Source organism: Amborella trichopoda, chromosome 6, assembly GCF_054954075.1.
Source record: "Amborella trichopoda isolate Santa Cruz 75 chromosome 6, AtrichopodaSantaCruz75HAP2 v2.0, whole genome shotgun sequence".
NCBI lineage: Eukaryota > Viridiplantae > Streptophyta > Magnoliopsida > Amborellales > Amborellaceae > Amborella > Amborella trichopoda.
Window position 1 is genome coordinate 31587391 of NC_142341.1, and position 144179 is coordinate 31731569.

Below are 144179 nucleotides of genomic sequence, written 5' to 3' on the forward strand. Positions count from 1 at the left end.
GTAAAAAAATGCATCACAAAGTTCAATTGGCGCAAATCTTGAGGTGGTAAAACATGGAAGCAAAAAGTGTTCACAAAAATTACAAAATGAAGGTTGGAAAGGAAAATACAATGATGTTGCTATCCAGATAGAGGTAGGTTTAGCGATATCTAAAGTCATCATAGGTATTATGGTCTATGGGACAAAGCGATTTTCTTTAGGGAGTATGTCTTCCTCAAAGATTGGAGTACTATAATCGATTGACATATCATGCTCTTTGGGACAAAGACAAAAGGGGTTCGTTCCATTCCAAATTCTCTCATGGGGTTTTGTATTAGATGACTTTCCATTTATAGAGAAGGGTTTTGAGTTGGTTAAGTTTCCCATTTACAGGAAAAACTCTCAAGATTCCCTTATTAGTAGCGATGAGAGGTGGGGCAAGTTTTTCTATACGGTTTTGCTTTAGTTCACTTTCCACTTCTATAAGAGAGTTTATCAATTGCTCTTAAGGTTCTCTTTTCAGTAGTGATGGAGATGTAAAGGAAAAATTACTATGGTTTTGACTATTTAGAGTGAGACATGTTTATTGTAACTAATGTTTCTAGTGTTCACTAATAGTGGATTTTGACTTGGGACACAGATGTAGTCATGTAGTCACTTAAGGGTGAACTATGTATTATTATAGTATGTTTTTGTTTTTGCATTGTTTCTTGCGCTCGTTTTATGATTATAATTTTTTATTTTTGCATTAATCTCCCGACATTTGCACTTCTTAATTCTACAAGCAAGAATTAACAAATAACCATGCATTGCTCACCCAATTCCGAAAGCCATAAAGCTCTATGTACCCTTGCTACGGGTTAGACAGTAGGTAGTGATGAAGAGAGGACAATGAAAGTGAACAAAAGGAAAAAATTCTCTTATCTCATCAAGTGTGGGAATATATTCATACCAATTGGTCTTAGTACATCTTTTCACACCCATTAGCAATTAATTGATGTAAAAATATTCCCATACTTGACCACATGAGACAATTTTTTTCATGTGAAAATTTTTTTTAGAAAGTATTTTCATGTAAACCAAACATGTCGTTAAGCGACGAATGAGCGCTTCCAATTTTTGGATTTTTGGCCAGGAGAATCTATTGTTATTAGTTAGGGAGGGGAGGGGAGGGGAGGGGAGGGGAGGGGGGGGGGGGAAGAGAGAGAGAAAGAGAGAGGTCCTAAGTTTGGGTTCATTTACTGAAAAGGAAATAGGTTTTTTGTGTTTAGAGAGATAGATGTAGGCTCCTACGTTTGTGTATAAGAAAAAAATGGCAAGATTTATGGATTCACCGAGAAAGAGAGAGCACGTAGAGAGGATTGGAGAGGTCCAAAATGACTAAGGGCATCTTTAATAGCACTCTAATATGCTAACATTTCAAGATAAACAAAATCTACTATAATTTTAAGGGTGAGTTTGTATAAGGTACACACTTTATATTGTATAAGTAAGGTGCATTCGAAATTCTTCTGGAACATTTAGTTTCGGTGCTGGAAACGTTACGATAGCTTAAAAATCTATGTTCAATCTTAATTATAAAATTTAAAATTCTAAAAATAATGTAGATCAAATAGATATGCAAACACTTGAAAATCTTGAAAATAGATGGTCCAGAGTTAATATCAGGGTTACCCTTTTCAAAAAATCTATGTTCCTATGGGAGCACAATGTGGATCTACTCCCTCGCTCAGAAACACCTATTTAAGCGTGTTTTCGTTCTAAAATTTTGAGAACCATATAAAAATTAAGTAGAGAATATATCTTAAAAATTTGAGATTTGAAAAATTATAGCTAGTGTGGATTTTTGTCGTGGGATTAAATAAATGAGTAAAAAAAACTCATTTCTTATTTTTGTAAAAAAAACTCATTTCTTATTTTTGTCAAAAAAAAATAAAAAGTTCTTATAAAAAAAAATACAACAAGTATCTTTGTAAAAAAAAAATCATTTCTTATTTTTGTTAAAATAAGTTCATATTTTTGTAAAAAAAACTCATTTCTTATTTTTGTCAAAAATACAACAAGTATTTTTGTTAAAATAAATTCACACAAAGAAAAAAACTCATTTCTTATTTTTGTCAAAAATACAACAAGTATTTTTGTTAGAAAAAGTTCATACAAAGAAAAAAAACTCAATATTCACATATTGATGAAAAAAATGAAAATTAATAATGTAGTACGCTGATTTCTTATTGAATTATTAAAAAACAACATTTATAATGAATTTTAATATTTTTTTAGATATTTTTAAATCTTAATCCGACCGATTTTCGATCCGGATGGGTTTTCGGGGTGCCTGATCCAGGGCACCGATCCGTTTTCAAAACCACTTATCAAAACCAAATACTATAAAAGGACATTTTGAAGAGAATCCTATTGCTTTTCAAGAATTAAAATATAGTTTTATGGCTATTCCATTTTACATTTGACTTCGTCTTTTAGTAATTTCTTTATTTCTAATCACTGCACACATCTAATATTTAAAATGGGTTTTTTTTTTTTTTTTTAGTTAAAGACTAGTTTTTATATGGGATGCTAGAATAGTGTCCCACTGAAAAAGACCCTAGTTTGGACATGGGATGTCTTGATTGCAGGTAATTTGAGAAAAATTCCTAAAAAATGAGACTTAAGTGTAAAACAAAAAATATTTTGGATCAATTTTAAGTAACAAAAAAGGAAAAATATCAAAAAATAGGTTGAAACCCCTAACAATATCACTAAAGGTGTTAAAAGATTACAAACTACAATTGAGGCATGCTTTTAAATTTTTAAATCAATCAGGTATATCCTCAAAACAATTGTTAAAAAATATCTAAATTGCCCCTACAAACTACATTTGAGGCATGCTTTGATAATTTTACACTCAAAAGAGGTATTAAGTACCCCTCCTTCATAGTAAAAGTATCGAAGGTATTTTTATAATTTTACTCTCAAAAGAGGTCATAAGTACCCCTCTTTCGTAGTAAAAGTTTCGAAGCATCTCTAACTCCAGCTTTCTAACACTGGATAGGGATGATTTGGAAATTTTCAACAAGTTTTGAGGATGTACCTAATTGATATAAAAATTTAAAGTACGCTTTTTGAATATTTTCATACCAAGATCATAGCGGACATTGATAACAATAAAAAATAAATAAAAAAAGAAAGGAAGAAAAAAAAATCTAGTTAGCTATTAAACAAAAGAATAAGGATAAATAAATAAATAAATAAATAAATATATATATATATATATATATATATATATATATATATATATATATATATATATATATATATATATATATATATATATTGGTTATAGCCCATTACAAGATTATCAAGAGGGCCAAAACATCATAATTAAAATTAAGAGCAATGATTTCATGCAACCGTTGTATAGTAATATGATGCAACAACCTTAAAAAACCATCTTATGGACATTCGTTTGATCAAAATTTTGAACTTTTCATTATAATGAATAATCACAAAAAAAGAAAAAATTGAAAACATAATCTAGAAAGTATTTTTTTAGCCCAATTAACATATGCCGTTCATTTTGGTGAGATGCTTAGATCTAGGCCTTAGAAAGATTTTTTCATTTCCAATTTTTTTGGATGGATTTATTATCATTAGATGAACAATGTTAAAGAATAAAAAAATGATTTTGAGTTTATAAAGGCTAAGATATTGAAATTCATAAAATGAATTGTCTATATTCATTTTTGGAGGGGACTCATTTTGACCATATCTAGGGTTCAAATTGAACTTTTGTTTTCGGAGGATTGATTATTGAGATGAAGAGAGTGTGTGTCCAAAATTTGAGGTCATACAAATGCTACAAACAAGGTTTTCTAGAAATGTCGTTGCATTATACTATGATAGAACCATTGCATTGGATCATTGCTCTAAAATTAATGATTGCATACAATGAGACTATTTATCATTATTACAAGGAGGTCATAATCACTCATAGTTATTAGATATCAAATTGGATGGCTTGGACTAGTTATGAAGTTCGATAAATGTTTTTTTGAACTTTGAGTCTTTTCAATGACACTCTTACAACCACCAACTTTGAAATCCAAGGGACAAAAGTGATTATGATCTACTTGTATAAAAAGTAAATGATCTATTTTTTTTCTTAAAATTCGAAGGTTTGTTTTAAAACTTTATTTCACTACCTCCTAAAAAAATATTCAATCATGGTTGGAAATGACAAATGATTAAGGGCATTTTAATATTTTTAGAGCCCCAAATCAAATAAGGGGAGTACACTGCTTGTTTGAGACGAATAAAATTATTGAATACACTTAACTTGTTAAGGTTGATAAATCCTGCAGTTAGGTAGAAATAAACTTTTAATTGTGGCTTTTGGCCCATCAATGATTTTGTAGATTTGTGAAGGATCTTCACAAAGATACTATTTATCATTTGTACGTAGATGTCACAATCAAATGAGATGGCTTGGAGTGAATCACGAAGTATGAGAATTTTTTTTTCTGGGAAATTTGTGTCTATTCAATGACACTCTTATAATCACTCATTTTGGAATTTAAGGATTGTGACTTTTATGTAAAAAAATAAATGGTTTATTTGTAGATAATCTCGATCTTCACTATGTTTTTTTGAGAAGCTATACAATGAGGCCATTTACTATTGGTATAAGGTGGTCACAATCAATCCTGACCATTAAATGCGAAATTAGGTGGCTGCATTTTTCCATTAATCACGCTCAAAGTTCAAACGCAACTTTCTCGAACTTTGTAATACACCCGAGCTATTTCACATTGCATGGTTATAAATACAGAGAAATATCCCCGATACCCCCTATTTTTGGATTTCATATCTCAATAGACCCAAGGAATCAAAATATATCTCCTAACCCCTGACTAACTCTACTCACTTTTAACTATTTTTTTAGCCCTAACAAATATAAAAAGACACGCTCATTCTAAAAAAATATTCAATCATGGTTGGAAATGATAAATGATTAAGGGCATTTTAATATTTTTAGAGCCCCAAATCAAATAAGGGGAGTACACTGCTTGTTTGAGACGAATAAAATTATTGAATACACTTAACTTGTTAAGGTTGATAAATCCTGCAGTTAGGTAGAAATAAACTTTTAATTGTGGCTTTTGGCCCATCAATGATTTTGTAGATTTGTGAAGGATCTTCACAAAGATACTATTTATCATTTGTACGTAGATGTCACAATCAAATGGGATGGCTTGGAGTGAATCACGAAGTATGAGAACTTTTTTTTCTGGGAAATTTGTATCTATTCAATGACACTCTTATAATCACTCATTTTGGAATTTAAGGATTGTGACTTTTATGTAAAAAAATAAATGGTTTATTTGTAGATAATCTCGATCTTCACTATGTTTTTTTGAGAAGCTATACAATGAGGCCATTTACTATTGGTATAAGGTGGTCACAATCAATCCTGACCATTAAATGCGAAATTAGGTGGCAGCATTTTTCCATTAATCACGCTCAAAGTTCAAACGCAACTTTCTTGAACTTTGTAATACACCTGAGCTATTTCACATTGCATGGTTATAAATAAAGAGAAATATCCCCGATACCCCCTATTTTTGGATTTCATATCTCAATTGACCCAAGGAATCAAAATATATCTCCTAACCCTTGACTAACTCTACTCACTTTAAACTATTTTTTTAGCCCTAACAAATATAAAAAGACACGCTCATTCTAAACCCTTTATCTCTTTACGTGATTTATTCTTTCAAAATTTCTCTCTTTCTCTCTCTTCATTGAGATTCTCTTAAACCACTTATCTCTCTCTGTGTTTTCCCCACTTTCTCTCTCCAAGTCTCTCGCTCTCTCTCTACCCCGTGTTTTCCCAAACCCCTCTCTACCTCTCCCTGTGTTTTCCAACCAACTTCTCTCTTTATCTCTCTCTGTGTTTTTCAACCCCTCTCTCTCCTTGTGTTTTCCCAACCAACTTTTCTTGGTGTGTTTCCCAACCCCACTCTCTCTCCCCCGTGATTGTCCCACCCCACTCTCTCTCCCTCGTGATTGTCCCAACCCCTCTCTACCAATTATTAACGCATATTGTTTAATGTTGCAGCAATGTCATCAAAATGTCTGCCATAGATTAAGCCCATCACCAAGATATTGAGTTATGGAGAGAGAGAGAGAGAGAGAGAGAGAGAGAGAGAGAGGTTGGGAAACATGAAAAGAGAGAGAGGGGGTGGGGATACACAGGGAGAGAGAGAGGGATTTGGGAAAACATGGGGGAGAGAGAGAGTGAGAGACATGGGGGGAGAGAAAGAGTGGGAAAATAGGGAGAGAAGAGGGTTTGGGGAAAGTTATGGAGAGAGAGATTTAGGAGAAAACAGTGTTCACAAAAGCGAACAGGAATGGTTAACCAGACATGGGGAGGTTGGGAAACATGAAAAGAGAGAGAGCGGGTGGGGATACACAGGGAGAGAGAGAGGGATTTGGGAAAACATGGGGGAGAGAGAGAGTGAGAGACATGGGGGGAGAGAAAGAGTGGGAAAATAGGGAGAGAAGAGGGTTTGGGGAAAGTTATGGAGAGAGAGATTTAGGAGAAAACAGTGTTCACAAAAGCGAACAGGAATGGTTAACCGGACATGGGGCTAAAAGTGGTTTAACTGGCCTAATCGGTAAACTTGCCGATTCAACCGTTCTAACCGGGCAAGTCTCTGATGACCAAAAAATTGTTGAAAAAAATAAAAAAGATGAGAAAAAAATCTACTAAAATATGAATTGCATATAAAGAATTATTAAAACAAAACACATTCAAATGAAGTTGAAAATTAATGAAAAACATATTTTAAAAGTGAGTATTAATTACCAAAATAATTTTTAATATTTACCACAATGTAAAAAATATATTTTAAATCAAATTTCTTATTTTTGAGATTTTATAAATATTTTTTTGAATTTTTATTTTTAAAATACCGATTGATCACCAAAACCGTATGAAACCGGATCCGACAAGGCGGTTCCGATCTCATCGGGTGGTTACGGTTAGATGGGGTAAAATCACATGAAGAGAAAGAAAGGATGAGGTTTTGAAAGGATATATCTTTCTTATATTTGTTTGGGCAAAAAGTAAAAAGGATAAAGTTAGCTTAAGGAGTTAGAAGATATAAAACTTATAATTTCTATGACTCAAGATATGCTTTGAAAGCTTGGATCTATTGAGATATAAAACTTAAAAATAGAGAGTATCGAGATATTTTTCCTATAATAGTTGTGACCGCGTATGGTACGTATGGTTATAAATAAGGGTGAGGTTGGTATAAGGTTGCCTCCTTGTGTTATACAAGTAAGATGCACCTATGAAATTTAGATGTTATTTGGGGTCGAAAACTTTATGATGGCTTCACAATCTCTTTTTATCCTCCTTTATAAAATTTAAAAAATTTAAAATCCTAATTTCTAAAATTTTAAAATTAAAAAGTAGTACAGATCGAGCAGATCAAAAAATACTTGAAAATCTTGAAAATTACAGATCGAGCAGATAAAAAAACACTTGAAAATAGGGGGTCCAGATAAGTTACAAAATGCATTATTTTTTGGATTTGAAATTTTCTTTTACTTCATGTTCATTCATCTCGTGGTCGAGATGATCAATTAGAGGATTCTCCTATGCCGAAATAGCAATAGGAGGTCGAGATGATAAAAAAAACACTCTCGGATATAGGATTTTTGAGGTGCACTTTACTTCAATAGCAACCTTGTATAAACTTTTTCCTATAAATAATTTTCACTTCCTCATATGAGTGTCAAGGGAATGGTCTCCTTGTTTACAATCCTATATTTTCCATAAAATTAAGAAGACAATCGCCCCTGGCCATGAGGCATATACCACCCACCACCTGTGTATGTAAAAGAGAGGGACGAGTATTTAGCGTTAGATGCATCTGCAAAAGGAGGGAACCTGGAGAACGTTCTCCCTCGCTCTGCTCTTTTGAATTTCCTCTTCATTTCATCCTGTTATTAGTTTTATTGATGTGAGAGAGAGAGGTGGAGAGATGAGAGAGAAGCTTCCCATATGCAAGTTCGAAGAAGAGATCGTGAAGGTTGGGAGGGAGAACCCAGTGGTGGTGATAATAGGAGAAACTGGCTCTGGCAAGAGCACTCAGCTCTCACAGATCCTTGACAGGCACGGCTACACCGATCATGGCGCAATTGCCGTCACTCAACCATGACGCGTGGCCGCTGTCTCTGTCTCCAGGTATCTCTCTCTTCTGCTGTGTATCGATGCATTCTTTTGTACACGGTGTCTGATGAATTAGGGAACGGGACTTGTTTCTTTGAGGGGATCTTGTGGCATGTCCTGTTTCTCATCTTCTTTAAACTTAGTTTTCTCTTTTTGCAACTGATGCTGCGGAAAAAAATTTCAAAATTCAAATTATAATTTTATTATTATTAATTTTTTTTGAGTTAGGAGGTGCGCCAGGGATAATTAGGTGGGCACGAGTTTATCTTGTGCAGGAATTGATATTGATGAATTGGGTTGGTTAGCTTCAAAGAAAAAAAGGAATATATATAAGATAAGGTTAAATCTAGGGGTTTATTTTTTCAACAATAACCAACTTTGGGAGTGGGAAACTTTAGGTAAAACGAGTTCTATCTATTTATAATAAAATCTTTGGCACAAGTTAAGAGAGAGAAAATAGACATTAGAGAAATTAGGTAAGAGAGAAAATAGGTGTTCTATCTGTTTATAATAAAATCTTTGGCACATGAAGTTAAGAGAGAGAAAATAGGTATGTAAAGTTAAGAGAGAGAAAATAGGTATGAGAAAAAATAGGTTAAAAGAGAAAATAGGGAAGAGATAAAGTAGGAAAAGTCCATGTAGAGAGAGGTTTTTTTGTTTAGTTATTGTTTATCTTCTTTTTAGTCTATTGGGAGATCTCCCTTCATTAAATAAGTGAATGAGTTGAATAGAATTTGGTCATATTGTTTTTGCCTCAGACGTTTAATGTATTCAAGACTAATGTAAGACTTTTTGCCTGCAACTGTGTTCCAAGAGTAATTGTTGAATACGAGCTCGGGCTGATTATGATTATTCCTAATTAGGAATGGGTCCAGCTCCAAATAAGGATTATATGTAATCGATAAGCACCTTTGATCATGAGGTTTTGGGAGATCGATTTTAATACAAAAATCTCATTGTCACTTTATAGAATACGGATCTAGCTTGTAATCTTCGTTACGCTTGAAATTAGCACTTTGGGTTTGTCGTGGAGTTATTGATGCAAGATTAATGTGGTTGTGAGTACCTTCTTCACGAGGAAGATTGTTCTTCAACCTCTAATCCAACCGTTGCATCCTCTGATTCATCTCACGTACTTCAGTTTGAAAATCCTCTAGGGCTTTAGTCAAATTTTCTATAGCTTGTCCCCAACGATCATCCATAGCAGGAGCATGATTAGCTTTTGGTGGCATTGTAAGACAAACTGGATATCTCTATATCTTACTTGCTTTCTGTAGATTTAACTTGCTCAGATACCAATTGGTATGGTATCAGAGCAGGTTAGATTTGAACAAGTTTCTGAGCAAGATTAGATCTACAGAGAGCAAGTAAGATCCCGAGATATCAGGTTTGTTTTACAAGGCCACTAAAAGCTAATCCTGCTCTTGCATCAATTGGTATCTGAGCAACTTAGATCTATAGAGAGCAAGTAAGATCTAGAGATATATGGTTTGTTTTACAATGCCACCAAAAGCTAATCCTGCTCTTGCTAATCTTGCTCCTGTTATGGATGATCGTTAGGGACAAGTTATAGAAAATTTGACTAAAGCCCTAGAGGATTTTCGAATCGAAGTACGTGAGATAAATCGGGAGATGAATCAGAGGATGCAACGGTTGGATCAGAAGTTGCAGCGGTTGAAGAACATTCTTCCTCATGAAGAAGGTACTCACGACCACATTAATCTAGCATTAATAACTCCACGACAAACCCAGGGTGCAGATTTCGAGCGTAACGAAGATTATAGGTTAGATCCGTGTTTTATAGAGTGATAATGAGATTTTGGTATTAAAATCGATCTCTCAAACTTCATGGTCAAGAGTGTTCATCGATTACATATGATGCTTCTTTGGAGCTGGACCCATTCATAGTTAGGAATAGTCATAATCAGCCCGAGCTCGTATTCAATAATTACTCTTGAAACACAGTTGCAGGCAAAGAGTCTTGAAACACAGTTGCCGGCAAAGAGTCTTGAAACACAGTTGCAGGCAAATAGTCTTACATTAGTCTTGAAGACATTGAAGAAGAAGTTAGCCTTGAAGAAATTGAAGAAAAGGTGTCGAGACACAGGGTGAGATTACATCACCAATTAGCCGATGGTGATTGGCTTGAAGCTCGAGGTCGAGATTCTCCCAACCCTGGGAGAATGATGCAGCAAAATAAAATTCAAAATTCAAATTACAATTTTATTATGATTAATTTTTTTTGAGTTTATCTCTTCAGGAATAGGAGGTGCACATGGATAATTAGGTGGGCATAAGTTTATCTTGTGCTTGAATTGATATTGATCAATTGGGTTGGTTAGTTTCTAAGAAAAGAGGAATATAAATAGAATAAGGTTAAATCTAGGAGGGGTTTATCTTTTCAACAATAACCAACTTTGGGGAGGCTTTGGGTAAAATGTGGGCTATCTATTTAGAAGCAAATCTTTGGCATGTGAAGTTAAGAGAGAGAAAATAAGGATGAGAGAAAATAGGGAGAAGAGATAAAGTAGGAAAAGTTCGTGTAGAGAGAGGTTTTTTTTGTTTAGTTATTGTATATCTTCTTTTTAGTCTATTTAAAGGGAGATCTCCCTTCATTAAATTAGTGAATGAGTTGAATAGAATTTGGCCTCGTGAAGAGATTATTTTTGCGGTGGATTCTCTTGCAGACCTTGGAGAGACGGTATATTCTCTTAACCCTTTTTTTTTATTTTTTTATTGTTAGTTTTTCTGGTTTTATTTTCTCCCTGCAACAACAACATTTCGTGATGTGCCACTTTGGAGTTGTTGTTTTTGTTGATCTTTAATGGGATTTAGCTTTTGATTATGGATCAATTATTTTCCCTTTCAAATTTATGCTTAAGGGCAAAGCATTAATGGGTTTTACTTGTTATTAATGTCGTTATATGCATACTGAGACTTTGAATGTTGGCAAAATCTTACAACTCATGGGTTCAATGTATAAAGATTCTTTCAATTGGACTTTTGTATCGCTTAGCAAAAAAATATTGAAGTTATCTCATCTTTGAACTCTACTCAATGTTGTGTAGCCGACAACATGTATTAGGTTATCAGGTACAGATTACCCAATTTATAGTTTCTAGTGATATGGCCCTTGTGATGGTTGTGAGGGTGAACATATTGTGACAAGGACGTGTCTCTACATTTGAGGAGAATAAAAATATTTAGAATATAACTATGATTTTAAGTGTAATATGGAAGTAGTTTCACAATTTAAAGCCAGTGTTTCAAAATGCACTAGGCGGAACCTAGGCGGTCGGGGGGGTCCAAGCCGCCGAGCGCCTAGGCGGGGGCGCTCATAACTTGGGCGGCCCAGTAGAAAAATATTTTTTTTTGGGTTTTCTCTCTCTAAAATAGCCTCTAATGGGTTTTCAGGTTTCAAATGAACTTAAAACCGACAATTTTGCCCATTTAGTATTAAAAAAAGACCCAAAAATACCCTCAAGGAACCGCATTTCTGCCCTTGGGTAGGGCGCAAGCCCTGGGTGGCCGCTTAGGCGGGCGTCCAGGGATATCCGCCTAGGCGGCCGCCCTGGCGTTGGGCGGTCCGCTTTTTGAAACAGTGGTTAGAGCAATGATTGAAAACTCCACCGAGTCCACTCGGACTTGGCTCCTCGCCAAGCCGAGCTAGTGGGTTTGACATCCAATTCAGGCCCCTTAATGGCTTTTTGAAACAGTGGTTAGAGCAATGACTGAAAACTCCACCGAGTCCACTCGGACTTGGCTCCTCGCCGAGCCTAGTAAGTTTGACATCCAATTCGGGCCCCTTAATGTTTTTTTTAAATCTTAAAAAAATATAAAATATGAGATCAATCTACAAATATATGTATTTAGTTTGGATTTTTTAACAATGATTTGTGAGTTTTTTGTTATGTAGCCTATTTTCATATTTTCCTCTTTTTTTGGTATCTTCTAAAATATCTCGAACCATAAACCAATTTTTTCTAAATCCATGTTTTATATATTTTTTAGCTTTTTTGGACTTTTTATGTTGCCTTTAGTTTTTCTTCACTTTTACAAATTTTATTTTATTTTTAAAAAACTGTTTTTATTTTTATTTTTTATTTTTTAAGGTTTTTTGGCCCTGTAAACTACTTGATCAGGTCTGCTTGGACTCCACCAAGTTATTCGCTCAGGCCAGGGCTGAGTTTGGGGCCTGAGGCGAGTTAAAAAACATTGTATTGGAGGATCCATACACAATAGATGCCATTAATCATCATGTGAAAGTTTAATACAACTCGCTGTATAATCTCTACATTAATTAAATGAAAGTTACTTAAAAAAACAATATCATATGAAAGTTAGCAACAGCATCCCATGTACTTTTTGATGCAGTTGTTCCTAGAATATGTGCATGCAGGCCATCACTTGCTGACTGAAAGAGCAGTGCTTCTGAGTGTGAATGTGAATTTACCCTATTTCATGGCTTTTCTAATCTTTTAGCTTTATTACAGAGATTCTTTATCAGCTTTCTTAGTCTTGCAGATGTCCTGTTAGTCAGTTTGCTAGACATTAGCTCTTCCTACTCAAAGTAGCATTGTTCTAGTTGGATTGACTGATTTGGTAGTAGATAATTTTAGAATTTTCCTCTTTTTAGATAATTTCACATATTGTATGATTTGTGAGATTTCTCTACGTGTATGTGCTAATACTTTATTCTTTACACATACATATGCATGTATGCAGTTGTAGTTTAAGGGGATAGTTGACAATTTGTTTTTGCTTGAAATTTTGAATAATAGAATGATGTTTATACTTGTAAAGATTACCAATATCGTGTTTAGCTGTTTTTTTATCGGTCTAATTTGTGGATGTATCAGTTTTTTCTTTGGTTTAACAGTTTTTGAGTTATGTAAAGAAGTTCAACTGTTTTGCTCATAGGAGAGTTGCGCATGAGTTAGGTGTTCAACTTGGAGAGGAAGTGGGGTATGCCATCCATTTTGAGGACCAAACTTCCGATAAAACTCACATAAAGTATTTTCTATATTCCTTTTTATGTATCTTTCTTTTTGACTAACCCACTTTTTCAGTGAAATTTGATTTGAATTATCTTGAGGTACAGTTGTTCTGACAAAAATTCTTTGAACTTTCAGATACCTGACTGATGGTTGTCTCCTTCGTGAAAACCTTTCTGATCCAGAGCTAAAGCAATATTCTGTCATCATATTGGATGAAGCTCATGAGAGGAGTTTAAACACGTACGCTTAATGTTTTGCAATATTTTTATGGGTGTTGATTGACATTTTAGAACATCGAAGACTTTGCTGGCGAGCACAAAAGTTAGCATCTAGCTTTATATATATTTTGAGACCAGTTTGTTCTGTTTATGGAAATTTGTATCTAGTTGCAACAAATAGGTAGGCACAATCTCTGAATTTGACCCTTAAGTTCTGTTGCGAATTTTTGGTTGTATGGTTACTTCATTTTGTTTGTACAGTCTGAGCACCTGCTTTGTGGGATGCCTATATCCACAACTTTTTGTAACAATACCTACACTTAATAAAGTCATCTTTCTCTCAAAAAAATATGAGTAGTAGTCTTAATCTTCCTGTTCATTAGTTGTCTGTGGAACATTTACTTTGAATGAGTTTATTTACTAGTTTCTTGCGACCATTGATCATTGAATGCATAAATTTAAATGGGAGATTGGTTGTTTCTAATAGAGAGAACTTTCCATTATGTTTGTGATTCTTAATTCCTTTTATTCACTTTTTACACCTTGTGACATTTTTTTTTTGAACTATTCCTTTTGACATTTATGCATCCCCTTTCTTGTTGATTATTTCACACTTTCGATATTTCTTTTATTAGTTCCAGCTTAGTGTAAATGTCATTTATCTCACGGTGGTCTCGTATATGCCTTCCTAGTATTCATTGGCTCCTTTCTAACCACATAAAGAGAAGTCCTGATTAATTTGATTTTAAGTTAACATCTTTGCATGGTATAGTTTCCTTCCTTCATTCCTTTTTCTTTGTAGACATTTTAACGGGTAGGTATGGAACCCTTGACATCAACTTGTGGTGCCGCTACCGTGACCATCCAGGCCAAGGGTCTTCCTTCTTCCTTTCCTTTATTTGCCCATGGATTTCTAATTTTAGTTTCTCATATTCTTGATTGTAGTGACATATTGCTTGGCTTGATGAAACGCTTGGTTCGGGTACGGCATCTAGATTTGAGGGTTATAATCACATCAGCAACTTTGGATGGGGCAAAAGTATTAAATTTTTTCTCTGATTGTCCAATTCTTGCGGTGCCTGGGAAGTTGTTCCCCGTGGAAATATTTTACAGCAGTGAACCCCCAAAAACTATATTGAATCTTCCTTGCAAAGTGCTCTTGGTAAGCATGCAGCTATAAATTTTGTTTACATAGTATAGTTGTACAGAATAACCTTTCAAACTTTAATGATTTGCATTATTTGGTTCTCTTGATTATGTTCCTTACATAGTTAGCAAGTCGGGGGAATAATAATATATCGGCAAGCCAAAACATTGGCAATGAAACGGTTTTGTTTGAAAAAGTCGTTGGAAAAAATCGGGTAAAAAATATAGATCGCCAAAAAATGAGGTAAGTTATAAAGTAGTGAATAATTCGGATTTGTCTCAAAAAAATGGAGTGAAAAAATCGGATATGTAAAGATGACATAATATAGGAGTATGATTTGCAGTTATTGTAAAGATACATTAAACCCATTGAACAATAATGTTTTGACCTTACCAAGTGTCGTTAGAGTGATACTCGACAATTTATTTTCTAAACTTTCAATAAGTCCAACAACAGTGCTTATTCTGTTGTCACAACACAAAACATATCACATATTATTTAGAGCATAAAATGAAATTATACATAATACTTAACACAAGAACTACATTAGTAGATAACAATAATGGTAAACTAAGATATAGGATTATTGTTTGAAGGAAAAAAAAAAAACACAAAAAAACCCTCAGTATAGGATTGCAATTAACTAAAACAAAATACAGACCCAAATACGTTAAATAGAAGTCCATCCAAAATGCTAAGTTGTAAACACCAATAAAATGAAAAAATAAAAAATAAAAATAATCAAACTTCTCTTTATAGAAGGAAAGCAACAAAACGATTAAGCAAATTTGAATCTCACACTGAATTCCTAGTTGATTAAATCTTTAGTATACAAAATCTTTAAGCAATTTCGAATCTCTCACAAAATGTCTTTATAAGGATGCATTGGATTTAAAGAAAAAATAAAAAATATTTTCCATTGGGTTAATCTTCTAACTCTGCCTATTATTTTGAGATATAGAATTGTTTTGATATCTTATTTTTTGGGGAATATATTGTTTGTAATTTTTTGTAATCATTTTTTAAGGGAAATTATTGGTGAAACGTTTTATGGAGTTTTACTTTAAATCAAGATTCTTAATTTACTCCTACAATTAATTTGCTTAGCTTTAAATAAAAATTCAATAATACTAAGTTGATGAAAAAATAAAGTTATAGGGAAGAAGTTTTTTTGAACTTTTTTTTGAAAAAGGATAAAATACGGGTTTACATCGGTTCCGTGAAAAAAACGTGATTTTTTGAAGATCTTTTGAAAAACTCGGATTTCTAAACGGATTTCAAAAAATCGTGTTTTAAACGGAGACTTGCTAACTATGGTTCCTTATCATGTTAAGTCAATATGATTATTGGTACACCTTTCTTTGATTATGAAATACCCCTTCGTATTAGAACACAGGCTTGGTTAACATTGTTCTCTTAATTAAATGTCGTGTGCATCCTATAAATTGAGCCCTTGTAAGGCATTAATACTGTCAAGCAATAAGAGTCACTTGCAAAAGCCAAATGCTTTCCAAAATCTTGAAGAAGCGAGTGAGATGAAGTAGCCTTAGTTGATTACCAATCGATACCAAGTTGCTATAGTTATGATTTTTTGTGAACTTGTGAGTCATGCAGCTGTACCTAGTTGTTACAAATATTGAGGATGAAAGAGTCCCTATACTCCTATGAGTTGCCCTGTCATATGTCCTCTTCCTCGTTCCTATACTCCTGCAAGTGGCCTTGTTTTTGATAGAGGGAAATTGAAAGTGAATAGAAGAATCAGCAAGACATCAAGCTAAACACAGACAACAATCATGAGAAACCTAGGGATTCTTCCTTAACCCAAACTAGGATTTCAAGTTAGAGACCACTGTCTCTCTCTCTCTCTCTCTCTCTTTGCTGTAAAATCATGTGGAATGACCCCTTTAAGCCCCCCATACCTCTTAAATAATAGTATTTAGTGTTCAAGGACATTAAATATTTATACAATGATCAAAATGAGCTCCAAAATCCTAACTTAAACACAAAATTCGTAATGACAATCTTACCCCTGACATTTTACTCTAAGTACTTTTCTAAACTGCTAAATAAAAATATAAAAGCCCTATAATCCCAACAAATTTTAAAACCCTAAAATAAGAATTGAAATGTGCATCACTTAAGATTAAACAAAAATTAAAACTAAGAATAATTTTTTCCTACACCAATCTACCCTAGTTGTAGAAAACTTGTCCTTGAGTTTTGAAGTAGGCTAAAATGAATTTTGTGTTTATTCCACAACCTCCTCCACCAGAAAATTGTGCTTTGAATCGTTGGAACTGTGGGTTATTGGCCTAATCAAAATACAATACTTATGCATTATGATTGGGGCTTTGAAATCATCTGATATGTTCATAAACTCTTTTGAGAATCCCTTGAGGAAAAAGTCATTATATGTCGATAGAATAATTATGATATGTACACTTGGTTCAGTCGCATAAACAAGCTAAAATTGTATTGGTTCAACAATATCACCCTGCTGAAATTGCCTTGGTTTTTTATTTGAAGGAGGACATTCTTAATTTTAGTGCAGATTATACCAAAATTAGCATGTTGTAGATTGAGACTTATAACCGATCTTTAATACGTGCTTAGATGAAGAATAAGACTTGTGGGAGATACGGTCTATGATGATAAACAAGAAGGAATCGAAGGAGAATCAATAGGTGAAGTTGTTGGTTCAACCATCAAATTAAATGCTCATCTTGAAGATGCACCCATCTTCCATTCTAAGGCTTAGCCAAGGGAATTTCAAAAGTGTTATAGGGATGAATCGATGCAATTTGAACAAGTTATGTGGCTGAACGGGCTCTATCGACATACAATGACCCTTTGCTCGACAGTTTCTCAAAATTTTTTATGAATATATTAATCAAGGTTTAAAGAACGGTGCACCCAGCAGCTAGGTGCCCAATACACCTCTGTCCGCATGCCTAGACCTGGGCACCCCATTCTGGGCGGCTGTACTTGGGCAGGCGCTTAGGGACGTGGGCCTTTTTTTTATTTTTAATGATGCCCAAAAGGGCAAAAGGGGTAATTTTGATCCCCAAAAAGGTTTAAATAATTTGTGAGATTTTATTTTCGACCTCGCAAAGTTAAAAGAACACTGTTTTAAGCCCTCAATCTCTTAGCAATACCTATTTCTGATAATCAAAAGTATTTTTCGTGGTTTGAAGAAGCTTCCTAAACTTTTCTCTTATTATGAAATATGGAGAGTTGGAGACTAATACTAATACATAGCTTGTTAGACTTTTAAATTTTCTAATTTTTTGTGGTTTAAATTTTGTAATTTTGAGCAAGTTTTCTCAACTTGCGATGTGTCATATTCAAGGCCCTCAACTCAATGCAACGCTTGAGGGCCTGACCTAGATGTATTTAAGTTCTTTTTAATGTTTTATTATTTCCTTTCTTCATTTGTTCTTATTTTTAAACACCTTCAATGACTTGCTCTGTTGTTTTCCTCTACTATTTCTTGAAGCCTCTTTGGTTTTACACAAGTTTGAGCGGGTCACTGACTGACTATTTGCGAGATAGAAGTCTCTTGTGATATCTATTTCTCATATATTGGAATTTGACGGAACCCATCTCTCCATAGTTTTAAATTAACAAGTTTAAGCACTCATCAGCGTAGAATAGACTTTAAGTAATCTGTTTTGTCCTATATTTCGCATATAAACAAGGGTTTATTTAGGGTATTGAGCCCGTGCCTCTTTGTCTTAGTTATGGACGACTTTATCAGGCACCTACAGGATGAGGTACCATAGTGCATGTTGTTCGCAGATGACATAGTTTTGATTGATGAGACACAAAACGACCCCAACACAAAGTTAGGAACTTTGGAGGGATGCTCTAGAATCCAAAGGTTTTAAAATTAGCGGGACTAAGACAGATTATATGGAATGCAAATTTAGAAATAATATGAGTAGAGACGAGGAAGTAGTTAAGATTGACGGCTAAGAAGTACAAAAAAGACTACAATATCAATATCTTGGGTCGATAATCTAGGAAAATAGAGCGATTGAGGAAGATGTCGCACACAGAATAGAGCTGGGGGGTGAAGTGGAGATGTGCAACTGGAATTTTATGTGATCACCACATACCAATGAAGCGGAAGGGCAAGTTCTATAGGACAGTTGTGAGACCAGCTTTGCTTTCGGGGGTGGATTGTTGGGTAGACAAAAAACAATATACTCATAGAATGAGTGTAACGGAGATGAGGATGTTGAGATGGATGAGTGACATGACAAGAAGGGATAGAATTCGAAATGAATCCATTTAGGGAGAATTTAGGTGTGGCACTAATAGGCGTCAAGATGAGAGAGAATAGACTTAAAGGGGTTCGTTATATGTGGCACTGACCAAGTACAACACCTGTTAGGAGGTGTGAGTTAGGTCAAGTAAAATGACTAAAAAAGGCAAGGGGTAGGTCCAAAAGGACGTAGTTGAAAGTAGTTTGAAAAGATATGGGGGTTTATGGCCTCACTGAGGGTGTGATATTTAATAGAGCAAAATAGCAGATCGGGATTCGTGTAGCTGACTCCAATTAATTGGGAAAATGCTATGATGATGAAGATGTTTTTTTAGGGATTCTAAGAGCTTTTTATATTTTTAGGATTTTTAGAAGTTGTTTAGAAAAGTACTTAAAGTGTCTCAGGTAGGTGCCCGACCCTATCTTGGGTGTCTGCCTAGGTACTTGGCCCTTTTTTAGAGAGTAAAGTGGCTGGTCTTTTTGGCCCACAATTTTTTCATTTAAGGCTATTGGTGGTAGGCTAAACCCTCAAAGGGAAAAAATTGGAACCTAGGCCACCAAATCTATTGATTTTGAGATATGTGAATAAAAAAAATAAAAATAAAAATCCGAGATTTCAAGAAACATCCATAAGCTTTCTCTTCATTGTTGGAATTTCATCCATAAGCTTATACTTCTCTTTTGTATTTCATCATGTCTAGTTGTGATAGTGTTCATGTGTCAGTATGGAGTACGACAAACTTAGTGTGGATCAGATAGTTGGAGGTTGTCACACCATGGACTTGTTTATGTTTTGACTTTTTGCCCACTAAACTTTCAATGGTTTGAAGTTTTAAACGTGTTTCAACATTCATGTATATATATTTGCATGGAAAATGTTAGTTAGAATACATATAAATGCAAAAAATACAAAATTAACAAGATATATATGCAACTTTTCACCCGAGAGCGCCAGGCTGGCCGCCAAGCGTTTTTTGAAACACTGGACGCATTTGTCATGGTGATATGAAATCTCTACATTTACCTTGTTCTTTAAAGTCCCTTTGGATATCTTGATAGCCTCATTTGGCCTTATTTTCGACTACCACTGAGGGCGTTTGTGGAAGTATGCCGTTCATCATTCCATATAAACGACGCTTGAGATGTTTGTTTTTTTCCCGTTGTTGTGCAGAAGGAGGCTTTCTTTCCTTTGCTGCCTGTGGGGTTTGATTCCTGAAAAGGCACCTGTGAATAGTGGAGTGCTAGGCAGGCATGCTACTTATTCTTGGGTAACTTTTAAAGGAGTTTTATTCCTAACCTGAAAAATTGGGATGTTCGGCCTCTGATAATACTTCATATTCAAAGGTTGATGCCATTATTAAATTTCATGTTCTGAATCTTTTTGTGGAATTTTTGTTCGTGTCCTTAACATTTGTTTTATGTACACGCTTAATACTTTGGGATTCACTTACCCAAAAAATATGTTTTGGGATTTGTTATTTCAAGTTATTTAGTTTCCACTTGATGTTCGTCTGAAGTATACATCACCAACATTGACAAATGTTTGGATACATGGGGTACAATAACTTTGTTTTATTGGAATGACCGGTCTTCATTCCCCATTGTCATGCATTTGCTACATTGTCCATGTATAGGTCATTTATAAATGTTCTACCCCTAGCTGTAGAACACTGACCCTTACACAGAAGGTACTTTGGGCTGCGTTGTTATTTTGAAATGCTTAGTTTGTTAGAGTCATATTGCAAAAGTTTTATTTGGCTCTGATCTTTGTAACTTTAATTATAGATATACATGTCAAGGAACCGCCTGGGGATGTCTTACTATTCATGACAGGACAAGTGCGTAATGTGGTTTAGCACTCAAAATGATTCCACTTGTTAGTCAGTTTCTTTGTTAATTTAACCCTTCAATCCTGTCTTCTTGTGAATGATTTTTTATCCATGCATGTGTAGGAAGATATAGAAAAAACAGTTTCAAAGTTGGAGGAGAGAATCCGGAGTTTGGAGGAAGGCTCTTGCATGGGTGCCATAATCCTTCCGCTTCATTGCTCCTTGCCTCCGGAGATGCAGGTGAGGCTTTATAATATATTTTCTTTCAAAAATGCATTTTAACCTTAAATAAACCTTTGCGATTGAATATAAATATCATACATCCTTGCTTAATATTTCACATCCAGCATTGTGATTACAGTTATTATTATTTATTACTCATTTGGATGGTCCTCTCAACCATGTCTTGGGGGTGTTTTAGACTTTGCTGCACCATTGGTTGAGGGTGGTGCTTTGGATTCCCTTTCCAGTTGTGGTCTGGTATTGGGGACATTCAGAATATCCTTTGTGGATGGGATAAAACTGGTTTTTCCATTTTTATTACACTTCCAAATTGCACGTTTTTGTGTGTTCATCAATATATGGCAGGCCCGAAATGTAGTCAGTTTTCAAATCCACCCTTAATCTCTTTGTAATGCTTCTCCTGATTGGACCAAATCAAATTTCATCTTCATGTTTGGAGTTACGACCAAGGCATTTGGCCTAGTCTTTCATTTCACGAGCAATTGCATCTGATTATGGGTTTGCTTTCTTTATATTGAGAGGTATCAGTGTACTTCTATCGATGGTTTTGTTTTTGCTTTGCTGCAGGTAAGAGTATTTCAACCAGCACCCCAAAATTGCCGGAGATTCATTGTTGCCACAAATATTGCTGAAACATCTTTGACTGTGGATGGAGTTGTGTAACAAGATATTTACTTCTGTTGGCGGGACCATAATTGTTGCTGACTGTTGCCTTTCTGTTGAGATTGTTCATCATAAATTTTCCTCTAATCTGCTTCCTCTGTACTGAAACACTGTTCTAACACCACTTTATGGTTTGGGATTCTTTCTGGCTTTGTGATGGTTCAGCATTCTTTTTAGGATGTCTTTTGTTTTCAATAATCTTGGAAGTGAACTGAACATTAATTAAAACTGACAGGTTTCTCAATTTGATATTCTTGTGGACACCTCTTTTAGTTGGATCAGTTGCATTGGCTGAGACAGAATTTTAAAAGAAAATTGGGAAACAAGGGAAGTTTCATAAAAAGGTCAAAAAAATAGAGAGGAAAAGTGGAAATTCATAATCAAATTTTTATTTGCTTACCACTTTAATTCTAATTTTTAGTTTTTGAATCTATTATCCAGATAAACTTCTAATTATAGCCCAAAACACATTATGCACATAGGGAATGTTGATCCTAAGGATGTCTTGCATTGATTCCTAGGTTTTTATATATTCTAATAATGTACCCTTAGGTTCCTCATGAAGATATTTGCATGTAAAAAACTGGGAAAACCAGTAGAACAGTTCTGTGAACCATGGGTTTAGAACTAACAGCCACAAAGCGGAGTAACTATATGAAGAGTCCAGGCCTAACTAGTTCATTTCTAAAATGACTTGTTGAGCTATATTATATGTTTATTGAACTGCTATTCTTTTGAGAATGACCTGTGGACCTAGAGGAACTCATTTGACACAGTTTAATACCTGCAAATCAACTGAATTTTTGTTGATTGGGTTAGGTTGCTAGGTTTTTGTCAAACTAGTGAGACCAGGTTGGTGTAAATGCATGGCCCAGGAAGTTACCTTGTGGGGTCTACTTTGGGCTATCAAGGCTTGGGCAGCCATTTCTCTAGTGATCTTGCCCCACAACTAGGTTCGTCATGCCTTTGGAGGGATCCTGTGGGATTTTTGTGATGATCGCCTATTCTCTTTGTTGTTGTATTAGATAACCGTTGAATACTGTAATTTGAGTAATTTGAGATTGCATTTAACAATCCCTGAAAAATATTGGCATGCCAGATTTACGTATAATTTGTTCTTTTATACATGTAAATATTGGCGTGCTGGGTTTATGTGTTAATTTGATTTTTTACACATCTTTCCATATAAACTTGGAATATTGGAATTACAAATGATTATTTCTTTTTTTTTTGGTTAAATTTTGTTGTTTATGTTGATTCAAGCCTTCGATTATCTTAATGCTAATTATCCTTTTTTGGCAGGTACGTTATTGACTCAGGATATGTGATGCAACGGAATTATAACCCTTCTAAGGGCATGTATTCTCTTGACATTGTTAAAATTAGCAGGTGAAGGGATTTTAGTTTTGGATCTTCCGAGATTCAATGAACTATTTTCATCTCTTGTATATTTTTGAATGCACTTCTGAATTTGTAACCAATTTAAATGGTATTAGTTGCTAATTTAGAGAACTTGATTGTTATTTGTTTTTGTTTTGATTAAGTCATGTGAGCTAACTAAATTTTAAGCAGTTTTGTATTTATAGACTGTACCATTGTGGCTGTTATGTTTCGATTTAGAATTGTTTTCATTTATTTGCTTTCATGTCTTTACTTTATTATACAAGGCATGCTCATACCGCATTCATATGGTTTTTATTTGAAAGAAGTGGCTATGTGGAATTCAATGGAATAAAATATCTTTTCTTTTATGGGAAAGGTTTCTAAACTTCCCCTACAACATAGAAAATATATACTTCCTGCTTTATCCAGCCGTCCAATTTAGCTCAAGTGAGCCACTGATTGTTTAATCGAGATCCGACGTCTTAGAGTATTTTATTTTTAGTTTTTTTTCTAATAATTGTATGAATATGAAAGTTGCTATGTGTCATCTTCTTAATGTGGCGCACCTAAAAAAAAAATATTAAAAAGAATTTTTTGATAAAATATAATGACCAAAATACCCCTTGAAACTTTCAGGGGTATTTTGATCATTTTATTTTATTGGGAATATTTTTTACTAATGTGAGTTTAGGAGAGGAATGGACGCCCAAAATTTGGTGTCAAAATATTTTGTAGAAAAAATTAAAAATAAAATAGTGTAGAGACGTGATATTGTGATTGGGGCCATCTCAGCCATCCATTCAGAATGGACGGTTGGATAGGGGGAAGTATATATAATTTATACAGTAGGGGAAGCATAGAAAGCTCACGCTTCTTTTATTAATGTATCTGAATTCCACTTAAAGGTGCTACATAACACTGCTGTAAATAAGATATAAACCTTAAATATAACCTAGGATCTTTGTTTTCACTGCCAAATAGAATAGACACAATCTAGTATTAAAAAATAAGCTTTGACTATGAACTTTAGTACAAATAATGTTCTTGGAACTACAAATAACAAGCAAAGTATGATTGAAAAATAAAACTAAATAGCTAGAAAGACTTACTTAAATTTGCCTAGGGTCACCCCTTTAGGACTTAGTACATCCCACACTCAATTACCTGACCGATGGCGCACTCTGATCCTATTGGTCTTGATGAATTTTCTCGGTCTGAAAGCTTCCTCGGGCGATATCTTTCAGATCTAGGGTTTTGGGAGCATAAACAAGGTTACGATTTCTAGACCCCTTTTTAGACCTCTCTAAGGCATCTCCCTGGGTCTTACTGTGGGATAGGCGTGCCCCTCTCTATTATCTTTGGGTGGTGTGCCACCCTTAGTAGCCTAGGGTGGTGCGTGCCACCTTTTGGTGATTAGAGAGGAGAGAGAGAGAAAGAGATAGAGAGATTGAGGCATGAAGGAGAGTGAAGTAGGATAGAGAGGCTAGAGTGTGCTGTAGAGAATGAGGCGGTTCCTCTCCTTATATTGACCTTAAGGGCCCTAGGTATGCCTATCCAAATAACGACTCATCATGACCAATAGGCAATGCTCGAAAGGTTGGCTGCATTGAAAGGTGGACTATTTGATTGGGCAAGTCTACACCAATTAAAATTTTTCTTTCTTTTCTTATGTATTGCCATTCGAATCACTCACAAGTGTCTGAATACAATATATGAACCAAATAAAATGCCAAGGGCTTTCACTTACTTGCCATTAAAACAAAATTACATTCATAACATAGATCTGAAAATTATATAAAGATGCAATTAAATCAAGAGAGCATAAAATAGGAAATTACCGCATCATACACCATGCCGGGTCTCCTCCTCGAATGGCACACAGGATCTAGGTCCAAACTTGTTTCATAACTTTGGAAGCCTAGGCAAAACTAGAAGAGACCACAACGTGGGATTATCTAAACCAAGACTCAACACATGAGCACAAGGCCAAGACCTATGGCTAGGCTTTGTGTCTTGGGCGTGAAAGGTGTGGTTATGTGGAACTCAAGGTGTTAAATTAAAAAATTATATTATTTTTATTCGGACTACTTGAATTCTACTTATATGTGCCAAAATATATTGCTGAATAATTAAAACAATGCCCTAAATACAACTTAGGATCTTTATTTTCACTGTTAAGAGACAGAAATTATCCAGAAACTTTAAACTAACTTTTTTTGCAATTCTTAACACAAAATAAGTTCCTGGATATTTACAAAAAAATAAAAAATAAAACTGATAAATAAATAAAAACTAATGAGAAGACTTACTTGAAGATGCCTGAAGTTAACCAATCAGGACTTGGTACACCCACACCTGATTACCTGACCAAGGACGCACTTTTGCTCCTTAAGATGTTGCTGGAAATTCTAAGATAAGGAAGCTTTATAGGCAATCCTTCTTCTTTTAGGGTTTTAGAGAGCTCAAGAATAACATAGGGTTTATGAAAACTTATGGGAACAAAATAGGTTGATTTTGAAAGTTGATCTTTCTAGGTGAGGCTTTTCTCTTCTTTCTTCAAAACAACAAACCTCTTTTTAATTCGTCTGCTTCTTCTTCTTCAAAAATGAATTACTCAAAACAAAACAAGAGAGAGGAGAGAGAGTGCGTGACTCTCTAGGCTGGCGAGAGGGTGGTGTGATGCCCAAAAATTAAGAGAGGGATGTGTGTGAGAGAGGTCTCTCTTTACTTTGTGCATGGAGGAAAGGGGAGAGAGAAGGTGGCATGAGAGAGATCCCCCACCTTTTGGTGCATGAAGGGGAGAGAGAGGGATTCACGTTGAGAGAGAGATCCCCACTTTTTGGTGCGTGAGGGGGAGAGAGAGATCCAATTTGGTGTGTGAAGGAGAGAGAGATCTCCACTTTTTGGTGCGTGAGGGAGAGAGAGAGAAGGTTCTTTGGGAGAGAGAAAAAGATCTAATTGGATATCAAAAAGGTTCAAACTAGGTCTTTAATAGCGGAAAATCTAGAAAAACTTATCTCCTAGTTTGAATAGGATTTTCCTTATTTAATTTTCAACTAAACCTTTTAGGAAAAATAATAAATATGTGAGGTAAGAGATTAATCAGAGCCATCCATCCAAAAAATCAGGCATCATGATTTTGGGTAGAAAGATTAGAAACCTTATCTCTTTAGACTTTGACCCAATCCACTCTTATTTTGAATAAATCCAATCAAATTTAAACTTTATTTTTTTGAATTTGAAATCAAACTTTTTTCTTGATAAAAATTATATAGAATTCCCACAATATTGAGAAACCATATCTCACTAGATTTCCAACTTTAGATTTAGGAAGTTTAAATTTCAAACAAATAAAATTTAAAATAAGAGGGGACGTGTCCTAATATAGTCCCATGACCCACAGTCTTTTTTCAGGGACTCATGATTGGCTTGTCAAAGTTGGATAATAAACAGTAGGACCATGATCCTGGAATGTGGATTTCAATTCCCCCTTTAAGAGAAAATTTAGCACTTGCCATTACAGTATAAAGGGGGCTCTCTCAATGCACATGTACACATGTACCTCTAGAAAGGGCTACTTCCCACGCGGTTGTCATGTACATATCGTGCGGAAGTATGTTGAGGCTTTGGCCGTTGCTCTCACAGGCCTACAACCGCTTACAGGAGGCCACACTGTTCTCCTGGCCTACAAACATGATCCTTGGGTATCTCTTCGACCTCAACAAGGGATGATTCACTGCACACCCTTCTCGGTTGTGCCACATGCCCAGGGCCAAGGGTTTTGGTCATGACCAAGGCCATAAACTGCTCAACCTTTGGTCAGTCAACACACACATTCTCACTGAAGTGCATATTCCACTATTCATCATTTTTACAGGCTATCTAGTTCTTTAAAGGCCACAAAACCCAACAGGGCGTGCCACCCCTAGAGTGTATTTTTCTTTCTTGAACCCTAATCTTAGATAGAGAAAAAGGGCTAGATCAGAGAGGGTTGTGCTATCCCTTTGACTCAAAGAGAGAAAGTCAGAGGTAAGAATGTAGAGAAAAGAGGCCCCCCATAGCCAATATATATAACACAAAGGCTAGGATTTTTCCATCATTATGAGATTTAATCTTGACCTTTGATAATGGAGACTTGTGGGGTGAAAAGATCTCATCCATTCATTCTTTAGATAAGCCATTATAATTAAAATGAATGAGGTGGAGCCAGTATCCCTCAGTTTTCATAACTCTTTTCCTATCAAATATTATGTAGAGAAAATACTAAATCAAATTTAATATATTTCTTACACTTTCCCTTTTTGAAATCAATCAAATCTCTACACCAACTCTATCTTATAAGGTTCCATTCAATTGCATACTTAATGACACAAGGCATAGAATAGGAAGGTGAGAAAATAAGGTGGGGCGCACCGCCTTATGGGTGGCCATGTGGGCCCCACTCCCCGCTAATTGGTGGGCCCAATAAGTCCCAATTGGTTCCCAATATATAAAGTATAATTTATAAGTATTAAAATAAATTTTATGATGTCATCAAGCATTTTATTTTTCTTTGATTAAAATAAAACCAAAAAATTAATTTTTTATTTAAAAGTTATTTTTCAATAAAATAAAATACCAGAGAAGTCTAATGGGAATTGGATCCATGGAGTTAGGATTACAACAAATATATTGAGGACTTGATCCTTTCTGGAGGCCGTATCTCACTGAACCGTCTCAAACGGGCTCAATTGTTTCCTTGACCCACAGCCCTTCGTAGGGGTTCATGATTGGACTATCAAAGTCAACCAATAGAAGAAGGAGACATGATCCTAATTCATGGTTTCCATTTCACTCCTTGAGGTCAAGTCCAACCCCAGTCCAATACTATGATTCACGGGTCCTTCCAACACAGTCCAGTATTGCAGGGAGTCATCTTTGAGTCGCAGCCAGTCAAAGCTCAGATGAGTCTTAGCACTAACAGTACCTCATAGTCCAAAGTGGACCACATTCCCACTAGAGCTAACATTGCACTATAATGCTTTTAGCACATGCTCTCATAAGGCCTTTATATGACCATATATCCCCAACATCTCCCACTTCTTTTGAAGGCCTTGCAATCTCTCTTCTTGACTCTTTCTCAGCCCCTTCCCATATACATGTTTGTCGAATGTATTCGCCACCAACCCCTTGGTCAAAGGGTTTGCAAGCATGGCTTCTGTGGTAGGATGCGTGACCTCTATCTCGTCGAGTTGGACGTCGTTCCGGATGTGGTGATAATGTGCTTGGATTTCTTGTGAAATCTTGGCTCCTTCATCACATGGTCTTCAGACTGGTTGTCGCAGAAGATTCTCACACACGAACAACTCACAAGCTTGAACATGATTTGATTGCAAAACCTTTATTTCCATACAACCTCCTTGGCTGCCATACTACACACCACATATTCGGATTCAATGGTGGATAGGCTATCACGTCCTGCCTCTTGGACTTTCAAGAAACTGCCCCGCCACCTAGCATGAAGATATAAGCAGATTTCAATTTCATGTTGTCAAGGTTTCCTTGATAATCAGCATCTGAGTACCCCTGTATGACTGTGTTTGACCCGCCTCCACATGTGAGCGCATAATCTGTGGTCCCTCTTCAATATCTGAGTACTCTCTTAATCGTTTTCCAATGTTCCAATCCAGGGTAGCATTGAAAATGGCTAATCACTCTCATGGGAAATGACAGGTCCGACATTGTACCTGACATGGCGTACATGAGTGACCCCTCTGCGTTGCAATAAAGCATTCTCTCCATGTCTTTCCTCTCAACCTCATCCTTATCACTCGGGCACATTTGCAGCTTAACTTGGTCTTCTTGTCTATAGGGGTAGATATGGGCTTACATTCGTCCATTTCAAAATTTTCAAACACCCTTTTGCAATAGGTTGCTTGGGAAAGTTGAATGGTCCTATTTTGCTTGTTTGTTTTTATCTTTATGCCCAACACATATGATGCTTCCTCTAAGTCTTTCATATCAAAGTGTTGCGAAAGGAAATCCTTAGTCTCCTTTACTAGAGCCATCGAGCTGTTGACAGTCAACATATTATCCACATACAATGAGAAACACCACATCACTCTGACTTGCCTTGACATAAATGCAGTAATCCTCTTGACTAGAGATAAAATCTACTTTAGACGAGGTCTCTTGGAATTTTATGTTCCACTGTCGCGAAGCTTGCTTAAGGCCGTAAAGGGATTTTCTAAGTCTACAAACCAAGTCCTCTTTTCGTTTTCTATGAAGCCCTCAGGTTGTTTCATATAAATTTCCTCTTCAAGCTCTCTATTTAGAAAGGTTGTTTTTACATCCATTTGGTGGAGGCCAAAGTCAAAATGGGCTGCTATGGCAATCAAGATCTTAATGGATGGAAATTTAGCAACTGGAGAAAATGTTTCATTGTAGTCTACCACTTCTTTTTGGGTGAACCCTTTGGCTACAAGTTTAGCTTTGTATTTATCAAGTTTTCCCTCAGAGTTCAATTATTTGTTGGACACCCACTTGCATCCAATAGGTTTTCAGTCACGAGGTAGAGGCACTAATTCCCAAACCTGGTTTTAAATAATGGAGTGGTATTCTTCATGCTTGGCATTTTCCCATTGGTTTTTCTCAATACTAGAGACGACTTCTTTATAGGTTTTAGGCGCATTATCAGATTCATTCCCAATTCTCTCATAGTGTTCCTCCTGGTAAGTGAAGAATTCAAGTGGTGTTTTAATTCGGTTGCTTCTTCAAGGGTTTGTGGTTCAGGTTCTCGAGTCTTAACTCAGTCACTAGGCGTCTCAAAAAAATTGACTTTCTTGTGATTGCACTTTGCTTCGAGAAACTCATCCTCGAAGAAATGACATCCTATAGTTAACAATCTTAAAAAAAAGCAAAGAAATGGGCATCCTTACGCTTTAGGACTGCCCCATTTTCTAGGTTGAAGAAATGATAACCCTTATCATGTTCTGGGTATCCTATAATTATGCACTTTACGTTGTTCGGTTTTGGTATGGGATGAGAACATAGGCTGAGCATCCCCCCCCCCCCTTAAATGGTCAAGGGATGGAGATTGACTAGTGAATATTTTGTGTAGAGTAAGTCGGGCTGCCTTAGTGAGAGAGCAGTTGAGGATATCTATCATTGTAATTATTGTTTCTCCCTAGAATTCTAGAAAGAGCTTTGCATGTCCAATCATTCTCCGCATTATCTATACCAAGGTCCTATTCTTTCTCTCAGCTACACCATTTTGTTGTGGTGTAAAAGGCATTGTAAATTGATGAATTATTCCATGCTCTACGCACATTTCTCTAAAGAGTTGTGAAGAATACGCACCGCCTCTATCGGTTCTTAGGACTTTTCTTGTTGATTTTGTTTTCTACCTTGGCTTTATATTCCTTAAAACTGTCTAAGGCTTCGGATTTGAAATGTAGCAAATAAATGTAGCCATATCGTGAGTAGTCATCTGTGAAAGTGGTGAAATATTTCTTATGGCTTTTGGTTACCACATTCATGGGACCGTAAATAACATTGTGGTTGAGTTCTAAACTGTCGGTGGCTCTTAGAGCTTTCATAAAGGGCTTCTTTATCAATTTTCCTTGCACACGTGATTCGCATACTTTGGATAAGTCGCCCTTATAATTTTCAAGTAAATCATCTCTATTTAATCTCTCCATTCTTTTATGGTTTATGTGCGCCACAAGTAAGTATCATTTTCACATTCAGAGGACGAGACAAGCAACTTGATTCTTTGTTGCAATTTCAAATAGACCATCCTTTAGCATGTCGATCATAATAACTTCCCCATGAGTTTTAACCGTCACCTTTTCAGCAATAAAAATGGTGACATAACCGGCCTTAGCTAATTTTGGAATCGAAACCAAGCACTTCCTCATCTCTGGAGCATATAGTTTTTGCTTTTGGACCATTACACCTCGATTTTTCAGATTCATAACATAGTCCCCAATTTAAAAAATATTAGTTTTTTGATTTCCATCCATATATATGAATTTCTTACAAGGGTCCAAGGGTTGGAAATTGCGGTATCCTTTCTTGGAGTTTGACACATGGGCTGTAGCACCCGAGTCAAAACACTAAGTAACACCTTTGGGATCAGCTAGTATAGATTCAAATACCACACAAGCATGTTCTCTAGTCCCCCCATCATTATTCTTTTTCTCTCTATAGAATCTAGCTATGTTCCACTTTGCCGCATTTAAAGCACTCTCTCTTCTCTTTGGGCTCTCTATTTTTGGTTCCCTCTCTCCCCTTTTATTATCCTTATTTTTCTTTTTTGTGTGACTGAAATTTCCTTTGGCCTTACCCATTTTTTTCTAAATTATGTGCATTAGGATTAAAGTTAGCCACATGTACTGCATTATGTGGTGTTGGTGCATCATGTACATTTTTTACTCTCTCCCTCGGCCTTGAGGAGGATCATAAGTTCCTCCAACTTGGGAGCAGTCTCTTGGGTTGAGAGAGATGACACAAACACCACTCGAGAAGTAGGGAGAGTGTTCAAAAGATGGCAAACTTGCATAAGCTCGGTGGGCTTCATGTTGATGGCTTCGAGCTCACGTATTAAGACCTGGAACATGTGCATGTGCTCGTTAATCTTGGCCCTTTCCATCATTTTCAAATCTTTATATTTTTTTCGATGCAAGGGTTTGCTTGACTAAAGAAGGATCAACAAATTTCTTCTCTAGCCTCTTATGGATTGCTTTCGCAGTCTTCAAGTTCTCGTATTTCGATGCATATGAATTATTCATTGAAACAAGCAATTTATGCTTAACAAAACATATTCTTCTGCTCCCACTGTGCATAATCATGTCTTATGTACTGCCTTTTATAAGCATTTCATTTTGGGACAGGTGGAGGGTTATGGGTAAGCATGTATTGGAGATTTTCTTCACAGAGGACATATCTCATGTTATGCTTCCAAGACTTGTAGTTGCTCCCATCAAACCTTTCTTATTTCAAGAGTTTGGCCATAAAACTTTATGCGACCATGACTCTTGAACCAAATTACAACAAAAAAAATAAAAATAAAAACAAAATAAATGGCAGCAAGAAGTCCTAGCTTTGACACCATTGAAAGGTGGACTATGTGACCTGACAAGTCAATATTGATTAAAATTTTTCTTTCTTTTTTTATGTATTGCTACCCAAATCATTCACAAGTGTCCAAATACAATATATGAACGAAATAAAATGCCAATGACTCTCATTTGCTTGCCATTAATAGAAAATTACATTTATAACATAGATCTGAAAATTACATAAAAGATGCAATGAAATCAAGAGAGCATAAAACCAGAAATTATTGCATACTTTACCTTAGGTTATCCCCAAGGACTTAGCACAAACCATGCCTTGTCTCCTCCAAAGGCATATGGGATTTAGGTCCAAACTTGTCTTATAATTTGGGAAGCCTAGGCAAAACTAGCAGATAGCATAACATGAGATAATCTAGACCAAGGCTCAACACATGAGCACAAGGCCAAGACCTATGGCTAGGCTTCGTGGCTTGGGTGTGCCACCCCTTAGGGTTTATTTTTCTTTCTTAACCCCTAATTTTAAAGAGGGAAGAAAGGGAGAGATCAGAGAGGGTTGTGCCACACCTTTGGCTCAAAGAGGGAAAAAGTCAGAGGTAAGTTTAGAGAAAAGGTGCCCCCCCATAGCTAGTATATATAACGCAAAGGTTAGGGTTTTTATGGTTAGGGTTTTGTCATCATTATGAGACTTAATCTTGACCTTTGATCATGGAGACCTGTGGAGTGAAAAGATCTCATCCGTTCATTCCTTAGCTCAAACATCATGATTAAAAGGAATAAAGTGGAATCGTTATCCCTCAGTATGTTTAACTTTGTTCCTATCAAATATTATGTAGAACAAATGGTAAATCAAATCTCTTACACTTTCCTTTTTTGAAATCAATCAAAATCTATACAACTTTAGCCTATAAGGTTCTATTCAATTGCATGCTTTATGACACAAGGCACAAAATATGCATTTGAGAAAATTAAGAGTTGGGGGGCGACACCCTTTGGGTGGTTATGTGGGCCCCACGCCCCATTAATTGGTGGGGCCAATAAATCCCAATGGGCCCCCAATATATAAAATATAATTTACAGATAGGAGAATAAATTTTATGATGTTATCAAATATTTTATTTTTCTCTTTGATTAAAATAAAATCAGAAAATTGATTTTCTTATTTAAAAGTCATTTCAATAAAATAAAATTCCCAGTGAGCTCTAAACTTTCATTTTAATTATCTGAAAAATAATTAAAACATATTTCAACATATCCAAAAAGATTTGATGGGAATTGGATCCATAGAGTTTGGATTACAATGTATATATTGAGGACTCCATTCTTTCTAGAGACCGTATCTCAAAGCACCTTCTCAAACTAGCCCAATAGTTCCCATGACCTACAGCCCTTCGCAGGTGTTCATGAGTGAACTATCAAAGTCAGCCAATAAATAAGGAGATGATCATAGTCCATAGATTACAGGGTTGGATTTTATGGCCATTTAAAGGCTTTATGAGAGCATGTACTAAAAACATGAAATGCTGGCTCCAGTAGGAGTATGGTCCACTTTGGACTATGAGGTACAACTAGTGCCAAGGTTCATCTGAGCTTTGATTGGCTATGACTTAACGGTGATGTTTAAAACCGTAGTCATTGGCATTGTGTGAGCACAACTGATAAGGGGTTTGATGTAGGGTTATCCCTTGATGAGGTCGGAGTTGTGCCTAGAATAGTTTGACCAGGGGACTCAATGAGACCCCTATATGGGATGGATGACCGGAGAGGACAAGAGCCTAAATCCTCTACATCACCATCACATGTCATGTATACTAGATAGCTATCCGAGAAGTGGCCCTTTTGGAGAATGGTATATGATGTGTACATGAGCGGAAGAGATGGCTCCTTGTAAAATTGAACTAGGATCGTGTCTCCTATATTTATTGATTGACCAATCATGAATTCTTGTAAGGGTTGTGGGTCATTCGACCTTTTGGGCCAATTTGAGAAGGTGCAGTAAGATGCAGTCTCTGGAAAGAATGGAGTCCTTAGTATTTTTGTTGTAATCCGAACTCTATGGATCCAATTCCCATCAAATCTTTCTTGACGATATCTTAATATGTTTTAAATATTTTTTAGACAATCAAAATAAACTCATGGACCTCTCTGAGCATTTTATTTTATTGAAATATGATTTTTAAATACAAAAAAATCAATAACTTGATTTATTTTGATCAGAGAGAAAAATAAATTATTTAATGATATCATAATCTGAAAATTATTTTTAATATTTTGGGGGCCCATTGGAATTTGTTAGGCCCACCAATTAGTGGGACGTGGGGCCTACATGGCCACGCATGGTGTGGGCACCCCACCTCCTCTTGTTCTTTCCTAAATTGTGTGATTGTAATTAAGTCACATGTTGGCTTGAGAATTTTAGGCAAGTGTGGTGTGGCGATATTCATTGATTTGAAAGAAGGAAAGTATAAGAATTACTTGATATTGATTTAGTATTATTCTCTATACAATATTTGATGGGAGTAGAGTTATGGAAACTGAGGTAGAATGATGGCTGATCTAAGGAATAAATGGATAAGATCTCTTCACCTCACAGGTTTTCAAGATCAAAGGTCAAGATTAAATCTCTTAATGATGTTACAACTGTAACTCTAGAAACCCTAACCTTTATTCTATATAAACTAGCTATGGGGGCTCATTCTCTACACACTTGATACCTCAATCTCTGTTGCTCTAAACCTAAGGGGTGGCATGCCCCTATCTAATCTCTCTCTCTCTAAATTAATGTTTAGGAAGAACAAGAAATCCTAAGGGGTGGCACGCCCAAGCCACAATACCCTAGCCTTCTAGTTTTGCTACATGCTCATGTGTTGAGCCTTGGTCTAATTTAATCCCATGTCTTGCTCTTCGCTAGTTTTGCTTAGGTTGTTCAAGTTGACCTAGATCCCGTGCGCCATTGGTTGAGGAGACTTGGAATGGGCTGTGCTAAGTTCTTGGGGGTAACTTGAGGCAAGGTATGTGGTAATTTCTTGATTTATGCTCTTTTGATTTAATTGCATCTTTTATGTAATTTTCTGATTTATATCATGAATGTAATTTTGTTTTAACCGTAAGCAAATGGGAGTCCTTGACATTTTATTTGATTTATATATTGTACTTGGGCAATTGTGAGTGATTTGGGTTGATTTGTCGATCACATAGTCCATCTTTCATTGGTATCAGATCTAAGACTTCTTGTTGCCATTTTTATTTTTATTTTATTTATCTGGCTGTAATTTTATTCAAGAGTCATGGCTGCAAGGAGTTTTATGGCCAAACTTCTGAAATTAGAAAGATTTGATTTGATGAACTACACGTCTTGGAAGCATAAAGTGGGATATGTCCTTTACAAGGAAAACTCCACGATATATTTACCAAAGACCCTCTACCGTTTCCAAGAGGAGATGCTTATGAAAGGCAACACGTAAGAGATGAATATCCAAATATGTACTGCTTGTTTCGATGCATGATTCCTATACATCGGAATACGAGAACTTAAAGATTGCGAAAGCAATACAAGAGATGCTAGAGAAGGAATTTGCTGATCCTTTTTTAATCAAGCAAACCTTTGCATTGAAGAAGTATCATGATCTGATAATGGTGGAAGGAGCTATGATTGCCAAGCACATGCACATGTTTCGGGCTCTAATACGTGAGCTTGAAGCCATCAACATGAAGCCCCTCGAATCAATGCAAGTTTGCCATCTTTTGAACACTCCTAATAACACTTTCCCAACTTTTTTGGGAGGTGTTTGTATCATCTCTCTTTGCCCGAGAGAGTGCTCCCAAGTTAGAGGAGCTTATGATCCTCCTTAAGGCCGAGGAAGAGAGTAAAAGTACGGGTGATGCACCCACACGCCATGATGCATTGCATGTGGCTAACTTTAAGCCTAATGCGCATTGTATTAAGAAAAAGGGTATGGGCAAAAGAAATTGCGGTCACACCAATAAGAAAGTTAAAAATAATAAAAGGGGTGAGTGGGAGCCAAAAAATAGAGAGCCTAGAGATAAAAGAGTGTTATAAATGCGGTAAGGTGGGTCACATAGCTAGATTTTGTAGAGAGAAAAAGAACATTGCCGGGGGGAATAGAGAGCATGCTTGTGTGGTGTTTGAATCTATCCTAGCTGATCCCAAGGGTGCTACTTGGTATTTTGACTCCGGTACTACAACCCATGTGTCAAACTCTAAAGAAGGATACCTCATATTCCAACTCGTAGACTCTTGGTGAACAATTCATGTACATGGGAGGAAATTAAAAGACTGAGATGTTAGGCTTTGGGGATTATGTTATAAATTTGAAAAATGGAGTAATGGTCTTAAAGCAAACGCTTTATGCTCCTGAGATGAGGAAGTGTTTGGTTTCGTTTCCAAATTTGGCTAAGGCCGTCTATATCACAATTTTTGCAGTTGATAAGGTGACAGTTAAGACTCGTGGGGAAGTTGTTATGATTGACTTGCTTAAGAATGGTTTATTTGAAATTGAACTAAAGAATCAAATTGCTTATGTCTCGTCCTATGAATGTGAGAATGATGCTTACTTATGACATATGAGATTAGGGCATATAAACCATGAGAGAATGAGGAGTTTAAAGAAAGATAGGCTATTAAAAAATTATAAAGGGGACTTATGTCACACTCCAAGTAAAATAATACTATCATTCTCGAAGTGTGATAGTCTATTCTTAATGTATAAATAGAACATACTCGGAATTTCTACTATATATTGCACATAACTGATTTTCGGGTTAGGAATTTTCAAACTTGTACAAAGTCTACTCACAACTTATAATAACATGAAAGTCTATATATATACAATTTTGATAAAACAAAAGTTATAAAGGCGAATTTAGCCGTGACTACAAACTTCTCCAAAGCTATTTTTGTTGTACATTCGAACAATAAGGCTACAATTATTCTGAAAAGAATTCACAATAGTTTGATGAGTTTGGCTACTCAGTAAGTGACCATCATAAGCCTTAAAAATCATGGTTGGAAAAATGTAGATATTTATTAAGGAATGCATATTGGAACAATATGAGGAAGAATATATATGGAGAACTATTTATAGTCTTTAACAGAAATACACAGTTTAACATAATATAAAAGATTTCACAAATACCCTTCCGACGTCCAAGTAGGTCATTTATATCCAATCAACGTCTTGGATGGGTCCACATTATCCTTATTGACGTATCGGGTAGGTCCACTCATATCTCACCGGCATACCGGATGAGTCCACATATTCCCTATCGGTACACCAGGTAGGTCCACTCATATCTCATCGGCATTCCGGAGAGTCTATGTAATCCCTACCGGCGTATCGGGTAGGTTCACTTATAACTCACTGGCGTACTGGATGAGTCTATATAATCCTTATTGGTGTACCAGGTAGGTTCATCATATCTCACCGGTGTACTGGATGACTATATAATCACTACTGGCTTATCGGGTAGGTCCACTTGTATACTTAAAGTATTTCTGAAACTCTTTATCACTAATCATCAGGAAACAACAATATCGTATATTCAAAATATCTTTAAAATCATTAGCATGAATTCGCATGAAGCAATTTTTAGCAAACACTTTCATTGATATTTTTATAAATAACCAGTCAAATACTTTGGGCTCAATAGTTTCATAAAGGTAACAGTTATGAGAGACATTCTTAAAAATTGTAATCCAACATGGTAAGTGGTCTATTGACAATAAAAGAATTGTATTGAAATCAAGAGTTAAATACTAAATTTTTAACTATCTAAAATCCTTAACTATAGACAGAAATATTACAATTTTATTAAATGCAGAAATACCAATTTGAAAGTATCATGTTACAAGAAAATAATGTCACTTACTCATAAAACTTATAGACCCAACACTTCACTTTGAGATAGATGCGTTGCTACCGTTGTAAGAGTGAGACCAGGGTCAATGGCGTTTAGCTAGAGCTTTTGTATGAAGAAATTGAACAAATGAGTTTTATATATGGAGAGAGGGAGCATGAAGAGAGAGAATGGATGTTATGAGAATTCATTATAAGAGAGAGAAATATTATAAGAGAGAAGAAAGGATTATGAGAGAAAAAGAAATATCATCACTATGATGGGAGCGTAATGAGAGAGAAGGAATCATTATGAGATTGTTATGAGAGAGAGAAAGAGAACTAAGAGATATAGACTCATCCAGACACCGGTGAGATATGAGTGGACCTACCTGGTATGCCGGTAGGGATTATGTGAACTCATCCGGTACGTCGGTGAGATATGAGTGGACTTATCTGGTACGCCGGTGGGGATTATGTGGACCCATCAAGGACGTTGGTGGGATATATAGGTGACCTACTTGGGACACCGATAGGTTATTTGTGAAATCTTTGGATTATGTTAAATTGTGTATTTTTGTTAAAGAATTTGAACAGTTCTCCATATATGCTCTTTCTCATATTGTTCCAATATGCATTCCTTAGAAAATAACTATATTTTTTCAATTAGGATTTTTGAGGATTATGATGGTCACTTACTGAGTAGCTAAACTCATCAAACTATTGTGAATTCTTTTCAGAATAATTGCAGCCTTATTGTTTGAATGTACAACAAGAGTAGCTTTGGAGAAGTTTGTAGTCACGGCTAAATTTGCCTTTGTAACTTTTGTTTTATCAAAATTGTATATATATAGACCTTCATGTTATTATAAGCTGTGAGTAGACTTTGTACAAATTTGAAAATTCCGGAATGAAAAATCAGTTATGTGCAATATATATAATAGAAATTTCAGATTTGTTCTATTTATACATTAAGAATAGACTGTCACACTTCAGGAATGTTAGTATTGTAATACTTGAGGTATGACAACTTATCTAGAGTATGCAAATCCTGTGTGCAAGGAAAATTGGCAAGGAAACTTGCTACGAAAGCTCAAATAGCCTCTGATATTCTTGAAGTCATCCACAGTGATATATGCGGTCCCATGAATGTGGCCACATGAAATATTTTGTCACTTTCATAGGTGACCACTCATTTTATGGCGACATTTATTTGCTACCTTCCAAGTCTGAAGTCCTAGATAATTTTAAAGATTATAAAGCCAAGGTAGAGAACCAAACCAACGATACGGGTGGCGAGTATTCCTCACAACTCTTTAAAGAAGTGTGTGTTGAGTATGACATAATCTCTAAATTTAGCATGTCCTATACACTACAACAAAATGGTATAGCCAGAGACAAAATAAGACCTTGGTAGAGATGGTGCGAAGTATGATGGGGCACATAAAGCTTTCACTATCATTCTGGGGAGAAGCAGTTTTGGCGGTGTGGTTTATCCTCAACTGCTCTCCTACTAAGGCAGCCCCGCTTACTCCATATGAATTATTCATTGGTCATTGTCTGCCCCTTGACCATTTAAAGATGTGGGGATGCTCTGCCATTGTTCTCATCCCATAACCAAGCTTGATCCCAAAACTGTCAAGTGCATCTTTAGAGGAATTAGACCATCGTAAGGGCTATCGTTTCTTCAACCTAGAGAATAGGGCAGTCCTAGAGAGTAAGGATGCTCACTTCTTCGAGGATGCGTTTCTCGAAGCAAGATGCAGTAACAAGAAGGTCGATCTCTTTGAGATGACTAGTGATAGGGTTGAGACTCAAGACGCTGAACAACAAACCCTTAGGAGAAGCAACCGAATCACTGGACCACTTGAGTTCTTCACTTACCTGGAGAAACATTGCGAGAGAATTGGTGATGAATCTGATAATGAGCCTGCAACCTATAAAGAAGCCTTATCCAGTCTTGAAAGAAACCAATGGGATAAAGACATGAGTGAAGAATACCACTTCATTATTCAAAATGGAATTGGGAATTAGTGCGTCTACCTCGTGACCGAAAACCTATAGGATGCTAGTGGGTGTTCAAAAAAAATTAAACTCTGAGGAAAACTTAAAAAATACAAAGCTAGATTTGTAGCCAAAGGGTTCACCCAAAAAGAAGGGGTAGACTACAATGAACCTTTTCTTTAGTTTCTAAATTCCCGTCCATTTTAGGATCTTGATAGCCATAGTAGCCCACTTTGACTTTGAGCTCCACTAAATGGATGTAAAAACAACCTTTCTAAATGGGGAGCTTGAAGAAGAAATTTACATGAAACAACTTGAGGGCTTCATAGAAAAAGGAAAAGAGGACTTGGTTTGTTGGCTTAGAAAATCCCTTTATGGCCTTAAGCAAACTCCGCGATAGTGGTACATAAAAATCCAAGAGATCTTTTCTAAAGCATGTTTTATCTCTAGTCAAGAGGATTACTTCATTTATTCCAAGGCAAGTGGGAGTGATGTGATCTTTATCTCATTGTATATGGTTGATGTGTTGATTGTTAGTAGCTCGATGGCTTTAGTAAAGTAGACTTAGGATTTCCTTTCACAACACTTCGATATGAAAGACTTAGGGGAAGGATCATATGTGTTAGGCATAAAGATAACAAGAAACATGCAAAGTAAAACCATTTAACTTTCACAAGCAGGGGTGTTAGAAAAATTTGAAATGGACAAATGTAGGCCATGTAGGCCCATATCTAACCATATAGACAAAAGACCAAGTTAAGCCTGCAAATGTGCCTGAGTGATAAGGATGAGGTTGGGAGAAAACCATGGAGAGAGTGCCGTGCCCTAATGCAGCGCAATGAGGTCACTCATGTACGTCATGTCAAGTACAAGGTTGGACTTGTCATTTTCCATGTGTGTTATTAGCCATTTCCAATGCAATCCTGGATTGGAGCATTGGTAAGGGGTTAAGGAAGTACTTACATATTTGAGAGGGGTCGCGGATTATGTCTTCACATATGGAGGCAGGTCGGACATAGTCATACAGGGGTACTCAGATGTTGATTATCAAGGAGACTCTGATGACATGAAATCGACATCTGTTTATATCTTCATGCTAGGTAGTGGGGCAATTTCTTGGAAGTCCAAGAAGCAGGACGTCATAGCCCTATCAACCATGGAATACGAATGAGTGGCATGTTGTTTGGCAGCTAAGGAGGCTGTATAGATGAAGAAGTTTCTCAATCTGCTCATGTTCGAGCTTATGAGTTCGTGTGTGAGAATCTTCTGCAACAACCAATCTGCAATCCATGTAACTTAAGCGCCACAATTTCACAAGAAATCAAAGCACACTATTGCCACTTCACGGACTTGGTGATATAGTGGTCGCATATGTTCCCACAAAGGCCATGCTTGGAGACCCTTTGACCCAGGGTTTGGTGGCGAATGTGTTTGCCAAACATGTACCTGGGATGGGGCTCAGAGAAAGTGAGGAAGAGAGATTGTAAGGCCTTCAAAGGCCAAGTGGGAGATGTTGGGGTTATATGGCCATTTACAGGCCTTATGAGAGCATGTCTAAAAACACTATAGTGAAATGTTGGTTGTAGTGGGAGGGTGGTCCACTTTAGACTATGAGGCCTTGCTAGTGCCAAGACTCATTTGAGCTTTGATTGGTTATGGCTCAAAGGTGATGATTCAAATCCATAGTCTTGGGCATTGTGTGAGCACACATCGATAAAAGTTTCGATGTGGGGTGATCCCTTAATGAGGTTGGAGTTGTGCCCAAGATTGAGTGAACTAGATATTTAAAATCATATCATCTTTGATATTAACAATGATGACTCTTTGAGTGAATTAGATATTGAAATTCAAAATAAGATCATATTTGATATTTGCGATGGTATTGACTCTCCGTGTTAACTATGGAAGAATCAGATCATCTTTGATATTTACAATGGATATCCCAGGGTTATACTCGTACACCATATCAAACTCGGCAAGTCTTGCCAGTGTGCCTTCTTGGGAGTCAGTTTCTTCTAAGTCAAGAACTGGTTGCCACGTTATCCATCTTCGCCACAAAACTGACCCTAGCAAATAGTGTCTCCATGCCCTTAGACAATGCACTATCGCGAAGGCTATTTCTTAAGTAAAGGCGAACATCTCATGCTACCTATACTTTATCTAAAGGGCGAACAACTCATTCTTCTTTCATTATTTTGGTATTGCATATGGACATCTCATGCTACCTATACTTTATCTAAAGGGCGAACAACTCATTCTTCTTTCATTATTTTGGTATTGCATATGGGCTTCCCTATAGTCAATGCGGCAGAAAAACGCCCTCGCCAAAGTCAATAAAGTAATATATCTTTGGGGGGCTTTTTGAAACCCCACAACCTAATCTGTGGCTTCTAGAGAGATGAACCCTCCCTAAAAACCTTAAAATATGGGATTTATTGATCTTTCGATAAATTTTTGATTTTTGTGATTCTTTTGAAATCAAAGGCATTACTTTGTGCTTGTTTTTAGAGCTTCTAGTGGTCGATTTTTGGGACTTTTGGCGACCCAATAGACGAGATTTGGGCCGACGTCTTTTTGATATTTTTTAGAGCATTATCATATTTGAATAAAGGTTTTGATTTTTTTGTTAATGTATTTTGTTGTGAATCATTTGGTTTTTTCTTTTACTTTTTTTTTTTCCTTTTATGATATATTTACATGTTTATAGTTGAAAGATTGAATTTTTTGTGATTAATTGGTTATTTCCTCATTTGGACGATGAAATCTGGTCTATATCAAATTATTTTTTGAATAATTGATTCTTTTGTTATAGATGTGTGATGTTTTGATGTTCGACATGTTTTGTTTTACCTTTTTTGATAAATTAATAATTTTGTTTTATCATTATTATGTGAAGTTATATATGATTATTATTTTTTGTTTGATATCATATACTCATTGTTTCACATTGGGATTTTTATTTCATATTATTTGTTTTTTTTTTTTGTTTCATATTGTTTATGATTATATGCATATGAGTTTATTTTACATCTCATTGTAAATTTCTTTTTTAATGTTGTTGACTACTTGCATTTTTTTTATATCTTTATTTAAAACTAAAATATTGTTCTTATGTTTTTTCTTAATAGTTAATACTTTAATCTTGTGTATTTTACAGGTTTGTCCTTGATTAGGTGATTCTAATTCACATTGAAGGATTCAGGCTTGGGTCAAGATGGTAGTAGCTGGGTTTCCAGAGCACTTTATTGTGTTTCTGTGACAATGACTTCGAGTGGATCAAGCAGGCCAGGTGATCTTGGTTGGAAGTATGGATCTTATCCAAATCCGCTTGACAAGAATAGGGTAGAGTGCAAATTTTGTAAAAAATCATCTACTGTTGGCATCATCAAATTGAAAAACCTTTGGCTAGCATTAGAGGGGATGTGGCCCTATGCACTCTAGTGCCAGCTGATTCTAGGAGAGAGATGATAGAGCACTTGGAGGCGGTGAAAAGCAAGAGAGAGGAGGTGAGAAAAAGCCATTATGTTTTAAAGAGTGTAGACATTTTTGGCGTTCAAGGAGAGGAAGAAGGCGTTTATACTGAGGTTGGATCTTCTAGTAGGCCGAAAAGAAGAGGTCATATGTATGCGTTCTTCCTTCGCCCTGAGCTTGAGATTCTTCCACAAGAAAAGGGTCAAACAAGTTTAAAGACCTATTTTAAAAAAGAAGATAGAGATAAGGTGGCCCAATATGTGGCCAGGTGGTTCTTCCAAGCTGGCATTTCTTTTAATGCTGCTAACTTGAGTAGCTTCCAGATTATGTTGGAAGCAGTTAGCCAGTTTGGGCTAGGTTTTAAGGCTCCATCTGCTTATGAGCTTAAAGGGTCATTACTTAATAACGAAGTGGAGCTAACGAATAACTATTTGAGGACCCACTGGGATGTGTGAGGTGTATATGGTTGCACAGTCATAATTGATAGTTGGAGTGATAAGAGGAGCATAAGCATTATAAATTTGATGGTGAATTGTCCATTAAGGATAATGTTCTTGAGGTTTATTGATGCTTCTGACAAGTCCTTTGATGCAAAATTTATTTTTAATTTGGTGGACCAATGCCTAAAGGAGATAGGGGACGAGCAAGTGGTCCAAGTAGTGATTGATATGTTCCTAGCTAATTTTGACGGCCGTTAGGTTATTGATAGGTCGCTTATTTTGTGGTCCCCTTGTGTAACATACTGCATAGACCTTATTCTTGAGGCCATTGGTAAGAAGAAAACATTCAAGACAACCATCCAAAAGGTGAAGAATGTCAAAGTTTATTTATACAGTCACACTCAGGTAATAACCTAATTTATAGTATACAGTACTATGTTTATGTTATTATGCTTCTTTAGTTCTTTGTTATGTATTTTGAGTCTTTTTAATGCATTGAGTTGTTGAGGGTAATTTACTTGGGAAATTTTGTGTTGGTCAGGTCTTAGCCATGATGAAGAAATTTACCAATGACAGAGACTTGGTGAGGCCTGGGGTGACTAGATTTGCCACCTCCTACTTACCCTTGTAATCTTTATATGAGCAGACGAAAAAGTTGAGGTCCATGTTTGTATCTGAGGATTGGACCAAGTTCAAGTGGTCTAGGTACGTTGTTGAAAAAGTTGTTATGGATATTGTTATGGACTCCAGATATTGGAACAAGGTCCAATATGCCTTGTACGACTTTTGCCCTTTGGTAAAGGTTCTCAAGATGGTTGATGCTGAGTAGAAACCAGCTATGGGGTATATCTATAAAGCGATGTAGGATGCAAAGGAAGAAATCAACAAAATTTTTGGGCATGATGAAAAGAAGTATGAGGATTGTTTGAAGATTATTTGAAGATAAATGAAACTACCAGCTTGAGAGGCCCCTACACTCAGCAGGATACTGCATTAACCTTCCTCACTTCTACACATATCTTGAGTTACATAGCAGGCCTGAGTTCATGGATGCATTCAACCTATGCAATTTAAAGCCCAACCTTTATCCTGAAGTGAAGGATAAGGTAATGATGGAGCTAGATTTGTATAGGCTCGCTACTGGGTTTGTTAAGGATGTGGCAGTCAGGCAGTGGTCTAAGATCCTTTTTGGTAAGTTTAAAACTTCTTCAATTTTATTATGTGATTTGAGTATTTAATTTCAATTACCGAGATACCTAATTTACTAAATTACTACATTCACATTTGTATGAAATAGGTCCATGGGGGAAGCACCCCTCATTTGCGGTAGATGGCCATGAAAATACTTAATTTGACTTGCAACTCGTCTGGATGTGAGCGGAACTTCGACGCCTTTAAAATGATAATATTACTTATTTATTTAATACTTAATAGTTAATTTAGTATGTATTTAGTTAATAGTTATTGACATAGTTACATGGTAAGTTAGTAACTGAGTGAGCTTTTTCTCCATTAGGTGCATACAACGAAGAGGAACAGACTAGAGCATAAGTGATTGAACGACCTAGTCTTTGTTCAGTATGATCAGAAGTTGCAAGAGCGCCATTGATAGCAGGAGCACAATGAAAGGGAAGCTATTGAAGCTGTTGATATTGATGACACGTGAGTGGCTAGTTTATGCCGGTGATGATGAGGTATTCCCTGGAGAAGGCTTGACCTGAGGCCAGGTTTGTGAGGCTGTTCGGATGGCAATGCCCCTTGTGCGTACTACTTGGGCTCAATCTCAAAGCCAAAGGAAGGGGAAGGAGAGGGCCAAGCAAGGGAAGGCAATGGCGAAGAAGAGGAAGAGGGTAATGAGATCAAGAGAGGAGGATGAACAAGAAGAAGCATATTCGGAGGAGATGAGGGATGACACTCAATATGTTGAGGAGGGCCTCTGATGATGATGACATGGCATTATCATCATCTGATGCTCCTTTGGATCCACTTAAACACCCTGCGTGGTGATGCCATAGAGTTGTTTGGTTGACATTAGAGAATTAGGGTGGTGACATGTCACATGTATTTGTTTTTGTTTTTGCCTGTTGACTTTGTATATTATTTCTAGACTTCTAGTTTTCTACAACGATATTTGGGATTTCGAGCATTTTGATGTCTTACAATCTCTTTGAGTCTTTGTATCCGTAAACGTGTTTTGTGACTGTAATATTATGTTTTCTCTTTTTCACAAGGGGTTTGGGGCTCAAAAATTGCCTTAAAAACCCCCCAAGGCCTAAACCCTGCCCTAAGAACTCCCTTGTCCTTTTTGTTTTAGGGTGGGGGTTTGTTTTGGGGTTGGGGGGGGGATCCCCTATTCCTGGGAGGACGCCTAGGCGGCAAGGCCCCCAAAATGCCTAGGCACTCGCCTATGAATTTTTGGACATTGCCATTAGGATTTTAGGTGATTTGTGAATTGAGAGAGTTAAATCTGAGCCATTCATCCCATGAAACGTCATCATAATTTAGGAGGGAATCTGGGAACCTTATCCCTTGAGTCTTTGAACCTTATCCCCTGAATCTCTATCTATCAAGTTTTCAGTCTCCCACTTTTCATACGAAGGATATGTCTTGTCATGTTCGACAATTTTACCATTGAGTTTCCCAACTTCCCTTTATCACCAATAAGCATTTTAACTGTGGCCATTCTAAATAATTGATTCCCTGAAGTTTAATAATAGTTATTTGCAGTCTAGTGTTTTTATGTGGATACTAATATATGAAAGTTTACATCCTGAGTATTAGTGGTGGTAGAAGAGTGCTCTAAATCATTGATATTTGAGATATCAGCCATTTATACAGTCAAAACATACCCAAAAGAAACCCTCGCTGATTACCACAAAGAGCAAACAAAAGCTCTACTTGATTGCATTCCACCTGGAGATCTAAGACCATCCATAAAAGAGATCTCGCTAAAAAATGAGTCTTACAACTCATGACAGAGGTGCGACATATTAAAAGGGCCCAACAACCACTTTTGACAAAAAAAAAAATCCCAACCAGTTTTAGAGTTTTTTGTTCGACATCAAACTCCACCCAGATAGGGAATACGCATGAAAATTTCGTTCTTTCGAATTTTAAGTTTGGCATATTTCCAAGCGAGATCCTTATTACTAGAAGATTGGGAAGAAGACATTACCCCCCAAAAAAGTATTATAGCAAAAGGAAAAGACAATTCATGGTTCTTGAAGCAAGCATCGATTTCTTCATGGCCTTTGAAACCCTCGATTTGTTGTTACAAGTTGACCTAAACTTCCTCAAATCAACACCCAAGAGGTACAAATCAATAACCAAGTATCAACAAATGCACAAATCGAAGAAATCCAATGAAAAAAATTCCACCTAATCTTTTCTTTTGGTTGATTGGATCACAAAGAAAGCCAAAAATGTCGTTTAGGGGGGTTTTGTTTGCTTGATTGATTGGATCACAAAGAAAGCCAAAAAGAACTGGCTTTTTACCTTCTACAACCAAGGTTCTAAACTCTCATTCTTTAGTAATCTTTTGTTCTCAATGACACCTCCAATTTCTCTAGCCTCCCTAGAATTGGAGTCAACACCTGGGCTCTTGACTACAAAGAATCCTTGTTCCAATATGAAAATTTTTAAAGGACAAAAATTAAATACAGCTAGATGGTAAAGTCAATTTAAAATATGGTAATGTATACTATCCCAAGTCAAAAGGGTATTCCCTTAAAGATTAAAAGTTTGCAAACTTGTTTACACCATCAATCATTCATAGAATGGTTATTTCCCTTTAAACATGTCCAAGTCCTACTTATGTTGTCAAATCTTATTGTCAAATTATGATGTCGTTGAAGATATAATGCTAGTCCTAAATTGCTAGTGGATGGCGCTTTGACTAGTTTGGTTGCAGACTTGTACCACAGGTTTTCAATGAAGATGTCCATCTTTAGCCTCAGAGAGGTCATCACGTGAAGTTCTTAGAGTGTGGCCCGTAAGGCAGGCGTCCATTTCATATGGGCCCTTTAGTACATACTTGGAGTTTACCGGGTGAAGTGTTTCGCTCAATGCTGACCCATGAATGAGGAGTGTGTATGTCCTTATCTTTTCTGCATACATTTAGTTGGTAAAGCCTTCTAGGCCAAACCAAGTGCAAGAGGACTTTGTGGTAGCAATTCACATGATTCAACCGTAAAAGTTCTTGGTAAAGCCTATATTATATTTAGTTCTAGAATGGTAGTAGGACTTGGTTTTAACTCTCTGTATGACTTGTTATAAAAACAGTGCTTGATGGTACTAAGGAGTTATTTAAGTAAGAATAGATCTGACAGTGACAAAGTTTGCAAAATGTTGGTTACTCTTTCGATAAATATTATTGTGGGCAATCTTGAAAATTGTCTGTTAGTGTGATTTCTATTATTGTACCTCATAGGTGAAAGGTATTGCTATGTGACGTCAAGGTATTAAATTCAAAAATTTTCTTTTACTTTTATTTCAAATACCTAAAACACACTTACATGGGCCACAATATATTGTTGTAAAATGAAAATAATGCCCTAGATACAAACCTAGGATTGTATTTTTAGCGTCAAAAGAAATAGAAACTATCCAAGAGCTTTAAAATAACTTCCACTTTAATTTTTAGCACGAAATAAGTTCCTGAAAATTTACAGAAAATAAGAAATAATATTGTAAACTAATTTCAAACTACTGGTAAGACTTACTATACGATGCTTGGAGCTAGCCTACAAGGACTTGGTACACTCCACACCCGATTCCCTGACCAATGGCGCACTTTTGCTTCTTAAGGTGTTGCTGGAAATTCTGAGATAGGGAGGCTTTATAGACAATACTTCTTTCTCTATGATTTTAAAGAGCTCAAAAATAAACTAGGGTTTATAGAAACCCTAACAAATTAGGGCTGAATATGTGAGTTGATCTCTCTCTAGGCTGGGCTTCTCCCTCCTTTCTTCAACATACAATAAACCTCTCTTAGGGTTTGACAGTCCCACCCTTGTTCCCTTTTTATTTTCTTTCTTTATGGAAGCTACTCAAAAAAGAGAGAGAATGAGAGGGTGGCGTAACTTTCTCTAAGGCAAAAGAGAGGGTCACATGGTCTTTAAGAGGGAGAGAGAGAAATAGGGAGTGATGGAGAGAGAGAGCAACATGGCATGAGAGAGGGGGTGGGGTTGTTGTCTTGGGGGAGAGAGAAAAATCTTGTTAATGGAAGAGAGGGTTCCAATTAGATCTTTATATAGAAAGAAATCTATCACCTAGTTTAAATATGATTTCTTCTCTGTATTGTCTTATCCAGTTTCCAGTTGGACCTTTAGGATAAATAGAAAATCTGCGGGGTGAGAGAGATTTAGTCAGAGCCATCAATCTCAAAAATCAACCATTATGATTTGAGTGGAAGGATGTCAGAAGAATCTTATCCCCTAAGACTTTGTCCCAACTCCAACTCCTATTTAAAATTGAAATATGATCAAACTTAGATTTTATCTAGATCTTTCATTTAAATTTGAAATATAATCAAACTTAAAGATTAGAGAAAATTACATAAAAATTCGTTATATTTTTCATTATTGCTGATATACCAAATAGTTTCCGTTATTACATGTATGTTCGTTTTTTACCTTTTATAACTTAATTTTTTAAAAAAGACCACTTTACCCTTTTTCGGATGTAGAACATCCGAATTGGTGGGATTTTCGGATGTTCATCATCCGAAAATAGGCCTAAAGTTAAGCGTTAAATTTCCTAGTTTCGGATGCTGAACATCCGAAATTAAGGAATTTTTGGATGTTCAACATCTGAAAATACCCCGATAGTTTAATGTTAAGTATGACGTTTTCAGATGTTAAACATCCAAATTTAAGAGATTTTCGCATGTTCAACATCCGAAAACAGAGAAGACGAAGGTTTATTTAACTATCAGGGTATTTTCGGATGTTGAACATCCGAAAATCCCTTAATTTCGGATGTTCACATCAGAAAATAGGAAATTGCGTTATAAAAGGTAAAAAACAGACATACATGTAATAACGAAAACTATTTGGTGTTTCCTTAATAACGCAAAGTATAACGGATTTTTATGTAATTTTCCCTAAAGATTATCTAGATTTCTAAATCTCTCATAAGGATAGGAAACCAAATCTAATTTGAATTAGATTTACCTAAATCAAATCTAATTTGAAGTAGATATACATATTTTAATATTTTAAAATAGAACAAAAAATTAAGAAAGTGGGGCATGCCCCCTTTCCCTATGAAGTGGCGTGCCCACTTCTCCTTGAAAGGTGGCGTGCCTACTTCTCCTTGAAAGGTGGCGTGCCAAAATAAACAGAAACTTTATTAAAAAAATGGGGTGTGCCCCCCTTGTTTCGCAAAAAATGACGTGCCCCCCCTATTTCCTTAAAACGCGGTGTGGCCATAATTGTTCTAAAAAAATTGGTGCGTGTCCCACTAGGGGGTGCCACGTGGTCACCACACTTAAAAACAAAACAACATGTGGGGTTGAATCCTTAGTCCCACAGGTGTTATTTAAAGTTATGAAATTTTCATAAATAACCCTTTGATTGAAATTACACTTGGAAATAATATTTTAAAATTTTGAAAGAATATTTTAAAATCGTAAAATATTTCTAATACTAAAATAAAATATATTATGAGTGGACTGCTACTAATGGGTCAAAATTAGCGACACTAAGGGCATTGCACACGCCCCAGAAACCATAATCTACTACTGTCCCTCTATAGGGCAGGTTCCTATGCGGCTGTCATGTATACATATTATGTGGAAGTTTGTTGACGCTTTGGCCCTTGATCTCACTGGCTTACAACCGCATACAGGAGACCACACCATTCTCTTAGCCTACAAACAGGATCCTTGGGCATCTTCCGACCTCTGCAAGGGATGACCCACTACAAATTCTTTTCAGTTGTGCCACATGCCTAGTGCTAAGGGTTTTGGACATGACCAGAGCCATAAACTACTCAACCCTTGGTCAGGCAACACACACACACCCACTAAAGCGCATGTTCCACTAACATATCATTTTTACAAGCTCTCTAGGCCTTTGAAGGTTACAAAACCCAACAATAGAAGCCCTTTTTCGGGTGTTTTGTGGCATTTTCATAAGTTGAGTGCCACAAGAGAGAAACACCTCATGGAAAATTACAACTTACAGTTTTTATATAAACGTTATTCTCGAATTTCAATTAAGGAATCATCCAAGAGTGTTGCTATTGTTTTGATTTGTGTTGATATAGTTTTTGACAAGCAGATGGGGTGCTAGAGTGTTACTTGGATGTATGTCGAATTTTAAGTTTTTATTGGATCACTCGTCGAGGAGTTTTATTTGAAGTCTTGTGGAGAACTTATCATTCTCTCAATTATGGAATTCCATTGTTATATGCAGTAGAAAAGATCTACCATCCGTAAAGTTTGTTTTCTAGTTTGATTTAAAATCTATAAATTTATGCTCCTTAAATTTGTGCAGAACCAGGATCTTTCGTTAACCTGGTGTATTCAACTGTGTGCTTTTTCATTGTCCAACTCTCGAAAAGTTCTTTTAGAATGGGTTTCCTGTAGCAGTTATACTCCTTTATTGATGTTGTTGTATTGTAATTTAATATTCGGCAAGTGTCGTGTCAATGTGTTTCAAAGATGTTGTCTATGCATGAGTTTAAGAGTGAACAGGGATTGGACTACTAGTTATTTTTTCTTCTTTTGATACGTTGGTTTTCAAACTCGTGTTATGCTTTTGTATATTAGCAGAGTACAAGCCGATCAACGTGCGGGAAGAGCTGGAAGAACCTGTCCTGGAAAGTGCTATCGATTATACCCATCCTCTATGTACTCTGGAGAACTTTTGGAAGCAACGGTTCCAGAAATACAGCGCTCATCTCTTGCTGGAAGTGTTCTTTATTTGAAATCATTGGACCTTCCTGATATTTATGTTCTGCAGTTTGATTTTCTTGATCCACCATCTCGTATGTTATAAGATCCATTGAGTATTTGATCTTGAACAAGCTTATGTGAAATGCTCTCCTAATTGTGGTCACTTCTCTAGTAAATACTATCATTGCTCCACTAGTAGTTTTGTTTTGTGTTACTAGTATTAGCCTTTCTTATTCTATGTAGTTCTGCATTCTGTGATGATCGAACGTGGGCATAGTTACTGCAGCTTTATCATTAGAAGATGCTTTGAAGCAACTATACCTCATTGATGCAATCGACGAAAATGGTTCGATAACCGAAGTTGGACAACTGATGGCTGGTATGGGATTTGATTCCCTGATTGTGTTTTTTTTTTTACCCTTGTCCTTAATAGTTTTTTAACTACTTCTTCACGACCAAGCGGATGGAGGAAATAAGGACAGTCAAAACAACAATACTGTACTTTCTTTATAAGCAGTATCTGCATGCTCTAGGTGATTTGGCATCTTTTTGCTTGATACTTTTTGTTATCTCATGGACTTCTTGCAAAAAGCTCTCTCTATATGATATTTTTGAATTGCTATTGTGCTATCCCTGGAAGCAATGTACCTGCACTCGGATTAACTTTACAACTCTTGAGTTTATTCTGATTTTAAACTTCATGGACTTCCTTAATGAGTTACTCGGGGATCGTTTTGGAATCACCCCCTTGGTGCATTCTCTTGACTGATGGCTCTAACTACCATCCATGGTGTGAAAAATGGTAGTCAGGACAGATACCTCGTGACATTGATTGGGTTCAGTTCGCAGCATAACATAAGCTCTCAAAGGACTGAAGCCATGACAGGATAGAGAGTAACTGTAGAGCTATTAATGCAAAGAAAGATAGCTTTGTAGGAAATCTTTAGTGACATATGTAGGTCTACTAATATCCTCTTTTGGAAGAAACAATGGTACCCTAATGAAATAATTGTGATGCTGGCTGATTGTGGTTATAGTTATTGGGATCTTCTAAGTTCTAATCATGGTGTTGATTCTGCTTTGAAGCTCACTCGTCTCCAGGAAAGGGAATCTTACTCGTCTATGATTTTTAAACATTGGAATCTCGATCTTTCCTGTTAGGGAGCAAGATCCCGAGTTACTAGGAGTTAAAATGAAACAATTTAGTAGATAAGAGATGAATATTGAGGAAGATTAAGGTTTAAGAAGAGAGTTTTAGAGAGAGAGAGAGAGAGAGAGAGAGAGAGCGAGAGAGAGAGAGAGGAGCCAGCCATGTTGGGGAGAGAATGAGAGAGAGGAGTTACAGTGGTGTCCTAATGGCACTTAAATCTCATTTTAAAATAAAAAGAATTAAAGTACAATACTGACCTTAAGTAAGAGAAAGACCAGTAAATTCTAGAGACTTAAATGCAAGAAAAATAAATATAAACTTTGCTACTCCCAAGAATCTTCCTTAAGTTGGTGCAGAGATATAGGTCATGCCCAACTTGTTTAAGATCACTTGTAGTGTCGAGGTTTCCCAACAGCCTTGGTAGGAATGTCTGCTAGCTGGTCTGTTGTTTTGACATATGGAAGGAAAATTTATTTGGTAGCAACTCTAATCTTGAATAAAATGTTGATCTATATTCTTGGTTCCATCATGATGGGCTGGATTTTGAGCTATGCTAATAGTTGCCTTTTTGTCACAATCCACAAAACACGGAAATTGACCCCTTTACTGAGAAGCCAAGTTATTGTAAAAGAATGTTAAGCTAGAGTAATTCACATGAACCAGAAGCCATGGATCTGTGCTCAAGTTCTGCACTCGATCATGCTACAACTAATTGCTTTTTCCTCCTCCGAGTTACAAGGTTACCACCAACAAAAATACAATATAGCTTGATGTAGATCTTCCATAAAAGATCTATCCTAATCTGCATTAAGTGATTAAGTACCCATGATTAGCAAACAACAATCCTCTACCTGGTTATGATTTTAGGTACCTGAGAACTCCGATGATTTCAGGTTGGATGGTTTGTAGAGCGTGCATAAACTGATCAGTCATGCCACAACATAGTATGTGATGTTATTCTGTAGGATTGTCAGTTGGTTTAGCCTCAAGCTTCCTTTTGTCTATTGTATTATTCTTTTAAGAGATAAAACTTTCCTCGTTTAAACCTGTATTCGAAGAAAATACATCAATGGACTAGATCTTTGATTTCAAATTCTCTTGCAAGAAAGCTCTAAAGTATTTGAATTTCCTTTGTTTGTTCCTAGAAAATATGTCAATGGCCAAGCGTGTTCCTTGTTCCCCCTGAGGATATTCCTTCTCTCCTTACAGAATCTAGTATATGTCCCACAGACTTAAAACACTCTCTCTTTTCTTTGGGGTCTGTATTTTCTAGTTCCTTCTCTCCCTTTTTCTTATTCTTAATTTTTCCTTTATTATTATTACTGTAATTTCCCTTATCCTTACCCTTTCTCTTAAAACTATATGAGTTTGGCTTAAAACTAGCCACATGTACCACATCACGGGTTGCCGGTGCATCACGTGCACTCCTTTCTTCCGCAGCCCTTAAAAGGATAACGAGCTCCTCTAACTTAGGAGCAGTCTCTCGGGAAGTAAGAGATGATACAAACACCTCCCAAGAGCTAGGGAGGGCTTCATGTCGATGGCTTCGAGCTCACGTACTATGGCCCAGAACGCATGCACGTGCTCGGCGATCTTGGCTCCTTCCACCACCTTTAGATCACTATACCTCTACATTGCAAGGGTCGTTTTGACTAGGGAAGGATTGGCAAATTCCTTCTATAGCCTCTTGTGGATGGCTTTGGCGCTCCCCAAACTCTCGTATTCCAATATGTAGGAATCATGCATCAAAACAAGTAGTCTATACTTAGTAAATATATTTTTCCGTTCCCACTATGCATATTCCTCTCTAATAGCTTGAGAGGCATTCCCTCTAGGAATTGGTAGAGGGTTTTGAATGAGCATATCGTGGATATTCTCCTCATACAAGACGTATCCCACTTTCCGCTTCCAAGATTAGTAGTTGCTTCCATCGAACCTTTTTTATTTTAAGAGTTTGGTCGTGAAACTATCTGCGGCCATATTTCTTGACTCCAATTACAACAAGTTAATGAAAAATAAAAAAGGTGATGGATGCAAGAAGTCCTAGCTCTAATATCAATGAAAGTAGGATTATGTGACTTGGGCAAGTATAAATCTATAAAAATTTCTTTCTTTTTCTTTATTTTACCACCAGGATCACTTACAAGTGTCCAAATACAATATATAAACTAATAAAACCATGAAGAATTCCAAGGACACTCACTTGCCATCAAAACAAAATATCATTCAATACATAAATCTGAAAATTACACAACACTTTGAATGAATTAAAAAAAGCATGAAATTAAACAATACCGCATACCTTGCCTCAGGTTAACCCAAGAACTTCATACGCCCCACACTAGATTTCCTCTACCAATAGCACATGGGATTACGGTCTAACCTTGTTTCATAACTTGGGAAGGTTAGGCAAAACTTCTTGAGACCATGACATGGGATAGGGCTTTGACCAAGGCTCAACACAAAAGCAAATCTTAATGCACATAGGCTAGGGCGTGTCACCCTTGTGGCTTGGGTGTGGCCCCTTGGATTTCTACCTTCTACCTAAATTGAAACTCTAACTAGGAGAGAAATAGAGAGAGGAATTGGGGCTTACCTACCTCTAGGGTTTAAAGAGAGAGCAATCCAAAACCAAGGTGCAGAAAATAGCTCTCACATAGAGAGTATTTATAGAATAGAGGTTAGAGTTTTGGGGTTGAGGGTTTTGGCATCATTATGAGACTCAATCTTGACCTTTGATCATGGAAACCTGTGATGTGAAGAAATCTCAACCCTTCATTCCTTAGATCAGCCATCATGATTAAAAGGAATGAGGTAGAACCATTATCCTTAGTTTCCCTAACTCTATTCCCATAAAAAATTGTGAGAGAAAATACTATGTTTTTGCTAATCTAATTTCAATCAATATCTACACTTGCTTATTTGTAGTCAATCAAATCCATCTCATAACACTTTCTTTTAATTTTAAAACAAGTGGGTGGCTTCCATCACAAGCCATATCAAAAAGGAAAGAAGAGGAAGTGGGGCATCCCACAAGGGCCATGTGGGCCCCACGTCCCCACTTGTGGCCTTATATGTGGTGTGCCCAAAAGTCTCAATGGGCCTCCACACCGTAAATTATATTTTAGAATAATAAAAAGCATTTTATAAAACCATTGAATATTTTAGGAATATTTTATTTTTCTCTTTGATAAAAATAAATCCAGAAAATTGATTTTTTCTTATTTAAAAATATTTTTTCAATAAAATAAAATATCCAGAGAGGTCTAAAAATTTATTTTAGTTAACTAAAATGTAATTAAGAATATTTAAGAAGATTTGGTAGGAATTGGATCCAAAGAGTTAGGAATATAACAAATATATTGAGGACTTCATCCCTTCTAGAAATTGCATCTTTTCAAACTGACCCAATAGTTCTCATGACTTACAACCCTTCGCAAGGGTTCATGCTTAGACTATCAAAGTCAACCAATAAATGAAGGAGACATGAATCTAGCCCATGGATTATAGGTCCCTTCCTGGGATCAAGTCCAGGCCCCATTTTAACACGATACTACATGAGTCCTTCCAGTGTTTCAAACAGCGCTAGGCGACACTTAGGCGATCGGGGGTGTCCAGGCTGCCTAGCTCCTAGGCAGGCACTCAGAACCTGGGCGACCCAATGCATTTTTTTTTTTTGGGTTTTCTCTCTCTAAAATAGCCTCTAATGGGTTTTAGGTTTCAAATAAACTTAAAACCCACAATTTTGGCCCTTTAGTATTAAAAAAATGAACAAAAAATACCCTCAAGGAGCTGCATTTCCGCCCTTGGGTGAGGTGCAGGCCCTTGGCGGTCGTCTAGGAGGGCGCTCAAGTGCTGGGCGGTCGGCTTTTTCAAACAGTGGGTCCTTTTAACACAATCTAGTGTTGCAGGGGAGTCATCTCTTCGACACATACACACAACACACACCCTCATATCACTATAAATAATTTTAGTGCATGCTCTCATAAGGCCTTTAAATTGCCACATAACCCCAACAAAAACATCCTTGAACTCTTAAATGGGGACATCTGGGTACTATTGTATGATGAGCTACGGTAGAAGGAACGAGTCAGCTAAAGATGGGAGAAAATGGTAATAACTAGTGGAAGGGTCAATGTTATCCATGTACTGGGAAGAGGGTTGTGTGCTGAATGACATGTATTTATCACTGTAAAAGAGGCACCTCCACTGATAAGGAATGATTAGGAGATATGGCATAGTGAAAATGTCTTTTGAGTGAGTAAGGGAGGGAGGGAATGAGAATTCGCAAATTCAGCTGTGCCAAGGGAATGAGAATTCACAAATTCAGCTTTGCTAGGAGCAAAGGTTCACAAACTGCATGAGTGTAAGGAGTAGCAATCATGAACCTAACATATAAAGCGGGCAAGGGGTGATACTTATGTTGGGAAGGGATTGTCTCATCCAGATATGGAATGTTCAAAGATTAGAGTTTTGAGTGGGAATTAGCTAGTTTGTCGAGACATGTGAGACCAGTTTTGGGTGGGGAACGATTACTGGTTTTTCAGTACTTCCTAATATCTGTGTTTTCTTTTGTGCTTTGGTACAACCATCATTTTGTGTGGTTGCTATCTATAGTATGTATGGAATGATGGGAGCATGGTCACTACCTTTACAATGACTTTGAAATTTAATAATTCTATCTCCTTCTTCCTTTCTCTATTTCATGGTCATTCAAAGTTTTCTAGGTTTCTTCTTAAAGAGAAATTGACAAAAATTGTATGGCATTGTTGGGATTTGAGATAAATTTAGTGTTTGATCAAGTCATATTTAGGTCTTCCCATGCTTACGTATTCCATGTTCATATTTTCTTGTAGTGGTGTTTTATAAGTAGCTTGCTTGTTATTTAGAATATGTTAGTATATACGAAAATAATGGCCTTTGATGTATCACATGGTTTTAAGTATCTCTCTCTGATGTCATGCCCTTATTTATTTGTTTCAATGCAGAGCTTCCCTTGGAGCCCTCACTTGCTAGAACTTTGATTGCAACAAATGAGTTTGGATGCTTACCTGAAGCTTTGACTGTTGCTGCAATGCTTTCGACTGATACCTTTTTGCTTCCATCTAATAGGTTCTTCACTCTTCCGTGTCTCTGTTGCTTGTGCATTGTTCTGTTCCTCTGGATTGCAATATAGACGTAGATTCACACATATATGTAAGTCAAATTTACATTGTTTATGCTTACAATTGCTGACATGTTTATGGACAACACACACATGTATTAGTTTTTAATTGCAAGAATGTATTTGAAAAATATGGTGAGTTGACTCTAGAATCACTCTAGTCAGCTTTCCTCTGTTGATAAGGTTGCATCTCATTGAGCCAACTCAGATTTGGACCATGATGTGTCCCTATCCAAGTCTACCTTTTCAAACTATAGAATATGTTGGTCTCTCTATGTGTTCATGTGTGTGCGCATAGATCTGTACAAACATTTATTTAGTGGTATGAATTTGCCTTTGTATTTATTATGTGATATATACATGCCTGCAAGTATCAGTGGATGCGTCGACATTCTTTTATCCATGCATTTATATGTGCAAGGGTTAAAAAAATGCATGGTCGGATCACAATCGGCTGATCCGACCCAGGAATCGGTTATACTTAGTTGTTTCCTTTTGTATATCAGGAACGAACCTGTTCCAGAAGGGAATTGTCGATTCCTGTCAGAGAATCGGCGATTCTCTACAGGAGAACTAGTGATTCCTTTTCTGCACCAATAATGAACTATTTGCAGCCTTTTTTTAAACTTCTCTCTCTCTTTGCTTTTACAGTCCAAAAAATGGACTATCAATTGAAATGGGACAATAAGAAGCCATAGGTAGATGGAAAATTTAATCTATTAAGTTTCCATCAAAAAAACCAATTTGTTTCCTTTGTGTTTGAGAAATCCGCGATTCTTGAATTTTCAGCTTCAATTTAGAACTAAGTTCTTTAAAATTTGGGTTCTAAATGTAGGTGATCACCTTCTACAAGAATCTTGTTTTGATTTGTGTGAGTGAACAATGGATCTGTGTTGATTTGGCCCAAAAGGTTTTGGGTTCTTATACATTACTGTTTTTGGGATCTTGAGATCCATCGAAAATTGATGAGGGTTTCCTTGAAATCAAAGTTGGGGTTTGGATCTATTAGCCTTTTTATCTATTTTACAAGACGTTAATTTATTTATAAATTTATATCCTTTTTTGGAGGTTTTTACTCGAAATTTCTATGTATCTAGGGTTTTTGGAATTCGCCTAAATATGGATTTGTTCATCATTTTTTAACCAAATTTGGTAAGATTTGATTTAAATGAATGGTATTGAATTTGTCTAGAATTTTATTTCTCCAATTTGTTTGATCTATACTGATTATTGTATAGATCTAGCTCAAAATAAGCTCGGGTTTAGGGTTTTTTGATACATGCTATTATATTAAAAAAATTTGTTAAATATTTATTTTCTTATGGGTTTTGATGAATATGCTGTTAGGAAGGATTAGTGCTAATAACGAGATTTTTTCCATTGTTTATAATTATCTTATTTTTTATGTATCTGTTTTTACCTTTTAAGAAATTTTTTTTTTGCATGTTATAATATGAAAATTTGTTGAGGAGTTTTATTTACAAGGTCTATCTTATTTTTTCGAAATTTTTAATCGATATTGTTTCTTCTTTATGTTATACTTTTTTTTGCTATAAATATGATTTCTTCAAGAAATAGTTATTTATGAGTTATTAAAATATAGTGTAAGTGTATAATTCCTTTTTAAAAATTATTGTATTGTCAAATATAATTATATAAACCTATTAGTTTTTTGAAATTTTTTTATATTTGTTTGGTATCTTGAATAATTTTTTATATCTGTTTATGTTATTAAAAAGAAAATTGAGATATAACATTGTTCTTTTGTATTAATAACAATTTTTTGTAACTGTAATATTTATTCGAAAAGAACGTCAAATGTTTTTTAAAAAATACCATCTTGAAACTTTTAATTGTTTTTACAATAGAATATATAAAATCTAAACATCAAACACGTAATAATGTTTGTAATTGTTATATTTTATATTACTCTCTCAATAAAAATGTTATATTTTATGTTAGAATTTATATAATTAAAATATCAGTGCGTAAGTTTCTAGAACATTACAGGGAGGTACAAAATTGTTGTTTGTTTGACAATGTTTCAGTTTCATTTTTAACAGTGTCCATGTTTTCACTGTGTCCCAATCTAAGGAAGACCCTACATGGCAGCATGGGATCAGATATGATCCAACCAAGAAAGACAAAATTGTTTATATTTACTACCACATGCTCATAAATGATGAGTTTTCTGGCCTTTAAAGGCCTAGAGAGCTTGTAAAAATGAATAGCTTATAAAGAGACCTTCTCCCCTATAACAAAATTCCCTTCCATAAGAATCCTAATAGCCATAGCTGCCCATTTCGACTTCGAACTCCACCAAATGGATGTTAAGACTGCATTTCTGAATGGGGAGTTAGAAGAAGAAATTTATATGAAACAACCAGAGGGTTTTATAGAAAAGGGCAAAGAAAACCTAGTATGTAAACTTAATAAGTCCCTTTATGACCTTAAACAAGCTTCAAGGTAGGTACATTAAGTTTCAGAGACCTTGTCATCTGCTAGTTTTGTGTCTAACCAGGAGGACTATTGTGTCAAGGTCAGTGGGAGTGACGTGGTCTTCATCTCTTTATATGTGGATGACATGTTAATTGCCAATAGTTCGATGAGTCTCGTATTGGACACAAAAGCTTTCTTGTCACATTATTCTAATATGAAGGATCTTGGAGAAGCATCTTATGTTTTGGGGATCAAAATTACCTGGAATAGAAAAGAGAGAATAATTCAACTATCTCAAGAGACATGTTGCAACAAAATTCTTAAAAGATTTGAAATGGAAAATTGCTGGCCCATATTAACCCCTATTGACAAGAAGACCAAGCTTAGCCTAGCCATGTGTCCCACTACTCTAGAAGAAAAGAAAGCCATGCAAAGAATTCCATATAGAAGTGCGTTGGGTCACTAAAGTATGCTGTGTCAGCGACAAGACCGGATTTATCTTTTGCCATGAGTTTATTAGCAAGTTCCAGAGTAATTCAAGGCATGGAGCACTGGAAGGCCATCAAAAGAGTATTGCGATATTTGAAGGGAACTGTTAATTATGTACTCACTTATGGAGGAGACTCAGATATACAGATACAGGATCTTCAGATGCGGACTATCAGAGCGATCCAGATGAGAGTAAGTCCACATCCGGATATATCTTTACGCTTGCAGGTGGAGCTATTTCTTGGTGTTCAAATAAATGGGATGTTGTTGCACTCTTGACTATGGAGTCAGAATATGTGGCATGTTGTTTCGCAGTTAAAGAAGCAGTCTGGTTGAAGAAGTTCCTGAATCAACTCAGATTTGATCCAATGCAGTGTCCGTGTGTCAGAATCTTCTGCGACAACCAGGCAGCTATTTGCGTGTCAAAAGAGTCGAGGTTTCATAAGAAATCCGGGCATATAAAGCAGTGCTACTACCACCTTCGCAGCGAAATCCGAGCAGGAGAGATTATGATTGCATATCTCTTGACAGAGGCCATGTCAACAGATCCTTTAACAAAACGATTGGTGGCAAATGCTTTTGCCAAACATGTATATGGGATGGGCTTGAGAGAAATTGACAGGGAGTGATTGTATGGCGTTCACAGGCCAAGTGGGAGATGATGGGTTTTGTAGCCTTTAAAGGCTTAAAGAGCCTGTAAAACTGATCTTTATAGTGGAATATGCACTTCAGTGGGAGTGTATTTATTGATTGACTAAAGGTTGGGCGGTTTACGACCCTGTTCATGTTGAAAACCCTTAGCCTTGGGCATGTGGCACTATTGAGAAGAGTTTACGGTGGGTCATCCTGTGTTGAGGTCGAAGAGATGCCCGTGGATCATGTTTGTAGGCCAGGAGAACTGTGTGGCCTCTTGTGTGCATTTATGGGCCTGTGAGAGCAAGGGTCAAAGCCTCAACATACTTCCGCACGGCATGGACTCATGACAACCGCATGGAAAGCAGCCCTTTAAATGGACATATGTACATGTGCATTGAGAGAGCCTCATTTGCACTGTAGTGACAAGTGCTAGACTTGCTCTTAAATGGGGGAACTGTAATACACATTCCAGGATCATTGTCCCATTGTTATATTATCCAACTTTGACAAGCCAATCATGAGCCTCTGCACCTTTGCAAGGAGACTATTGGTCATGGGACTTTGTTGGGTTGGATAAGAGAACAATTGTGGGTCATAGTTTTTGAGGCGCGTGGAGTGCCCTTAGTGTCGCTTATTTTGACCCATTGGTACCAGTCTGCTCCTAGTATATTTTATTTTGATATTATAAATGTTTATTTGATTTTTAAATATTTTTTTTGAATTTTAAATATTATTTTCAGCTGTAAATTTTCATAAAAAGGTATTTCTGAAAATTTTTAGAACTTTAAAAATAACACATGTGGGACTAAGGCTCGAGCTCCTGGCACTCCATGCAACCTAAGTACAACACCCTATTTTTGCACAATAATATTTGGTACACCTTATTTTATTGCTGAAGGGGGTGTCATGCTACATATTTTAACAAAAAGGGGCCATGCCCTGGTTTTAGGAAAAGGGGTGGCACGTCTAAATATTTTGACAAGGGGGCCATGTTGTTTTTTACTCAAGAAAGGGGGGCATTCCACTTTTTGTGGCACAATCCCCCCACGCCATTTTTTTTGGGAAGAAAGGGGCACGCCCCCTTATTTTAAAATCAAATTTAAACTTGAAAATCTAAAGATGGGAGAATCTAATGTGATATGGTTTCCCAAATATTGTGGGAAATCTAATAATATTTATCTAGAAAATATTTTAAGTATGATTTCAAATTTAAATAGATAAAATTTAAATTTGATTGGATTTATTTTAAAAAAGTGGATTGGGTCAAAGTGTAAAGGGATAATATTCTTAATCTTTCCATCCAAAATCATGGTGGCTGTTTTTTGGGATGGATGGCTTTGATTAATCTCTCACCCCACAGATTTCCTATTTATCCTAAAGTGGTGTAGCTGGAAATTAGATAAGACAAATCCTATAGATAGATTTCTTCTAGATTCCCTTCTATTTAAATATGTTTGAACCTATTTGAAAAGACACGAGATCTTCTCTCTTCCCAAAGATTTTTTCTCTCAAAAGATCTATCTCCCTCACGTAGCAATATTGGGGGTCTCTTCTCTCTCTCTCTCACGACTAAGTTGGGGGTCGCCTCTCTCTCTCTCTCTCACATCTCCCTCTTTTAACCAAAAAGCAGAGGCATGCCACCTCTCTCTCTTTCCTCTATATGTATGTCTTGAAAGAAAAATAGTGGTGATCTATTTTAGGTGAATCCCTAGGAGAGAGTTTGCTGTATTTTCTTTTAAGGAAGAAAGAGAAGCCCTCTTAGACAGATATCAACTCCCAAGGTCAGCCCTATTTTGGACTTATTTGAGCAGTACAAAAAGGCAAAGTGAAGAAGTGAAGGAATAGGGTGCTCAAGATGCATATTTATAGGTTTCGATTAAGGTTTAACTTGGAGCAATGCGAGCTATTGATCTTAGAGATCTATGGGGTGAGAGAGGTTTTATCCAAGCCATTCAAAGCTTGTTGAGCTATCCTTAATCAGGTGCCAAAATTAACACTTTATCCCCTAACCATCCGAACTCTAATTTCCCTTTGTTTGAAAGTATAGATGGAAGCTAAATGTGGCAATGTAGAATAGGCACGGTATATATAATAAAAAAAAGTTACTTTTTTAATATCGGCAAGTCTACTTACATGAGCCACTTACAATGCAAAAATAGAAAATTAAACCATACTACAGTCTGAGGATCCACTTCTTGCCGCAAACATGGAGTTTTCTTCATAGAAAGAGCTTTTAACAAAATAAAAATGAATCAATAACTAGGGAAGCCTTTATTATCATAAACAAAGTTGCTTCAAGATCACCTCTGAAAGACTTTCGTACACCAACTCCGGATTACCAAACCCATGGAACATTCATCTTGGTCCCCATGAGTCCTCTTCAAGATGGGATGCGCTTACAGCAAAATGCTAATGTACATGGGGTAGAGAGTACAACCAAGCTAAGTATTGGACCTAGGGCTAGGTGGGGAGACCCACACTTGTCTACAAATGTGTGGGGCATGCTGCCGGTGGTGCGTACCACCCTAGGGCACTCTAGGTGGGGTATGCCACCCTTAATAAGCTGGCTGTGTGTGTGTGTGTGTGAGAGAGAGAGAGAGAGAGAGAGAGAGAGAGAGAGAGATTCTACCCAGGTCATGGTTATTAAGGGGTGGGATCCCCAATTTTTAGTGATGCCAAGCCTTGGGTATGCCATCTTAGATTAGAATTCAATTTGACCATTGATCTATGATGACATGTGAAGATTGGCCATCATGATAAAGGGAAGGATTCGATAACCCTTGTCCTTTAGTTTTCTTGACCAATTCTCTTCTAATCCAAATTGGTAATCATTGCTTGTGAAGTATGCGTTCGTGTATGCCCGATAGATCTCCCCGTTGATGATTGGAGATTCGAAACAGATATTAGAAAAAAACGATTGCTTAATTATAGTATTGATTTTGGAATCTGTATATTTTGTGGTAACTGCGTCGAGTATTGCCCCACAATCTGTTTATCCATGACTGAAGAATATGAACTTTCCACCTATGATCGTCACGAATTGAATTATAATCAAATTGCTTTGGGTCGGTTACCAATACCTGTAGTTGGAGATTACACAGTTCAAACAATTATGAATTCGAATCAAACAAAAATAGCTATGAATAAGCCCCTTGATTCAAGAACAATTACCAATTACTAGAATCTAGTTTTAATCGAGAAGATGGAAGTTTCTTTCATTTGGTTTGGTCAATAACTACAAGCCTCATGTGCAAATATCAATGCTAATTGGTGCTGGAGCTCCAAAGTTTAGTAGACTACAGTTGCACCTCCAAGAACAAGCACACTAGCACTAAACAAGGATGCAAGAGTTCATCTGCACGTGCGCCTGTTCTTCACTAGACGCTCTCCAGAGAAGGCGGCCTTCCATTATTTGCACTTGTCATATGCACAGGCTCATGGATGAGACTATGTTAGGGATTTGGCACTTCTCCTCACATGCCACCTCTTCCACGTGGGAACACCGTCCCGGCACCGATCACAGCCACTCATTGACCTCGACTGAGGAATACCCTTAAATCCTCATGGATAACCAGGCCAATTGCCCAAACCTGGTGTTCAAAGGTTTCCGTGATTCAAAGACACGTCTTTAGGGCCTCAGACTGATCACAATCGGGGGGGCAAACCACCAATTTGCCTCCTTTTAGGACCCGAGCTCCTGTTGGAGCCAACAAGGTAGTATATGGGTGTCATGGCCTTGAAAGACCGCATAAATTCAACAACTAGTTTGTCCAATACTTTGTGGGAACTTATGAGTTATGTACAAGATATGGAGCCAATATCTATGCTCTTGTAAATATATGGAAAGATGGATAGAACAATCTGAACTTTCTTCCATTGTGAGAATCAAGTATTCAAGAAATATTTGAGTTGAAATGAATAAGAAATGATTGGATCATATTGAGGATAAATACTTCCATAGTTTACATAATAGAATGTGCACAGCTTTAATGTCTTGTTACTACTTGTTATTAGGTGTAGAGACCATTTCCTTGTTACATACACATTAAAAGTTCAATACAAGTACATATACATTTGAATGAAAATTACATCAATAAGGAACAAACACTTACCAACCGGATTTGGAACTCAAAATGATGATAAAAATCACCTCTATGTAGTCCCATACACATTTCCATTCACTTGAACAAGTGAAGGTCGTGGAAATACTATAAAGTGGATACTTAAAAGTTCTACTACTCTATTTACTGAGTATTACATCAAGCACTTCCAATTACAACTCCCATGACTCAAATGCAAACTTCCAATTTGCAAGGACTCAATAAATGTGTGCACTAATGAGATAAACCATGGGAAAAACCAGTTCTCATAATAAATGTTCGGATCACCTCCTTGAGACTTGACCACGCCCCACTCTGAATCTGCACACGAATAGCAGATGTAATTGGAGCCATTGTAATCTTACGTACATAGTTGTTGGAAACGCATGGGAACCCAAGTCGTTTAAGGAACCGGAATCGCGGCCAGCTAAAAGATTCTTGTCTTAGGAATCGTAGTCTGTACAATAAGAATCGTTGGGAATGAGATTCCTAGTTTTTAAGAATTATGTTTCAACCGAAATAGATCTAAGTTTCATCCACATATGGAATCGAGATCTCGTCCTCCTTGGAATCAAGATTCCCATCCCCTTGGAATCGACACTCCAGGAGTCAATATTTATTAATATGCAGAATTGAGTTTCTGACCTCTATGGAATCGAGTTTCTGACATATGTGTAATTGATATATGTTGCTGTTTCAAATCGTGATTCTAACATATTTGGAATCAAGTTTTTGAAGTATATGGATCAGAAATCCATGCCAATTTGAGATTGAGATTTACAATAATATGGACTATGGAATGCATTTGACGACCCCTATCGGGAATCGAGATTTCATTTTTATGGAGAAAGAAGCCCCAAGCACATCTTGAGCCTTATCAACTTTAGAACTTATATTGGATGTCTCTTATTAGAAGGTTTCCCATATTTTAAAGTGATTGGGTTGACTCGTGAACTTATGATCATTATTTACAAAAGATAAGTATTTCTAAATTGTGATTTTGACTTCATTATTATATAGACAAAATAGGATTATGTCTATGCCATGGTTTTACTTTTAATTGTATGTGTTGTATTTACTAGTTATATTTTAAATTTAAAGTAAGGGCCATCTAGGATGGCACAAGTAAATTAATGAAACACTGCACCCACTAGAAGCATTCAAAGGAAGATTTCGATCTCAATTTCCTTTAGGAAGTGCACAACCATCACAGACATTGGACATTATGTACTTTGTATTGCGTTTTTTTTTTTTTTTTTTGATACTTTGAATTTATTTATTTTGGAATCAAGATTTAATCACCGCTGGAATCCAGATTCGATATATTTGGGAACGTCTACCCACAATTAATGGGTTCAAGTTTCTGAAGATGTGTTGGATCGAGATTCCGAAATTAAGGAATTTAGTTTCCCTGGTTCCGATAAATGGTTTCTACAGATGTGTTGAATCGAGATTCTGAAATTTAGGAGAGTTCTTAAGTTTCGAAAAATGGTTTCTAAAGATGTGTTGAATCGATATTCTGAATTAAGGAATCGAGTTTCCTTGGTTCCGAAAAACTGTTTCCATAGAGATTCCTTAATGGAAACGCAAAATCGAGTTTCGGAACAGGAATCGCGAGGTCGGTGAAGAGATTCCAGTAACTCTGCCTATATATTGGGAAGCAATCGTAATGAAACCGTTCTTCAAATGGGGCTGATTTGATGATCATAAATGAGCTTTGAAGAACTAGGTGGTGCATGGAAACACTAGGCCAAATTGGCTTCATATAGGCATTATGCATGAGCATGCATGCAATTGAAAATGGTAATGGCTCATCAAATTGAACTATTGGCTTAGATGGATGATGTTGCAGTAAATAAGTTAAACTCAGTCATAACCAGCAGCATAGAATATGAATTTGAGCTCCATTGATGAAGAATTGAGCCATAGTTGAACCATAGGGTGTATGGGCAAAGGCCAAGGTGAAAAATGTGGGCTAGGCTATTGCTCATGGCCAGAGGGCATGGCCTCACTCTCTCTCTCTCTCTCTATGTGGGGAGTGCCTCTCTTGGGGTCTCTCTCTCTCATGATTGGGGCCATGAGCTGCTCATTTTCTCTCTCTATGGGGAGTGCCTCTCCATGAGCTACTCGCTTTCTCTCTCTTTAATTTGGCCTGGTAAATTTACAAATTGAGTTGAGTAACGAATTGGGAGAGGTCCTATTTATGGGTTTTGGGAGAGTGTAGAAAGTTCCTTGTCCTAAGCTATTCATCTATAGACTTGCTATCATAGATCTGAAGATGGGATTTAACACTATTATCTCCAAATTCAAATTTCAATTCCAAATTTCCCGCCAATCTTGATTTTCAATTTTTAATTTCAAAATCGAAATTAAAATTTTCCACAAAGCCCATTTTGCCCATTGTAAATTTCATTGATCAAGGGTGATTAAGTGTAGAGAGGGGTGTCACTTAGTTTTCAATATTATTCTCTCGTTACACATGAAATGAGAGATAATATGACTTTCTCTAGATCAACTACAGTGCACATGGGGTTCACATGGAATGAATGGAAGCGTGATAAATGTCATGCAAATGGGCTTTTTGATTCGCCATTTTCCCTAGGGTTTCAATCATAATACCACACCCTATACCCCTTCTCAATTTCCTGTCAGCCCTAGGGTTCAAATCATAATATCAAACCCTATGCCCCTTTGAGAAGATTTATCTATTTGCCAATCCAATTCACCAATATGGTAAAATTCAATCACTTAAAACATCTCTAATCAAATTTATCTCAAAAAAGTGTGCTTAAATGCTTCAACCTGACACCCATATTAGTACTACTCCCCCATGTGGATCATGTCACCCTGAGATCGCCCTCTTGGGGGGTTGAGTTGGGGGCCATGTGTGGTCTATTTGGATTGTATGTGTGGCCAATAATTAAAAAAAGGGATTGTATACAAAGATACCATTTATCTTTTGTACTTGGATGTCGTAATCATTCCCACTCGTTAGATTTCAAATTGGGTGGCTTGAGGTGAGTCACAAAGTCCAAAATTTTTTTTTTTTTTTTTTTGAAACTTTGTTTATTCAAGGACACTCTTACAACCACCTATTTTGAAATTTAAGGGATGACAAGAATGATTATGATCTCCGTGTGCAAAAGATAGATGGTCTCTCTCTAGACAATTCCCTAAAAAAAAGGTGAAAAGGAGAAAAAGCTAATAAAAAAAAATAATGCATAAAATGATAAGATCAAAACTAAATATTTGATTTCATCTATTAGAGAGACATTTTGGGATGAAAATGGCAGAAAGTATTCATCAAAAAAGCACAAAAATTGATCATGGAGACTTTTTGTTTTGGTTCAAAAAATTTATAGGGGTTTTGAGATGAAAGTGATAGGGACATCTTGGATCATAGTTGCACAAATTTGTGACACACTTTGGAAGATATTTGCACTAATTTGGGGAAACACTGAGTGACAAAAGATTTTCATACTTGAGATCTCTTTGAACGAGGCCTTTTGTCCACCAAATTGTGATTTTAGTGAACTAGTATGGAAAGAAGATACACTGCAATGCTACTAGTTTGAAACGTTGGTGCATAAAATTGTTGTTAATTTGCTTTCAAGTATTATTCTCATGTATTTCACATATCTTTGTTTTATTTTTAACTGTGTAAAGGGAGGCGAGAAAAAGCGGAAGCAAATTATCACAAACTTGCCAAATGGTTCTGTCTGGGGTGACCACATTCAATTGCACAGGAATACGACTTGGTGTTTCCTAGAATCCAGGACATAAAGTGATATGAGTTTCCTCAAATTGTTGCAGGAATTTTCTTAATATTGATTACTACATGTACGCACATACAAACACTATAAAATAGCAGTAAACGTATGTATTTAGTTAAGATTGAGAGAGAAGAGAGCGAAAGTAATATTCGAGCCCAAGATAAGGAAAATATAGATGCATTTTTCACTCTCTGTGGCCTGATGGGAGCATGGTGTTTGCATAAACAACCTCCAATTGATGGCCTGATGGGAGCATGGTGTTTGCATAAACTGACTAGCCACACTTACACATATGCAATGTCTGGCCGTGTAACTGTTAAATAAATAAGCCTACCTACTAATCTATAATATATATTAAGATTACTCGAGAGGCTCTGATTGTTGATTACAGAATTTGTGACTAGCCTTTGTGGGAGATTGTACTTGTTTGGCTCCAAGAATTCTTGTGTCATTATGCAGATCAAGAGTATACTTTGGTTGAGACAAAATATTTCCTTTTTTAAACATGGTCACCTCTATTCCAAGGAAGTATTTCAATAGACCAAGATCCATGATGTCCCGAGAAATCTTTCACTTTTTGAATCTTGTGATCATTATTTCCTGTGAGCACTATATCAACCACTTACACTACTAGTATTGTGGTAGAAGAAGAATCTCTTTTAACATATACAGAATGCTCTGAAATACTTATTTGAAATCCATGCTAACATATTGCTGCATTGAATTTTTCAAACCAAGCCTGAGATGATTGTTTCGGTCCATATATAGCTTTTCTCAATTTAAAAACCTTCTCTTTCTCCCCTTGAGAATAAAACCCATATAGTAATGCCATATATGCTTCCTGTATAGATCTCCATGAAGAAGGCATTCTTCACGCGTAATTGGTGGAGTGGTTATTTCTTGTTTATTGCAATAGATAAAAGTGTTATATTAATTTTAATTTTGCTACAGGAGTGAAAATCTCCTGTAGACAACCCCATATAATTGTGTAAAAGCCGTAGCCACCAAACAAGTTATGCTCTCAATTGAACCATCTAGTTTGTGCTTCAGGGTATCTACCCACTTGTATCCAACCACATGTGCTTCTGGCCGATCAATTACATCCCAAGTTCTTTACTTCTCTAAGGCAATCTGCAATCATTTCCTCATTAATGGTTGTTGTCCATTGTGGATGAGCCAATACATCTGCAATTTTGGTGGGAATAAAGAGGAAAGTTCATCAAAGATATGCATGAAAGGAAGGTTATAGTGACACATAAGACACACTTGTATCCTTTTTCAGAGTTCGAGTATCTAAGGAACATACATTTAGTAGATTGATGTCCTAGTTTATTCTTAGGCGGCCCCAGAATTTGCACAAAGCAGACAGCCAAAGGTTCTTGGTGGAAGAGAAAGCAGAGGAAGTGCATGGTGGAGAAATTTGAAAGGATAAATACCATCAGGTTAAGCGTAGGCATTTTATTGATTATATAGACATCAGCAAGATTTGCTTCATGCTAATATGTCTTGGGAACCTTCATTCCTATTAAGATGCTTCTCACACTTCTAACCAATGTTTATTTTTTCATTCCGCCACACCATTATGTTGTGGTGTATAGGAATACGACATTTGAGTTTCTATACCATGATTAAGAAAATAATTTTTTTATTCATTTTATCGATATTCATGCATTATCAGAGCGGAAGTTTTATATTTGGGTCTCAAATTGGGTTTGAACCATTTTATGAAATATTTTAACTACTGAAGGTACTTCATCTGATCTTTTCATAAGATAGATCCAAGTATAACGAGAGTAGTCTTCGATGAATGAGATAAAATACCGATATCCAAATACATAAATTACTAGAGCATGCCCCCAAATATCATAATGAACAAGATGGAATGACTTAGAACTTTACTTTCATTGGAAGGACAAGAGGTTCTACAATGTTTAAACGATTGACAGATCTCACATTGTAACGAAGGAACATTCAAAGAAACAAACTTATCTGGAAAAACAAAATTTAAAGACTTCAGAGACATGGCCTTAGCGGGTGTGCCACAAGAGAACTTCTTTATGACTTCTAGACATAGAGTTAAGGGCAGTAGAAGTGCATCCCATGTTGAACAGGTACAACCCATTTTCTTCATGACCATAACCAATCGTCTTCCTCGTTTTCAGTTCTTATAAAGCACAATGTGAGGGATAGAATTGTTGGGTGTGTGCGGTCATTAAAGGCCTTATGAGTGATTGTCATTGAACTTTTGATATAATAGAACATGAACTCAGTAGGAATGTAGTCCTGTGTGGACCATACTAAGAAAACGATGTTTGCTAATACTAGCCTGAGCTTGATATGCTAGGCCAATCGATTGGAAAAAACCCATGTTATTTTGGCATAGACATTAAACCGATTAGGATTATAATGGGTCATCCCTTGATGAGGTCGGAGTATGCTCAGATATGTGAGCCAAGGACTGTGGCCCTTGTGTGTGATGGTGGCCTTTAGAGACGATGGCCAAAGCCTTATCGGCATACCATCACACGGCATGCACATATGATAGCCGTTTCGGGAAAGTGAACCACCTTTCAGGCTGAAGCTTGTGCATGTGTGAGAGATTACCCCTATGCACCATAGAGCTGTGGATTGCATTAAGTCTAGGTGCTCTTGGTACATCTCTAGGAGAGAACCTGAAATCCATAGACTGAGATTACAACCCCTTGCCCATTGGTTAGACTTTGGTGACCCACTAATGAGCCCCGGCATGGACTGTGGGTCATGAGAAACACTGGGTCAATTTGATAAAGCAAGTGTGGACGTCCACAATAGAAGGTGGACTGCCCCAGTATTTATTTATTTATTTATTCCTAGACCTTATGGATCCTTTTCCCATCAAAAATATTTAATTATGTTTGTTTTGATGCTATATTATTTTTAGAATTGTTATTTGAATTTTTCTAGATCTCTGGATATTTTATTTATAAAATTTGAATTTATAAAAACAAAGATAATGATTTTACATTGATTTGAACATTCAAATGGATTTAATAAGTTTTAAAAATATTTATTTGAATTTAAAATTATTTGAAATTGTATGGGGGCCCATTTGTGCATATGGGCCCGCCATGGAAAGTTGGTGGGGCCCATGAGATGCCATCATAGGTGGCACGCCCTACCTTTTGGATCTTTCCATTTTATTGTGATCAAGTTATTTGGCTTGAAGCCCAAGATATTAAGTGTTTTGGAAAGATTGGATTTTTAAGGAAGTCTTGAAACATAATAAGGAATGTGTGAAGAGGCTTGTGCATGAGTTTGGAAAGCACAATAATATAATTGATATTTCCTTATTTTAGTTGATGGAAAAATGGTTTAGGAAATCGCGGATAAAAGTTGTAGCACCTTCCATATGATCTTGATGGCCTATCTATGGAATAGAGGGCTCATATCTTTCACCCCACAAGTCGCCCAGGATCAATGGTGCATATTCAATCGCTCATGAAGAGATATGCCATGGAAAATCGTAAGAAACCCTAAAACCCCTTGAAGCACTATAAAAGGAGGTGGCCCCTACGCACATTCTCTACACCATATCTCTTCTCTCTCTCTCTCTCTCTAATGGTAAGCAAAAGGGGCACGCTCCACTCATGGTTGTTTGGAACTCTCTCTCCCATCTAGTTGTGATATGGCCTAAAGGGTTAAGGGTGTAGTAAGGAGATGTTATCTCTCTCAACTAGGTTATCAAGGGGTTCTACCTAAGTTTGAGATTTTTACTGAAAGGAGTTCTTGTTCCATCGGAGGGTTTTGGCCTAAACTGCTTTTCCATGTTTGAGATTGAAGGTTGACCATTGATCCCGCACCATCGGAAGGTAGTGATTCGGTGTGGGGTGTAAGAAGCCAAGTTGAGGCAATCTCTAACACTCTCTTTATTGTTTCTTGCCATATTTAATTCTTGTGTCTTTTATTATCCCCAAGCATAGTTTGTGTCTTTTTTTTATTATTAAAAGAAAGGTTTTGAGTGGCATCAAGTTTTAAGATCCTAAATTTATTTCTTTTATTTCTTTTGAAGTTGGTTTATTGTAGAAGGACTACTTGTTAGTGATCTAAGCTGTGAAGAAAAAGAAAAATAATAGAGAAAGAAGAAAAAAAAAGAATATATACTCTTGCTAGATCACATAAAGTTCTTTCAAGAATGTGACACTACAGTTTACTTGTTTTGTCAAGCTATTAACAGAAAAACAGATTGGAAGGAAAGGAAGGCACATGTGTTATAGAGGGTAAGGACAAGGATGATGAAAGTTTACATGTTCCACTGTCAAAGGTGCTAGTCATGGATTTATAAGCAAGTTTGACTTCACTAGAAGCAGGATAAAAAGACAAGAAACCAACTTTCTTACCAATAGATTACTAGCCCTAGAATTAGTGATCCTCGTTGCAGAAGAGGTGGAGTTGGAGGCATGGTTTGCAGTTGCATATGTATTTGGCTACTCTACTGGTGTCTTAGAGTTGGGTTAAGCCTTGAGGGCAATCAACTGATGTTGTAAATCTTTGATGGCCTAAAGTCTGGGCAAGTATTAAATTTGTAAAACTTATTCAATTCATTTAATATTGTTAAAAGTCTTAAAGATTAAATCATTATGTGGTTGCGAGTGTTGCATGTAGTATGGCCTTTTGTCTTTTTTATAAATTTTAGGACATTAGGTTTTACTAATGTACTTAAAGGGTATTTCTACAATAATATCATCTAGTTATCCTACATAAAGCTTAAGAGGTATATGTGGGCTAGGAATTTAGTCTACACACCTCTCTCTCTTCCCTTTTATCTTTTCTCTCCTCTTTCTTTTCCTCTTCTTTTCCCTCTCTCTCTAGTTTTTACTGTTCTCATTACTGTTAACATGGTATCAGAGCAGATCTAAATTGATCACTTCTCCTTCAACTTTTAGAGGAGAAAAAGAGAGAGAAGAACTGAAGAAGGGAAACCGTAATCTCGTTCGTTGCTGATCTCGTCAAGCTGTATCCAATTTGTTTGTGTGCAGGGCCATTATGATGGCCTGCGCGTGCTGTGAATGTTTATGTTGCTTAGTTTCCTCTCTTGGATGTGAAAAATGAAAGGAACGGTTGCTGAAATGTCTCAAAGTGTGTGGCTGAAGCAATAGGAGTCCTGTTAGGGATCATCGATGCCTGAATGATAATTTTTTCCTTCATAAGTGATTGGAAATTATTATATGTGCAGTCCTTTGTCTTGCAAACTACTGTTTTTTTGATTATGTGAATTTATAAAGTTCGATTTAGTGTTTTAGGGCTTCTGATTGTGCTCAGCCTGATATATTCTTGCATACCTTTTTTGTCTGTTATCATCTTTCCCTTGGGCTGAAAACAGTAAGCCTGGAATTTCTACCATTAATGACATGATATGAATTCCAGCAACTACTGAGAAATTAAATGTGTCTAGTTACCTCTTATGGCCCAAGTATGTAACGGTATTTTTAAGTGCATGGGGAAAGATGAAGTTTCTGACTAAAGATAGGCCAAAAGAGTCAGATAATGGGTATGAGGAGTGACTTAAGGAAACTATCAAATTATGACCTGGCTATGGAGTAGTATGGAACCCAATGTGAGGGCTAATGTCATGTATTTTGATACTGCCAAGGAAGTGTGGGAGGCAGTACATGTGATGTACTTTTTTTATGAAAATATTTCTCGAATCTATCAACTCTATGACAGCATGTTCCTTTTACATCAAGGCGACAACAGTCTTAGTGATTATTATAGTACTCTTTGAGGTAAGTGGCAAGAGTTAAACATGTATCAACCTCTGTCAAATGACATGGAGCTTCTAAAGAAGCAAAGGGAAGCATTTAGAGTTGCAAAGTTCTTGTTCGGCCTTAGTTCTGAATATTGTTCTGTTCATGCCCAGATCTTGGCTAGCAGTGAACTTCCTGCTCTCAACCATGTGTACTCATGTCTTCAACGGGTTACTATATCTACTGCCAATATGAGTGATGGATTTGCCTTGACCTCCACAATGGACAGAGGTGATGGTATGGGCTGTGGTGGTGGTAATAGAAGACGTGGCCTTGATTCAAGGGGAGCTCATGGTAGAGGCCGAGGAAGCCTGAAGTGCACCCACTGAGGACGGACCAATTATACGGTTGAAAATGGTGGGATAAGTTTGGTAAGCTTGCATGGGCTAGTCAAGCACCCTATGTGTCTGAGAGTGATGAAATACATACATTTGGCTCCAGTAATCAGAGTCAGGCTCTTAATTCTGCTAGTGATTCAGATTTGCTCTCGCGTAAAGATTGAGGTATTTAGGAATAGTCAACAGCCACCGACTCATCCATCCTCTTCCACTGCCACTTTGGCAAATACACGTACTTCTGCATTTCTTGTGTCTCAGAGGCCATCTCCCTTGGTCATTGATTCAAGAGCCTTTGATCATATAACTGGCGAATCTTATCTGTTTTCTTCTCTCAATCAATTAGATTCCACTGCTTCTACTTCTCTTACATTGGCTGAAATGCACCCACTGAGGACGGGCCGATTATACGGTTGAAAAATGTTGGGAAAAGTTTGGTAAGCTCGCTTGGGCTAGTCAGGCAGCCTATGTGTCTGAGAGTGATGAAATACATACACTTGGCTCCAGTAATCAGAGTCAGGCTCTTAATTCTGCTAGTGATTCAGATTTGGTCTAGCGTAAAGTGTGATAAGCTAATTAGGAATAGTCAACAGCCACCTACTCATCCATCCTCTTCCAGTGCCACTTTGGCAAATACATGTACTTCTACATTTCTTGCATCTCAGAGGCCATCTCCCTTCGTCATTGATTTAGAAGCCTTTGATCATATAACTGGTGAATATTTTGTGTTTTCTTCTCTCAATCAATTAGATTCCATTGTTTCTACTTCTCTTACATTGGCTGATGGTTCCTTATCTAGTGTGTCTGGCAAAGGAATTGTTTGTCCTACGCCTTCACTTTCATTGTCATTTGTTCTCTATGTTCCAACATTTCCATTTAGTTTGTTGTCAGTCAGAAATTTTTAAATCTCTCAAGTGTTCAATAACTTTCTATCCTTCACATTGTGTTTTTAGGATCTAAAGACGAAGAAGATGATTTGGTGGTGGTCGTGAGTCTGGGGCACTCTACTATCTTGATCGTTGTCTTGCTGGTGTTAGTCTTCATTCTAGTGTTTCTCCCCTTCAATGGCATTCTGGTTTGGTCATCCATCTATCAATAATATGACGTTGTTAGTTCCTTCATTAGAGCCTTTGTCAACCCTAGAGTGTGAGGCTTATGAGTTAGGCAAGCATCATAGGATTTCGTTACACCAAAGAGTCAATAAACGAATGTTTGTCCTTTTACAGTGGTTCATTCAAATATTTGGGTTCCTGTTGGAGTCCAGAGTCTGTCTGGTTATAGTTTTTTTTAATTTTTGTGGATGATTTCTTTCGAATTACATACGTTGTCTGATTCTAGGGAAGTCAGACAACGTATGTAAGTTGACAAAAGCAATTTATGGATTGAAGGAGTCCCCATGTGCATGGTTTGAGAAGTTTAGCAAAATTGTTATGGCATATGGGTTTGGAAGGAGCCATGTGGATCATTCAGTATTTGTTTGGAAACAATCCACTGGAATTGTTATCTTGGTGGTTTGCATTGATGCTATCATTATTACAGGAGTTATCAAGAAAGAATGAATAAATTGGAGGGTTATTTGCGACAGTATGTTTAGACAAAAGATTTGGGACAGCTTAGGTATTTTGTTGGAATTGAGGAAGCCCGGTCTCAATATGGTGTTGGTTTATCTCAAAGGAAATAGGTAACAGGTTTGTTGACAAAAACATGAATGTTGGGTTCTAAGCCAGTTGATACACCTATAGATCCAGTATTAAATTGTCAAAGGATCATGGATATTTATTAGAAGACCCTAGCAGATATAGAAGGCTCATAGGAAAACTTGTCTACCTGATAATCGCTCAGCTAGACATAGCCTTTGCTGTGAGTGTAGTGAGTCAGTTTATGCATTCCCCCAGAACACCGCATTGGGAAGCAATAAGAAGGATTTTGAGATATTTGAAGGGGGTTCCAAGTTGAGGATTTATCGACAGGAAGAATGGCCATTTTAGCATTGATTGCTATTCTGATGTTGATTGGGCAGGATCTTCGTCAGACAGAAGATCTACTACAGGCTACTGTAATCTTATTGGAGGGAATTTGGTGACCTGGAAAAGCAAGAAACAAAGTGTGGTAGCAAGGTCTAGTGCAAAGACCGAGTATAGAGCAATGACTCACACTACATGTGAGTTAATGTGGTTAAAAACCTTGATGAAGGAAATGGGATTCTTGATTACTGAGCCGATGAAGATGTTCTATAACAATAAGGCAGCCATACAAATTACTAGCAACCCAGTTTTTCATGAGAGAATGGAACATATCGTGGTTGATTGCCATTTTATTTGAGAGAAAGTGACAAGTAAGATCAACTAGCGAATGGCTGTTCCTTGGAGTCTATTTCGAGAAGTAGATCGACTAGTGAAAGCAACAGGGAGCCCTGAGAGGAACTGTTGCAAACAAGCTTACCAAGGTAGAGAACTTGTGGGTGCAAGCAAAAATGCAATAGAATAAAGGCTGGTGATGTTGGATACCTGCCTGGTAGGAAGATTCTACCCCGCTATATCTGCTACAGGAAAGACTAAGAGATGGGCTAGGCAAACATGAAAGACCACAGACCATATTGGAGTGCAAATGGTGAGGTCGGGATGTGTTTCTATTTCCAAACAGCAGGAGAAGCTAACAGATTGTTTCATTATTGTACATGGAGGTTCCTTGTGTCTACATTGACTCTAAACAAATGGGTATTGGAGTATCAGGCTCTCCTGAGATTCGAGGATGGTGCGGGTCAGGGTAAGAGGCATCCCCATACTGGGATGGACCTTTGAAATACGTCATGAGGTAGGAAATGTCTGTGGACTTTGTTTTTATGGATTGGTAGATCATGCATGGAGAATTGATCAATGCAGTAAAGATGTGCATCCATGTCACAATGAGCAATACAATTCCGGAGTCCACATTATTCATTGATGAGTTGGAGTTTTATGCTACAATTTAAATAAGGAAAGGTGCATGTCAAATCATGTAATAAGGGGAGTGCAGCATTGCAAATCAATTAAAAAGAAAAGATATTCAATCAAACGGTGTAATTGCAATGACCTGCATGCTAATTGATTTTAGGAGAATAATAATAATAGTTGGTAGAATTGATTATAGGTTGCAATCCAATTCTTATATTTTCTTTTCTGTCTTGATTGATGGCTTTAAAAAGAGGTATCGGATAATGGGTGAAGTAGAGAAGAAATTTACACATTTATCTTATAAACAGCCAGCCCCCTTGAAGTAGCCAGTTATCTAGTGAGTTCTTGATTTTTTAGCCCATTCTTCTTGTTCTATTCTATTGTTTCCTATTTATGTTCTTTTACACTCGCATTCATTTCTTCGTTCATTCCATCTAGTTTCAAATTTCTTTCTTGGGACCCAAATTTTTGAGGTCCAAGGTTTTCAAGGTGGATATTGAGGCCTGGGAGTCAAATCAAGAGGAGCTGGGTCATCTATGGGTCAAACAGGGCTTCATTTGGTATGTGATTGCTCGCACCCTAGGCATCGGTGATGTGGACAATACTGGTGGCCAGTGCATCAGTATTGTAAACAGTGCTGGTGGCCTGGGCACAAGGCGCTGTAGACAACGTCGATTACCAGTGCACTGACACTCCCAGTGTCTTATGCTTGGGGCTGGTATGCCAAATTCTGAGACATTTTCTCCCAATTTCTGAAAAATTTAATGTAGGTGTTTCTTTGACACCTTTTATGCATCATAAGCCCTTGTTCATATGTCCCATCATGGGATTTGGCAGCATTCTTCCTCCAGCATGGCCTACAACATTATGAGGCCGAAATGGGGTGAGTGGGACGGATGCTGCTTTATAAGGGCCTCTTCCAAGTGTCGCCTCTGCTACTTGACTGACCCCATTTTCACATGGCCTATGGTCAGTGTAGAGATTGAAGGGGTATCGGAAACTGGAATTTTAGGAGGCCTTGTTCGTAAAAGGCCAAAGGTTGCCCCAAGCTAGTGTGATATGGAGAAAACCCGATCTTGGACCCTATCAGTTAGAAGATCAGGCCGGAAGAGTGAGGACCAAGGTTTGGAAAGATCCGGGGGTAGGAACAGGCTTACCAGAGAGAGATCGGGGTTGGCGAAAGGCTAGGGAAGTTGTTATAGTAGGGGAGCAAAGATGTCACCAGTTTGGTGGACACAGGGCTACCGGTTCTGCATAGGGTGTATGGGACAATGTCAGTGCACTTGAGCCTGATAGTGCCAGTGCCCTGATTGATAGAACTGGTGGAGTTCCATTAAGGGGCAGCAGCACCTCACTGATCATGATGTTTGGGCCATGTTGACCTAAAATGGCAACTCGAAAAACAAATTTAACTCAACAACCTTAGAAATTTATGGATCAAACCTCAAGGGGAAGATATTACCCTAGTGGAGTTGCTTGAGGGTGACAGGTGTGGCTGTGTAGAATTTAAGACTATAAAACAAAAAATATCTTCACTTTTTTTATTAATGAAACTGAACTCTATTTACAAGTGCCACAAAACACTGCTGTAAATGAAAACTAAGACCCTAAATACAACGTAAGACCTTTCCTTTTACTGCCAAAATAAATAGACACAATCCAAGAATAAAAACCAATCTTCCACTAACGATTTAAGTACAAATAATGTTCCTGAAAAATCACAGTAAATATGACAATATGACTGAAAAATAAAATAAACAGCCTAAGGTTACCCACGTAAGGCTTGGTACACCCCACACCCACTTCCTTCATCAATGGTGCCACTTTGATCCTCTTGGTCTTGCTGAAATTTTACACCTAGGAAGCTTGTCTAGGCAATACCTCATAATCTAGGGCTTTAGAGAGTATCAAAACACAATTAGGGTTTGTAATAACCCTTTTAGAACATCTAGGGCATTGCCTTAAAGGCACCTCCTGTTTTCTAGGGCTGGGCATGCCTCTCTCTCTCTCTCTCTCTCTCTTCAAACCCTAATTAGGGTTTTATTTATTTTTTATATGGCACGTCATGCCTCTATAGAGAGAGAGAAGAGGAGAATGAAGACTTTGGGGCATGGAGGACAGAGAGAAATAGGAGACAAAAGAGAGGCTAGAGAATTGTAGAGAATGAGAAGGGGGTTCACCATCTTATATAGTCCCTTAAGACCCCCCTTAGGTATGTCCATCTAATGACTCACCTTGACCAATAGGAATGTAAGAAATCTGTGAGGTGAGAGAGAATACCATATGAGTCATCCATCCTATAAATCAGCGATCATGATTTAGGGACGAATATTAGGAACATTATCCCCTTGATATTTTACCCACATCCACTTCTAGTCCTAAAAGGATTGGACTAATTTAAAAACTTTCTAGAACTTCCTAATATCTCTTTCAAAAATTGTTGGAAGTCAAAGATAATATAATTTGGTCAAAACCAACTCCCAAAAAATTAGGACACAATTTTTTGTTTTAAAATGATTATCTTTAACTAACTTAAAAGCATCTTTAATTAAAATATAGCAAAACATAAGAGAAAAGGTCGGCCTTCTACCCCATATTGGGACATTTGGGCCTCATAGGCCCCACGCCTGCCCATGAGGTGTTGCACACATGTGGGGCTGAATTTAAGGGCCCCACACCCACATGAGCCCTTCCTAACTCATAAATTGTCAAAAATACCCTTGAAGGAAAAAAATATTGCTTAAATAAATTTTAAAATTCTGTGAAATTTTAAAATAAAACATTTTTAATACCAAAATAAAATATCTAGAAATGGATTGGTACCAATGGGTAAAATAACTATAAGGGCAGTCCACTCTACCAAGTGATTGTGATCCACAATTGTATTCTCAAACCGACCCAGTGAAACTCATGACCCATAGTCTCATTCATGGGCTTATTTTTGGCTTGTCAAAAGCTAGCTAATAAACAATAGAACCATAGTGAAAAGTGTGGCTATGTGGAACTCAAGGTATTAAATTCAAAAAAAAATATTCTTTTACTTTTATTTCAAATACTTGAATTCCACTTACATGTGCCACAATATATTGCTGAAAAATTAAAACAATGCCCTGAATACAACCTAGGATTTTTATTTTTACTGAAAATTTACAAAAAAATAAAAAGTAAAAGTGAAAATAAATAAAAACTAATGGGAAGACTTACAGGAGGATGTCTGGAATTACCCAACCAGGACTAGGTACACCCCACACCCGATTCTTTGACCAATGGTTCACATTTGCTTCATAAGGTGTTACTGGAAATTCTTAGATAGAGAAGCTTTATAGGCAATCCTTCTTCCTCTAGGGTATCCTCTAGGGTTTTTGAGAGCTCAAGAATAATATCGAGTTTATAGAAACCCTATGGAAACAAAACAGGCTGATCTTGGAAGTTGATCTCTCTAGGCTCAGCTTCTCTCCTCTTTCTTCAAAAAAATATAGCAAACCCATTTTTAATTCCTCTTCTTCTTCTCCTTACAAAATAAATTACTCAAAATAAAACAAGAGAGAGAAGGAGAGAGAGTATGTGACTCTCTAGGCAATAGAGAGGGTGGCATGATCCCCAAAAAAGTAGGAGAGAGAGAGACGTGAGAGAAAAGCAAGGATCTTTGGGTGAAAAAGAAGATCTTTGGGAGAAAAAGAAGATCTTGTGATTTACCTTAGACGTGAGAGAAAAGTGAGGGTCTTTACTTAGTGCGTGGAGGAAAGGGCAGAGAGAAGGTGGTGTGAGAGAGGATCTTTGGGAGAAGAAGAAGATCTTGTGATGGATCTCAAAAAGGTTCAAACTTGGTCTTTAAATAAAAAGAAATCTAGAAGAAAACCTATCTCCTAGTTTGAATATGATTTACCTTCTCTAATTTCCAGCTACACCTATAAATATGAAATCTGTGTGGTGAGAAATTAATTAGAGCTATCATCCATCCCAAAAATTAGCTATCATGATTTTGGGTGGAAAGATTAGGAATCTTATCCTTTTACACTTTGACCCAATCCACTCTTATTTAAAATAAATCCAATTAAATTTAAACTTTATCCTTTTAAATCTGAAATCAAACTTAAATATTTTCAAAATAAATATTATCTAGATTTTCCACAATATTGGGAAACAATATCTCATTAGATTTCCCATCTTTAGATATAACAAGTTTAAATTTGAAACAAATCAATTTAAAATAAGGGGGCATGCCTATTCCACAAAAATTGGTGTGACCCCTTTTCCTATTTTAAAAAAAAAAACATTTTTAATAATATGGAGTGTCCCTTTATTTTCCTTAAAAAGTGACGTGGCCACTAGCCACTATTTCTCTTAAATAGTAGAGAAATAGTAGCATGGCCCCCTTTGTGTAAAGAAAAGGTAGCGGGCCATCTATTTTAAACAATATTTTAAAACAATATAAAATATTTAAAAGAGGGCGTGCCCCCTTTTTTGGGGTAAGTCAGTGGGGGAGAAGACCTACCCGAGTTTTTCATTAAAAGATGTAAAATGAAGAACAATTAACGTACAACCCTGTAATAGGGGTTTTTGCGCCAAATCATGTAGAAAAAGAGGAGAAAGAAAATTTGATGGTCTGTGGCACCACACAGTAGCACCAGGGCCAACAAAGCTCTCTTAGCAAGCGCAACAACAACCATATTTGCCTCCAGAAAAATATGTGCAATGGACCATTGCTGCATAGAAAGTTTGGTATGACAGTCATGTGCAATTTTTTGTAGCCCCCATGGAGCACGTCATCGATTCTGAATGACATTCACAAGTAGGGCGGAATCCCTTTCAATCTAAATTGGAAAGCAATTCCTTTGATGAACCAACTGAACGCCTTCTTCAAGGGCCAAGAACTCTGCATGGTTATTAGAAGCAAATCCAAAATTCTTTGCAAAAGCTGCAATAAAACCACCCTCATTGTTCCTGATGACTCCACCTTCACCTGCTAGACCTGGATTTCTCAAGGAAGCACCATCAACATTGAGCTTGTAATTCTGAACCTCAGAAAATGACCACGCCACCAGAATATGAGATTCTGGCTTCTGTTGACGCCAATTTATCTGAAGATTACCGATAATGGCTTTTTCTGATAAATGGAAAGACCACTTTTTAATTTCTGCTAGTGCCTAAACATGTACGATAATCTGCTTCACAAGGTGTTCTCTCCTAATGGGCCTTGATTCAAAGACCCTCTTGTTGCACTCCTCCCATAGAAACCAAGTACTAGTAAAAAAAATGGAAGACCAGATATTATAGAGGCCATGAGATTTAAACCTGAAAAGCAACCACCACCTAAGTAACTCAGGGGCAAAAGTACCAAGGATGAACCATTTTCCAGATCTCCAAGCTAATGATCTCCATACTCCATGAGCAAAATCACATTCAAATAATAGATGAAAGAGGTTATCATCATGGTTGCTATAGAAGGGGATAAGGAATCTAGTTGCATGCCCGGTACTGCAATAAAAAAGAAGTGGGTAAATGATTATGCAAGGCTAGCCATGAGAACCATTTTGCCCGTGGGTGACATTTAGAAGATCAAAGTACACGGAAAATAGGTTGTGATGAACATTAATGCCTAATAAAATTCCATGCCCCTTTAATAAAGAAAAGACCATCAATAGTGTCAATCCAGACTAATGAATCCTTCTTGGGCTATAGAGGAAGAATGTAATTCTCAACCTCCCTCCATATATCTCTCAAAGCATTAGATGCGGGAGGTGGCAAACCCAAGATTGAAGTGCTCCTCCTATAAAGTTTGAAACCCTTCTTCTAGCAATAGCCAAATCCTCCTGAATGGTATCCTCATGCAACTCTAATAATGATTGACTTGCTAGCCATGGATCCACCTAGAAGTCCACCATCTAACCATTACTAATATTCCACTGTATATTGTCTTTCAAATGCGACAAGCCAAGTAAAATTCCCTTCCTGGCATGAGAACATCCTCTTTTTGCTTCGGCCTCCCATATAGAAGAATTCCTAAAGTAGCAATGTTTATAGAACCGAGCCAACAACGAGGATGGACTTTCTAAAATCCACCATGCTAACTTCATTCCTGCGATATTGAAGTCCTCTATTTCTCGTACCCCAAGGCCCCCTTCAGCTTGAGTGAGACATACTGTCCTCCATTTGACACGATGAATACCTTTCCTTTTTGCTTCACTGACCCCTAAGAAGTTCCTTTGTAATCTCTCTATCATATTACATGTTTTCTTCGGGAGAATAATAGATAACAGTCAGAAAACCGCTGATGCTTCACGAACCGACTTAAGCAACTGAAGTCTACCTGCATATGATAGACATAAAGGCTGCCATGAACCAATTTTACCTAGCACCTTGCCCGCCAGACCATGACAAAAGTTGTGGCTCAAATGTCCACAAAATAAAGCTAGGCCCAAATAATGAACTGGTAGAGATCCTTCAAGGAGCTCTAACTCCCTCAGGATTCTCCTACGTCCTCCTCGTGGTGCACCAAAGAGGAATACCTTGCTTTTAAAAGAATTCAAAGTCTGACCAGTAGTCATTTCAAACTCAGAAATAAGTTCTCGCATAGCCCTGGCAGAGGAGATGGATGCCTCACAGAAAATAAGCACATCAAAGCATAAAATAGATTAGAGACCCCATAGTTGCCCCCTGAAGGAAAAGCCCTGGGTACCGTGCCTTGTAACATAGCACGGAAAAGCCCTGGGAACCGTGCCTTGTAACATAGCACAATCAAACTGTCTACTAAAGAAATCCATGACCAATAAGAATAAGTATAGAGATAGAGGATCCCCTTGCCTCAAACCTCTCTTCCCTTTAAAATAACCTTTTGGAGATCCATTCCTCAGAATAGAAAAGGAAGTAATAGAAATACACAAGCGAACCCATGAGACAAATAGATCAGGAAAACCGAAAGCATGCATTCTACCCACAATAAAATCTCAGGAAACCCTGTCATAGGCCTACTCAAATCGATTTGCAGACACATTTTAGGCTGAACTGAGTTCTTATGGCAAAAAGACATGAGTTCATTTTCCATGAGGATGTTATCAGTAATAAGCCTACCTTTCAAGAATGTCACCTGCCTAGAATCAATAATATCAATAAGAACCACTCGTAAATGATTAGAAATTATTTTTCTGATAATTTTGTATAGAACATTACACAACCCAATAAGTTAGAAATCTTTCATCACACTGGGAGCATTAACTTTAGGAAATTGGAGTTGACTTGCTTGAGAAACTTACCTTTAGTAAAGAAATCCTTAAGGGCCAAACAAAGATCCTTTTTAATGACTTCCCGTTTGAACTTATGGAATTTGGGGCACTGTCATTTTTCATATCCTAGATGCACGCTTTTATTTCCTCCATGTTTACTTCGTCCACCAATTTGTCCTTTTGAGAGGAACTAAGAAGCAATGGTGGCAAGAACTGATCAACCACATGTATATTGGTATTACTCTCCTGGGCTAGTAAATCTTTGAAATAACTAATCATATGGTTTTCAATGTCCTCTTCAGGAGAAAAAAATTCCCATTCTGATCTTTCAAGGAGATAATTCTGTCATTCCTCCTCCTAACCACAGTAGATAAATGAAAATACTTGGTATTGGAGTCCCCATCTTTTAACCATCTCTGATGTATTTTTTGCCATTAGAGACTTTCCTCATGACCCAGCAGAATCTGTAATTTTTGTGTATAACTCTTTTTCCTCAGATAGAAGTGTCTCATTGGAAGGATCCATGTGTAAGCTAGCATGCAAAGATGACGTACTGATGTTGAACAGATGCAATCGATTCTCCTACATAACCGAACACTTCCTTGTTCCATCAGCGAAGGTCACCCCTTAACCTCTTTAATTTAGCAACAAAACGATACATGGGTGTCCCCCCCACTTTGCCTTGCCTTGAATTAGAGATGATATTCAAAAATTCAAGAGGCTGCTCCCATATAGAGAAATATTTAAAAGGATTTGGACCAACCGGACACTGATCAGAAATAGAAACCAGTAAAGGACAGTGATCTGAACTACCTTTAGGGAGTAGCTAGACTCTGTACTCAGGAAAAGATAGAACCCAGTCGATTGTTGCCAATTCACGATCCAACCTCCTTCTGATGCAACGTCTACTCAACTAGCTATTGGACCAAGAAAACTAACCCTTGACTACTCCAAGGTCAACAAGAGCACAATCTGACATCACTTGAGCAAAGTCAACTGAATCTGGAGGTAAAGATCTATTACCCCCCATTCTTTTTAAGGAATCCAATAGGGTATTGAAATCCCCTAACACCAGCCAGGGAAGATGAATAGTTGCTCTGATAGCCCTCATGTGATCCCAAAGCTGAGCCCTTTGAGGCAGAGAATTTATGCATAGACTGCTGAAATAACTGAAATTTTCCCATTACATATCCAAGTGGCCTCAACTGTTATCATCTGGTCATTAATATCAATCACTCTAATTGAATAAATTAAAGGATTCCAAAATATTAGAATTCTGGATCTACCATCAATTTCATTTCCAATAAATTTATTATAGAAACTCAGCTTTTTAGACCACCTATGATTCAACTCCACAGGAAGTTTGGTTTCCAGTAAGAAAAAAAGACCAAGATTATGTTGACCTTTTAAAGCCCCAATATCCGAAATTCTACCCCGGCCATGAAGGCCCCTGACATTCCAAGCAACAACAGACATAAAACATTTTAAGGATTCAGGTGCTTTGTAAGAGTAGTCTTACCTTCTATAGCCACCTCGATACGTTGTACCTTGTGAGAAATACCCTTCTTTTCACCCATCGCTGATAATGAGGCTTTTTTTTGTGCTCTAGTTCGAGCTAGAATAGGTCCCTCATTAGGCATTTGGTCTAATTTGTGAACTACTAATCTTCTCATCCTCTCGCTCAGGATGTGATTTGGCCTTTGACGCTTCTGTGGGCAGAGGGTTATTCGTGGAGACTATTATCATAGGCTGAAGCAAAGATGCATAAGCATCTTTGATAGGAGAATCATCCATAACTCCAATATCATCCGAAGGCGTGCCCCCCCCTTGTTCAACAAATAATGGTGTGCCACTATTATGTTTTATAAAAATAAGGTGTGATCCCTAGGGTGCACGTGGTCCAACATGTAGGGCTAGATCCTTAGTCCCACATGTGTTATTTAAAGTTTTGAAAATTTCAGAAAAACCCTTTTTTATGAAAATTTACGGCTGAAAATAATATTTTAAAATTCTGTAAAATATTTAAAAATCAAAGGAACATTTATAATACCAAAATAAGATTTGCTAAGAATGGACTCGTATCAATGTGTCAAAATATGCGACAATAAGGACATTCCACTCGCCCCAAAACCATGATCCACAATTGTTCTCTAATCTAACCCAACAAAGTCCCATGACCCACAGTCTCTTTGTAGGGGCTCATGATTGGCTTGTCAAAGTTGGATAATAAAACAATAAGACCATGATCCTGGAATGTGGATTTCAGTTCCCCCTTTAAGAGCAAGTCTAGCACTTGTCACTACTATGTAAAAGGGGCTCTCTCAATACACATGTACATGTGTCCCTCTAAAAGGCTACTTCCTATGCGGGTGTTATGTGTGCATGTCGTGCAGAAGTTTGTTGAGGATTTAGCCTTTGCTCTCACAGGCTTACAATCGCACATAGGAGATCACACAGTTCTCCTGGACTACAAACATGATCCCTTGGCGTCGCTCCGACCTCAACAAGGGATGACCCACTCTAAACCTTTATTGGTTATGCGGCATACCCAGGGCTAAGAATTTTGGATATAACTAGGGCCATAAACCGTCGAACCCTTGTTTAGTCAACACACACACTCCCACTGAAATCCATATTCTACTATACATCATTTTTACAAGCTCTCTAGGCCTTTAAGGGCCACAAAACCCAACACATAGTCCTAAAATGTGGGTTATAGTTCTCCCCTCCCCCAAGAGCAAGCCAAGCACATATCACTATAGTGCAAGGGAGAATCTCTCTAGGCACATGTACACGTATTTCTCTATAGGGTTGCTTTCTGATAGTGCAATTGTCATATTACATGCGGAAGTTTGTTAAGCATTTTGTTCTTGCTCTCACAGGCCTACATCCATACACAGGAGTCCACATAGCTATCCTATCCTACCAATTATCCTTGGGCATCTCTCCAACTTCAACAAGGGTTGACCCTCTATAAACCCTTTTTGATAGTGCCACATGCTTAGGGATAAGGGCTTTGGATATGACCAAGACCATTGACTGCCTAACCTTTAGTCAGCACACTCTCCTATTGAAGTGTATAATCCTTAATAAATGATGTTTACAAGCTCTCAGGGCCTTGAAAGGCCACAAACCGGAACAATTCGCCCTAAAAAAAAAACCTCTAGGTGCCAACAAGCCCTCTATCCCATCCAAAATTAAATTCCTTGCCTGGGTTGCAAGGGGTTAGGCAACCTCATAAAAAATTAAAAAAAAAAAAGAGTCTAAAACTAGACCCTAGAATACTTTGTCAACATCCCAACCATTTTTTATACCCAGCTAGAGTACCTAACCTCTAACAAATTAGGTCAATCTGGGGTTGGAGACCTTGTGCTTAGGAGCCTCTACCTACCATTGGCTCTTAAAAGAATCTAGGTCGTTTGCGGTTCCACCTCCTTGGGCAAATCCTTGGTCATTGATCAATTTTTGGTATCCCATGTCCTCTTCCAAACCTCAGACGAATTTCAGTCGCGGCTTACAGTCAGCTATGGTCCACATAGATCAGAGCTCAAAGAAAGCTGTTGTGTAGAGCTGGACCACTCCCAATGTCTTAAGCCTACCCATGCATTGGTGGCGACTTCAACGACACTGGATGGTACTTTGAGAAACACGAGAGGTCGCATCACAATCGATTTCATTTGGTTCTCTGATTCGTTTTAAGACATTTCCTCACTTATATTCCTCTCTTTAGTGCTTCTGACACTTGATCAAGCAGCTTTGTCAACACCACTCACAAAAGTAATGATTTATTGATGAATCAGACGGATCCTTGATCTCTTAAATCTTTGATCTTTGATCTTTGATCTCTTTGATCTTTGATGAATGGCGTGGACAGATCTTGGCTTGGATGGAACAGATTTAGTTAAACTCAATAGATCTGGTTTGAGGAATGGTAGATTTAGGATTTTGATGTCAAAGAATATTAGATCTAGGCTAGGAAGGGTCATCTGATCATGTTTGACTTTATACAATCAGATCTACTCGACCTAGGTTGAACAAAAGTGAAAAACTATGTGGTCAAAGTTTTGTGGTCCAAGATATCTTGAGAACAAAAATTTATGAGAATCTTGGAGTATTCATGGAATTGGTGGTGGAAAATTCTCTAAAAAACTGCCCATGAAAAGCTGCCTGAATCTGTTCCTCAAGACTGCCTGAAAAAATTGGGGTATTTATAGGTCACATGTGACTATAAAGGTTGAAGCTGCATTGTTGGCAACATGTTTGGCTTGTGAGGCCACATGTTTGGCTTGTGAAGCCACATGTGGGCACATGGTGGCTTCATTTGGCCATATTTAGGCCTGATGTGGTGCATCTTGTCCCGCACTGCCAGTCCTATACGGGAGGTCTCGTTGCCTGTGGTGCTTAGGGTCTTTAGTTTGAACTTTCCAACGGTAGCTCTGATTGATGAAAAATCAGGTCCAATGGAAAGCATCTCCAGTTCCCTGCTACATGGAATGGGTCTGGGAAAGAAAAAGGCGTCGATTTCCTAGGTGAAAATTCTAGAAAATTTGGAGGTATTTGTGGAGAGTACTTTACTGCTATGATGGTTGTGCAGTTCTTGCATAAGCGTCTACGTTGTGGACGAGGTTCCCCTGGAATCCCGGAGAAGATTCCTTTGAGTCAAGTAAGAAAACAACCGAATTTTAGGTTCCTACTGCGGGCCATTCATATCCCACCTTCAGCATGCAGACAAAACCCTTGTCTTCTATTGCACCAACCATTACCAAGTCGATAATCTTGGCCTCTCCATTTTGTGTTTCTCTGCACTCATTTAAGATTCAGCATGGCAAAAACCAAGCTCATGGAAATAGCCTGCCTCTTCCCACTGTCCAGACCTATGCTAGTTGTTTGCGTTGTGGCTCAAACGTACTAACCAGTAAATTCCAATTCTACCCAGGCGAGCATGTTAGTTGATTGGAAGTGTTGATTGCTATTCTTCGGTGCCCATAAGGTTACCCTATCCAATATTCTATCTTTCCTATGTTGGTTTTTGGAATGCCCAACCCTCATTGGAAAAAAGCTTGAAAGGGATATGGGGGACATCTAACAGGGTGGGGCTCACATTGGTCAGGAATATCATCTTATTATATCAGAACGTCTGCATGCCCAAGACCCATTGGTGACCTGGCATCAACAAGTTGGGAGACTGCAACACAACCCTCTTAGGTAAATGGTGCGGGCCACATGGCAGCAAAGAAGATCACCTGTGCCGGCAGGTGATAAAACGTTATTATTGACACAGTGGCTGCAAAACTTGTTGCCAACACTAGGGCTTCAGGAGCTTGGATGGATACCACGTATTGTTTGCAAAATGGGGCGGATATTTGAAAAAAAAAAATTGATATAAAATCCCAAAAAATAAGGGATTTGTTTGTAATGTATTTTTTTAATGTTTTTCATCATTTTGGAAAAAATTGGAAATTGTTTTGGCCATTAATAAACCATCTTTTTTGAAAAATTTCAAAAATGCCCCTGGGCACAAATTGATTTTTTAAAATCCATTTTTTTCACTAATTTTCAATTTCATTTAGATGTCTTTGTTTAATCATGCTTTAAATACACTTTTCATATTTTTTTGGATTTGTTCTGTATTTTTTTATTTTTTTGAACATTTTTTTGACAGGCTGGGACTTGCTTGGTTAGGTCGATTGAACCGGCCTGTTGACCGGTTACTCCTTATTGGCTCTTGGCCTGTTTCCGAGGCCGGTTCGAATTTTCGTATACTAGTACCATGTCCACCTTCCTGGACTTTCAAGTAGAATCAGAGTCAGTTAAAAGTGGGATGTTGGGAATTGAATGAGATTTCAGAAGAATACATGGATAGGAACACATCCCCTCGAGCTTTCTTTCCCTATTCTGTTTCTCTTCGTCTTAGATTAGTATACCACATCGCAGACTACTTTGAATTGCTGGGTGGCCAAAAAGTCTGGTTGCCCACTGCCCAAGATACAAAACAATTTTGAGTGGGATACAAAGTCTTTCACGTTTTCATAACCGCTCTGGCGGATGCAAAATGATATGGGCCGCATCCCCCACAAGTAGCATTTTGGTGTCCTCATTTTACGAGGCTCTCAATCACTGCCCCAGACAGACTATAGCCTCTGAAGCCTGGTTCACCTCCACTCCACCTAAGGTGTAGACCCTAATTGGTTGGTGTTTTATCGAACAAAAACCTGGACGATATTCAGAGATGAGGTATCCATATACAAAACTGATGCCCCAAATGCAGTGATGAGAAGAGACCATTTATCACCAGTTTATCCATTGTAAATCAACTTCTCATATCTGGTCCTTCTTCCTTTTCTATTTGATTGTCCCTGGTGCCACCTTCATCAACCAACCAGTTATTCCAATTCTACTTGTCTCCACCTTTCCCAAGTGCTTTCCTAATGCTATGTGGCCTCTTTTTGGGGAATCCGGTTTGGAATAAAGAGATGTATCTTTGAGAGCAAAGAAAGAGTGAAAGACACATTGGCTCTCGTAGGGGCCTTATCAAAGCTTCAACTATCTTCTGGGGGCAAAACCGCAAAGTATTGACCTCCTACTCGTTGACAGACCTCGTCCAACATTGGAAGGAACTCATTTAGTTAACCCTTTGCATAATTTCACGATCCTCACATTGGATTCCACCAGGAACTAACAAACTCAATTTTGATAGTAGTTCTCTTGGTGGCCTGGGAGTGGCAGGCATTGGAGGCATTTTGCAGAAATCACTTGGAGAAAACTCTATTATGTTTGGGCCTATTGGAGTAGAGGTTGCACCATTCAGAAGAAGCCCAAGCTTAACTATTTGGCCTCAAAAGTGTTGGCGAGAAATTGGGCATCAACAATTCTTATCTGAGGGGACTCGAAAATGTCATAAACTGGTCCTACAACTCATTGCTTCTCCCTTGTAGATTGGAGCATACTTTCAATAAGATAGCTCAAATTTGACTTTCCTTAGGAGTTACCTTTAGGAACTCTTGGAGAGAGGAAGGTTTGCGTGGATTCATTAGCAAAGGAACCACATGATCAGACCTTTGCATTTTGAGACCGTCCTCCTAAGGACGTATTTTTGCTAACATAAGATTTTTGTACAAATCCAAGACTTCACTGCAACACCTTTTCTGTTTATACATAGCCAGATGTTTAGTCTTTTAACTGTGGATCGTGCAAGTACAATACGAATAGTTTCAGAAATTCTAGGACATTTCACATTAGTTACTAATTTTGGAAAGGTCAGGAAATTATGAAATACAAGCACATATAGAAGTCCGTTCTATCTTGCAAACTCTGCTGAATGCCATTACTTATACTTGGTTCTTTAAATAAGGTGATTCGATGTCGAATTGATAGATGGATTTCTCTATTTTGCTGTGATGCACATCGAATTTCTATTTCGATTCTATTTATGCTTTTTTTTTTTTTGGGACAGCTAGCTTTCAATTGTTCCTAAACTGATTTACATTTTTTTTATTTTAGGTCCATCCATCATGTGTTCTGAAATCAGAGGATAGTGGATTGTTACCGGATTATGTGGTTTATAATGAACTTTTGGTCTGTTACTTAGGAATGTATGTGCAGTTGAAATGCCATGGGTTACTCCTATCTTTGGCAAGTTAGGAAACTTGGATGTCATGAAGCTCAGGTAACAAAACTGGTTTTCTCATCTTAGGGTTCTTTTAAAAAATGATGACAGCAGACGTGACATTTATACCCATTATTTCAAATGAAACACCCTGCTTCTTTTGAATGTCTACACTGTGTTGTATATTAATTCTCACCTCGCTCTCAAGCATGCCTGGTGTACATTCATCTTCCAATTCTTTTCGAAAATGATACCGGTACCCCTTTTTGTAGACATGACATTCATATACCCATTTCTCAAGTGAAACCAGACCACAATTAAGATATTCTATGAAATTAAGATTTTGATTCCTTAGAATTCTAATTTAGAATTAGAATTGAATTTAACAATTGAAGGATCTTTGATTTGATTCAGGTTCAAAGAAGGATTTTTTAGACTACTAAGTAGTGTATTTTATTCTCCCTTGTACATATCTGTTATGCATTCAATTTAAGAAATCAACATGCAGGGAACCTGAACTGGCATATGCATGTGTTTTACGCTTCTTTATTTGGGATGAACATTTGGCCTAATACCATGATTCTCACCCATGAATCAGACAATGGCCTTTTCACAGCATCAGAGTTCATTTCTTGTCAATCTTTGGTATCATTTCCTTCCAAATGTTTATTATGCTTTTTGAATATGTTCATTTTTTTTCCCAATTTTGCAGTGGGGGACGCAATGTTTCTGAGCAATAGAGTCCTCAGGGCACAGACCCCTTGAAGGTGCAAGCCTCAACCAAAACTGACAATGGCATTGCATCAAAGGTTTCTGATGACCACAAAAAGAAAATCCAGGCTGCTAAAGAGAGATTTCTTGCTCGGAAGGGAAAGAAATAGTGGTCGTCTGCCGTCTCCAATTTATGCATTAAAAGTGGATCAAGTGCTTGTAAATAACAGTGCTCTAGTGGCCTCATATCCCATGTACTAATAACAAGTCCTCGAAGTTTTTCTAAATGCTGCAGCAAAAAGAAAGTAAAAAAGGAGAGAATTTGTGAACCACACCTAAAATATTGGCTATTAAACATTTCATCGTTTATCAAGTCACACCTAGTTATAACATATTGTGGTCCTATTCATTTCTCAGCCATCTGAAGATTGAGAATGTATCCAGCGTTTATTTTTAAAGCTGAAACTCGGGGCGTCTACACTCTGAAATAGGGCGCACCAGTAAATGCATTTAAAAATTATATGGTTTAAAATAACCAAAGTACCCATGAAAGTTTAGGGGTATTTGGCTTTTCTAAATTATAAGAAACAATTTTTTATAATATTTTTATCATGTATGTTGTATTCTAAAGTATTATAAAGATAAGGATGCTCCAAATTTCACATTAATCTGATCTATACAAAGAATAAAGAATAAAATATTGAGACGAACATTCGACCAAGATATGGATAGTTTAGTGTATGGTTATTGTTTGAAAAATGTAGTGTTCATATATAAAAAATATATACAATGGGACTATTTACTTTTTTGATAGGAGGTCACAATTATCATGACCGTTGGATTTGAAATTTGGTGGTTGAGGATATGTCATTTTTTGAGCACAAGATCCAAAATATTTTCTTGAATGTTGTTCCACTTTCATTTATTGGATTTTTCATCTAATGAGTAAAAGTGATTTGTGATCTCATTGTATAAAAAATAAGTAGTCTCATAGGATACAATCGCAGCCGGGAACGAGAATCAAACAGGAGGGTAAAAAGAGCAAGATCAATCTAAGAATAAATAAGGGCATAGAAAGAGTAAGAGGAGGCTAAGAATCAAGAAATTGAAGGAGTGGGGATGCCAAGAACCAAACAATCGTAGTAGGGGACGAGAATCAAGAGAGAGAAAGTGGGGATAAGGAGATGGAGAGGGAGAGACGAGTCAAGAAGAGGAAGGTCGACCAGGAGGCGGATGGAGCTGATGCGTTGTAGAAGAGGAGGATCAGTGGGTGGAATTTTCATGAGGATTGTTTCGAGTTCGCCCTCGTCTTTCCCTCTCAAGAAGAGCAAGATTAGGCCAAGAATCAAGAAGTTCATGAAACATGGGCACAGAAAGAGCAAAATCAAGCCACGAATCAAGAAATTGATGAACTAAGCACACAAAGAGCAAGAGGAGGCCAAGAATCAAGAATTTGAAGCTGAAGCAGAGAGAGAGGAGGCCAAGAACCAAGCAATCGCAGCAGGAGACGAGAACCAAGAGAGAGAAAGTGGGGATCAGGAGATGAGAGAGGGAGAGAGGAGTCAAGAAGGCGGGGCGGTGATTCCTGAGTTAGAGAGGATTTTTTAGCAATCAAAAGCTCAGCATCGGTGTTTGGTCAGATTGGTGGATATGGTCCAGGAAGGAAGGAGAGATGTTGAGCTCTCGGATTTGCTCAGAAACCTGTAATTGGAGTCGAACTGCTTAACCAACGAGTTGGAGATCCTCACGCGTCAATTGGAGGAAGCAACAGGGGCAGGGCAAAATGACCAACCAACGTGGAAGGTGCCAACCTTGAGCCTCAAGAACCCTATTTCGATTCCCCATTTTGATCCTAGCTTTTTCTACTATGTGCAAGACAATTCGACTGTGAATCTTTGTTTGATATAAGGAATTCTTTTGATTCTGAAATCCATATCCTTCAATTCATAGAGACCACCCTCCTGTGTCAGTAGCACGAAATATGGCCATTCTTTTCTATAATCCATTTGCCTTGCATGAAGAAGCGACAACCCTCTCCCCCTCTCTGTCTTATGTGTATGTAGTATGGAATTGCAGCAGCAGCAGCACCGTAAACCATTTTGAATAGAATTCCTCCTTCCATTGCATGAAGTAGTTTGATTATTTTGATTTTCCTCCTTGTGTTGTGTAGAAGCAAGAAAGCAATGTAATGAAAGATCTTCAGTTTGCTACTTTACTTGATATCTCTCCCTCCTCTGCTCTGTTCTTCTCTGCATGTAGTATGATCATGAATAGGAGCAATTTTGCACACAACTTGTTAATTTTATTTTTTATATTTTTCACTTTCATAGGGTAGTCCAACATAAAAAAAAAAAAAATGGAACAACTTCATTTGTAGGGTAGTTCGATGTTCGAAACCCAACACTTCTATTCCACTACTGTGTATAGTGTGGTATGATGTATAAAACTTCCAGCCACTCTATACTTATCATAATTTGCTCTTTCTTACGTCCAATTTTTCAAACATCATATTGCTATATGCTTGGAGGAAATTTTTTGCTTTTTCACTGATATGATGTTCAAAACATCGGACTATCCTATGTTATGAGTAAGTCTCAGAAGAGTGAGGAGTCCGATGTTTAACACATTAAACAACATATCACCCTCAAATAGTCTTTCTCTTAATATCATGTGGTTTCATTTTTTAAACCCAAGGGGCTAAATTAGTGTTTCGATACTGCAATTCAACCCGCGCTCTCTTGCCATTTTTCTCCCATCATCTTTCGCTCGTTTTCTTTCACACGTCATATCTTTCCAAGCACGAGCTCTCTCTCTCTCTCTCTTCCATCAATTGCTCTCTCTCTCCACCAACTGCTCTCCCTCTCTCTCTCTCATCTTCCTCTCTTTGAGCTCCCTAGAAATGCAGACTCCTTAATGGTGTGTGTGAAAACTCTCTACAATTTCCTTGGGAAAATCCCAGCAGCATACTTTCTTGAAATCTAGTTTGAAAGTGAAAAGTGGTAGCATGAAAGCTAAGAATCCTATTTGATAAATTGTGACGCCAAAATCTAGTTTGAAAGTGAATTTGAAAGTGAAAAGTGGTAGCATGAAAGCTAATAATCCTATTTGATAAATTGTGAGTGTTGGGAAAGTTGGAAACTGACCGTCTTAACCCCGAGACTCAAATTTTTATTTTTCTAGTCATTCAACATTCAAATAGTTGATTAGAGGAAGTTATTTTGAAACAATCAATACTAAACCATTTATCTCGAAGACATAGTTTGATAAATTTCCCAAAGTTAAAGACATACATGAAAAAATAATGACCATACTTATCTTAAAAGCCTAAGAACTAATCTCTGATGACATACAAAATGATGATACCATAAAAAATGCCTAAAGAACTCATCTTAACAGCTAGTATTTATCTTTGATGCCTAAAATACTTATAAATTAACCCTAAATCATAAGGATAGTAAACATACAAAATATCAAAGCAAAAGCTTTCAAGATTTCCCAGAAGTGAGAACCCTATAAACAAACTTGCAATAACTCTGGCATAAACAAAAAGAGTGAGCTTCAAATATTTCAATGGGCAACTGGAGTGGGAGCTCACATAAAACAGAGCTTGTATGTCAGCAGGTTTCAAGTGCCTCAAAATATTAAATGTTGACACAAAAAGAATTCAATCATCGAGCCCCAATAAAAAAATATATAGCTCGGGTTAATAGCTCCACCCATAAATTGAGGGGCATAAATGAAAAACTTACATCTAAAATAAACAGTAAAATGAATATTTACAGTATCAGAAGATAAAAAAATATAATAAATTACAAATTTATTATTAGAAAATACTGAATTTAACCCATTAGCTCATATGAACATATGAGCTTAATAATCCAGATTGAATCTGGATCGATCTGACGGTCATGGCTTCATTTCGTATTTTAATTTTAATATTTTTAAAAAATACGAGCCTAAAATTTCAAATTATTTGGATTCATAAAAAAAAAAAAATTTAAATTAAAATACGAAATGGCGTTGTGACCTGATCGATCCAGATTTATTCTGAGCCGTTGAGCTCATATGAACACATATGTTCATATGAGCTAGTGGGCTTGGGCTAATCCGAACATTTTCCATATATATATATATATATATATGAAAAAACCTAAAAAACACCTATAGGCGAAACACAGACTTACTATGTTCGTGACGCTTTATTGAATGGACCCGCAACTGACGGCATAAGACCAGTCAAAGAACAAAATATGTTAAGTATAGAGTGGTCCAATATTTTATACACTAGATCGCATCATAGACATCATTGGAATGGAAATATTGGGTACAAATGCGATACTTTGATTTATTTATTTTTATATCGTATTGCCTTATAAAAATCAAAAAATAAAAAATAAAACCACCAAAAACATTCAATTTTCCGGGAACAAAGTTAGAAACAAAATATAAAAATTCGGGAGGTAAGACCTCACTGGAGAAAACCTCAACTTTTTGACCAAGAGTAAATTTACGTAAATTGACCCTGTCCTTATATATATATATATATATATATATATATATATATATATATATATATATATATATATATATATATATATATATATATATAGAGAGAGAGAGAGAGAGAGAGAGTATAGCAGACGTAAAGGACTTGCATCGCAGTGTTTGCAATGGAATGGTGTATCTTCGTAAAAAAAGAAGGAACTATTCAATTCAGTTGCTGCTTCTGCTGATAAAATTGTGTTGCACATAAAAATTGCTCCGATTCATAATCATACTACATGCAGAGAAGAACAGAGTAGAGGAGGGACAGAAATCAAGTAAAGTAGCAAACTGAAGAGTCTTTCATTACATTGCTTTCTTGCTTCTACACAACACAAGGAGGAAAATCAAAATCATAAGAATCAAACTACTTCATGGAATGCAAGAAGGCATTCTATTCAAAATGGTTTACACTAAAAAATGGTGCTGCTAACAAATGGTTTACACTATTCATAATCATACTACATGCAGAGAAGAGCAGAGCAGAGGAGGGAGAGAGAAATCAAGTAAAGTAGCAAACTGAAGAGTCTGTCATTACATTGCTTTCTTCCTTCTACACAACACAAGCAGGAAAATCAAAATCATAATAATCAAACGACTTCATGCAACGCAAGTATTCAAAATGGTTTACACTAAAAAATGGTGCTGCTAACAAATGGTTTACACTATTCATAATCATACTACACGCAGAGAAGAACAGAGAAGAGGAGGGAGAGAGAAATCAAGTAAAGTAGCAAACTGAAGAGTCTGTCATTACATTGCTTTCTTCCTTCTACACAACACAAGCAGGAAAATCAAAATCATAATAATCAAACTACTTCATGCAACGCAAGGAGGAATTCTATTCAAAATGGTTTACACTAAAAAATGGTGCTGCTAACAAATGGTTTACACTATTCATAATCATACTACACGCAGAGAAGAACAGAGCAGAGGAGGGAGAGAGAAATCAAGTAAAGTAGCAAACTGAAGAGTCTTTCATTACATTGCTTTCTTCCTTCAACACAACACAACACAACACAAGGAGGAAAATCAAAATCATAATAATCAAACAACTTCATGCAATGCAAGGAGGAATTCTATTCAAAATGGTTTACACTATTCATAATCACACTACATGCAGAAAAGAACAGAGCAGAGGAGGAATCAAGTAAAGTAGCAAACTGAAGAGTCTTTCATTACATTGCTTTCTTCCTTCTACACAACACAAGCAGGAAAATCAAAATCATAATAATCAAACTACTTCATGCAATACAAGGAGGAATTCTAGTCAAAATGGTTTACACTAAAAAATGGTGCTGCTGCAATTCCATACTACATACACAGAAGACAGAGAGAAAGGGTTGTTGCTTCTTCATACAAGGCAAATGGATTATAGAAAAGAATGGCCATATTTCGTACTACTGACGCAGGAGGGTGGTCTCTATGAATTGCAGGATATGGATTTCAGAATCAAAAGATCTCCTTATTCATATCAAACAAATAGTCACACTCGAACTGTCTTCCACAGAATAGAAAAAGCTAGGATCAAAATGGGGTATCGAAATAGGGTTCTTGAGGCTCAGGGTTGGCACCTTCCACGTCTGGTTGGTCATTTCGCCCTGCCCCTGTTTCTTCCTCCAATTGACGCGTGAGGACCTCCAAGCTCGCTGGTTAAGCAGCTCGACTCCAATTGCAGGTTTCTGAGCATATCCGAGAGCTCAACATCTCTCATTCCTTCCTGGACCATATCCACCAATCAGACCAAACACCGATGCTGAGCTTCTGACTGCTAAAAAATCCTCTCTAACTCAGGAATCACCGCCCCGTCTTCTTGACTCGTTTCTCCCTCTCTCATCTCCTGATCCCCACTTTCTCTCTCTCTTGATTCTCGTCCCCTGCTGCGATTGCTTGGTTCTTGGCCTCCTCTCTCTCTTCTTCAGGTTCAATTTCTTGATTCTTGGCCTCCTCTTGCTCTTTCTGTGCGCTTATTTAATCAATTTCTTGATTCTTGGCCTGATCTTGCTCTTTCTGCACCCATGTTTCATGAATTTCTTGATTCTTGGCCTGATCTTGCTCTACTTAGGAGGGAAAGACAGGGACAAACTCGAAACAATTCTCATGAAAATTCGACCCACTGATCCTCCTCCTCTTCTGCAACGCATCAGCTCCGTCCTCCTCCTGGTCGACCTTCCTCTTCTTGACTCCTCTCTCCCTCTCTCATCTCCGGATCCCCACTTTCTCTCTCTTGATTCTCGTCCCCTGCTCCGATTGCTTGGTTCTTTCCATCCTCCCTCTCTTCTTCAGCTTCAATTTCTTAATTCTTGGCCTCCTCTTGCTCTTTCTGTGCCCTTATCTCATCAATTCTTGGCCTGATCATGCTCTTTCCGCGCCCCTGTTTCATGAATTTCTTCACTCTTGGCCTGATCTTGCTCTTCTGCAACGCATCAGCTCCGTCCTCCTCCTCGTCGACCTTCCCCTTAGGGACGCCCCCCGCCTCTGCCATTGCCCTGAACCTCACCTCCGCACTCAGCAAAACTCTCAAAAAATGCTTCACCAAATACTTTGACCGCTTAAAAGAAGGAATGCTTCGAAGTTTAGGGGCATTTGGTTTTCTAAATTATTAGAAATAATTTTTTATAATATTTTTATGAGGTATGTTTTTTTTGAAAAAATTATATAAATATCCCTTATATTTTACATTATTACGGATTTATCAAATAGTTTATGTTATTATATATATATATATATTTATCCGTTTTTTACATTTTATAACATAATTTTTTTAAAAAAAATAATTTTACCCTTTTTCGGATGTCGAACAACCGAAGTAGAAGGTTTTTTAGATATTCAACTTCCGAAAATAGGCCAAAAGTTTAATATTTAGATTCTCATTTTCGGGTGTTGAACATCCGAATTGAAGGGTTATGTCAATACATTGTAGTCCTTGTAAAAATGGTTTCGGATGTTGGAGGCCCGAAATTATCACATTTTCGGATGTTAGATGTTGAACATCCGAAAGACTTCCGAAAATGTCATATTTTCGAATGTTCAACATTCGAAAATGACTGTGAAATTTCATAGACTTTTTGGAAATTCAAAGTCATATTTTCGGATGTTGAGCTTCCAAAAATATGACATTTGACATTTTTGGATGTCCAACATCTGGAAGTTGAACAACCATAACACCTTTCAATTCGGGCGTTCAACAGCCGAAAATAAGAATGTGAATGTTAAACTTTCGGCCTATTTTCGAGTGTTAAACATCCGAAAAACCCTCCAATTCGGCTATTCAACATCCGAACAATAGTAAAGTAGCCTTTTTTTAAAAATTGTATTATAAAAGGTAAAAACGGATATGTATATAATAACATAAACTATTTGGTACATCAGTAATAACGCAAAATATAATAGATATGTATGTAATTTTTCCTTCGTTTTTTTTTGATAACTTATTTTTATCAGGTATGTTGTATTATAAAGATAAGGATGCACCAAATTTCACATTAATTTGATCCATATAAAAAATAAAATATTGAGACACATTCGGCCAAGATTTTGATTATTGTTTGAAAAATGTAGTGTTCATATATAGGAAATATATACAATGGGACTATTTACTTTTTTTTATAGAAGGAGGTCACAATTATTATGACCGTTAGATTTGAAATTTGGTGGTTGATGATATGTCAGTGTTCGGGCACAAGGTCTAAAATATTTTCTTGATTGTTGTTACACTCATTGTACCAAAAATAAATGGTCTCATAGGATACAATCATATTTTATATATACATATATATAAAAGGATATTCTAAACTTCACAACCCTTCAAATTACAAAGGTTCAAGATATAGAGAGTTGTGAATGGTAGATTTATTAATTTTATTGTCTATTTTTTTAAAAAAAGTTACTTTTGTGGGGCAAATTTATAAATATTACTATAAGATAAAGGGTATTTTTGCCATCTCCATAAGGGGTAAAATTGAAATTTTAACTAAAGGACAAAGGCACTCTACAAATATTTCAAATTTGCCCTTGTTTAATGGTATTTAAATAATTTTTTAATAAAAACGTAATGATTGTTTTGATAAATACACCCATTTTCAACCCCTTCTAACTTAAACTTTTGTATTTTAAGGGGTTGTTAACTCTAGACAAACATATATATATATATATATATATATATATATATATATATATATATATATATATACTACAAAACGACTATCTACGAAAATAAATAATGATTTTGCCTACCCTCATCACCGTCCAAAGTTTATCGCACAGCCACGATTGTCTGGTAGTATTTCATTTTTTATTTTTTATTTATAAATCAGAATGACCTGAAATTTGGAGCATTAAAAAATAGACGAAACTATGAAAAATATCAAAAAAAAATTTACATGAAAAAAATTGACCAAATTACCCCCGAAAAGTTTCATGGGTGTTTTGGTCATTGTTTTTTCACGAATTATTGTTTCTATATTTTTTATCAGGTGTGTCTCACTAAGATGTATACATGCTCCAAATTTCAGAACATTCCGATTTGTAGAAAAAAAAATGAAAAATGAAATACTACTGAACAATCATATCCGTACGATGAACTTTTGATAGAGATGAGGGCAAGCGAAATCACTGTTTATTTTCGCCTATAGGCATTGGGAAGAATTTTCTATATATATATATATATATATATATATATATATATATATATATATATATATATATATATATATATATATATATATATTTATACTTTCCCTATAACATAGAAGATATATGCTTCCCCTACCATCCAACCATCCAATTTTGATCAAGACAGTTGCTCACCGTTTGATCTTAGATCCGACGTCTCAAAGGATTTTATTTTTATTTTTTTATATATAAATATTGTATGAATATGAAATTTGGTACATGACATCTTTTCATTGGAGCGCACTTATAAAAATATTAAAAATAATATTTCAATAAAATATAATGACCAATATATATATATATATATATATATATATATATATAGGAAAAGATCATGTCAGCCCACGGGCTGATAGCTATAGTGTCAACTAATGACCCAAATTGAATTTTGGCCGATCTGATGGTCACGACCTCATTTCGTGTTTGAATTTTCATTTTTTGCTACAAATTTAAATCACTTAAAATTTAGAGCATCTATTCTTAAAAAATAGAAAAATCTAATAAAAATATATTAAAAAAAAATTCGTAAAATATAAATACCCCGAAAATATTTCGGAGGTATTTCGGTCAATTTATATTGTACGAATTATTTTTTTTATATTTTTATTAGGTGCAACTTGATGAGAAGAATGAAAATTTCAAGTGATTTGAATCTATAGAAAAAAAAAATGAAAATTCAAATACGATATGAGATTGTAACCGTCAGATCAGCTCAGATTAAATCTAGGCCATTGGCTGACACTGTAGCAGTCAGCCCATGAGCTGACAGAATCTACTCCCTATATATATATATATATATATAGGTGCGGTTTGATATTGGTTAATGGAATAAATACATCCATCCAATTTCACATCCAATGGTCAAGATTAATTCTGACCACCATGTACAAAAGGTAAATTCTTTAGAAGAGTGTTTCGATGCCTAAAATCCTCAAATCGATCATTTTTACCTCAAGATGTATGAACATAAGAAAAAAATAGATTTCAAGTCTTGGAAATAGTGCATAAAGTTCGAGTTGGGTGGGCTAAGTGGTGTGTAATCAGAGTTTTTTGTGATCGCCACATACCAATGACACTGAAGGGCAAGCTCTATAGGATAACTGTTAGATCAACTTTGCTTTATGGGGTGAAATGTTGGCCAGTCAAAAACATTATACCTATAAAATGAGTATAGCTGAGATGAAGATGTTGAGATGGATTAGTGACAAGACAAGAAGAATATAATTTGAAATGAATACATTCACGAGAATTTAGGTGTGACACTAATAGGCAATAAGATTGAGCAAGTTCTATAAGACAGTGGTGAGACCAGCTTTGTTTTATGAGTAAATGTTGGACGAACAAAAAACAATATACCTGTAGAATGAGTATAGCAGAGATGAGGATGTTGAGATAGATGAGTGGCAAGACAAAAAGGGATAAAATTTGAAAATGAATCTATTCGAGAGAATTTAGGAGTGACGCCAATAGGTGAAAAAGTGAGAGAGAGTAGACTTAGGTGAGTTGGCCATGTGTGGCACCGATGAAGTACAGCACATGTTAGGAGGTACGAGTTAATTCAAGTGGAAGAACTGAAAAGGGGAAGGGGTAGTCCTAAAAGGACGTGATTAGAAGTAGCCTGAAAAGATATGAGGACTTTGGACCTCACTGAAAATATTACTTTTAATAGAGCAGAATGAAAAACTAGGATTCATGTAGCCGATTTCAATTAATTAGAAAAAGGCTAAAATGATGATGACCATGGCCAATGGGCGATAAGATGGGATAGTAGATTTAGGTGGGCCAGCCATATATGATATAAGTCCAGTACATCGTTGTTAGGATGTGAGGGTTGGTTCAAGTGGAAGGCCAAAAAAGGGCAAGGGGTAGACCTAAAAGGATATGGTTGGAAGTATGAAGTAAGATATATAGATTTATGACCATATTGAAGGTATGGCCTTTAATAGAGAAGAATAAAGGATCGGGATTCATGTAGGTGACCTTAATTAGTTGGGAAAAGACTTTGATGATTATGACATTGAAAAGAGTGCTTCTCATAATGCATTTTTTATAACATCAATTTTCAAGAGTTTTAAGTGCTCATAGATGCTTGATCTACACTATTTTTTTAAAGCTTTAAATTTTATAATTAGATGTGAAAATAAATTTTCAAGCCATCCCAAATATTTCTAGCTCTGAAACATCTTCCAACACTAATTGAATATGAGCTTGATTGTTTAGGTCCTCAACCTTATGCAAACCACACCTATATATATATATATATATGAAAAACTCTTCCCAACGCCTATAGGCGAATGGGAACAGTGATTTCGCCTATCTATTATCACTGTTTGTTTCAATTTAATAAAATGAAGGGTTGTGATGAAACGAAACCCCACCTACGCGTGAAACCTGAATGGCCCAAAAGCCTCAAATCCAAATTTATTTCAGGCCATACCCCTCTCTTCCTCGCTCGCCTTCTTCTCAGCCACAGGGCAGACGTCCCTCTTCTCTCTTGCTGCCAAAGACGCACCCAAAACCTTCTCGATCTTTCAGGCTACCAAAGACAGCACCAAAGACCTCTGGACCTTCCTGGTAGCCATAGAAGTTGGGGCTCCGCCATGCAAAGTTTTTTGGCATCATTTCAGGTGAGTGTACCTCAAATCTTATCCTTATATGTTTTTTGTTTTGCTTGAATCCAACCCACAATTTCTGAATAAGCTCCAACCCTAAATTGATAATAAAACCCTTTTTTTTTTTCCAAAAAAGAACCCAAAATTTGACGCAAATAAAGTTCCAGAGCTCAACTGGTTTTCCTCGAGCGTATGGTATTCTACCTTAATTCTCTTCTCCTAAGCACCCTGCATTTCCATTGATTAGAATCTTTGTGAAAGTTTGCGTTAAGCAGTGGTATGGAACAAGATGTAGCAACTGAAAAAAAAAAAAAAAAAAAGACAAACTCTTATCGAATTGCTAAATATGATCTACCTGAACATTGGATTCTTGAAGTTCCTCAAAATTTAGCTTTGCAAACATATTATATTCTGCCAAACCTAGCACTAAAAAGGAAAATCAATCACAAATATCAAAAAGACGGATGACATATACAGTAAAAAGACTTAATGGCTTAGAATTATGTTATCTCAAATATCAATTCAGGTGAGTGCACCTCAAATTTGTGAATAAAGCCCTTTTTTTTTATAAAAATTGATATTTTGTTTTAAGTTATTACTTTGTTAATTTTGATTTGATTTGTTCATTTTTTACTCATCGTTCATTGGGTCAACTGGTGTTCCTCAAGCGTATGGTATTCTACCTTAATTCTCTTCTTCTCAGCACCCTGCATTTCCATTAATTAGAATCTTTGTGAAAGTTTGTATTAAGCAATGGTATGAAACAAGATATAGCAATTGAAAAGAAACAAAAAACACTCTACTTGAATCTCAACTGTAGAAATCAAATGAAAATAAGGCTCATAGAGAGGCTTCTTAATCTTGTTCAGGTGGAGTTCTAATTTAAGTTTCTCTCTCTCTCTCTCTCTTCTAGGTATTTCTCATTTAAACGTGTTGATCTCAGTGATCTAAATTATGATGGTTTGCCTGATTTAGAGGGGTACCAACTAAAATTGCAGCAGGTTGGTTTTCTACAATAGGAAGAAACATCGGTCTATTCCTTTCCCTCTCTAATGTAAAGGAATCAAAGTCAATGTATTTATTTTTATATGAAAGGCTCCAACTTCCTTTGCTGTCCTTGTGGAAATACAATGCATGGAGCATTCATCAACTTCTACCCAAATAGCACTTGATCTTCCAAAGATGGATGGCATTGCAGTCATTTCTCCAAATAAGGAATTGGGGCCTGTTTGCATACATCATTGAAAAAGTAAACGAGAAACTAATAAAGAGTGAGTTGAAGAACAAGGAAAACTTCAATATTTGAATAGCCAACTTCCTCTTTTAATTTCTTATTGGCTTATCTTTTTTAATTTCTTTGTTAAATATGGACTGATCCAGCAAGGGAATCACCCAAGTCGGATGGGATTGAATCAGAATAGATCCTTGTAGAGTCGGGACCGTTTCCAATGTTGGAAACACTGCTCAAAAGTATATCTTATGACTATTTTTTTTAATAGATTGGCAGATAATGGATTCAAAAGGATTAACATCCAATGGTCAGAGGCATTCCTCTTTTACCTCTATATCTAGTTTTGGTCATTTCTTATTAAAGCAATCCATTGTTAAGAGGCATTCCTCTTTTTCCTCTATATCTAGTTTTGTGATTATTTTGCAGCCATCAATGCTCAGATTCAATTCATGCATTAAAATATGAATACACCTCAAGGGAAAATGCTCAGGTTAAACTCACATGAGCAGGAATTCTAATCATTAAGAATGCATCACTACGCTAGTTTTGGGATCATGACGATTACCTAAAACAGGGTTCCTAAGACAAAGGAATGAAAACCAAACAATGCTCGGGATTTGTATGAGATTATGGTGAAAACTAAACCGTTAAAAATGTTGTTTTATGATTCTTCTAAATAAAAGGGGAAGGATATTTCTTTAAAATTTCAAAGTGAAGATGAAATTTTTATTATGATTTTCCATCCATGCTATCTATCCTTCTTGTATTCAAACATTCATGAATGCTTTCTTCTCTAAGAGCCTAGTTCTCCTCAACGTAAGCCTTTTTTGTTGTGCTTTACCCTTGTTGAACCATCTAACTCCAAGGTTAATTCTGATGCTTGTTGGCAGCAAGTTATGAATGAAACAAGTGATCATTTTAACTTTAAAGGAGAACTAGTGTAACAATCCTAAAATTTCAAAAAAAAAAAAAAAAAAAAAAAAAGGAGAAAAGATGCTTTTAAATAGGTGATGGTCTGTTTGAGTATGATGGTCCTTGGGGACCATCACTATTTTTAAAAACTTTTCCTTGGTTTAAAACTTTTGCTGCTGCAGCCTTTGCAGTTGCTGCTTGCAGCTGGCAACGTCCTTTAGCGGATGTGGGTTTTGTATGTTAAAAGCAGACGCTTAATGCGACACCTCAGGTATGAGGTAGAGCGTAATAAAATATTATAATAATACGTTATAAGAATTTAAATAGGGGAGGTGAGCACTCCCACTCTAGAAAATTTTAAGATCTCTCTCTCTCTCTGGTTGAAACACAGTGAACTTCTCTCTCGAACCGAATTTTTTTATCGGAAGCTCTCTCTCAAATAATTGTGAGTAAGTGACATCGTCTTTCTGAAAAATAGTCTATTTTTAATAAAAAGTGATATTTCCGTCCAGGATCTTTATTTTATAAGTTTTTTGTGTAAGTGACCCCATTGTCTCAAAAAATAATTCATTCTTTTTAAAAATGAAATGAAATAATTATTTCTGCTTATTATCATGAATTTTATGCGCACGTGACCTCATTATCTTGAAAAATAATCTTTTTAATAAAAATTGTGATATTTTATCTATGTTAGAAATTTTAAATGCTGTAAATTCTTAGAAAAATAAATACTATCAAATTATTAGAAATAAATGTGATATTTCTGCTTTTAGTAAAATTGTGATATTTCTTTCTACTGTTTTGAATATTTAGACATTGTAAAATTCATGTGCAAATGACTGCCTTATTATTTAAAAATTAAAATTTTTGCAATTGATTATAGTATTGTTGTGAAATGTTTATTTGTGGATTGATATCCCATAAATTGTGATAATTCCGTATTCTTGAATTTTTATAAGAGTTTTTCTATACATATTAAATTGGCAATTATGCTAGAATGCCTTTACAAACTGCTACCTTTCTAAATTTGAGCCCAAAATATTTGATTGGTTATTTTTGAAATGTTATAGAGAGTGACTGTTATTAATGGTTTAAGTGAAATTCATATTAATGGTTTCGGTGATATGTTGAGTACATGATATTGCTGCTTTCGAATGTTTAAAGAGATTTAGAAATAATTTAAGTATGCAAGTAGACTCATCCGGTTCGCCGGTGAGGTATAAGTGGACCTATCTGGGACGCCGGTAGGGATTAAGTGGACTCATCCGGTACGCCGGTGAGGTATAAGTGGACCTGCAAGGATTAAGTGGACCTATCTGGGACGCCGATAGGGATTAAGTGGACCCATCAGGACGCTGATGGGGTATATAGGTGACCTACTTGGGATGCCAGTAGGGTATTTTTGTGAAATCCTTTGAATTATGTACTGCCGTTAAAAGTGTTATAAGCATTTCAATTATTCGGATTATACTTAATTATGCATTTATTGAAAGTGAAACTGTTAATGTATTTTTGTTAATAGATCTCATTTTGGAAAATATTGATATCTTTCAATCATGACTATTTTTAAGATTATGATGATCACTTACTGAGTAGCCAAACTCATCAAACTATGGTAAACATTTTTTTCAGGATAACTACGGATTCATTTTGAGTGCTAGTCAAGATCAACCTTGGAAGATACTGTTGTTGTGCTAGCTTTCTTTATTTACTATATAAGACCTCGCCACTGTAAATTTGTCCTATCAATAGATGTATATATGTTTTGTCTGTCACATTTCAGGAATAACAGTACTGTAAATTCTTGGGGTGTGACAATTATGGTATCAGAGCAATAGGTTTAAGATCCTTAGGAAATTTAAAAAGAATGTACTTAAAAATCACATTTATTGTGTGTACAAACCGGGATAAAGTCAAGATCCAGAATAGCTGAAGCCAATATGGAAGGAATTCACAAAGCCTTGGAAAATATGGTTGCTCTAATGCAACATCCGATGGAAAACAACAATCCACCTAGGCAGTCAGTTACAGGAAATGGTGGGAGCAATATTGAACAATTTAAGAAATTAAATCCACCTTCTTTTAAGGATGTTGTAAACCCACTGGAAGCCGAGGGATGGATTATGCAATTGGAAAAAATATTTGAGGTTATGGAATGTTCTGATGATAGGAAGGTGGCCTTGGCAGTTTTTATGTTAGAAGGTGAGGCACAACACTGGTGGCGAATGGCAAAAGGAGTATTGGTCAAAGAAAATAAAACCTTGACTTGGGAAGTATTTCTAGAGGCATTTAATGAAAAATATTTCCCAGATTTTATTTGAGATAAAAAAGAAATGGAATTTCTAGAATTAATCCAAGGAAATAGGACAGTAGCACAGTACGAGGCCAAGTTTACTGAATTGGCCAGGTTTGCACCACATATGATTAACAATGAGGCAAGAAAGGTGAAGAAATTTGAAAGGGGTCTCAGGCCAGCTATTAGAAGCAGAATATCAGTCTTGAAATTAAGAACTTATGCTGAAATAGTGGATCGTGCCCAAATTGTCGAAAAAGATTTTGAAGATTACCAAAAGACGAAAAATCAGAACAGTCATGTTAGACCTACATCATCTAATCGACAACAGTTTGAAAGGCCAAACAAGAAGCCAAGGCCCTCGCCATTTCAAAACCCAATAGAACCATGTAGAAAATGTGGGAAAAATCATGGATTAAGCCCTTGTTATTGGAATACAGGAGCCTGTTTTAAATGTGGAAAATTGGGACACCAGATTAAACAATGTCCTAGCTTACAGACACAACAGCTTTCAAAGCAGGGAGAGATAGCTCCAAAGCCTCAGATGAAGGGAAGAGTATTTGCGATTACCAAGCAAGACGCTCAGGCCTCAAAATCAGTGATCTAAGGTACTCTTACTATCTTCCAAAAAGTAGCTCATGTTTTGATTGATCCTGGATCAATTCATTCATTTGTGTCACAACACTTTGCATGCCACTTAAAGGTAGAACCAGAACAATTAGAATACATTCTAGAGGTAGCCACACCGATGGGAGATTCAATTAACACCAATATAATGTACAAATCATGTGTAATAAAGATAGAAGAAAAGGAACTGTTGGTTGATTTAATACTCCTGAAAATTCAAGATTTTGATGTAATCTTAGGCATGGATTGGCTCTCTGCATACCATGCAAGTATTGATTGTTATAAGAAAATTGTTACCTTTAGTATTCCGAATCAACCAGTATTTTACTTCAATGGTGTCAAAGAAGACTCCCCATCATATTTAATCTCTTGTATTCGAGCTAATCGCCTCCTTCGAAAAGGGTGTCAAGGCTTTTTTGCCTATATCAAAGAAGATAGGAAGGAAGAAATAAATTTAGATACCACTCCGGTTATCCGAGAATTTCCCGACGTTTTTCCTGAAGAATTGCCAGGATTACCGCCTGATAGGGAAATTGAATTCTCCATTGAATTATTTCCAAGGGTAGCACCAATTTCTAAGGCACCTTACAGAATGGCTCCTGCAGAACTTAAAGAACTGAAACAACAATTGGAAGAATTATTAGATAAAGGTTTTATCAGGCCCAGTGTGTCACCTTGGGGTGCTCCAGTACTGTTTGTCAAAAAGAGAGATGGGACTATGAGATTGTGTATTGATTATAGACAGTTGAACCAAGTGACAGTGAAAAATAAGTATCCATTACCTAGAATTGATGATTTATTTGATCAATTACAAGGATCACAAGTGTTTTCAAAAATTGATCTTAGATCTGGATACCATCAGCTTAAGATTAAAAGTGAAGATGTACTCAAGACAGCTTTCAGAACAAGGTATGACCATTATGAATTTTTAGTCATGCCTTTTGGATATACTAATGCACCAGTTGCATTTATGGATTTGATGAATCGGATCTTTAAGCCCTTTTTGGATAAATTTGTTGTGGTATTCATCGATGATATTTTAATTTATTCCAAGAATCAGAAGGAACATGAGCAGCATGTAAGAATGGTATTGCAAATATTAGGAGAAAAGAAATTATATGCCAAACTTAGTAAATGTGAGTTTTGGCTTGAACAAGTGACATTTTTAGGACATGTCATATCAAAAGAAGGTCTATCAGTTGATCCTGCAAAGGTTGAAGCCGTTGTTAATTGGAAACAACCAAGTAATGTGACTGAAGTTTGAAGCTTTTTGGGAATGGCAGGATATTACAGAAAATTTGTAGAAGGATTTTCTCGAATCGCAACCCCATTGATTCGATTGACACAGAAAAATATCAAATTTGAATGGACAAGTGAATGTGAGGAGAGTTTTCAAGAATTAAAAGTTTGGTTAACTTCAGCACCTATTTTAACTATTCCTGAGGGAAGTGGTATTTTAACTATTCCTGAGGGAAGTGGGGGATTTGTGATTTATAGTGATGCTTCACATAAAGGTTTGGGCTGTGTATTAATGTAATATGAGAGAGTAGTGGCATATGCATCCAGACAGTTGAAAGAATATAAGAAAAAATATCCAATTCATGATTTGGAGCTAGCCGCAATAGTATTCGCTTTGAAAATATGGAGGCATTATCTATATGGTGAGCAATTCGTAATATACATGGATCATAAGAGTTTGAAATACCTTTTCTCTCAGAAGGATTTAAATATGCGGCAGATAAGATGGATGGATTTCTTAAAAGATTATGATTGTACAATCCATTATCATTCAGGAAAAGCTAACGTTGTGGCCGACGCTCTAAGTAGAAAATCTACGGGAGTCTTAGCTCATCTAATGATCCAAGAAATGCGATTGTTAGAGGAAATAGTGGATTGGCATCCAACGCCGTCCATTAATGGTGTGGTAAGTATGATTGCCAATATTAAGGCGGAACCCCAATTAATCCAACAGATTCGATTAGCACAAAAGAAAGACCCTCAGCTTATAACAATTATAGAAGAGGTAAAACAAGGAAAGAGAGATGAATTCTCTATATGTAGTGAGGATTTGCTAAGATTCAAAGGTCGGGTTTGTGTCCCGAATGATGAGAGTGTAAAGAAAGCTATCTTAGAAGAAGCACATCATTCCCGGAAGTATTAAAATGTATCAGGACCTGAAGAAAACCTTTTGATGGAATAATATGAAAAAAGAGGTAGCACTATTTGTGTCTAAATGCCTAACATGCCAGCAAGTAAAAGCTGAACATCAAATGCCCGCTGGGTTGTTGCAGCCTTTACCCGTGCCAGAATGGAAGTGGGAGCACATCTCTATGGATTTTGTCTTTGGCTTGCCTAGAACAAATTCAGGACATGATAGCATTTGGGTCATTGTGGATCAGTTGACCAAAGCTGCCCACTTTCTACCGATTCGCACGACGTACACTTTGGATCGATTGGCTCAGTTGTACATTAAGGAAATAGTGCGACTGCATGGAGTTCTTGTCAGTATTGTATCGGACAGGGATACTCGGTTTACTTCTAAATTTTGGGCTAGACTACAGTCAGCCATGGGGACGAGACTCACCTTTAGTACTGCCTTTCACCCCCAAACTGTTGGACAATCGGAGAGGACCATCCAAATCTTGGAAGATATGCTGAGGGCCTGTGTTATTGACCTTACAGGAAGCTGGGATGACCATTTACCCCTGATTGAGTTTGCTTATAATAATAGCTTCCAAGCCAGTATTCAGATGGCACCATATGAAGCCCTGTATGGAAGGAAATGCAGGTCACCCATATGTTGGGACGAGGTTGGTGAAAGAAAGCTTTTGGGGCCAGAAATTGTTCAGATAACCACAGATAAAATAGCATTAATTCGTGAAAGGCTCAGGACAGCTCAGTGTCGGCAAAAGAGTTATGCCGATAACCGAAGGACAGATCTTGTATTTGAGGAAAGTGATCGAGTTTTCCTAAAAATCTCACCAATAAAGGGCATTATGAGATTCGGCAAGAAAGGAAAGTTGAGCCCACGTTACATCAGACCTTTTGAAATCCTGGAAAGAATCGGAGGTGTCGCTTATAGACTTGCCTTACCACCCGAATTGGCAAATGTCCATAATGTCTTTCATGTATCTTCACTACGAAAATATCATCCCGACCAGTCCCATATCTTAAAATATGAACTTTTACCGATCAGGAAGGACCTATCCTTCATTGAGCAGCCAATTTTGATACTGGATAGAAGGGTGCAAGTGTTGCGTAACAAGGAGAGTCCTTTGGTCCGTGTATTATGGCAGTACCATTCAAGAGAAGAGTCGACTTGGGAACTAGAAGACGAAATCAGAGAAAAATACCCCTATGTTTTTCAGTAATCAGGTACACAAATTTAGAAAACTAAATTTCTTTAAGGGGGGAAGAATGTAACAATCCTAAAATTTCAAAAAAAAAAAAAAAAAAAAAAAAAGGAGAAAAGATGCTTTTAAATAGGTGATGGTCTGTTTGAGTATGATGGTCCTTGGGGACCATCACTATTTTTAAAAACTTTTACTTGGTTTAAAACTTTTGCTGCTGCTTTTGTTTGCAGCCTTTGTAGTTGCTGCTTGCAGCTGGCAACGTCCTTTAGCGGACGTGGTTTTCGTATGTTAAAAGCAGACGCTTAACGCGACATATTATAAAATATGTATGAGGTAGAGCGTAATAAAATATTATAATAATACGTTATAAGAATTTAAATAGGGGAGGTGAGCACTCCCACTCTAGAAAATTTTAAGATCTCTCTCTCTCTCTCTGGTTGAAACACAGTGAACTTCTCTCTCGAACCGAATTTTTTTATCGGAAGCTCCCTCTCAAATAATTGTGGGTAAGTGACATCGTCTTTCTGAAAAATAGTCTATTTTTAATAAATAGTGATATTTCCTTCCAGGATCTTTATTTTATAAGTTTTTTGTGTAAGTGACCCCATTGTCTTGAAAAATAATCCATTCTTTTTAAAAATGAAATGGAATAATTATTTCTGCTTATTATCATGAATTTTAGGCGCTATAAATTTTATGCGCACGTGACCTCATTATCTTGAAAAATAATCTTTTTAATAAAAATTGTGATATTTTATCTATGTTGGAAATTTTAAATGCTGTAAATTCTTAGAAAAATAAATACTATCAAATTATTAGAAATAAATGTGATATTTCTGCTTTTAGTAAAATTGTGATATTTCTTTCTACTGTTTTGAATATTTAGACATTGTAAAATTCATGTGCAAATGGCTGCCTTATTATTTAAAAATTGAAATTTTTGCAATTGATTATAGTATTGTTGTGAAATGTTTATTTGTGGATTGATATCCCATAAATTGTGATAATTCCGTATTCTTGAATTTTTATAAGAGTTTTTCTATACATATTAAATTGGCAATTATGCTAGAATGCCTTTACAAACTGCTACCTTTCTAAATTTGAGCCCAAAATATTTGATTGGTTATTTTTGAAATGTTATAGAGAGTGACTGTTATTAATGGTTTAAGTGAAATTCATATTAATGGTTTCGGTGATATGTTGAGTACATGATATTGTTGCTTTCGAATGTTTAAAGAGATTTAGAAATAATTTAAGTATGCAAGTGGACTCATCCGGTTCGCCGGTGAGGTATAAGTGGACCTATCTGGGACGCCGGTAGGGATTAAGTGGACTCATCCGGTACGCCGGTGAGGTATAAGTGGACCTGCAGGGATTAAGTGGACCTATCTGGGATGCCGATAGGGATTAAGTGGACCCATCAGGACGCTGATGGGGTATATAGGTGATCTACTTGGGACGCCAGTAGGGTATTTTTGTGAAATCCTTTGAATTATGTACTGCCGTTAAAAGTGTTATAAGCATTTCAATTACTCGGATTATACTTAATTATGTATTTATTGAAAGTGAAACTGTTGATGCATTTTTGTTAATAGATCTCATTTTGAAAAATATTGATATCTTTCAATCATGATTATTTTTAGGATTATGATGATCACTTACTGAGTAGCCAAACTCATCAAACTATGGTAAACATTTTTTTCAGGATAACTACGGATTCATTTTGAGTGCTATTCAAGATCAACCTTGGAAGATACTATTGTTGTGCTAGCTTTCTTTATTTACTATGTAAGACCTCGCCACTGTAAATTTGTCCTATCAATAGATGTATATATGTTTTGTCTGTCACATCTCAGGAATAACAGTACTGTAAATTCTTGGGGTGTGACACCTAGGCTCTCGTAGATATAAAAAACCAGGAGCTTGTGAATAAGTCATTGCTACAAATCTTCTGTTTCTGGTGAAGAAATACACAAGTGTAGCCTTTTTTGTGAAGTAGTTGAGAATTGGTTTATCTATGCTAATTCTTCAATCACATCTTGAAAGAGAAAATAATGATCCCAAAATTTATTTTGTGCCAATTCTTAAGGTTACAATGTATCTACATCCCATGTTGTCAAAATACAAATACACAGAAATGAATCTACAATGGAAGTCCTCCTCCACTAGTTGTAAGCTTTCCTGTGGAAGTTGCTTTGTTTTATATGAAGTTAACATCTTCACCCAAATTTTGGAGGTGCCGTTTTACTTTTTTGATTTGGGATCTGGTGCAGATATGGACATCATTTAATTTATCTGAGATGAATAATTGATGATTCTTTGTATTGCTCATTGTAGGGCCAACTTCCTCTTTTAATTTCTTATTGGCTGCTCCTTTTACTTTCTTTGTTAAATATGGACTGATCCAGCGAGGGAATCACCCAAGTCAGATGGGATTGAATCATAATCGATCTCTGGAGATTCAGGAACCGTTTCCAATATTGGAAACACTACTCAGATGTATATCTTATGACTATTTATTTTATTTTATTTTATATAGATTGGTAGATAGTGTATTCAAAAGGATTAACATTCAATGGCTAGAGCTTCTAGCTCAACTACTATGTTATCCAATCGCACACTAATTCTTTTAACCCAACAACCATTGAACTAAACATGCTACCAATTTAGTTATAAGGGAGAATCCACTATACCTGAACCAACATAAGTTGTTTAATGAAATAAAAGGCATTGTCCACAAAAGCATCCAAGAAAACTTCAGCAATAATTTTTAGAGTCTTACTAATTTTTTCCTTCAACTATTACTTTCTCTTGTATTTTCTTTGGCTAGCTGTGTGGGTTTTTTATTTCGACAAAAGACCCTGACTTTCAACTGGTGAGTTCCCTGGGGTTTTTCTTCCTTTTATTGGTTCTCTTCAGTTTTTTTTTTATTGAGTTTTTGTAGATTTCTACTATATTCATGGGCCTCATTTGATAATTTCTCTCTTATGGGTTATTAATTTCTCATAGTTACTACAGGTTGAATGGACTTGTTGTTACATTCATTTTTATTCAATAGTTTGATTATGCTAATTGTGAATGGTTACAGTTGGTTGAATGGAAAAGTTATCGTGCTAATGGTGATTTCTCTTTAATAGAATCCCTAAAATATAAATGACAATAGATTACAAAATGCATTTCCTTTTTCTTTTTTACAACATTAAATTCTCAGTCAACTGCTTTGTGCATCATGTTGATAATTATAAGCCACATTCTGATCTTCCCTCTGTTGTGTTCAAATACATGAAAAAGGTACACATCACATGGAGACGTTCATCACACATTCAGTCCCATTCTCAGAGATCAATAAGGCATTTGAATACATGCTCAAAAGGGACAGCCTCGCTGCATCATTCGAATCGAAGAGTGATGTCAAATAAGGGACTGTAATAGCTTTAGTTCAGTTTCAGCTTTTCTTGCTACCAGTTCATGAAACTTGAAGAACCAAAAAGAAATAAAATTGTTGGTTGTTGATACAACTCAATTGGGTTGCCTTTGTTGAAGCTTCATTTGTATCTGGTTTTTTCCTATTTCATAAGGTGTTTACCCTCATTCTATCTTTTCAGTGATTTGTAATTGATTGTAATTGATCATTGTTTAATTAATGGTAATCTTTTATGAATGAAGTTCTCTGGTTTCTTGTATTATTCAGTTTATGACATTTTATTTTTGGGTTGAGATGATAGAAAGAGAGAGAGATAGATAGATAGATGTTTTATTCAAATCCAATGCAACAATACAAGAGTTATTGAATTAGTGGTCTCTAATACACTCCCAATTGTAAAATTTTATAAGTTATTGAATTAGTGGTCTCCAATACAAGTTTTACGTATGTATCAAACGCTCAACATAAAAAATAATATAAAGTGAGAACTATGGGGATATAAATACATTTCACTATCCAAATAAACCCACATTGCACACGTAAATGACATACATGTAAAAAAAGAAATGTCACTCATATATTACCATTTGTTTCACAATGGGTTCTTTAGATGCTCCATAAAAAGGTCATTTACATGCCCTCATAAAGAGGTCCTTTACATGCCTGCAAAATTACAAGAATATTGAATATCCACATAACCCCCAAAGTTAACTACAAAAAGGGGTATTTACATGTTTCCAAATTCAAAAAATTAGTCAAGTCCTTTACATGCCCCATAAATAGGTATTTTACATGCCTGCAACATTTATTGAATATTCACATAAGCCCCAAAGTCAACTAAAAAAATGGGTTTTTACATGTCTCCAAAATTAAAAAAATTAGTCAATATAAAAAAATCATTTAAATATATGTGCAAATGAACCCCTGCAAGTTGCCATATCTTCGATGCAAATGCAGTCTCGCAATTTGTTGTATCCTCCATGCAATTGCAGCCTCTTCATTTGTCATGGCCTCAACTTGGTTTGAGGTCCTCAGTAGCTCTATAAGAGAAAGATGTATTGTAAGTCCAATACATAAAGCAGAAGATAAATGAAAACTCAAGCTAAAAAAAAACAATTATGCTTATTATGTTCAATGCATAAAACAAAAAAGCACTTACATCCTACGCGCCTTCACCAGACAGTTACGCTTGTTATGTCCACTCTTATTGCAAACTTTACACTTCCTTCCAATGGGTGGCCTTTCCTCTGACTTGTTTTTTTTGTGTAGAAGCTTTTGGCCCTTCTTCCCATGAAGGTTTTATCCTTTTCATGCTTAGTCGTTCAACTGCTCGTGCACGTGGTGGATCGAGTACAAGGGGGGAGGCATCAACTGATCTGATACTGCTACATACTTCATCTTCAACGGCACTACAATTCGTGGAGGCTAATAGTGCATGAGTATTTGACAAAGACTCTCTTGTTGCATTGACCTCCTTAGCTAACTTGGAGAAAACCCAACTTCACTTTTTCAAATAGATCATTATTTTCTAATACTGGTTCTACAATTGTTCTCACAAGGTCATAAAGCTCAGGACGTCAAATGAAACTCAAAAATTTAGAGAAAGTTGAACTACTAGCACCACATTTGTCTTTGAGACCCTGCTTCGCATCCGTTGTCCACTGGCTCAAAATGTAGTTAGATGGGATCTTCAATATATTCTTCATGGTGAACACTTTGAGCGTATGTGAACAAGGGATTCCAACACGCTCAAAGAAATGACATGTGCACGTACACTTCTTCTCTGATTCAATGAATGTAACCGTCTGAGGGATTGGCACACCGCGAATGTCTTCCACTTTATATTGGGCAAATTCATCATTGCCTTCTATTAATTTGCTAAGGCAATTTGAGGACCTTGCCACCTCTTCTTGGAATTTTCTAAATACTTTTTGAGTGTATATCTTTGCTGCATGCTCCTCAATAAGGAAGGCTGTCTTTAGAACAGGTGTGGATGTAAGATCTTTACTGTCTTCATCTTTTTCTTTGATGAACTTTTTGTTTTGCATCTTTTCAATAGCATTCATGAATTTTTACAAACTTGTACCAGACATGACATATATCTTTAAGTGACGATTGAACCCTTCACTTCGTTGTATGGTTTTCATGTTGGTTGTAAGCCTATCGGCTTTGTATGCATCAACCCATTGAGTGCGACAACCATATAACTACATGAGTCAACTTTCCTCTTGAAGATCATATTTCTGAATCATAGCCAACCAATCAGCCTCAAACTGCTCAACTGTGTAGCCTGCAATACACTTCTTGAATACCTTGAAGAATAATAGGTGCGCACTCTCAACATCGCTTAGATGTGTTTTAAACTTTCCCAGGATGTGCCACTTGCAATTGTGATGATTAGTATTCGAGAAAACTATCTTAACTGCAGTTGTTATAGCTAAAGCCTGATCAGTGATAATTATACCTGGTTGGCGGCCTCTCATTGCCTCTAGCCAGTTCTCAAATAATTAAATGAAGGTTTCTGTAGTCTCATTGAAGATGAGAGCACATCCGAGGAAAATTGTGTTAGCGTGATGATTAACTCCAAGGATTGTGCCAAATGACATACTATATTCATTTGTTTAGTATGTAGTGTCAAAGGTTACCACGTCATTAAAAAATTGGTATGACTATATACACTTTGAATCAACCCATAAAACACCAAACAACCTCCCCATCTCATCAAGTCGAACTCTATAAAAGAAGTTAGGGTCCAATTCATTCTTCGTATGCAACCAATTCATAACAACATTACCCTCTTTCCCTTTCAATTGTTTTCTTTTTCTAGTTATGTGATTCTCAAGGTCTTTCTCAATGAAAGGGACATTTTCTGCCCCACCGTCCTATTCAATAAGGTAATCCATCATAACCCTAGACTTAGCCATAGAAAACTCCAATGTGTCAATCACCTTTTTCAATGTGTTTGGTATCTTTTAATGCGAGTGAATGAATCTAGTCTTGTTGGGCATTGTGAGAATATGATTATGTTCTTTTACAACCTTCGCAATGATCCATCTATTCTTCTCATCCTTCTTAATGCAGATCTTTGCCTAACATCCACATTTTGTGTAGGGGCGAGCATTTTCATTTCCATCATACATCTCACTACGAAAACTTTGCCTACAACATTCTAAAATTTGACTAATTCTTCCACCATGTTTCCATATAGTCCTTCCCTTTCTTATACCAAACCCTACCAATTTTGTGTACTTATTATAATAATCATAAGTTTCATCTTTGTATATAAATGTCATTCCTATTGCCGGTTCAATAATTGCACCTCTTGCTAGGGCTGCCTCTGTATCTATAAGTATAGGATCTTGTTTTCCATCTATTGTAACTATGTCCTCATCAGATGGAGAATCATGGCAAGCTTCATCCACGATGGCCTAAGCACCACACTCATGCCCATTTTTTGAGTTAGTAATGTTGAAGGGAGAGGAAGGAGATTCTGATGTTGAGGCATCCATGATACACACATATTATACCGTTCAACCTCCTCCGTTAACGTTGGCGTAGGAATGGGTTGTGTCAGGATCTACTCCTTCGATCGGGAGCTACTCTCTCCAATGTCCCCAAGTACATCATCATTCAGATTGTCATCCCGGGGCTCCTTTAATGGGATTGGACAATACTTTGATAGGTAGCCAAATGCCTCAGTGGCCAAATCCTAGTCCTTGGATCTGATACCATCTCTCAAGAGCTCTATGCTAAGGTAGATGTCCTCCCACTACATTATAAAACTGAATGTTAATGGGCAAAATAACACAACAATGAATACTAAGGCGATTCAACATTAATGATGGGATGTGGTGTGGGTAGCCTACCACATTGTCTTCACCCTGGTAACCTTGAGGATTGTATTTAGAGTACCGAACCTTGCTAAACTCATGAGTAGGAGTCCTACCCAACCCGGCTAATCTCACCAAAAGATGATAGAGCTCCTCTATATTGGGAGGCTGCACTTAAAAAACGTGCAACATTCAAAAACAAAGTTCATTTTACTTTTATACATAAAATGACGCCAAAAAATCATGTTATTCTAAATCCAAGTTAATTTGCCTAAGAAATATTTTTTGAGAAAGTAATTTGCCTAACAATTGTAATATAGATTAGAAACAAATCCAAGATCATCCATTCAAAAAGTAGCTAAAAAGCTCACAAATGAAACTTATCAAGGCAATGAAAACCTAGAAACTATTAATTGAAGTCAAAATTTCTAAATTTAGAGAGAGAAAAAAGTATCATATGCACACCAAGAAAGAGTGTTTATTTTTTGAGGAAGCAACAAAGAGAGAACTATTTGCAAGAGAGAGAGAGAGGAACAAAATAGTACTAATGATTGTGATAACAACATCAACTCAGGATCAGAAACGTTCCACATCCATGCTCCACGGTAAATTAAAAAAATGATTTTTTTTAATATTCATTTCTCAATAAATATTTTCTTCTCATTAATTCCAAGTATTAGCAAACGTTACTAAACAAAAAACAAAAAAACAAGCAATAGATTTGTAAAAGGAAAACAAAAAACCACTCCAAAATTTTGCTCTACTATCACTTCAGGACCATATAAAAAATGAAAAAAAAAAGCAACAACAAAAGAGAAAGGAACTAAAACCACCCAATTGACCCAATGAATGATGAGTAAAAAATGCACAAATCAAACAAAAATTAACAAAGTAATACCATAAAAAAAAATATCAATTTTAATAAAAAAGAGAGCGTTATTCGCAAATTTGAGGTGCACTCACTGAATTGATATTTTAGGTAACATAATTCTAAGCCATTAAGTCTTTTTTACTGTATATGTCATCCATCTATTTGATATTTGTGACTGATTTTCCTTTTCAGTGCTAGGTTTGGCAAAATATAATCTGTTTGCAAAGCTAAATTTTGAAGAACTTGAGGAATCCGATATTTAGGTAGATCATATTCAGCAATTCGACAAGAGGTTGTTTGTCTTTTTTTTCAATTGCTATATCTTGTTCACCACTTCTTAATACAAACTTTCACCAAGATTCTAATAAATGGAAATGCAGGATGCTGAGGATAAGAGAATTAAGGTAGAATACCATATGCTTGAGGAAAACCAGTTGAGCTTTGGGACTGTATTTGCATCAAAATTTGGATTCATTTTTGGAAAACAAAATTGGGTTTTATTCTCGATTTTGGGTTGGATTCAAGACAAACGAAAACACATAAGGATAAGATTTGAGGTGCGCACCTGAGTTGATGCCGAAGAACTTTGCGTGGAGGAGCTTCAATGTCTGTGGCAGCCATGTAGGTCGAGAGATCATCGGTGTTGTCTTTGGTAGCCAGAAAGATCGAGAGGGTTTTGGGCGCGTCTTTGGCAGTAAGAGACAAGAGCGTTGTCCACCCTGCGACTGAGAAGAGAGCGAGCAAGGAAGAGAGGGGTATGGCCTGAAATAAATTTGAGGCTTTTGGGCCAATCAGGTTTCGCGTGCAGGTGGGGTTTCATTTCATCACAACCCTTTGTTTTATTAAATTTAAACAAACGGTGATAATAGATAGGCAAAATCAATGTTCCTATTCACCTATAGGTGTTGGGAAGAGTTTTCCTATATATATATATATATATATATATATATATATATATATATATATATATATATATATATATATGGAAAAAGTTTATATATAACGTTGCAACCTTAAAATGTAGAATTACGGAAGCACCTAAAAAATCCATCAGAAAATTTTGATTTAATTTAAAAAACCCCACTATTTGATCATCTCGACAACAAGATATAAGAATATGATGAAAAAAAAGAAAGATTTTGAGTCCGAGAAATAGTGCATAATGCAACACATTATCTAGATCATCTATTTTCAAGATTTTCATATGTTTATAGATCTACTTGATTTTAACCATTTTTTAGCTTAAAATTTTATAATTAGATATGAAAATAGATTTCGAGATAGTTCTAAGAATGTTTTAGACCAAAATTACATGTTATGATAAAATTTGGAGGTGCACCTTAATTGGATTGCAACCTTGTAGAAACCAGACCATATATATATATATATATATATATATATATATATATATATATATATATATATATCACATACACATGTGCATACACACATACCAAAAAAACAATTGATGCTTTTCATAACATTTTAATTTTATTTTAACAATTTTGAGAGGCTTCATAAAAATTTTGCACACTTTTCTACAAAATAGATACAAGGAAAACATCTTTTCTTTCTTTATTTTGTACTACTAATAATCATATTTTTTTACTATTTTTTTATGCCCTTGGAAATTATTTAAGACCAAGTTCTAGATGTCTAAATTTTCATTTCAACTCTTTATCACAAAATAGAAAAATTGCATTTTCAGAAAAGATTTCCATTCTAAAGATTTTTAAGAGCTGTCATCATTAATTTTCCCTTTGCATTTAAATTTTTGTTTAAAGAAAATAAAAATTTGGGTTTTCATTACTCTTAAAATTAATTTGTGAATTTTTACTAAGAAAATCATGAAAGTTCTAAACTAGCTTATCAATTTTTTATCTTACAAACTTTGAATTTATAAATCAAACAAATTCATAACTGATTTGTTATATAATTTTAAAATTAATTATATTAAAAGTAAATCATAAGATATGGAAAGAATGTCATAGAGTTCATCTATTATAGGTAATTATATAATTTTTCCTAAAATGTATCTCCTTTATTTTTTAATATCTTTGTTATTCTTTTCTCTTTCTTATATTTATACATGCGACACACATCTACTAGTTCAAATCAATGAACAGTGGGAGGGCTGAAGCCTTATTATTTATCGTAATGCTGCATCCCTATCAAAACATATTCCCTAGAATAAACAATCGTCTTCTAATTGTTTTACATAACTTAATCATATTTTGTGTCACTGGATGTTAAAAAGGATGACACACGCTCACACAAAAACACAGCTTCGGGTAGCCATAGGGTATGGTGCCATGCTACCTACCCTTTGCTTAAATATAAACAAAAATAACAAAGTGATGCTCAATAAGTAAAAAAAAGAAGATTATAAGGAAAATTATGAAAAAAACCCCAAAATACACTATCTATGCAACTTACCCCCATCCAAACCTTTTCTCACTTTTTTGTCAAAATAATACTTTCTATGCAATACCCCCCAACCAAAAAAGTTCCTTTCTTTTTACGGAAATGCCCTTCATGTACAAAAAAATCAATTGGCGCTGACTATCGGACCCAAGTACCACATTGTCAGAGAGCAGTATGCAACTGTCGGAGCACACTATCTGGAACATATACCACCGAAGCGCCTTTAGATACTGTCAAAGCACTATGACTCCTGGAAAAGCACCGTTGGAGCGCCCTATTCAACTGCCGGAGTGCCTTATCTCCAGAACAAGCATTGCCAGAGCGCGTTTTACAGATGTCGGAGCGTTGTCGTCTCCAGAACATGCATTGCCGGAGCTCATGTGTCTCGAGTGCCGGAGCGATGTCTCTCTATTGTCGGAGCGTTGTCGTCTCCAGAACATGCATTGCCGAAGCCCATGTGTCTCGAGTGCCGGAGCGATGCCTCTCTATTACCGGAGCGCCTTATGCAACTTCCGGAGCACTGTGGCTCCAAAGCAAGTATTGCCGGAGAGCCCTTTGAGACTGCCGGAGCGCATTGTCTCCAGAACGTGTACTGCTGGAGTGTTGTGTCTTTAGTGTCGGAGCGTCCTATGCAACTGGCAAAGCACTGTGGCTCCAGAGCATGTATTGACGGAGCGCCGTGGCTCCAGAGTATGTATTGCCGGAGCGCATTTATGTAAAAAAAAATAGGGCATTTTCGTAAAAAAAACAAAAAAAGGAACTTTTTTTATTGGGGGGTATTTGCATGGAAAGTATTCTTTGGGAAAAAAGTGAGAGAAAAGGTTTGGATAGGGGTAAGTTGTATAGATAGTATATTTTTGGCAGGGTTTTGTAATTTTCCCAAGATTATACAGTGCAAGTCATAAACAAATATCGGAGATGAAGATGACTCTGTGAAATTCAATAAAGTTAAACATTTCTGGCCAACTCATACTTTCTCATCAACGTTCGTTTTTTCCCTTTTTCAATCAGGAGAAAATCTAAATGGTCGTTGAGGCTTTCTATACAATACAATATATATCATGAGAGAAAGGCATCTACATTTATGGCCAAGTCTCTTGCAGCTCCAATGTAAGTGTGGGGTGTGAGGTTGAGAAGGGTAGATAGGACTTCCTTGTTAAAAATAAGCTTGATTATGTTCAAGGGTATTTGATGTATTAGACTTAAATATAAGGGACATTGTGGAAAAGTTATGTTAAGGGTAACTTTGGAATCATGTAAAAGAATCGTGTAGAGTTCCAAGGTCACAATTCCAAGATTGAGAGAGAGGAATTCCAAGATTGAGAGAGAAAAGTCCCAAGATTGAGAGAGAGGAGTCCAAAGCATGCAATGCATGTAAATTTGAATTGGGAATGAGTGAAGTCTAGAAATTTCTTGATTATTCTTGTAACTTCGTCCAAGGGTATAGGTTGTTTATAAGAGGGAAAATATCACTAGAATAGTGTAGAAAGAGTCTAGAAAGCTCCTAAGTAGTTTATATATACATGTACTATATTTTTGTTTAAGTGGAATGAAGAAATTGTGTTGAATTGAGCTATTTTGTGTGTATAATTACAAATTCAAAGTAAGCCATCTTCCTCCCTATTTTCTAACAAGTGGTATCAGAGCCAAAGTGCTTAAGAATGGTCCCCTTGATCCAACCACAAATTCCCCCTCTCACCAAAGATAACTATGAGAATTGGAGTATTCAAATAAAGGCATTGTTGGGGTCTCAGGATGCTTGGGATGTTGTTGAAAAGGGGTATATGGAACCGGCAACCTTGCAAGAAGAAATCGCTTTAGATCTTGGACAAGAAAGCTCTCTTTCTTATTTACCAAGGAATTGATGAGAGCACTTTTGAGAAAATTTCTTCTGCTGAAAATTCAAAGAAGGTATGGGAGATTCTTCAAAATTCTTTCAAAGAAGTTGAAAAGGTAAAAAAAGTGAGTCTTCAAACTCTTAGGGCCGAGTTTGAAGCATTGAAAATGAATGAATCCGAAAATATTTCAGAATACTTCTCAAGGGTTTTGGTTGTTGTAAACCAATTGAGAAGAAATAGAGAAAATATAGATGATGTAAGAGTAATGGAGGAAATACTACGATCACTAGATCGTAAGTATGAGCACATTATTATAGTCATTGAAGAATCAAAAGATTTAGAGGCTATGACTATTGATCAACTCATGGGTTCCTTGCAAGCTCATGAACAAATATTACAAAAAAGGACTCAAAACTCTTTGGAGCATGCACTACAAACAAAGCTTGCAATGAAAAAAGATAATGAAGAATCTCGTGGAGGAAGATGCCAAAGAGGTCGCAGCAATGAAAGGAGAGGACGTGGAAGAGGCAACTTTAATTATGGAAGTATGAGAGATCAAAACCGCCCACAAGCTCAAAGACGACAAGGAAGAGGTAATTTTTCAAGGCCATACAATCATTCAAGATAGGAAAAATCTATGATTCAATGTTATAAGTGCAAAAAATATGACCATTATAGTTCTAAGTGTAGATACTGTTCCCATATTTGAAAAGGCTAATTTTGTTGAAAAGAAAAACGATGAAGAATAACTAACTTTGTTATTAGCTTATAATGATAATAAAGATAATCAAGTGGATACTTGGTTTCTTGACACTAGTGTAAGTAATCACATGTGTGGTAGAAAGGAATTGATCGTGGAATTGAATGAATTAAGTCATGGGCATTTAACATTTGGAGACTTATCAAAAAGACCTTTAAAAGGCCAAGGTAAAATTTTGATAAAAATGAAGAATGGTGGTCATCAATTTATTTCTGATGTATATTATATGCCGGACATGAAAATAACATTTTTAATGTAGGGCAATTATTGGAAAAAACCTATAATATTTTTATGAAAAATGTAGCCTTTACTTGAGGGACCAAAGAAACAATTTGACTGCCAAAGTGATTATGACTAAGAATAGAATATTTCCAATTAATATCAAAAGTGAAAATGTGAAATGCCTCAAATCTATTTTGAAATGGCATTTTCGTTTAGGGCATCTTAATTTTGGTATTTGAAATTGTTGTCAAAAGAAAAAATGGTAAATGGTTTGCCATGGATAAAGCAACCCGATGGAGTATGTGAAGGGTGCATTGTAGGAAAGCAACATCGAGAAAGCTTCAAGAGTGGAAATCAAGGAAAGCACAAAAGCCTCTCCAACTCGTGTATATAAATGTGTGTGGACCACTTGAGCCCATCTCACATGAAAAAAGTCGGTACATTCCAACCTTTATTGATAATTATAGTAGAAAAACATGAGTTTATTTCTTTAAAGAAAAATCGGAAGTTTTTGAAGTGTTTAAGGAATTCAAAGCTTTTGTGGAGAAACAAAGTGGTTTTCAAATTAAAGGGATAAGATCGGATAGAGGTGGAGAATATAATTCTAATGCTTTCCAAAAAATTTGTAAAGAACTTGGAATTTACCACCAAATGCCATCATCCTACACACCACAACAAAATGGTGTGGCAGAAAAAAAGAATAGAACTATTTTGAATTTGGCAAGATGCATATAAAAAGAAAAAGAAATGCCAAAGGAATTTTGGGCTGAGGCCGTTGCTTGTGCGGTATATTTGTTGAATAGGTGTCCCACAAAAGGTTTATGGTATAAGACACCAGAAGAAGCTTAGAGTTCCTACAAGCCAAATGTAGAGCATCTAATAATCTTTGGGTGTGTGGATTTTGCTAAAATTCCCGAAGAGAAGCTTGATGACAAAGGAAAAAATTGTGTATTCATTGGCTATGGAGAAATTACAAAGGGTTACAAGCTGTACAATTCCATTACTAAAAACGTATTCTTGAGTAGAGATGTGATCTTTGATAAAAATGGAGTATGGGATTGAAAAAATAATCAAGAAAAGAAAATTATTGAGCGTGATGAAGTAGAAGATAGGGGACAAGTTGAGCATCAAGAAGGCTCTTTCAATCCTACTCATGATGCTTCTTCTTATGGCCAATCTACTTTAACTAGTAGTTCATCTCCCATGAAAACAAAATCCCTTCAAGAAATTTATTCGGTTACTCGTAGGCTTGATGATGAAAATGAAGATCTTACATTGCTTTGTCTTTATGCAGGCATGGATCCTATTTATTTTGATGAAGCATGTAAAAGTAAAGTATAGAAAAAGGCCATGGATCAAGAGATTGAAGCAATTGAGAGGAATGACACATGGGAGCTTACAACACTTCCTAAGGGCCACAAATCAATTGGTGTGAAATGGATTTACAAGACAAAGAGAAATGCTAATGGGGATATCGAAAGGTATAAAGCAAGGTTAGTTGCTAAACGGTACAAGCAAAGACCCGGAATTGACTATGATGAGGTATTTGCTCTCATTGCTCGTATAGAAACTATTAAATTAATCATTTCTCTTGCAGCCCAAATGAAATTGAAAATTTTTCAAAATGGATGTGATATCGACATTTTTTAATGGTGTTCTTGAAGAAGATGTGTCTATTGAACAACCAATTGGTTATATGAAAAAAAGGGAAGAAACTAAAGTTTACAAATTGAAAAACACTTTGTAAGATTTAAAACAAGCACCTAGGGCATGAAATAGTAGAATTAATAAATATTTTCTCAAAAACGGTTTTTCTAGGTGCCCATATGAAGATGCCCTATACATAAAGAAAAATGAAAATAGAGATGTTTAAATAATTCAAAAAATCCATGACAATGGAGTATGAAATGACTGACATGGGACTCATGTCTTGGCATTGAAGTTAAACAAATAGATGATGAAATTTTTGTGTCACAAAAACCTTATGCAAAAGAAATTCTCAAGAAATTTAAATTGGAGAATTGTAATCCAGTAAATACACCGGTAGAAAGTGGTCTCAAATTGAGAAAAGAAGGTGATGGAGAAAGGGTTGATCCTACATGCTTCAAAAGTTTAGTGGGAAGCCTCCGATACCTAACATATACAAGATCGGATAGTCTTTATGGAGTTGGTTTGGTTAGCCGGTACATGGAGACTCCAAATACCTCTCACTTGAAAGTGACAAAAAGGATTCTCCAGTATATCAAAGGCACATTTGACTCTGGTCTATTCTATTCATGTTATAATGTTTATGATCTTGTAGGTTTTGTTGATAGCAATTGGGCCAGAGACTTGGATGATAAGAAAAACACTTCAGGGAACGTGTTCTTCATGGGGAGTATGGCATTCACATGGTCATCAAAGAAGCGACCGATCGTGACACTATCAACTTGTAAGGCCGAGTAAGTAGCCGCCACATCAAGTACTTATCGTGCATTGTGGCTACGAAATCTTCTTAAAGAACTTTTAAAGCCTTAAGAGACTCCCACCAAAATTTATGTAGATAACAAGTCACCAATTGCATTGGCAAATAACCCGGTGTTTCATGAGAGAAGCAAGCCCATTGATACATGGTTCCATTTCATTCGGGACCAAGTGAAAGAGAAGAAGGTTGAACTGGTTTATACAAAGACACAAGATCAAGTTTTCGACATTTTTATAAAAATTTCTCAAACATGAATTGTTTAAAAAATAGATAGTAATGTTAGGAGTAATCAAGCTTAAGGGGGGATGTTAAAATAAGCTTGATTATGTTCAAGGGTATTTTGGCTATTAAATTTAAATGTAAGAGGCATTTTGGGAAAGTTATGTTAAAGGCAATTTTCGAATGATGTAAAAGAATTGTGTAGAGTTCCAAGGTCACATTTCCAAGATTGAGAGAAAGGAAGTCCAAGAGTGAGAGAGAAGAGTCCCAAGATTGAGAGAGAGGAGTCCAAAGCATGCAATGCATGCAAATTTGAATTGGGAATGAGTGAAGTCTAGAAGTTTCTAGATTATTCTTGTAATTTCGTCCCAGGGTATATGATGTATTCTATAAGAGGGAAAATATCACTAGAATGGTGTACAAAGAGTCTAAAAAGCTCCTAAGTGGTCTATATATACATGTACTATGCTTTTGTTTAAGTAGAATGAAGAAATTGTGTTGAATTGAGCTCTTTTGTGTGCATAACTACAAATTCAAAGTAATCCCTCTTCCTCCCTATTTTCTAACATTCATGTGGAAGTTGAAGCCCTCTCACAAACTCCTGCATGCTCTCCTTTGTAACTGCTCTATCTTTAGTCAGCTCTTTCAACTTCTCATAAGGCTCTGGAACACCATAACGCCTCATCACCTGGTAATATCCATCCCATTAGATCATATAACAAACAAAAGCATGCCTATAGACATCATCTACACTTCATTATTGGTTGTGGTGCATATGTTTGTCCATGTGGACCCAATGCAAACTAGTTTTTCTTCCCTTTTACCCACAAAACTAATATGGTTTGCATTTGCTATGAAGATCTGTGCCACTAATGTTCTTCCCTTAGATGGGAAACGTCAAGAGGAATACTGAAAATAGACATAATCCGCACTCTTAATACTTAACTCCTCTCTAAATACTTCTGTGTATAAATCATACCTCAGTTGTCAAGTATGGGCAAGATATAATTGCTTGCCAAAAGTCCTAGTTAGCAAATCTGGGAGCACTCATACACTAAATATGAATAAACTAAAATAAACTTTAAACAATTAATTAAAGGATTTTGTTGCTCAAGTTCCCTTTTCAAACTTGGTCAAGAATGAGTCCCTTCTTTGAAACCTTAGGTCCACTAGAAGGAAAGAGGGGCCTCTTCCGTAAAAACAAACCTCGAAATCACATTCTTGAAGTGGGACCTCCACCTTAGATGGAATATCCCACTTACTGAGTCATACACTATGAGGTGTGTGGCCAAAAAGAAAACTTATGGAGGATATATTAGTGGCATAACCATTCCTAGGTAAGCAGGATTGAATCTGATGTACATCACAACATGGGAAACTAAGTCCATGCTAGTTCTAGAGTATTAGGTACATAATAACAAAATGTCGTTAGGGATCTCAAACATGCAAAACAACAAAGCAATACACTGGATTCTATCGAATGCTCTTTAGCCAAATAATTCTCATCATCATCGATGAAAGTGTAACACTGAAACTATTGACATGAGGTGACAATGAAGATGCCTTGATTTGGAAATAAATACGAAGATAGGTAGCACGGGAATACGACTCGGTGTTTCCTAGAATCCAGGATATAAAGTGATATGAGTCTCCTCAAAATGTTGCAGGAATTTCCTTAATATTGATTACTACATGTACGAACATACAAACACTATAGAATAGCAGTAAATATATGTATTTTGTTAAGATTGAGAGAGAAGAGAGAGAAAGTATATTCATGCCCAACATAAGGAAAATATAGATGCATTTTTCACTCTATACAAATCGTTGAGGAATGTATCATATATATACACAAATCCCTATGGGAGTTACAATATAAGTAGGTTAACATGCATAGGAGTTACAGCCATTATGCCTAACTGTTACATAATTGTTGTAGTAGGAAAATATTCAAATATGGTAACTGTTACAGCAAGAAAATCATCCATATATGGTAGAATATTATACACTTTATCATCACATGTAGGCTTCTATGAGGGCATGAGGCCAATAGTAATTACTACTATCCCCTACAAGTTGGAGCATATGTATCATAAATGCCCAGCTTGTTCAAAGTATCCTTTAGTCGAACTTGATCAGAGACCTTGGTAAGTATGTCTTCCAATTTATTCTCGGATTGAAGAAACGTAGTACATATTGCCTTCGAAGCAACCTTTTCTTTGATGAAGTAACAGTCACCTGCAATATGCTTGGGTCTTTCATGAAATACAGGATTAAAAGCTATATAATTGTTGTTTGATTGTCAAAATGTAGAGGAATAAGAGTTGTACAGTAACATCCATCTTTTGAAGAAGAGAACGAAGCCAAATTATTTCACATGTATCACTTGCCATTGCTCAAAACTCGGCTTCTGCTGAAGATCATTCTACAATGCTCTACTTCTTACTCATGTAGGTGACTAAATTACCACCAATTGTCATGAAGTAGCCACTAATGGATCAAGATAACACCCAGCCCAGTCTCCATCACAAAATCCTTGTACATCAAATTGACCACGACTGGCATAAATTAGCCCTTAACCTGGAGCAGATTTCAAATATCATAAAATACAATAAACAACCTCCAAGTGATGGTCTGATTAAAGCATGGTGTTTGCATAAACTGACTAGCCTATGTCTAGCCGTGTAACTGTTAAATAAATAAACCTACCCACTAATCTATGATATATATTAAGATTACTCAAGAGGCTCCGATCGTTGATCACAGAAATTGTGACTAACCTTTGTGGGAGATTCTACTTGTTTGGCTCCATGAATTCTTGTGTCATTGAGGAGATCAAGAGTATACTTTGGTTGAGAAAAAATATTTCCTTGTTTAGACATGGCCATCTCTATTCCAAGGAAGTATTTCAATAGACCAAGATCCATAATGTCAAAACAAACCCTGAGAAATCTTTCACTTTTTTAATCTTGTGATCATTATTTCCTGTGAGCACTATATCATCCACATACACTACTAGTATTGTGGTAGAAGAAGAATCACGTTTAACAAATACATAATGATATGAAATACTTCTTTAAAATTCATGCTAACATATTGGCCCACTAAATTTTTAAAACCAAGCCTGAGATGATTGTTTCAGTCCATATATAGCTTTTCCCAATTTAAAAACCGTCCCTTTCTCCCCTTGAGAATAAACCCATGCAGTAATGCCATATATGCTTCATGTTATAGATCTCCATGAAGAAGGCATTCTTCATGCCTAATTGGTGGAGTGGTTATTTCCTGTTTATTGTGATATATAAAAGTCTCGTATTAATTTTAATTTTGGCTACAAGAGTGAAAGTCTCCTTGAAGACAACCCCATATAATTGTGTAAAATCCTTAGCCACCAAATGAGCTATGCTTTCAATTGAACCATCTGGTTTGTGCTTTAGGGTATCTACTCACTTGTGTCCAACCACTTGTCCTTCTGGCCGATCAATTACGTCCCAAGTTCGTTACTTCTCTAAGGCAATCTGCACTCATTTCCTCGTCAATAGTTGTTATCCATTGTGGATGAGCCAATGCATCTACAAGTTTGGTGGGAATAAGAATAGAGGAAAGTTTATCAAAGATATGCACGAAAGGAAGGTTATAGTGAAACATAAGACACACTTGTATTCTTTTTCAGAGTTCGAGTATCCAAGGAACATACATTAATAGATTGAGGTCCTAGTTTATTCCTAGGTGGCTCTAGAATATGTGCAAAGCAGACAGCCAAAGGTTATTGGTGGAAGAGAAAACAGAGGATAAATACCATCAGGACAAGTGTAGGCATTTTATTGATTATATAGACAAAAGTAGGACCTGCTCCACGCAAATATGTCTTGGAAACCTTCATTCCTATTAAGATGCTTCTCACACTTCTAAACAAAGTTTATTTTTCCATTCTGCCACACCATTATGTTGTGGTGTATAGGAATACGACATTTGAGTTTCTATACCATGGTGAAGAAAATAATTTTTTATTCATTTTATAGATATTTATGCATTATCAGAACAAAAGCTTTATATTTGGGTCTCAAATTGGGTTTGAACCATTTTATGAAATATTTTAACTACTGAAAGTACTTCATCTGAACTTTTCATAAGATAGATCCAAGTATAACGAGAGTAGTCATCGATAAATGAGTTAAAATACCGATATCCAAATACAAAATTACTAGAGCAGACCCCCAAATATCATAATGAACAAGATGGAATGACTTAGAACTTTACTTTTACTGGAAGAAAAAGAGGTTCTACAATGTTTAAACAATTGACAGGTCTCACATTGTAACTAAGGAACATTCAAAGAAACAAACTTATCTGGAAAACATAAATTTAAAGACTTCAGAGACGTGGCCTTAGCGGGTGTGCCCCCAAGAGAACTTCCTTATGACTTATAGACATACAGTTAAGGGCAGCAGAAGTGCATCCCTTGTTGAACATGTAGATCCTATTTTCTTCATGACCACAACCAATCGTCTTCCTTGTTTTCAGTTCCTAAAGAGCACTATGTGAGGGATAGAATTGTTGGGTGTGTGTGGCCATTAAAGGCTTTATGAGTGCTTGTAATTAAACTTTTGATATAATAGAACATGAACTCAGTGGGAATGTGGTCATGTGTGAACCATACTAAAAAAATGATGTTTGCTGATACCGGCCTGAGCTTGACATACTAGGCCAATGGTTGAGAAAAACCCATATTTCTTAGACATAGAGATTAACCGATAAGGGGTATAATGGGTCATCCCTTGATGAGGTTAGAGTATGCCCGGATATAAGAGCCGAGGGACTGTGGTTGTGTGTGATGGTGGCCTTCAAAGACGGGGCTAAAGCCTTATCCGCATACCATCACACACATGCACATATGATAACCGTTTCGAAAAAGTGAACCACCTTTCAGGCTAAAGCTTGTGCATGTGCGAGAGATTACCCCTATGCACCATAAAGCTATGGATTGTATTAGGGCTAGGTGACCTTGGTACATCTCTAGGGGAGAACCTAAAATCCATAGACTGAGATTATAACCCCTTGCCCATTGGTTAGACTTTGGTGACCCACTAATGAGCCCCAATATGGACTGTGGGTCATGGAAAACACTTGGTTGATTTGAGAAATCAAGTGTGGACCGTAGTCCACAGTAGAAGGTGGACTGCCCCAGTGTTTATTTATTAATTTCTAGACCTTATGGATCATTTTCTCATCAAAATTATTTAATTATGTTTGTTTTGATATTAGATTATTTTTCAAATTTTTATTTGAATTTTTCTAGATCTCTGGGTATTTAAAATTTCGATTTGTAAAACCAAAGATAATAATTTTACATTGATTTGAAAATTCAAATGGATTTAATAAATTCTAAAAATATTTATTTGAATTTAAAATTATTTGAAATTGTATGGGGGTCCATTTGTACACATGGACCCGCCATGGCAAGTTGGTGGGGCCCATGAGATGCCATCATGGGTGGCACGCCCCACCTTTTGGATCTTTCCATTTATTGTGACCAAGTTATTCAGCTTGAAGCCCAATATATTAAACGTGTTGGAAAGATTGGATTTTTAAGGAAGTTTTGAAACATAATTAGGAATGTGTGAAGAGGCTTGTCCATGAGTATGGAAAGCACAATATTGTACTTGATATTTCCTTATTTTAATTTATGGGAAAATGGTTTAGAAAATGGGGGATAAATGTTCTAGCACCTTTCATATGATCTTGATGGCCTATCTATGGAATGGATGGCTCATACCTCTCACCCCACAAGTCGCCCAAGATCAATGGTGCATATTCAATCTCACAAGAAGAGGCAAGCTATGGAAAACCCTAAAAAACCCTAAAACCCCGTGAAGCAATATAAAAGGGGGTGGCCCCTACCCACATTCTCTACACCATATCTCTTCTCTCTTCTCTCTCTCTCTCTCGCTCTCTCTTTTATAACAACTTTCTATCTATCTATCTCTCTTTCTCTCATGGTAAGCAAAAGAGGCACGCTCCACTCATGCTTGTTTGGAACTCTCTCTCCCATCTTGTTGTGAGATGGCCTAAAGGTTAAAGGTGCAATAGGGAGATGCTATCTCTCTCAATTAGGTTATCATGGGGTTCTACCTAAGTTTGAGATTTTGACTGAAAGGAGTTATTGTTCCATTGGAGGGTTTTGGCCTAAATGCTTTCTCATGCTTGAGATTGAAGGTTGACCATTGATCCGGTACCATCAGAAGGTGGTGACTCGGTGTGGGGTGTAAGAAGCCCGGTTAAGGTAATCTGTGACACTCTATTTATTGTTTCTTGTCATATTTACTTCCTGTGTCTTTTTTTATTCCGAAGCATAGTTTGTGTCTTTCTTTGATTATTAAAAGAAAGGTTTTGAGTGGCATCAAGTTTTAATATCCTAAATTTATTTCTTTTGAAGTTGATTTATTGTAAAAGGGCTACTTGTTAGTGATCTAAGCCATGAAGAAAACGAAAAAGAATAGAAAAAGAAGAAAAAAAAGAATATATACTCTGGCTAGATCATGGCTAGATCACATAAAGTCCTTTCAAGAATGTTACACTACAGTTTACTTGTTTTCTCAGTCTATTAACAAAAAGATTGGAAGGAAAGGAAGGCACATGTGTTATAGAGGGTCAGGACAAGGATGATGAAAGTTTACATGTTCCACTGCCAAAGGCGCTAGTCATGGATTTATAAGCAAGTATAACTTCACTAGAAGCAAGATAAAAAAACAAGAAACCAATTTTCTTTCTAGTTGATTATTAGCCCTGGAATTAGTGATACGCGTTGTAGAAGAGGTGGAGTTGGAGGCATAGTTTACAGTTGCATATGTACTTGCTACTCTACTGGTGTCTTAGAGTTGTGTTAAGCCTTGGCAGCAATCAACTGATGTTGTAAATCTTTGATGGCCTAATCTCTTGTATTGGATACATTGGATTATGTGGTTGAGATTTCTTCCCCCACTCTCGATACACTATGGCCACATGCTTTCCTTGGTATCGGTTTCAAGTCTGACATCATTATAGACTGATTCAAAGGAGGAAAATTTATTCGTTCCTAGAACTTGTACTTTTTGAAGTTCAAAGTGATGGTGTAAGCCTGTAAGAATTCAAGGATCCTTCCTTGCTCGGCCTATTTTTTAGTGTCATCAACAATGGTATTAATAGTTTAATAGTTTAAAAATTAATAAATAAAGTAAAAATTTTTGTTAAAAATTAATAGAGTGCCAATTTTCGAAAGAACACTTTAATTTTTCAAAATTTTAATTTTTTAGATTTCTATAATAAATTTAGTAAAATAGATTGTTAATAGAAAGAGAGAGATCTCAAATGAAATAAATTTCTTTAAAAAAAATTACTTTTTGAGATTTATAGAATAAATTTAGTAAAAAAGATTGTTAATAAAAAAAGAGAGATTTCCAAAAAAAAAAAAAAACAAATTTCTGCTTATTTTTGTTGTCAACAAAAATAAAATAAGATGTGTCCAAGGCGGGAATAAAACTTGAGAAGTGAAGGCTCTATCGTGGAAGTGATAACCACTTTGCCATATCAACACAAGTGTAATTACTTTCTATATTAATAGTACTTATCCAAATTTCGTCATAATTTAATACACTGTGGGAATTATCCGACATCCAACAGTGAGTTTTAGATTGATGTCTATAAATTGCTTTGTAAGTTTCCAAATAATTACACGTGTGTGCCTGAGGTTGCCATCCACGCGCGGCGGTGGGGTAACGGTAGTTTCCCACTTGTGGACTACAGAGAATCGGCGTTGTTTTGGCCACGTGCTAACTCTCTATGTGACATCATAAGAGTGATTTTCACCCGTGTATGATATCACACAAGCAGTTCACTGCTCAGAACCGGTGGTTCTATTTTAGAACCGGGCGTTTCTTTTCTAAAACAGGGCGGTTCCGGGTTTTACCCTGAAATCGACATGGGGTAACCGAATCCCGTGCCGACTCGGGCGATTCTGTTGCCACTCGCCGATTTTAAATCACTGGTATTGACTATTTTGAGACATTGCACCAATAGCCATTGCACCAATAGCCAAGCTTATTCGGTCTGAGTGCTTATATTTATAGCATCAAATAAGAGGTGGCAGCTTAATTTAGTCCGACTGCTTATATTTATAGCATCAAATAAGAGGTGGCAACTGTGGCAATGATGTTAAGAATGTATATGGAGCAACCATTAGGGATTATTGCTTAGGGGGGGTCAGACAACGTATGTAAGTTGACGAAAGCAATTTATGGATTGAAGGAGTCCCCACGTGCATGGTTTGAGAAGTTTAGCAAAATTGTTATGGCATATGGGTTTGGAAGGAGCCATGTGGATCATTCAGTATTTGTTTGGAAACAATCCATTTGAATTGTTATCTTGGTGGTTTGCGTTGATGCTATCATTATTACAGGGAGTGATCAAGAAGGAATGAATAAATTGAAGGGTTATTTGCGACAATATGTTTAGACAAAAGATTTGGGACAGCTTAGATATTTTCTTGGAATTGAGGAAGCCCGGTCTCAATATGGTGTTGGTTTATCTCAAAAGGAATAGGTAACAGATTTGTTGACAAAAACATGGATGTTGGGTTCTAAGCCAGTTGATACACATATAGATCCAAGTATTAAATTGTCAAATGATCATGGATATTTATTAGAAGACCCTAGCAGATATAGAAGGCTTATTAGAAGACCCTAGCAGATATAGAAGGCTTATTAGAAGACCCTAGCAGATGTAGAAGGCTCGTAGGAAAACTTGTCTACTTGATAATCGCTTGGCTAGACATAGCCTTTGTTGTGAGTGAAGCGAGTCAGTTTATGCATTCCCCCAGAACATCGCATTGGGAAGCAGTAAGAAGGATTTTGAGATATTTGAAGGGGGTTCCAAGTCGAGTACTCATCCACAGGAAGAATGGACATTTTAGTATTGACTGCTATTCTGATGCTGATTGGGTAGGATCTTAGTCAGACATAAGATCTACTACAGGCTACTGTAATCTTATTGGAAGGAATTGGTGATCTGAAAAAGCAAGAAACAAAGTGTGGTAGGAAGGTTTAGTGCAAAGGCTGAGTAAGAGCAATGGTTCACATTGCATGTGAGCTAATGTGGTTGAAAACCTTGATGAAGGAAATGGGTTTCTTGATTGCTGAGCTGATGAAGATGTTCTATAATAATCAGGCAGCCATACATATTACTAGCAACCCAGTTTTTCATGAGAGAATAGATCATATCGTGGTTGATTGCTATTTTATTTGGGAGAAATTGACAAGTCGAAGGATCAATTGGCTGATATATTTACCTAGGCTCTTGGTCATAACCAAACTACGTAGATTTGTTTCAAGCCAGGAATGGGTGTATCTATGCTCTAGTTTGAGGGGGAGTGTAAAGATTAAATCATTATGTGGTTACGAGTGTTGAATGTAGTATGGGGTGTCTTTGTCTTTTTTATAAACTTTAGAACATTAGGTTTTACTAAAGTACTTAAAGAGCATTTTTGTAATATTACCATCCAGCTATTATAAATAAAATTTAAGAGGTGCATGTGGGCTAGGAAATTAGTCTACACACCTCTCTCTCTCTCTCGTCTCCTTTATCTTTCCTTTCATCTCTTCCTTTTCCTCTTTTTTTCCCTCTCTCTCACTAGTTGTTACTGCTTCAATCTCAATTCTGTTAACCAATATAAAGAGACCTCTAGAGGGTTGGGAAGAGCTACCAATGCCACCTTGGCTAAAGACGGAAACTGGTCCAGAAATACTGAAAGAAGCAAGAGGGACATGTGGCTATTGAAGAAGGAATTAAAGGAGGCTTCAAGGGAGGGATTGCACATAGAAAGGAAGTTGCTAGAGCTTGCACATTTAAAGAAGTGGTGACTGGCTGGTCATTGTAGTCTATTACGAGAAGTAGATCGACTGTGATAGCTACAGGGAGCCCCAAGAGGAACTATTGAAAACAAGCTTGCCAAGGTAGAGAACTTGTGGGTGCAAGCAAAAATGCAATAGAAGAAAGGCTGGTGATGTTGAATACCTCCCTGGTAGGGAGACTCTACCCCTCTATATCTAATATAAGAAAGATTGGGAGATGGGCTAGGAAAATATGGAAGACCACAAGCCATATTGGAGTGCAAATGGTGCCGTTGGGATCTGTTTCTATTTCTAAACAGCATGAGAAGTTAACAGATTGTTGCATTATGGTACATGGAGGTTCCTTGAGTCTACATTGACTCTAAACAAATGGGTATTGGAGTATCAGGCTCTCCTGAGATTCGAGGATTGTGCCGGTCAGGGTAAGAGGCATCCCCATACTAAGATGGACCTTTGAAATACGTCATGAGGTAGTAAATGTGTGTGGACTTTGTTTTTATGGATTAGCAGATCATGCATGGAGAATTGATCGATGCAGTAAAGATGTGCATCCATGTCACAATGAGCATTACAATTCTGGAGTCCATCACAGTATTCATTGATGAGTTGGAGTTTTGTGCTACCATTTAAATAAGGAGAGGTGCATGTCAAATCATGTAATAAGGGGAGTGCAACATTACAAATCAATTAAAAATAAAAGATATTCAATCAAAGGGTGTAATTACAATGACATGCATGCTAATTGATTTTAGGAGAATAATGATAATAGTAGGTAGAATTGATTATAGGTTGCAATCCAATTCTTATATTTGCTTTTCTGTCTTGATTGATGGCTATAAAAAGAGGTATTGGGTAATGGGTGAAGTAGAGAAGAAATTTACACATTTATCTTATAAAGAGCCAGCCCCCTTGAAGTAGCCAACTATCTAGTGAGTTCTTGATTTTCTAGCCCGTTCTTGTTGTTCTATTTTATTGTTTCATACTCGTATTCGTTTCTTCGTTCATTCCATCTAGTTTCAAATTTCGTTCCTGGGACCTACAAGATGAGGTACCATGGTGTATGTTATTCACGGATGACATAGTTTTGATCGATGAGACCCGAAGTGGCGTAAACACAAAGATAACACTTTGAAGGGATGATATAGAATCTAAAGGTTTTAAAATTAGTCGAACTAAGACAAAGTATATAGAATGCAAGTTTAGTTAATAATAGGAGTAGATACAAGGAATAGTTAAGATTGTCGACCACGAAATACCAATAGGTCGACAATCTAGGAAAATGGAGAGATTGAGGAAGACGTCCCACATAGAATTTGAGCTGGGTGGGTGAAGTGGAGATGTTCAACTAGAGTTTTATGTAATTGTCGAGTTTCAGGGACAATAGGTCTACATCTAGGGTCAGTGTTGAGCCTATACCTCTTTGTCTTAGTTATGGACGACTTAACTAGGCACTTATAAGATGAGCTACTATGGTGTATGTTATTCACGAATGACATAGTTTTGATCGATGAGACCCGAAGTGGCGTAAACCCAAAGATAACACTTTGAAGGGGTGCTCTAGAATCTAAAGGTTTTAAAATTAGTCGGACTAAGACAGAGTATATAGAATGCTTTAGTTAATAATAGGAGTAGATACAAGGAAGTAGTTAAGATTGACGACCACGAAATACCAATAGGTCGATAATCTAGGAAAATGGAGAGATTAAGGAAGACGTCCCATATAGAATTTGAGTTGGGTGGGTGAAGTGTTATGTGATCGCCGAGTACCAATGAAGCTGAAGGAGATGTTCTATAAGACAATTGTGAGACCAACTTTGCTATGGGACGGACTGTTGGGCGATCAAGAAATGACATATGTATAGGATGAGTGTAGTTGAGATGAGGATGTTGAGATGGATGAGTGGTAAGATAAAAAAGGGTAAATTCGAAATGAACAAATTCAGGAGAACCTAGGTATAGCTCCAATAGGCGATAAAATGAGAGAAAGTAGACTTAGGTGGGCTGGCCATGTATAACATAGACCCAGTATAACACCTGTTAGGAGGTGTCAGTTGGTTCATGTGGAAGGCTAAAAAAGGACAAGTGGTAGGCCCAAAAGGGTCATAGTTGGAAGTAGTGAGAAAAGATATACTCATTGAGGGTATGGCCCTTGATAGAGCGGAATGGCAGACAAGGATTCATTTAGCCATCCCCAAACAGTTGGAAAAAGGCTCTGATGATGATGATGATTTCTTAGATTCTTTAAACAAGTTTTTGGAAAGGAAATCTTCTAGGCAACAGTTAGAGCCCTTGAATTGAACTCCCGAGTCTAAAAATGTCACTTCCAGTTCAAGAGTTCCATCCAATGCCATATCTCATGGAAGATAATATTGTTCTACTAAGGAAGCATGGTAGCAACATGTTATGTTGACTCTTAGAGTCCTCTCATGCAAAGATGCTTCCCAGTAGCCAAACAAGCTACTACATGAATGATGAAGAAAATAAAAGAGAGTTTTGATTTCTTTTTTACTGTGTTGTCATTTTTTTGTTTTGCAGGGGTAGTTTGGAAATTTTTCTCTGTAATGGACTTTTTCTGAAATTTACGGAAAAGTCACGAGGGTTCTTTTAAATTTTGTGTGTGGGAAAAATTTGGAGGGAAACATTTGAATTTTGAATTTGAAACCTTGCTTGGGTGCATGGTTTGGGAAAGTGTATTTTGCATGACTTGGAAAGGGATAGAGTCCTTTTTTTGTTCCTAGGAAAGTTAAGAGAGCTTTGACTTTGAAGCCAAACAAAGTTTATTAAAAGGGGATACCTTCATCGTTCTGGAAATCAATGTTTTTGTTATAAATCTCATAAAATCAGCAACTTTGGACCCTCATATAAGCCATTGAAGCTAGGCTTTGTTAGCTTCAATGCACTGTCTTTGAATCACAGTTAAGTTCTCTTGTTTTTCTTCCTGATTTTGAGCTTGTCATTCCTACATCAAGTGGTATCAGAGCAGGAATCCTTTCTTTTGGACCTTAGATTATGGCCAATAGAGGAGGATGTGGAGCCTGTGGAGGCTGAGAAGGTGTTGTGCCAAGGGCTGAAATGGAGGACTTATGGAGAAGGTTCAATGAAATGGAGCAATTGGTGGGTCGACTTGCCCACTTTGATTGAGAGTCGGTCACTCGAGAAAGATCATGGAGTGAGAGTAGAATTCCCTGAATTTCGAAAATTTCAGCTTGATGAGTTCTTGGACTATTTAGATAGTGTGGAGGCCTTCTTTGAGTGGAAAGATTTCTTGGAGGAAAGAAAGGTCAAATTTGTAGATACCCGACTCAAGAGGCATGCACAAATATGGTGGGAGCAGGTGCAAAACAGTTGAGTACAAATGGGGAAAGAAACGATAGCGACTTAGAGGAAAATGACGTCGCGTCTTAAGGAGAAATTCATACCCTCTGGTTATGTGCAAGAATTGTAACAATGATTCCATCATTTGTGACAAAAGGAGGGTGTCCAGGAGTATATGGATGAATTTGTCCTTCTTATGAGCCGGAGTGAAGTCAATGAATGTGATAACCAGCTCATTGCAAGGTATGTGAGTGGACCGAAACCTCAAATTGAAAACAAAGTAATTGTACACTGGAATTTCAGTCTTGGTGAGGCTTATCAAATGGCTTAAGAGCTGAAACTAACTTGAAAAATAGTCTAACTAGTGGCTAGAAATCAACCACAATTCAAACAAGACAAGTGGCAAATCAAAAACCCACGAGAAATTAGGTCTAGATCACACCCAAATGAGGCATCGAAGGTGTGAGGCATCCAAGCCAAAAGGCCTCTCCAAACTAGAGAACATGGTATAAAATGTTATAAATGTGACGAGGTTGCCCAATGGTCGTATGAGTGCCAAAAACGGCAAGCTGGCACACATCTCCTAGATGGTGATGATGCAAATGGAGACTTTGTCACGGGGTCAGTATTTGATGAGGAGCCGATAGGAGA

General features: G+C 36.6%; 1 long non-coding RNA gene and 1 pseudogene across 2 annotated transcripts; both read left to right on the forward strand.

Moving 5' to 3' along the window:
• Positions 1-7765: 7765 nt before the first annotated feature.
• On the forward strand, positions 7766-94425 carry LOC18434967 (putative pre-mRNA-splicing factor ATP-dependent RNA helicase DEAH4; annotated as a pseudogene). The gene is made up of 16 exons (XR_016058572.1): positions 7766-8233; positions 13139-13231; positions 13351-13455; positions 14379-14595; positions 20633-20685; positions 20800-20916; positions 21487-21578; positions 22885-22971; positions 51569-51783; positions 51978-52070; positions 57830-58037; positions 69336-69449; positions 70867-70884; positions 93217-93382; positions 93817-93967; positions 94063-94425. The product of XR_016058572.1 is annotated as a putative pre-mRNA-splicing factor ATP-dependent RNA helicase DEAH4 (transcript).
• Positions 44993-48454, forward strand: LOC110007337 (uncharacterized). Its single transcript, XR_002281052.2, has 2 exons — positions 44993-45164; positions 45308-48454. It is a non-coding gene; the product is annotated as an uncharacterized LOC110007337 (long non-coding RNA).
• Positions 94426-144179: the final 49754 nt, after the last annotated feature.